Raw genomic sequence first — 121,059 nt, 5'->3', positions numbered from 1 at the left:
CAAAATTAAGTAGTTTTGGTTCAAAACAGCACTTCGGTGGCTTCCCTCAACTTTGAGTTTGACTGGGCAATAGCAAAACTAAGTTCTGATAGGCATACTCAATACTAAGTTCGGCAGCCGAACTCGAATTTATCCTTTTTTTTTCGAGGGTAGCTGATTTTCAGGGAATTAAAGGATGATTAAAATTTGTTGTACCCGGATGTTGCTGTTCCGGTACATTGCATTGCAATTACAGAGCGGTGGAAAGTTTTGACATTCCCGGTCAAAGAAAACTTCCGGATGTTACTTCCCACGGGAAGTAAACAACATCCGGAAGTTTCCGGACATTCCAAGCCGCTCACCATATGATGACAATGCCGGACAGAATTTTACGCTGACACGGTGAACATGCATTTCATTATGAAGTTCCTTCATAGTCTTCCGGTAATTGTTCCGGAACGACCAAATTTTACGACGTGCTCGTTGGTTGCTGTTCCGGTTCGAACTGAACTCGCTAAGTGTTTTCAGTCCAACAAAGAAAGTTCAATTTTCAGTTCATAAGGTCGAACTCAGCTTTGATCCCTCGCCGAAGGAAAAAAAGGGATCAATTTTGAGTTCGCAGTTCGAACTCCGTTTTGATCCATCGCAAGGAGGAAAAAAGGGTACTTAACTTTAAGTTCATAGAATCGAACTATGTTTTGAACCTCGGTCATACTTAATTTTGAGTTAAAAAAAAGAGCGTGTGGGGTGGAAGGGATTCTTGTTGTTGCTGTTTTCGCCAGCAATTGTTTGTGTTCGCGTTAAATATGTTTATATCGTGTGTGGGCGAGCATAGAATCAAACAATCGTCGTGGAATCATCGAATTTGCACAAGCCGTTTGTGTAGTCTATGACCGCTTTATAAATCCAATCGTGATGCGGTCTTCTGGTGAAATATTTGTTTTGATTTTGGCTTTAAGAAAATTATTTGTTGTTCAGTCCGACTAGTCGACTGAAGTTGGAGAGAGCGACGCTGAATACACGAGAGAGTACCGCACTGAGAGAGCCAGACGGCTGCTCTCGCTGAAAGCGCCGAGAAAGTTCTCTACGCGGTTCCATTTGGCGCAAGCACGTGCTTGTGTGCTTGCTCGTCAGCCTATTTAAGGGCGCATTCTTCAACGCGCCTGGAGTCAGTCGTAATCAAACTATCATGAAGGGCGGAAGTGTAAATAAAGTGTATATAGTAGTGAAAAGTTAAAGAAAATAAAAAGAAAGTAAGCCGAAAACTACCCAAGCAACCAGAATTCCCTTAAAAAGGTTCCATAGAAGTTTAATCAGCTCTCGTTTGTGTCTGAAGAGAATGCTAATCAGCCCAAAATTTAAGTTCTTAAAGCTACTTTCAAGTTCGTTTAGGTGGCTGTAGAGAACGCTATTCAGCTTCTAAGAGAATGTCAAGAAACTTCTAAGCGCAGAAAAAAAAATCCGATTGACAGATTGCTCTGACAACCACATGTCAGATTGCTAGGTTGCCGGTCTATCATGGTCTAACTCATTGATTTTAATTATATTGTTTTGATTACAAAAGCTGCTTACACGCCTAGAGAATTGAACCGCTGCTCTCTAGGTTGTAATGAAACTCACCAGCCTTTCGACCAATCCAGCAATAGCTAATTGCCACTGTAATTAGTATTAAAACTTAATGTCATTTGAGATGATTGAGTGGGTTGGTCAATAGGTACCTTATTTCGTTCAAAGGACTTTCAGTACACAATATGAATCATAACAAAAATTCGCATCATCAAAAATTTATTCGAATATCTTAACATTTATAAGAAAAATTCGAAAAAATCTTGAATTCCATTTGTAAATATCAGTACAGATATAAACAAAACAAATACCATGACAAGAAATGAACAGACATTTTTGACATGTCGCTTAGAATTCCCATATAGGTTCTTTAAAACACCTTCAAGTATCTTAATGGTGCGCTCTAGATTGTTACGCGATCGTTATCGACCTTCTTGAAAACCATTTTTGACATGTCGCTTAGAATTCCCTTATAAGTTCTTCAAAACACCTTCAAGTATCTTAATGGTGCGTTTTGGAATGTTAGGCGAACGTTATCGGCCTTCTTGAAAGAAGTTCCAATAAAAGCGCTTAGAAGTTCCGTTATCGATAGTTTAACCTTTCAAAGGGCGATGGAATTTCCTGAGTAACGTTTACGCGACAATAGTCACCTGAAGTTCCCGTAAAACATTTTATCAGTCTAATGTGAACTTCAGAGTTCCATCTTTAAGTAAAAACGCGACTTTTGGTTGCTTGGGTAGTGCCTTCTTTCTTCTGCTGCTTCGTTCCGACGCCTTGCTCCCGAGTCCAGCTGCCACAATCGAAGTTTCAGAGCCCCTCGAACCGAAAGAGTTTGGATCTCGGTCAACCAGGCGATCGATATCCCTCCGAGCCTTGGCCGCCAGGCAGCGTCAAGAGGACCTGCCTCCACTGATGGGACAATCGTGCGTGGTTGTCTCTTAAGGTCCAATCCCACGAGGGGTTTCCCAAGCGCTCACATCGACCCGGCCTTGGCCTCCAGGCAGACAGTCAACCACCAGGGGTTGTCAAAGCCTAATCCCTGAGGTGAAAAGGGCAAGCAGTGGTAGTTTTGCCAAGTGCCCTCCCAAGTACAGTCCAATGGCTTTTCATGGCCACAACATTTGTAAAAAGAAATTCGCAAACGCTAACCTCACTCCGCTTTCATTTCGGTTTCCTTTTTTCGAAGCTGGCAATCGTCAATTTCATTTCAAAACGAAATTAGAGCATATACCTTTCAATGAAAGTTTTATTGCTTATACTCACATACCTTCGAGGACACCAACAATTGCTTGATGACGCACAAGATGCCGGGCCGACACGGCCGGTAGACGCACCAACGATTGCACGGGGCGCACATCAAGAAATCTGCAGCGTTACACGTTTTGTCTATGTATCGTGTGACCAACATCTTTCAAATAAGAGCTGGTGAATTTCGTTTTTAGGCTTTCAGATGATTAATCTGAGGAAAAAAGCTTAAATCTGTCAAAAAAAAGCTCAAATCTGTCAAAAGAAGCTTATATCTTATACCGTATTTTTTCCACCTGGAGGCAAACTAGAGGCAACCTAGGTTCGCTCTAACTGCTGTCATCGTGCTCATTTATTGCTCGAGAGGCAACCTAGGTTCGCTCGAAAAAGGGACGGAGTCGCCCTGAGCAAAAAGTCAGTTTTGCGAGAAGTTCACCAATACTCTCAACGTTGTTGTCAAAACATTAAACAGCTGTTTTTGGCTGAAAACAAAACAGTTGAAATAATGAACGGGCAAATGATTATTGCCGCGATTTTGAACCTCTCAGCCAAGCAAAATCGTACTATCTGCAGTCCAGTGCAATCCGGACACGAAAAACGGCAATCCGGATGTGAAGAACCGAATGAAGAAATCCAGAAGGGAGAACAAAATGACAGTTGCATGTAAACATTGCGCTCGTTCTCACGCACACCTACGTATGGAATAACTCGAAACCCGAAACTTGCTTTTTTATTCTGACGGTTCCAGAGCCAAATCCGGAATCAAAAAAAAATACGCCATTAGAGATGTGCTCCACACGGTTTGTATAACGTTGCCGGGATCTGGAAATTTGTTGCCCACACGAGCGGTGTGTGTGTGTATTAGAGTGCCTCAAATGACCTAACATTTGAAAAAGTTATGCGTTGCAGGCTTAAATTGATCCTAGGCGTAGTGCAAGGTCTCATGCCGAATTTGGGCCGGACCGGATCACGGGAAGGGGTCGCTCAACAAGCCTGAAGTTTGTTTGGGATTTTGTTCGGAAGGAACATGAAAATCCAGTTTTTCATGAAAAACTTTCGTCCCCTTCGGCCGATTTCTTTCGGTTTTTCTCAAAGCTAAACTTTGACAAATATTTCATTCCAAGACTGCATTTCAATTCAACGTATGACAAAAAAAGTTATAAGACTTCAAAAATGGGATAACTTTTTTCAGGGTGATATTCATCACTGTTAAAGTTGCTTCAAAATGTTTGTAGCATTGTCTCTCATTAATAGTGATGAATATCACCCTGATAAAAGTTATCCCATTTTTGAAGTCTTATAACTTTTTTATCATAAGTCGAATTGAAATTCAGTCTTCGGATGAAATATTCGTCATAGTTTAGGCCGTTTTCAAAAGAAATCGGCTGAATAGGACCAAAGTTATTCATGAAAAACTGGATTTTCATGATCCCCCCGAAAAAAAATATCTCAAAATCCCATACAAACTCTAGGCTCGTTGAGCAACCCTTTCACGTGATCCAATCTGGCTCGAAATTGAAATTTGTTGGAGTGAGACGAATGAAGGGAAAATTCAATTTCATTCTTTCCTTCCGAGCCCTGAATCCTACTCTTTGGCCTTCATTTCGAAAGAAATTGTCATCAACATCAAAGAATTTGTTCATTTAGTGGTATGAATAAGGTTTAGCAATTGCTCCGGTAGCTTTTACTTTGCACGAAATCAAGCAAAGCAAAAGCCCAAAGCATTTGCTTAGTTTGGTATGAATAAACGTTTGCTTAGCAGATGTGTACTAAAGTCTTAGAACATAGCTTTTGCTTCGTAAAAAAAAGCTATCCAACCAGCAGAATCTGAAATTTTCTAAAGTAAAATGAAAGAAGACGATCAAAAAAATTGAAAAGTACGGCTAAAATAGCCATGAAATCGACGGTGCGGGTGGTGGGTGTAAGAACGATCGGAAAAATTTAAGTCAATACATGCTCGTATGTTGATGTTTAAAGAAAATTGAATATTGTCAAAGAAAAAATAACCTAGCTTTTTAACATTTATCATAAGCTCTCCCACACGTTTTCGGATCGGGATAATCCGATATATAAAAAAATAGGCAATAGGCGCGCATCTTAACTTAGATGTTTTTTTAAATCTTTGAATTATAAAAAAATCATATAAATTTGGGAGATCTGAATTATGTTTTAAATTATTACAACTTTCTTCCAACTTCAAGCCGATTGGGACTTCTTCCACTGTAGCCGGATTTTTTTTAATTTGAAATATTTACTAATTGATTTGTTTTGTTTCATCTTAGACGAATCATTTCATACAACGACAGGAATATGAAAAAAGTTGGGTTATCACTTCGACTGTTCTTTATCTATGTTGAAAATGCCTTTTTAAATTGTATTGAAGTGTAATATTGCTAATTTTATAAATTCATGACGTTGTTGAAGAATTTGTTTATTGGAAAAGTCTGCTACCAAGCATGCTTAGAAAATAAAGTAATTGCTAGGAGATTTCTCGAGCGATTGCTTCAGATTTGGGCTTTATTCATACCGAACTAGCTTGTTCTAAAAGTAAAAGCTCCTGACTGAGAAAACAGCTGTCAGAAAAAACTTTATTCATATCAACCGAAGCAATTGCTTTCTGTGACTGCTCGAATGCTCGATTTAGTTTAGCAAAAGCAATTGCTAGGGTTTTTTCATACCACCTATTGATTCACGGCACGAATAAAACATTACTAGGTACGAATACATTAATTCGAATTTTTTAAACATTGACTTAATTTAATAATTTGCTTTTCTTTCGATAAAAAAAGTTTTTTAGATTAGTTAAAGGTTTTGGTTTGATTTCTGAGTAAAGATTATGAACCCTTATAACCCCCTCACCCACTTTTTCTACGACCATGCCTGCCACAGAACGAGACATTTTTGTTCATTATCGTTGTTATCACATAACCGCATCTCTTATCATCACCTAACAGTTGCATTCACGTGATGCCGTCAGTTGAAAATCCGTCCTATAGTACAAACACATATTATGTATGTAATTAGCTAAATCCAGTTGACATTTCATGCATAGGTTCTTATATGTAGATTAGAAAAAATGTAAAGGCACATTTGTGTAATACCTTTAAAAGTAATTTATTTATCCACATTCTTAGCATACTGTTCATATTTACATACAAGTAAAAAGCCGTTACCGCTAAGTTCCAGTCCTATTACAACTGCCGTTTGTCATAAGAAAAACATATTTATTAGGTTAATTGTTACATACTTTATACTCTAGAGATCTTAAGAAAGTTAGTTCGCTAGAATCTGTTTGCTTCATCAGGGTCGAAGCTTATTTATTTTTTCACTCTATCCCATTTGTTTACTTCGAAACAGGAATAGAAATAGAGAAGAACAGAAAACCAATACGCTCAGCCAAAAGAATCCTCAAATACCCGAACGAAGGTACATCAAAACAAAAATAAAAGTTTTATTTTTTGTTAGCTCTGAACGCTGCTGGTAGTTGATATTTATTAACCGGAGAATAAAGCATATGCCTTCGGTCGTTTTGTCTCTCCTCAGCAGCGTCAGCAGCGAGCGGCATAGGCAATTTGTTTGGCTACAAGTTCGGTAAAAAAATGTTCTGAGCTCTGAGCGCACATTGGAACTGGACGATGAGGTCGACTGCTGCTAGCTGCCGTCTCGTTGGCTTTCGTCACGTATAAAGTCAATCCAAAAGAAGACATCAGCGCTCCTCTATATTTACAATAATTTACTGACGATGGACATTTTTTAAATGTACCTATTGTTCTATTTTTTCCTTCAATCTCAAGGTTATCCCAAAAAAAACTTTTTTTTTTCTAAAGTTTTAAAACGAGTTTATCAAAAATTTATATTCGACATCTTTTTCAAGGTCACAAGGCATTGTTAGGAACGTAGATGGATTGGAAGGAATCGTATCGGAGAAGAACCAACACTGCAGATTTCGAACTTGCCACTAGCACTATAACTATGGTCAGTGCTATAACCTTAGGTCAGGTTAGTCGATATCGGAGATACGTTTTTTCAATGTCATATCATTATAGGTATTTAAGGCTTTTCCCCTTTTTTAATTTTGATTCTTTGAATTAACAAAACAGAATCAAATAAAATCTAATAATTAAAAAAAAACAAATATGGCAATTACAAAAAAGTAAAAAATGATGAAAATAACATGAATAACAATAATGACAAAGGTGACAAAAATGACAAAAAATACGAATGACTCAAAATACAAAAACGACAAAAAAACAAAGATGACGAAAATTACAAACATGACAAAATTGACAAATCTATATTACAGAAATGACAATAATGATAAATATGACGGAACTGACAAAAATGATATGTACTTATTACAAAAATGACGAAAACGACAAAAATAACATAAATGACCTGTATGACAAAAATGAAAAATAAAAAAAATTATATAAAATACACAAATAAAAGAAATACCACAAATGGCACAAATACAACAAAAATATAACAAATGGCAGAAACTACAAAAAAAATACAAAAATAACAAAAACGAAAAAAATACTAAAATGACAAACAGGAAAAACATGTCAAAATTGATAAAAATGGCAAAAAAGGAAAAAGAGAAAAAAAAACAAAAAAAATATGACATAAATGACAGAAGTGACGGAAATAACACGAAAAACAAAAAAGGGCAAATATAGTAAAAATAAACAAAACAAAAGACAAAAATGATGAAAATGACATTAAAGACGAAAAGTACAAATGACATAAACAAAAAAATAACAAAGATGATAAAATTACAAAACTGACAAAAATAGAAAAATGAAAAACTGGAAAAAAGCAAAAAAATGAATAAAATGGCAAAAAATACAAAAATTTCAAAACTGAAGAAAATGACAGAAATGACGAAAATGATAAAAAGGAAAAAATATGACTAAAATAACAGAAATGACGGAAATATTAAAATAAGTAATGACACAAATGACTTTCTACAACATATGTAACTGTCCAAAATGAACAAATTTGTCATTGTCAATGACTAAAATAACTAAAACAACAGAAAGACAAAAATTTTAAATGATAAAAATTACATTAAAAAAATGGCCAAAATGACAGAAATAACCAAAACAACAAAAATTGCAAAAATTACAAAAATTGCAGAACTGGAAAAAATGACAAGAAATATTTAAAAAAAATTACAAAAATGACCAAAAATATTAAAAATTCAATAATAACTAAATAGACAAACCTGATCAAAATAAAATGAAAAACAAAAATAGCAAAAAAATGAGAAAGTAATAAAACAAGACGGCGCACATAGGGGTAAATGCACCTAATAAGCGATGAAAATTATTCGCGGACAAACGGTAAACGATAGACATTTGATGCCTTCGCAACATTTTTATATTTTTTGATGATCTATCAAATTCTTGAAAGAAAAAAGAGGTTTTTTGAAGGGAGATAAAAAAATTATTTCTTGAAATAATTAGTTTAGAGACTTGATGTCTTTATAAAAGTTGTAGATCTTATTATTTTAAGCAACTTTGCAATACTAGCAACTTTGCCATACAGCAATACTAGCTGACCCGGTGTGCTTTGCTACACCTTTCAAAAACGAATGATATTTTCAGAAATTACTCAAATTTTTATTGTTTTGATGACATTGTTTCAAATAAAACAATTTATAGATAACCTCCTTAAAATGAGAGCCACAGCTAGAGTTTCGAATTGCAACACAAAGATGATTAAAAGTAATTTTCTGAATCTTGATCAATAAATTTGCGTTAAAGATCTGATATTTTTAATCTGTTTCTTTAAGCTTCGCCCTGAAAAAGGAGGGTCTCAAATTAATCGTTCGCAAACTGATAAGAGAGCCCCCCCTGTCCTTCCCATCATCCCCTGCTGAATGGAGGTCGTGGTCTTTAATAATCACCTCACTCCTCCTATATACCTACTCACTGAAAGGAGGATGGTATGTCAGATAATCATAGAATCATACAACATTGATTTTCCATGTTCAGTTTTGTCCATTACTCGGATTTTGTAAAAAAAAGTTAAATATAAGCTTTCCTCTTCACTTCTCAATTCTATCCTCCTACTGCAAGAAAGGAATTGTTTCACATAGAAAAATCTCTCGTATTGAAATATCATCCCATGCCATTTTTTTTTATTCGCGTAGTAAATTCTTGGGTTATGCATAAACTTGAAAGGAAGTACCATCCCGCTTCCGTTCTCCCCACTGAATGAAGGGATGAGAACTTAATATTCAAAAAAGTATTTTTCGTACTCAAATGCTTTTTGATGCCAAATTTGGTTTCATTTGCTCTATAAATTCTCGAGTTATGCAAAAAATTTGTATGGAAGCCCCTCTTTTCCCCCTTTATATCATTCCGCTGAAAAAAAGGTGGGGCTTCAATTAAGAATAGAAACATTTCTCGTATCCAAATACCCTCACATGCCAACTATGTTTCCATTTGCTCGATCAGCTGTCCAGTTATACTGAAAATTGTAAGGGAAACCTCTCCTCCCCCTTTTCATCCACCTTTTTGAAGGAGTGAAGGATACCTAATATTCATAGAAGCATTCCTCGTACCCAAATATCCTTCCATGCCAAATTTCGTTCCATTTGCTGTTGTACTCGAGTTGTGCAGTAAAAATTGTATAAAACTCCCCTCTCTCTTTCCTTTCTCCCGCTGGAAGAAGGAAGGCGTCTCAAACAATCATTAGAACATGTCACGTTCCCAAATATCCGCCCATGCCAAATTCGGTTCCATTTGCTTGATTCGTTTTTGAGTTATGAAAAAAATTAAAAAAGGGCCCCTCCCCCTTTATATCTTCCTACTGAAAAGTGGGAGGGGTCTCAAATAATCATAGAAATATTTATCGTATCCAAATACCTTCCCATGCCAAATTTGGTTCCATTTGCTTTATTAGTTTTTGAGTTATGTAAAAAATATGAAAGAGGCCCCCTCCCCCCTTCAACTGCAAAGAGGGAGGGGTCTCAAATGATCATAGAAATATTTTTCATATCAAAATACCTTCCCATTTCAAATTTGGTTCCAATATCTTGAAAAGTTTTCGAGTTGTATGAAAAATTGTAAGGTAGCCCCCTCCCCCTTTCCTATCACTCCACTGAGAGGAGGGAGGGGTACCTAATATTCATTGAAATATTCCCCGTTTCCTAATACCACCCCATGCCAAATTTGATACCATTTGCTTGATTGATTCTCGAATTATTTATGCCAAAAATTGTCTTTTGTTTAGGAGGCCCCTCCCCCCCTTCATGAGATAGGGAGGGGTCCCAAACCACAATAGGAACCTTCCCCGGCCTCCAAAACCCCCACATGCCAAGGTTCACGTAAATCGGTTCAGTAGTTTCTGAGTCTATAGGGAACAGATAGAAAGACAGACAGACAGACAGAAATTCATTTTTATATATATAGATCTTTTTTAGTATACGATTTACAAACTTTTTATATTCGAGAAAGTTGTTCAAATTGTTAAAACACACAATTTTGAAGAACATTTCAAATACATATTTCAACTAAGAAAGGAGATATACTGCAAAATATCCAAAATAATGTATTTTTTCAGTATGTTATAACCTTAACCCTTTAATGCATAATGTTGTTTTAAAACAACAGCGAGAAAAGTCAACTTTTAAGTATACCTTCTCAAATAACTCACATATGATTGTAAAATCAGTTCCAACAACATTCTGAACTGATTTCCTGTAATCTCTAGCACAACATTAGTGAAGGAATGTTCCGTGAATATCAATGCGTTGTAGAGATAAATTTGATTTAATTATTGTTGTTTTAAAACAACACTATGCATTAAAGGGTTGAAAGTTCGGACGAGTTCGTGTAATTTTTTGAGTGGATTTTGTTGGTCAAGTTATTGGCTTTCCATTGATATATTAATTGAACATTAGTTTTGAATAGATTTTCTGCAAACTAGCAATCAATAATGCGCTTTTTCCTTTAGAAACACTTAAAATTCGAAGAAAAAAAACCCTCAATTTTTCCTGTTTTTAGAGAAAAAAGCTCATTTTTATTGCTTTTTTGTAAAAAAAACTATTCAAAACTAATGTTCAATTTATATATCAATGGAAAGCCAATAACTTGACCAACAAAATTCACTCAAAAAATTATACGAACTCGTCCGAACTTTTAAGGTTATAATTTACTGAAAAAAGGCATTATTTTGGATATTTTGCAGTATATCTCCTTTCTTAGTTGAAATATGTATTTGAAAAGTTCTACAAAATTGTGTGTTTTAACAATTTGAACAATTTTCTCAAATATACCAAGTTTGTAAATCGTATACTAAAAAAGATATTAAATAAAAACTCAAAATTACTTGTTAAAATTTTCGTTATTTTTAAAATGCTCGTAACTTTTATGATATTCATGCGATCTTTATGATGTCTTCAACAAAGTTGCTTAAAATAATAAGATCTACAACTTTTGTAAAAACATCAAGTCTCTAAACTAATTATTTCAAGAAATAATTTTTTATCTCCCTTCCAGGTGGAAAAATCACTTTTTTCTTTCAAGAATTTGATAGATCATCAAAAAATATAAAAATGTTGCGAAGGCATCAAATGACTATCGTTTACCGTTTGTCCGCAAATAATTTTGATCGCTATGAGGTGCATTTACCCCTGTGTGCGGCGGACAGTCATTGAAAAAGTTATCCGGTACAACTGTGTTCGATGTTAGGAGGTAACTGACTTGCCATCTGAGCTATATCAAAAGCTCAAAAATGACTTAAATAAAAAAAATGACAAAAATCACAATCATGGCAAAAACACAAAAATCGCAAAACTGAGGAAAATGACAAGAATGACGAAAATGGTAAAATTTAAAAAAGTATAACTGAAATAGCAGAAATGAAAAATACTTAAATGGCACAAATGACAAAGAACGAACAAAAAAAAAAAAGAGACAAAAATGACCAAAATAACAAAAATGACTAAAATAACAAAAAGACAAAATTGACACAAATGGCAAACGTTGTAAAATTTACAATAATAGCAAAAGTGACAAAAGTAACTTAATTGATAACTAAAAAGACAAAAACTTAAATATGTGAAAAATTACAAATTAACTAAATTAACAAAAATGATCAAAATATCAGGATTCACCAAAAATTTCAAATACAGACCCCTTTCGATTCTGGCAACACCCCCGAACATTTTGTATTGCCATAATCGAATTTAGCTAAAACCGAATGGTTTTTTCTCAATTTTTTTCATTTATTACTACAATAAAAGGATGATCATTATCAATAACGTATTTTTTAGTCAATTTTCGACTATTTTTGGTCATTTTTTCATCATGTTTTAGATACTTTTAGCACTTTTCTTGTTTGTTTGTAATGTTTTTTTTTCATGTTTTCCATTTTCTTTATGCTCCATAATATTTAAGTCTTTTGTATGTACATTTGTTTTTTTAGTTTTATGACATTATCATCTTTTTTGCCATTTTTGAGTGCTTTACAAATCGATGTGTGAATCTTGAAAATCCTTACCTGAGAATATCCGCAATTTCAGGCCAATGTAATCATGTAAACAACACTTTAAACCGTTTGGATACCTTAGAGCTACCGTTCCAAGCATAATTGTCCCATGTGATTTTTGAGTCGTTTTCACTTTTTTTACTGGAAACACCCCTTCTTAGTTTTAACTTTCGAATAAAAACACAAACAAGTATACTTTGTTCTGAACTTATACGAAATTTTCATCTAGGTGGTTGTCTCTATGTTGATGTTTGTACGCAAGAATGTCACACTATAGAGAAAATTCTATGAAAAAAGCCAATTTATAAAAAACAAAACCCTTTTAAAATGAATTTTAACTTTTAAATATAATGTCATCCATCTAAAATAAGGTTTCCATAATTTTATCGAGCAAATGGAACAGAATTTGGCAAGGGAGGATATTCGAGTACAAGAATTCTTTCGTTCCCTTAGTGGGGGTAAAAAATTAACTTTCGCATTTTTCTTTCGGGAATGTGTATTCTTTCTTAATTCAGAATATAGATGCAAAATTCAAATTCTAAACACTAATGCAGCCGACAATGGGGAAAAAAATTCAACCTGCCCCGTGCTTCGCGCTTGACGTTCGTTATTCGGTCTGGTTTTTGGAGATAAACCTTTTTTGGTGTGTAAATTAGATTATGGAGAATGGATTGGGATGAAATGGATTAATTTACTTGCATTTGACACTTGAATATTAAAAAAAACTATTTTGTTGTCGTTTTAAGGTCGTGTATTATGTTGAATCGGAAATGCTATGAAAAAGCGAAGTTTTAAAGCCTTATGATCATAGATAATCTCGCAACAACTACCCCTAATATTAATCTGTTCAAAATACGGTGACCACCATGGGTATAGGGTATATGATCCGACAGTTGTCATCTCTTCCAGGTGTGCGAACAAATAAAATGTACTTATTTGGTTTTTTTTTGTCCTCGGAACGCAAACCGAAACACGCTTCTAGAGAGCCAAACAAAACATTCTATTGTCGCGGTCGTCCGTGCGGTGCGGTATCTATATAGGAAACATGGGATATAACGAATTCACTAAAATGAAACAAAGCAAAACAAAAAAAAATGTGTAAAGTTTGCACTATCAAAAACCGTTCCTATACTGTAGGGTTTTAGTATGATGATGATAGGGTGTGTAGTATTTAAGCGGCAGATCATTAGACCATCTACCCTTGTTGTGTGTGCGATTCGATGGATGTTGATGATGGCATGATGGCAGCAAGCAGAGGAGGCACATCAGCACAGGGAGAACCGTGAAATGAAAAACAGACAAAAAGTGGATGTGGGGGACGTCCAATACTAGCGAAGTGTTCAAAAAATTTGATTGGAAATTTTTTACATTAATAAATTATTTTACATTGAATAATAGTAGAATTGCTGTTTGTTCATAAACCGCAATGATAAATACCTTGGAGCTTTATTACGGCTTTTAAGTTGGCTCTCATGGAAAGCCGAAGCCAAGCCGAAGCGCAACCGAACATCAACCGGTATTCACAAAGTTGCCACGAGTGCAGATTTATCTTCGAACCGAAATTTATTTACTAGTTGTTGGTACATACAAAAGATAGATTTTTGAAATATAGCAAGATTTTTGACACATTTCAGAACTTTGAGGTACATATGTAATGAAATGTAAACTTTTTTTTTTGAAAATTGTCACCACTTTGCCCTCGTATGCCCAAATTCATCACGTGCAAATGGTTATGAATTTTGCTTCATCTTCTGAGCTTCAAAATTCACCATTTTTTTCGAATTTTGACAAGATAACAAATTTTATAAAATCAAATTAATGATAAGGTTATTCACGACCATTTCGATAACTGCTGGATATAATTTTTCGGAGTTTCTTTTTTTGATTTCGTTCGGTGATGTTGAACATCACCTAAAAAAATCAACAAAAGAAACCCCAAAAAATGAATAAGGTTATGATACTGAAATACTTGATTCTGTTTTTCGTTAATGGGATTTGCAATTTTCTTCAATTTTTAGAACTTTCTACTATGTATTTTGAATCAACAGATCTTGGGCCTTCCAAAAAGTGAAAAAGTCGTTCTGGCCTTTAAGTTTTGAAGACACCATTTTTTTCATAAAACTAAAGGCATACATCTTTCAAAGTTATGATGGGTAGCATCACGCAAATGCTAAAACCACCTCAACCCAAAGAATATTGATGTTCGCCCAAATAATACAGAAGAAAATCGACTTTTAAGGTTGAACCTCATATTTTAATGTGGAAACGCTGCCCGACCGTGTGTTAGTTTTGCTGAGCGAGCCGAGCGAGCAAGCAAGACCAACGCGAGGGTTCAGCCCGATTTCGATCCCTCTGTTCGACACATTTCGTTTCGACAAACGTAAGTGACAACACACCGGACTGTTTGTGGACTATACCAAGCTAGCTAACTCTCTCGGTATGTGGCTCTGGCTTTGATCGCCAAAGGAAGAACAGTGCGAATAGAAAAAAAATATCAGCTGTGCACTTGTGGGCCGAGTACGAATCTTTGGGTGGAGTAGCGCTGAAGGCGAGGCGCCAATTCAGTGAGAGAAAGAGCGAGAATAGGCAGGAGTGAGAGTAAGTACGAACTTGAAGCGTATGGCGTATATGCAGAGGTGGAAAACGTTTGAAACCAAGTCGGCTATCATCGAGTCCAAGTGGTTAAGGAAAAAGGAACAAGAGTGCGGACTGTTGGAAGGAGCACGTAGTAGGCAACGAGTGATTTATTTCGAAACGTTTTCGTTTGCTACGTCAGGGTTGTAGTTGTGTAGATAAGGGGTAAAATTAATCAGTGAGTTTTGCGTTCACATTTATGGTAAAATTTCCCAGGTGATAGTCGACATGTGATTTTTTTTAAATCAAGATAAAAAATTATTACTCCTAGGGTACAACCCTGACTAAAGTTTTGCCGATGGTGTTAAGAAAGCGACACCACCGGCCAAGAACGATACTAGTACGTGAAAAATGGCGACAACTGAAAAATCAAGTGAATTTCGATTATCAGTACCAGGCCAACAATTGAAAAACACTCCATTTATGCTATAGACATTCAAAGTGCATTTAATTAAACATCCAAAGCTGTGCGGCTACTCTTGCTGGTGATTACTTTCGATAGCAAGTCAAGCAATGGATAACGTTGAAAAGGGGATAAAAAATGAAAATTTGCTCGATAAGCAGAATGACGTCGCGACTGGCCCGTGTGGAACCACAACGATGACTGAAGCGCCATGTGCGGATCCCGATGGAACTATAAGGTTGACTTCGGGTGGTGCAACTGCAGCGCCACTAGTTCAGAAGAGTGCCGTTCCATCGATGCAGGTTGAACAACCCGCATGGTCTTGCAACAGCAGCAACAACAGTGAGATAGACGCAGATGGCGGAAATCTTAGTGGTGGTGGACCATCCGTTTCGGGTGCTTCGATAAGTGGCGGGAGACGTCGTAGCAGTGGCGACAAAAGCAATACCAGCAGACGGAAGACTCGGCGGGGCAAAACAAAACGCGGTGGCCCCAAACGGTCTTCCAGCTCGCGGCCCTACTCGAAGTCGCAATGGAAGTATCAAGCGCGTATGGCTCTCACCAACAAGCGCCGTGCAGCCGGTGGATTCAATCTAGCTACTGCTGGGCTCGGACTGGCCGCTGTGTCTGCCAGGCTGAAACTCAAGGCTCCTCTGTTACAGTCAGACCAACCACCACTAGTGCCATACAACACCAACCGCTTCCTGATGGAGGATCACATGCCACACGTGTTGACACCTTCAGGTAAGTTAAAAAGTTTCAGATCTTCAAATATCCAATTCCTCTCCAGTCACATGTGCCAAAATCGAACGGTTTTTTGAAACGACATCATCTTACAGTTTTCGCTATAACAGGGCAAAAATCATTTAGCCAAACATGAATATGTTTTTACGTTCTTGAATGTTGATTGAATATAACTACAAAAACAAAAATTTAATAAAAAATTGTAAAGTACTTAAAAACGACAAAAAATATGAAAATTTCATAGAACAATATACAAATACAAACAAAAGATTTAAAATGACAAAAAATAACTGAAAAATGTTTTGAATGACAAAAATAGCAAATAAGGACCAGTAACTAAGGCTATATGCCCCAAATATGACATAAAAAACAAACGTTATAAACAAAACAAGAAAAGTGCTGAATGCATCATAAACATGCTAAAAAAGTAAAAAATTACTAAAAACGGTTATAAATTTGCTAAAAGTTATGTTATTGAAAATAATAGTTTTTTTTTTGTAGAAATAGGTGAAAAAAAGTTGTGAAAAAAACCGTTTGATTTTGTAATACACACATAAATTGTGTGCAATTTTGTTGCATACAAGCTTTTTTCTAATTTGTTCCCAATAATTAAAATTTTTTTTTTTTGTTATCAGTACCCCGGCGAATATGGGATGGCCGAGAAATTGGAGAACGGAAAATAAATAAATAAACAGAGACCTAATTTGTAGCGCAATAGGTGCTTGTGCATGCAAATTTGAGCCAAAAAGTAGATTTTCAAGTATCGCTAGAACAAACGGTGTCAAATTTCCGTACAAACTTGAGGGGCGTTGAGCGACCCTTTAGTTTTCGTGTAAACCAAATGAGCTTGTTTTTCGCAACACGTCTTCTGGCAGGTCAAAAACGATTTCAGCCGATAATGTTTTGATTCCGGAACATACCCCAATACACTAAGTCGATTTGGGATCATCTCAATTTCTTAAACCCTGGGGTCTTTAAAGTTTTGCTTTGGTTTGAAAACTCATCCATGATTTTTTGCAGAATTTTTAAGTAACGTTTACATGAGTGAATTTTAACTTTCAGGATTGTATGGAAGAATTGAATATTTTATTCTGCAAAATCAACATAATTTTTGTTTATTTTGTGGAACCAAGGCTGCTAATGGTTTTGTTCCATTTTAAAAATTCTTTAAATGAAATTTTCGGCTGAACAACATTGTCGAAGACCGTTTCTTCATATGTATCTTAAAGTCTGCTTCATTTAATATTGGATGGAACACAAACAATTGCGTGTAGTTCAGTCATTTATTAACGAATTCATAATTTGTTTTTCATACAAATGTAGCATTTTCTTTACTCTTTCATAAAAAAAATTAAAAAAATTATTCATTGCTGTTTCGAAGAAATTCTCGTACTTTTCCCGTAATACGGCACATTAGGCGGCGCACACCCTTTTCGTCCACCGTTTTGGCGATTTGATTCCACCAGTTCTTCATTTGAGTCATGTTCCTAACAAGTTTTCCCTTTGCCTTAAGCCTCCGCTTCGTAATTGCCCAGTATTTCTCTATCGGCCGGAACTGGGGGCAGTTTGGGGGGTTGAGGTCCTTCGGTATTACGCTGACCCCGTTCGTTGCGTACCATTCCATAACCGTTTTGCTGTAATGGCAGCTTGCGAGGTCCGGCCAAAACATTACTGGACGGTCGTGGGCACGAATAAACGGCAGAATCCGTTTCTGTAGGCACTCTTTTTTGTAGACTTCTGATGTCATTGTCTTGTCAGTGAGAAAGACTTTGGTTTTCTGTCCACAACTGCATATCCCCTGCCAAATCATGTACTTGCGGGCGAATTTATCCGCAAACACGAACTTAAATTTTGCAGGTACATCCCCCCGAGCCGTCGCCAAATAAAATTTTTGACCTGGGATTTGCCCAAAGTCCGCCTTCACGTAGGTCTCATCGTCCATCAGAATACATCCGTCGAACTTGGTCAGCACTTGGTCGTACAGCTTTCGAGCACGGATTCTGGCCACATTGTTCTGCTTCAGCGTCCGATTTGGCTGTTTGCTGGCTCGGAATGACCTTATTCCTTCCCGGAGACGAATTCGTCGCACCGTACTGTGAGCGGCCTGGAACTTATTGGCCAAATCGCGGTCTGAAAGATTGGGATTCCTCTTGACGGCCTTGATGACTTTCCCACGCAGTTTCCGGTCGACAGTTCCACTCCGACGCTTCGAATGCGGCTTCCGAGCCGTCGTCAATGTTTCCTTGTACTGCTTGATAACACGCCATACGGTATTTCTGGGCATTTTAAGCTGTTTAGCTAGCTTCGATGCCGACAACAATGGATTTTCAAGAAAACTGTGCACAATTTGATCTCTCCGTTCGGCTTCCATGGCGGTTGTTTACAAAATGCTATCTTTTGGTGTTATGACATAAATACATGGTGAAAGGTAATGAATTTCCCGACACGTGGGTGAAAAAAGTTTCCAAATCCGTCCACTAGGAGCGCCACAATGAGCAAAAGAATTTGTTCCAATATTAAATGAAGCAGACTTTATAAGAAAAAAAGTTATTAGGTGTTTGATAGGGGTGTGTCTGATGGCATTAAAAAACAATCAATTCAATTGACATCACTGCTAGTGCCAAGCGAAGTATTGCTTGAACAGTAGTCATGCAATACCTTGCTAGGCAGCAGCAGTGATGTCAATTGAATTTATTGTTTTTCAGTGTCAGAAGACACATACCCTTATTACCAGGTAATATTTTTTTTCCCTAATAAGATATAAATTTACAGTCTTCGACAATGTTGCTGACTACATTGCCTTTAAAATTTCCTTTAAATAATTTATACATTGGCACAAAAATCCATAAGCAGGCTCGGTTCCACAAAAGAAGTAAAAATGATGTTGATTTTTCAGAACTAAATATTCAATTTTCCCATACAAACCTAAAAATTAAAAAGTTCAATGTTAGGTAATAAAAAATTCTGCAAGCCGTGATAGACCTGGTCTACATGTTTGAAATTTACCTTTTCTTCACACGTTCGTCGCCCATAAACGGGTGACGGCTCTCTTACGCGAGATAGCCGCTCAGTTTTGCAACACGTTGTAAATCTGGAGCTCTCTCGCTTTTCATTCACGATCCGAGATTTTTTTTGGGGAATCGAACGTATTAAAAGCTATCGATCTCCGTATAGGATTCCTTTTATTTCCATGTTTCCCTATCTAATTTCTCTTGAGAAATTCAAAAATGACCTCAAATCGACTCAGTCTAATAACTCAACTTTTGGCCCACCCTAATACTCATGTAGGTATGTCATCGCATGTCTTATCGATATTGTATTTTATTTATTTCCGGTCACACACAGAGGACGAGGAAGAATTCCTTACGAAGGAGTTCAGCAGCGTGTACGAAGACGCCCGCTCGGAACGGCTGGAGGGCCTCAGCAAGACGCAACTGATCCAGGAGTACCTTCAGCTGGAGGCCAACTTTGAGCAAGTCACGCGACGGTATAGTGCACTGAAAGCACTTTCCACCGGTGGTGTTATTGCCGGTTTAATCAAGGAGGAAAACGAAAGTGCACCACTGTCGGCAGCAGCATCAGCCGTATCTGGGGGTGGAGAGGTGGTCCCGGTAGCGGTGGACTCACGGCGGCGCCTCGAAGATCGCATTCGTGAGCTCACGGTGGAAAATCTCGGTAAGTGGGCTTTGCGCGCCTCTGTAGGTATGAATTTTATTGAAATAAAATTTGTGGTTGACGATGTGTTGTACCCAATTGGAATACAGGAAGATTTTTTAAACTGTTGTATACCGCGTCAAAAACCGTACAAAAAACCGTGTTAACTCCTGAAAATCTAGGTTCTTTTATCCTCGTTGGTTACGGCCTTGCCGCAAAAGGACAATGTTTTCAAATGGAATGGATCATTCTTGCGAAAAAAAAAATTTGGGGAAGAAAATCTGGAAAATAGTTCTTCCTGACGATATAAATTGTGGGGATTCTTCGTTTTGGGGAATTGTTTTTGGGGAATTGAAGTACAACCCAAATCTAATATCATTAATAAAAATCCCGTCAATGGTAGTTCCGGTAAATTGTTTTCCGATATGGGTATAGTCCGGTAATCGGTTTTCCGGTAAATGGTAGTCTGGTAAATGATACTTCCAGTATATGGAATTCCGGTAAACAGTACACAACCCAAAAACAGGTTTCATTTCACTATCAATATAATAAAAAAGTAATAGTAAACCAACACCTAAATAAAGCATTGATAGCAAGACACGGTGTCTTTGGCAAGGCCTTTTGATACACTAGGTTCTCCGACTTTCATAGTAAGTAGGCGATGAGTGAGCGGGGCTCTCAATGAGTTTGTTTATTTTTTGCTCAGCTTTTCGGTAAAGCCCTAAAATAAAAGTGCGGCAGACTGAATTTCTCACCGATTTGGCAGCACCGAAAAAGCTTCTATAATCTTTCAACACTGTCAATAACGTAAACATTCGCATGACTTGTTGATGATGTGCAGCTGTGTTGCAGATTGTAAAGTTGATTTTCATTTAGTAAATACTATTTAATTTGCTCTCCGTTGTGTCAATTGTTGAAATAAAAATGAAGTGCTTCTTTCCGTTTTGCTCCAATGAACTTTCTCTGCATTCTTGATTAATTTCAATTAAAAAATTGAAAGTCACAGTAACACAGATTAAAATACCTCCCACGAATTTGAAAAGGTAAAAATGGTTATGCTCGATTGGAACGACTTTTGACAGTTCGATCGGAACTCCGCGGTGACAGTCTGCCGCACTTTTATTTTAGGGCTTTACTTTTCGGTGGTTTGTTGAGCTTCTTCATGAGTTCCGCATAGTTGCATAGCCTACATAGCCAAAATGGCTGAATCGGGAATTCGATATTCGGTAACACCTCCTGAATATATACACATCTTGGTCTCTGGGAGAGAACATTATTTTTCGAAAAGCATCGCTAATTTTTGCACCATTCGAATGCTGGGACTTTTTCCCCTTTTTCCCCAAATTTGAAATATGTAATCCATCCTTTCATTTTTTTTTAAAGATTTTTCAACCTTTTTAATGGTTTTTTTTTCAAAGACAAAATCATACTAATCACTGTGATAACGCTCGTCTTACCTTTAGCGTTAATCCAACGTCATATGTCAATAACAATATTTAATTGAAAAATTCCTTGGCTACAATTTTTCAGAAGACCTCAAAGTGATACAGATCAAGAAAAAAGAGTTGTTATGTGACAAACAGAGTGTTTTTAATTTCATTTGAAAAATCTAATAAAATTTATCATCACTGATTGTACCAAGACCTAAAATGGTATTCTACCAACTTAGTTATTGATTGTAGAGTGTTTAAATGTTCAGGATGGTTAATTTGCATTAAATAATCGATCTTTCACATAAATTTGATCAGAATAAAGAGCATTTATGGGGTTTTATTATTCCGGGAAAAAATATCTTATTTTTTGTCGATCCGATTTTCCAAAAATGGGAGGACTAAATGAGTTATATATATTTTAAGCAAAAACTAAATTGTTCGAAAATTCAGACAGCTGAAAGATCGAAAGCCTAACTGTAGTAGGTAGAAATTATATCGCCTGTTGTTTACGATTTTTTTTTTTAATTTTCGATCTAAATTATCTCAGTTTTTTCGATTTGTTTGCAATGAAGATTGTATACATGTTATTGCATGCAAGTTTTTGTCCATTTTTTCCAATTCATTCAAAGTTTTAATTATTTTTATTTTTTCCACCCCCCTTGTGATGTTTTTTATCTGATAGTATGGAACACTGCAAACATTTGTCTGTGGATTTCGGCATTTTTGGCTTTCCCCTGGAATATTATTTTCTTACTTCTATAGGTGCATTTACAGTTCTTTCGAACGTGAAAATGAAAAAACTTATATTCTTCAAAAACTCGACTATGCTGCATTTCATGGCTGCGAAACTAGGTGGAATAGATGCGGAATGGTTGAACGATTATTTTTGAACTGATTTCCTTGTTCAAAGCCCTTTAATATTAATTTTATTTCAATTCCCCCGATTTTCACTGCGGAATATTTTTTCCGCGTTCACTGACATTCCGCTCGAAGTGTAAACGCACTGAGCGAACGTGAAAACGGAAAACGAACAAGAGTGGTGAATATAAATTCCGCGTTCATTTTCACGTCCGAATGGCAATGTGCATTCTGAAAAAAAAATTTCACCGATGACGGAAAAATTTTTGCTTCATAAAAAATTAGTTTTTTAACTTGTAAGCACAATTGAAGGCAATTAAAGGCTTAAAATACTACGAGTTTGAAATGAAACGCATACGATATTTTTTTTTAACTTTAAAACCCGCTTTGGTATACCATTGATATATCATTTAATTGCACCTGTTGGAAGAGTTTCTCGACGAATAAATGTACCTGTTGGAAAAGCTTCTCAACGAATAAATGTAAATGAAGATCATCGAATGGCCAGATTCCATTGAAATAAAAAAAAAAATAGATTCCGCTTTGTTCAAATGTGTGTTTCAGAAAAGGTATGGAAATAATTATAAAAAATTATGAAATCATTCAAAAATAATGTGTTTTAAGGAGAACTGAAAAGCAGAAAAATTAACAAACAAAAGAGTACTGATGCATTTTAATTAAATAAAAACCTTTTCAATTGTTTCACTAATTAAAAGTAATTTTGAAATTTTTGTTTGTCAATTTTTAATCAAGAACAAAAAATGGCTATCTTGTAGAAGTTATATTCATAACGTCCTTTCAATAAGTTTTTCAAAAGAAACGAATCGCTAAAGCTCGTTACTCCTTGATCGATAAATACTTTTTGGGAGTACTTAAAATTCATAAAAACTAATTTAAATTCATTGTATTAAAGATAAGAACTTTGGGATTATTTGATTAAATCAATCGTTTTCAAAGCTGAATATGTTTTGAAGAAGAACAATATGTTTTTTTGAGAAATTTGAATTTAAATTTGAGCATTGGTTCGACAAGTATCGATCAAAACATTGGTTGAATGATCTGTCATTTTCCGATCGAATCCAATTTCTACCCGCAGTTGAACAAACCTCTTACTAATTTAGAAGATTTGACCGATTTGACATTTCACTGCGGAATATTTTTTCACTGTGGTGAGTTCACGTTCACGTTCGAGTTCGAGTTCACAAGAACTGTAAACCGGGCTTATGAGAACAAAATATATCATCGTGTCATGAACAGAATTTAAAGCAGTGCCTTAAAATTCTTAAAATAATTTTTACTACATTTATTTGCCCAGATTAATACACATATTCAAAATATTACATTGCTGAAAGTATGAAATGAGTAACAAGATTTTCAAGTAAAACAGGTGTCAACTTGAAATCTATCTTTTGTCATTTGGAGTTGAAACGTGGCGATGAGAGAAAGGGAGAGGGTGGGGGGGGGGGGGTCTGTGGTTATTATAAAAATTAATTCCAATTTTCTAGAAATAGAGAAAAAATTAACAAAAGCTGGCTTGCAACAAACTTGTATACAATCTACATTGCACAAAATAAAAAAAATCAAAAAAATTTAGATCAAACATTTGAAAAAAAATCTTAAACACCAGGTGATACGTAATAATCATCTTCTACAGTTTGGCTTTCGCGCTTTCAACTGTTTGAATTTTCAAAAAATATATTAAATTTTTGTTTAAAATGCCATTAACTTTATTTATTCCCCACATCGGGATTTTTGGAAAGATCGGAGTGACAATAAACAATTTGGTATTTGTTCCGGAATAATAAAACCCCATAAATGCTCATTACTTCAGATAATCCTGATCAAATTTAAGATAAAAGATTGATTTTTTAATGAAAATAAACCGTTTTGAACATTTTACACTCTACAATCAATAACTAAGCTCGAAGAATACCATTTCTAGTCTTGGTTCGATCAGTGATGATAAATTTTATTAGATTTTCCAAATGAAATTAAAAACACTCTGTTTGTGACATTCTAAATCCTTTTTCTCAATTTGTATCACTCTGATGTCTTCTACAAAATTGTTTTCTATTAAATGTTGTTATTGACATATGCAGTTGGATTAACGCTAAAAGTAAGACGAGCATTTTCACAGTGATTAGTATGATTTTGTCTTTGAAAAAAACCATTTAAAAGGTTAAAAAATCTTCAAAAAACAAATAAATTGTTCTAGACCCCCCGGTGGATTATTTCAAATTTGGGCTCAAATGAAAGGGGAAAGTCCCAGCTTTCGAATGGTGCAAAAAATAGCGATGCTAATTTTCGATAAATAAAATCGTTACATCAGAGACACCGTGAAGATGATAGCACACTCTGGTTTCGCTTCTTTTTCTATAAGATGTCGATTTCTCTATGATAAATAGTTAAACAAGGCATCATTACGGTTCATTTCTTTTCATACAGCAGAAAAGAGAGATCCTTATGATGGCATGATGTGGCATTCAATTTTCTAAGATGAAAAATCATGTTCAAATATAAATTGAGCTGAAAACAAATACGAATTCAGTCATTATCAGCAAAGTGCGTGCACTTTTTAGTGTTGATGTCATGGAGACATGGAAAAAATTAGGTATCGTTAAGATATCACTACACAGGGGACATTTAATGATGTCTGTTTGAGAAATTATTGTACCACCTTTGTTCGGGCAAAATGAAACCAAATTTTACTTTCAGAGGATGATAGCATAATAAGGTATTATTTTGCTATGAAAGTCTGCACAGGTTATGCTCAAAATCATAACAAAACGAAATCAAGGAACAAACTGAGAGCATGTTATGCGTTACACTTTTCGGTAATAGCAAAAGAATTTTTTTCGGAATTTTAGGTCCAATGATAGCAAAAGAAGGTATCAACAGCAATATTTCTGAATTTGAAAGCAAAAAAGACCAAAATTGATAATGATGGTGGTCCCACCTCATTCCCCTGTGCAGGCTTGAGCTGGCCGAGTTATCTTTAAAATAATTTAGTATTGATCATTTTTACAGAATCAGTAAACACGAAATGAGCTGATCAGAGAAAAAATGATAGAGCATCATTTGGTTTTGCATTTTCATATCATTCTAATATGTGTTGTGAGCCTACTTGGTTGAATAATTCTACTGAATGAAAGCAATTGAAAGATCCCCTTTAATTTTATTTTAACACGGTACCATGGTTGAATTGAAGGCAATCTTTGGATTGCTTTGATTCTGGTATATCTTCTCAAATTTTTTCTCAAAGCATTTATAATTTGGTTCATGTAACGAGGATAGCTTATTTCTTTTCTTATACTTAAATTTCCAGAATTACGTCGTCAACTAGAGCAGGCCACCCGTATCGGCATGGTTCTGTCGGCAAAATCTTCACCGCGTGGCGGAGCCGGTCAGCAGATGATGGAGCGCATGGTGGAGGATAGCTCCGACGCTAGTGGTTCCAGTGAGGACAGCGAATCGGACAGCTCTTCAACGACCAGTTCCAGCAGCAGCAATGACGATGATAGTTCCAGCAGCATGAGCGAAGGTGAAGGCGAGGACGGCGTTTTCGGCGAAGGTGAAGGTAAGCCAACTCTGATGGAAGATGTACCGGCACAGGAGCAAAATGGGGTTCCCGATGGGGTCGATGGGGACATTCCAGCAGAGGGTGTGATTGATTCAGACGAGGTCCATCAGGATCCAGAAGGTGAAGACTCTCGGCTAGCTGTCGATAGCATTAACTCACCTCCTCCACCACTGGTGCGTTGAAATTTCAAATTTGCATGCAATATGTCTATATATTTCACGTTTGCGTTATATTCATACAAAAATCCCCAGGTTAAACTCAAGTCATTGTTAGCTTGTTTAATTAAACATTCTTTTCTCAATATTTGAGATGATTACCTCTTTCTGTGGTTTAAGTTATTTGCTGCTTAACAAAAAAATAATAATTTTAATTGTCTGGATACATTTACAAAAAAAACCTTTAAAAAAAATTGTAAACAAAAAGATTACCCGCTTCTGTAAAACTTTCATTAATTGTAATCATAACCAACCTCTAGTTACATAAGTCTCTTTTTTCTTGTTACAACCAAATCCACATTAAAACAAACACGTACACACTCAAAGACGCAGGTCGTTGTGACAAAAATGAAATTGACATGTGATTTCCTACTAAGTAACGGTAGTATAAGTTACAAAGTAATGATGGCATAAAACTGAAAAATCATAAAAAAAAGAAAACATAATAAACGAAATAGGCAAACGAACTTACTTTGGACCAGGTCATTATTTTGGACTACTGTACTCATGTTTCTCGGGTTTCAACTATATTCAACTCTTCTCTGTTACAAAATTGAAAAACAAAATTTCTAGAAATTGTTGTTCGAACCCAAATTATCAATCTGACAGAGATAAACTTTTTTTCATTTATTACCAAAACCTCTGCACTGTTTGCTACTAATTCATGTACGTACTAGACATGAACAGTATATTCTTGTTTAGCATATTTTGGGTACAAAAAGGTCTTCTAATTTGATTTTTTTTTTGAAAGACGGAACTAATATTCCTGTGAAGGCAGATTTCTTCCTTGAAAAATTTTCATTCCTGAAAGTGGTGAAAATAATATTCACTCTTCGCAATTTATACCGTGTGGAAAGTGCAAAGGACGAAATGGGACAAGTGTAAACTTACAATGTTCTTTCACAAAAGTGACGAAAACATTTTTGGATTTTTTATTTCCAACGGAGTTTGCTCAGAACTTATTTAGTGTTGTATTGCAACGAACAATAACTGATAATTTTTGAAAATATACATATTTTTTTATGAAATGTTAACTATGGTGATATCCGTTCGCACTTGCCCCGATGTACCTCAATTAATTTTAAAGGGAGATATAAGCAAAGTGGTCCAAAATAATGACCTGGTCCAAAGTAAGTCAGTTACCCTACTATGTGGGTGATGGATGAACTGAAAATAAATCGAAAATGGAAAGAAAAACGAAACTGTAAATTGTTGTGTGATTGAAACAAAATTTCATATGCTTTAGTACAACAACAACAAAAAAAACGTAAATTTTTCGAACCCTTGATTTAGGAAAAGACAAATCAAGATGTTTATATTTTGAGAAATTTTACACATCTCAACAACGGACACACAACCAAAATACCAAAAAATGAAACAAATAAAACCAACATGAGCATCTTCTTGGACACGGAACTTAGAATACGGATCATGAATTTCAGAACTTTTCGTTTTTCAAAACAGGGATTCGGGCATTTTAATTCGTTTTGCTCCTCAAAAAATTATTAACCATTAAGGATAAATGTGAGAAATCAAAATATTTAGCAACAACGGGCAAAATCGATGCCTCATGACATTCTTTTTCTGTTGGACGTAATTGAAGCTTTTTTGTAAAGCTTATAGAAAAACCCCATTTATTAACAAAATTTATGGAACGACTCGCAAATCGTGTACAATAAGACGTGTATTTGACAATTATATAAGCATAATATCGAAATTTATACCCACAAAACTATATACCGTAAATAAGGATTCAATCGAACGCTTATTTCCGTTATTATACACATGAAACATATTACCAGGAAAAGCATTATTCATATATAATTATACTCTTAGGAGAAAATCTGTAAAATCCTCAAACATAAAACCGCGAGGTACGAAAATTTCCAGGGAAATCCAGTCACCACCAGCCATGGGAAGTTATTAACTACAAATATTAAGCACTAGGCGACCCATAATTCTAAACTCACAAACAAAAATGAACTGCAGTGGTAGAGTGATCGCTAAAAATGGCTATGTTTAATTGTTGTTTGAAAGAGTATAAAAACGATATATTATGAATAAAAACAAAAATCTAGCTTCGGTTTCACTTTGTCGTGTGATAATATCTCTGGCCCCAGAAATGACGAATACTGAATTACTTTCAATTTTCTAAATGAATGAATGAAAAAATTCCTTAGTCGAGTTAATTTTGACCATTAGCAGTACGGTAATTCCGAAGTTCGTAACTTTGTGTTTCTCCGGGGGCAAACTCAAGCGAATGATTCCCTTTCTTCTGGAGAGATTCTATTGAATACGGTTATCCGTACGGTAAATAATGTTCTCTCTAAACGATTATTAGAAGATATCACTCTTTACAAGTAGTTTCCAGCATGATTTGTCAGCACCTCTCACGTCCGACAGCAAATTCGCACTGTTCTGTTCTGTGTTTCGCGCTACACATTTTCGGAAACGCTCTAGAATCCAAATGAAATTCAAGCCAAGAGCCGAGCGAAGCCTGCGCTCGAATAGCCGCACTGGGGTGAGAGAGCATAACCCCAAAAACACATCACTGAAGTGCTAATTGTTTCCTCCATCTTTCTATTACGCTAGGCAAGGCCTGCTAAGGCAACCCTACCTAGAGAGGGAGATAAGCACCAGCAAACAAACATCACGAAACGATTGTTGGGATGGAAACAAACCGCAACCAACTGAAAGAGCTTCTCCCCTGCGCTCATCTGCTGAAATTTTACTCTTTCTCTCGCCGGTGTGGCTGGGATAGTTTTTAAGAACAAGAAGTTCAATAAGGGAAGAGAATTTTTGAAGCCGATCGCGGAGAAATTGCCAACCATGTGATTTTCACTTAATATTCTTTCCATTAAAGTTGAAGAAATGCATCGCGTTAACTTAAAGTTTAGGTTAATTAGATTCGAAATCGAATACCGCATTTGCAGGAGGAATGAGAACTGTGTTTTATTGCTCTTGAATGTCAAACAACTCTACGTTAGCATTATTTAAAGCAATAAATATAGATACCACAATCAATGCCGTTTTTATTTGTATTCCATCAACCTCAGCAGTAGGGCACGCAATTTTCTTGCCTCCAGTCCAATGGTAGGCGGTTGTTCGCCGGAATCATCCAGGGGCCCTGTCAAAACTGATGGGATCGTCAAACCGTAAGCTTCGCATGTTTGCAAAAAACTTACAGTTTCCTGCAGTGCAATCGATGGGAGTACGATCGTTTGTTTCGACATACCGGTAAGTAGACCAAGTACGCATCGTTTCACGTGGAGCCAGGTATCAGCACACAACCTGGCTCCTGATCCACCATCTAGGGCATGGGCAATTCTTGACAATCCGAATTCATAATTACCCTTAGCGCAATACAGCGTTCCGATGACCAGATTCACGATACACAGGTGTAAGCACTGGCCATTGGCGTTGCCCTTGCGTTCTTCGGCTCGTTCTACCTTTCGCATTAACTCTTCCGCTTCTTCGTTTTGTGACGTCATGATGTAGGCTACGCAAAGATTTGCCAAAACTGAAGCCGGAACAGCTAAGATATCATCATAGTTCTGTCGAACGATGGGTTCATAGAAGGCTGCTGCTTCCTTGTAGCGATCGCCTCGCATGAAAAGAACGTGGGCTGCGTGTAAACGCCATGTTGGAGTTTCCGAGCAGAACTCTGCGCTAGAGCGAAATTCTCTTTCGGCTCCTTGAAAATCATCTACGCGCCAAGGAATCCAAGCCCGGGCCATCGCAACGGGAAGGTAACTTTCCAAAGCTGATTCATATTCTCGAAGCGCCATTCGTAACGCGTTTTGATCAGGAGCCGATCGACACTCCTGAACTTTGGCGGCTAGTGAACGTAGTCTACCTCCGATACTGTTAGCCAAAACACCTAACTTCTGCTCGGCTTCTTCTGGCGTAGATTGAGCCGTTATTAACGCATCCAAGAGGTCGTACAAGTATGGCGACAAATATTTATAGGTTAGATGAGTATGTTCTGCAAGAATGTCGGCGGCCGTATCGTACATTTCGTGCTTGCAGCACTGCAGAAGTAAATTAGCAAACGTTTCTGGTGGGCAGGTTGGCGGACCCAGCTCCAGTAAAAACGCCAAACGACGAAGTCCAGATCCGCCTCCAACGGGGTCCGTAAGCGCCATATTGTGCAGCGTTACCGGGTCCAGTTCAGGTTCCGACCGTGGAGGCAGATCCGTTAGGGCCTCTCGTGCACCGTTAGCTGAACGTTAAGTAACAAGTTAGAACAGTTTTAAAATTAATGTAAGATTATTACTCACCGTTCCCTTCTTGATACTCGATGGCTGCCTTTAGATTAAATGCCTGTGCTAATCCCGATGCTGCAAGCGCCGGAGGATTCCCAACGCTTCGCGCGCCACCTTCTGTTTCTGCCTGAGCCCCCACTCCAAGCTCGGGATGGTTACGAATACCACGCTCTACTATTTCCGCTATATAGTTTAATGCTTGCGAGTTTTCCTTCTTCCGGTAGTGACACAAAGCTGCGTTGTAAGCAATATGTGGATTGAATCCCCCTGCTTGCAATGCTGCAACGTATCGTTGCAAGGCATCTTCATACATATTGGCCTGATACAGCAAACAACCTTCATCATTTTTCACCGGCGCTTCCGCACCGTTTCCCTGACGCTGCAAAAGCAGCGACTGGGCTGACGAATAATCTTCGTTGCCATATGCTATAGCCGACTGAAGTTGCAGCACCTTGTCCTTGAGATGTGGGGCATCCATAGTACTGATGACCTTCTGCGATTCCTCGAATAGTCCTGCTTGGAACAGGCACTGTGCGTAATACAGTTTGTACTCCAGAACATCGGGAACTAATTGCACAAGGTGCTCGTAACAATTTGAAGCCTCGATAAAATCCTGTGTTTGATAGTAACAATGGGCTAGCAAGGACAATCCGGCTCGAGTTGCAACTACCTCTGGTATACCATTGAGCACATTGATAGCTTCAATAAATCGTTCCTCCTTTATCTGAAGTGATATAAGGTGAGCGTAGTATACGTAGAGCCATTTAAAAAAAACTTAGCATACTCACCATTGTGTAGATAGTTTTCGTATATTCACCATCGCGGATTAACATATTTTGGGAAAACATGTTTCAAGCTGATAAGAATTTATTCAGTTCAAAGAACGAAGTTAAATTATCGATCGAACAAATCCGCTTCTGTTTTGCGCGCTTATTGCCATGGTGACTTCGTAGCCAGATGCAACAGGTTTCTCACTCTAAGCGCCTGCAGCCTGCAGCCATAACATGAGATAGCTATAAAGTTTCAAAGATATTTATTAGTAGCTGCTTTTCTTGTCCGAATTTGTTTTTGGATTCATTCATGGTTTTCTGGCCATTTTGAAAGATCTTTTGTATGCAACTAAATTTTGTAGCTGCAACGTGTCTTTTATTTGGCATTTTTTAGTTATACCGTCGCATGTTACATGAACAATCACTTTGAATTCTGTGCATGCATGGACAAAGCTTAATTATATGTGCAAAGAGCCCTGATTGCCGCAATTAAGTGACTTTTAACAAAATATCGTTTTCGAGATGAAATAATGAACCATCCTCGAAAGTAAAAACCATGCGTTTTGCGTTAATAATTTTAACGGTGCGTTCATAAATTAATTTTTTTGGATGATGCATGAGTCGATCGATTATTTTTTCGGTAGATGTAAAAATCACTTTGCAATTATTATTAATATTTATTAAAGACTATTCGGGTCAAAATCACTTTTCAATGCTTTGGCGTTTGTTTATAATTTACGAACGCCAGCATCGATAAAAAAATCAATTTACGAACGCGCCGTAAGTCACAGCACCCTAGGGTCAGAGGTAGCGTGTGAGCGTAAAATTTTGAAAACATTTTCATTTTAACTGTATTTGTTTATGCTCAGTTTTTCAGCACATTTGGCTGTCTTTTTGTTCGTTTATGTGATTATAGTTTTCCACCGGTAGGCAGATCCCGGAGACGTTACACGGTTTGTCAATGTATCGTGTGACCAATATCATAAATCTTGGTGAATCTCGTTTTTAAGCTTTTTTCCTCAGATTTTAGCTCTTTTTTGCCTTGAGAGCATACAGGAGATGAAAGCTGAAATCTGAGAAGAAAAAAAAGCCTTAATCTGACAATAAAAAGCTTAAATCTAAGAGATGTGCTCCACACGGTTTGTATAAGATTGCCGGGATATGTAAATGATACATTAACGACGATTTGTGTTCGTTTTTTCTGGTTTAGTGCAAAACTGAGCGAGTTTAGCAAACGAATACGGTACCTATTTGTTTCAATAAGGTGTCATTACTATAGAAACGTCGTTACCTAATTTATGGACTCCATTCACTCAAAAGAATCTTCCTCTCACGTTCTCTCCCATTATCGTCATCAGTTTGTTTGTGGATTTCCGATTTCCAAAGAGCAACGAAACAGAAAACCGGGCTGTAGATTAACAGTTATCAAAGGTAATTTTTCAGTAGTTTCGTGTAAAAATGTTGCGTAAAAAGTTTAAACTTAACGAGCAAACGGATCCCGAAGCACCCGAGGCCAATTACCACCCGAAAGAATTTTCACTGAGCCAGTTTGCCAATGAACCGAAAACGCAAATCTATCAAAACAACAAATCGAACGATCAGCAGCAAATCGCCACCTCTTATTCAGTTCCGTACTCGAACCTGCCAAAATCGGATCATCACCATGAACCAAGTGCAGCATCAACAATGGTACCATTTTGGTATGAAATCTACCGGCTCGAGGTGGAGCTTTGTGAATCTTTAAAACAAATTCCTCTTCCGGCGGACGTTGCTGCTGTATACAATCCGATTGAGTATGCTTGCGAATTGCATCAGGCTTACATGCAGCGCTACCTGGACGGACACAAACCTGTGCTGTTTCTCGGCATGAATCCGGGCCCATGGGGAATGTGTCAAACGGGGGTGATATTTGAAAATTTTACTGTTTAGCTAAGCATGTCTTGACTTATTTTTATATATTCGTTTCCGTTTTCCTGTAGATACCTTTTGGTTACGTTCCGGCGGTCCGAGATTGGTTGCAGTTGCAGGGGAAAGTCCTCAAACCAATAGGAGAACTTCAAGCTCGGCCTGTTGATGGACTGAACTGTACCCGTGGCGAACAGAGTGGCCAACGCTGGTGGGGATTGTATCAGGAATTGTGCGGAACCCCGGAAGTGTTTTTCCGACACTGTTTCGTGTATAATATTTGTCCGCTAGCGTTTTTTCATTCCAGTGGGAGGAATATCACGCCTGCCGATTTAAAGGTTGTAACAGGATTTCATAAAACTTCTTTTTATCAAATGTATATTTATTTTTTAGGGAGCCCCGAAGCTCCGCATGCAGGAAGTCTGCACTCAGTACCTGAAAATTGCCTTGGACCTGTTCAATCCTACCGTTGTTGTATCTGTTGGTCGTTACACCGAAGATCGAGTAAAGGCTTTGGTGCGACAGCAACTTGTGGATCCCACCCGGGTGCGTTTGCTGTGTATGCCCCATCCAAGTCCACGCAGTCTTAATAATACAAACTGGAACGAAAAAGCCAAGCTGTGGATCGAAGAAAATGGCCTGATGCCATTTCTTTGTGGCTAAATTGGGGGACTGAACAGTAATCTTTTCCTACAATCATTCCTACATTTACAATCAATCAAATTCAAAAGTGCACAGAGAGAGAACGAAACCGTTAAGAAACTAGTCAACGCAAAGCCCGCAGAAAATGGACAAATTTATGGAACAAGCTCTAGAGCAAGCTCGCAAGGCGGAACAGCTAAAAGAGGTCCCAGTGGGCTGTGTGTTTGTCTATCGAGAGAATGAAATTATTGCTCGTGGTTGCAATTTGGTTAACAAAACCAAAAATGCCACACGACATGTCGAGTTAATTTGTATTGATCAGGTGCTGGAGTGGGCTGAAGAACGGAAACTTTCTTACCAGACTGTTTTCCCGGAGGTAACAGTGGTGGTAACAGTTGAACCTTGCATCATGTGTGCAGCAGCTTTGATTCAGCTGGGGGTTAGACAAGTTATCTATGGCTGTCGGAATGATCGTTTCGGTGGTTGTACCGTTCTAGATGTCCCTGGACTGTTGGACGAGCATACAAGTATTCCGTTCCACGGAGGCGTACGAGCAGACGAAGCGATGGCACTGTTGAAAGAATTCTACAAGGGTGAAAACCCTTCCGCACCCGTCCCCAAGGGAAAGAATTTGAGATGAACTTTATTGCTCGTTATAGTATGTACTCACTTATGTTTTTTCAAAATTAAATTTAAGATATGTATGTATATGATCGATGTTTCTATATTAAAATAAAACGATGACAAAAAAGCATCGAAATGCAATAAAAACAAGTGTTTATAATTTATAAAATCTTTCTATATTCGTATTCTAAATGCATGGGGTTTTTCAATTTCGGTTATTTTTTTAATGACTAGTTGCATTTACATTATTTGTTAAGAGTTCTGTATAAGTTTTTAGAATCTCGCCACAACTTTGCTCATTTGGAAATGGAAACATTTTTTTTTAACGTAGGTATATCTTATAATAAAAATATTTCAAGAATTTAAATTTTTCCACGAAAATTTAAGCATACACATTTTAATTTTATTATTATTTTTTAATAATATTCGTTAAACATCAACAGGTACTAGTAAAGAATAATAACAAAGAACGAGACAAAGCAAATGCAATCGCAATTCGCAATCAGTTTACTGTTGTGTTGATTATTCTAAAAGTAAGTTGTAAAAGGAGTGGTGTGGATCTTTTCGAGATTTTCAGAAAATATTTAGGTATTATACAGCTTATAGTGAAGTTTAGTTCAATAAATTTTTAAACTTTTTCAAACAAACCCAATGAAGATTCCCTTCGAGAGCTCATTCAAGCATCATAAAAACGTTCAAAACATGAGTCATAATATGACTACTCACTCAGTTCTCGTTTTACAACCAAGTAGGCCCTAATATATTTAGCTAGAATAAATACTTTTATCACTAATCACCTAATGGATTTTGTTTGGGCATGGGATGCAGCGTATAATGATCTGTTTATCGAAGGCTATGTACGATCATAAAGTGAGATAAGAAAGGCATAAGAAATATTAAGCTAATCATTATTTTCTTGAGCGCATGAATAGCAAGATGCAATCCTCAGTTCATATTTAATGGACGAAATTTATCATCTTTTGTCTTTGTCTTTCAACATCAATACGGATCATTTGTTTTTTTTTTCTGAAAGGTTGAACAGTATTATTATGTTCTGAGTCACTAATAACTAGAAAAGGGACCGATCGACTAGTGTTAAAGGCATTATTTTTCCAGCCTCAAGTGTGTTAATACTTCGATCTACTGTTCAACAGGTACAACAATCAATGGCATCCCAGCAGGAACAACCGAGGACTCTGTGCGGTGGAATTCGACCAGCAGATGATCTGGACGCCCCAGAACATCACGAATATGTAAAGGCTGCTCTGGCAAAAACGGTCGGTTGCGATCCGGATCACTCGGAACGGTCCTACAAAATCGTAAGTGCCAAACGACAAACGGTTGCAGGAACTAAGTATACGCTGGTTATAACTTTCGATGACGATGTGGCACAACAACAGTTTTCTGTGGTTGCCTGGAGCCGTCCGTGGCTAACCGACCCGGAAGAAGCACTCAAGATTACTTTTGGCAAGAAGGAATAGAATAGGTAAAATCAATCAGATGTGATATTTAATGTTTGGAATTAAACTATTACCTTATTCGGATCAAGTTATTAAAGCTTTTATTTTAACCGTTTTTTATAACTCATTTTTTAAACTATTATTGTCTTGGCATTGACCAGCAAAATATGACTCGATCAAAGTTTGACACTGATCAATCGCTTTCAGTTTGGTTACTTTTGCGTTATACCGTGTACCTTTGCCGTTGCCTTTGCCTTCCAATAGCTCGCATATCTTATCACCAAGTTTTAGAATGTCCTCCGAAAGCCCTTGAAGTACCATTTGTCCTGATTTTCCGCTATCATCTCCATTCGTGAGAAAAAGAAAACAGTTAGGCGAACTAACATTGCGAGCAAAGCAATTCATGAAGTCCGAATCGGGCCCATCTTGTCGGTGAACACTGTAAAAGCGAGGTATAGGATCCATCGAATTTAGTTTATTCGCCTCTAAAAGCGCAGCTTCCGTTATCAACTTCTTGGAAGTCTTTTGAGCCAACTTAACGGTTGATTGAAGCTCCTTAACCAAATTTATGTGATCAACAGGCCCTCCTTTAAGAAGCTTATTAAACATTTTTTCGCGGTCATAACATTCCGTTAATTTTCGCAGCACCCTACCTCCTACTAGGAAATGTACTAGACATTTGTTTTTACTTTTCTCTACGTTTAAAAACTTTATAGCCTGCAGTTGAGCAAGATTTCTAACATGTGTTCCACAACACATGTTACTTTCAACACCATCGATGGAGACTACTCGAAGAGGACCGCTAACATCTTTCGGCAAACCACGAGTTGCACGAGTCACATCCGATTGGAGCATTGGATCATCCGGTGCATAAACCTTGACGGTAACCTAAAAGCAAAATAATAGTAAGTATACCTACGAATCAATGATGATCAACGCACACTTACTGCAGTGCAATCCACAATCAATTGGTTACACATCTGCTCAATTCTGTCCAGCTGTTCTCGTGTGACATCCGAAGCGTTCAAATCCACGTATGAGTCCTCGCTACCCAACCACCAAGATTTGGTGCCGAATCCATACTCTCGATCGAACAGAGCTGTTATCAGATGTTGCCCAGAGTGCTGCTGCATATGGTCGAATCTTCGATCCCAATCAACCTTTTGACTAACCAGATCACCTACCGCAAAAGGAGCGCTCTCTACCTCAATTCGGTGAATCGCATCCGGCCCTTTACGCGTGATATTACGCACCGGTATGGTGCCGTTCAACCAACCATGATCGGTGGGTTGGCCGCCTCCTTCCGGAAAAAGAATCGTGTCACGGAAGATAACGTCGTACCCGTCCTTTACTTTATCACACGCGACCACCTCACTGCTGAACTCGGTCAGGAAACTGTCCTCTTGGCACTTGAATACCATTTTACGGCGAAAATTGGAAAAATGTGCAACCTCAAATCAGCTGATTTAGGACCGGACCTTGTTTGGATCAGGACTGATTTTTCTCGCATCAAAGGTTTGTGAAATCGGTCATACACTGTGCTGGGTGGTGAACTCCGACATTCTCGTGTCTCCGACAAACCGAAATTCCGTGCATGCGATCTAAACAAGCGGTGCTTTTCGTTTGTGAAAGGGAAGTTTTTTTTGCATGATTCTGAATGTGCTTTTGTGTTAAGTTCCTAGTTTAAGTGTTAGCAAAATGTCAAAGCGTCGAAATTTGTTGGATTCAGCTGAAAAACGTAAGTTTCAACAATTAAAAAGTAAGAAAATAATTTCCATTTTTGTTTGTTTCCAACAACACGCAGCTGGCTGTTGTTAAATATTGGGTAAAAATATAAGCAAACTTTGAAATGAAAGCAGTTTCTTTTATTGTCGTTGGATGCATAATTGTCGTATGTTACATTTTGATATTTTTGTGGATGTCCATATGAAATCTTTCACAAAACCATAGAGCTCGATCTAAAAAAAAATTGGTTAAAACAAAATATTACAAAACTCTTAAAGTTATTACTTGCTCAAAAAATTAAGATAAAGTTCATTGAATAGAAAAAAATTGATCTATCCTGAATGATTCCATTTTTAAAAGTTTTTAAAGAAAACAAGAAATATAATATGTACTAAGATTATAAAAGATGCTAATATGAGCCGTTTCAAATAAAGATTTTACAAAAATACCAGATACACATGCATGTTGCTTTTATCTTCTTCAGTATTTTATATTAAAAATTATGAGAAAACTAAACCATTCACAGGTCGCTCACTGCAAAACGTAGCCATGGCTCGGGGGCGTCTGAAGGGTGCACTCCAGGACATTGTTGTTACCCAGAGCGATGATGATTCAGATTCCGACTTTCATAATGATGGCCCACAACCCAATCGTCGCACATCTAAACGTATAAGAACCAATCCTGGAGAGAGCCTAGTGGCTCATGAATCGATACCCATACCACATCAATCGTATATCATGAAATTGTTTGACCGCTCCGTCGATTTGGCTCGCTTTGATGAACGGACGCCGCTGTATCCGATCTGTCGAGCATGGATGCAAAATCAACCGCGTGCTAATCCCAATCGCGTCCCACGAACCCCCTCACCTGTTAAGAGAGAATACAATCCGGACGCAGCCGACCAGTATCGTAGTGGAGAACTGAAAGACGTTCGTTCTATGCCACGGGTTCAGAATGCTAATCTAGATCGTTGTCCATCACCCGTCCAAGTTCAGAAGACAAGTTCGAAATTAAATATCGATTTAGATGCGGAGCCGATTACCAAAAACATACTTATGCAGCAACACAAGAAGCGATGGACACAAATCCAAAACAAGTGGAAAGAGCATACCCGTATCCGGGAACAGCGGTATGTCGCTAGTTTCGAATTGCTGGATGCCATGGTAAAGACATCAAGCTAATGTATGTAACGGATGTTGCTGGAGTACATTGTATTTTAATTATTTCAATGACTTGTGTATCTGAATGTATTAAAAGAGGCAGTGCATGAACCTGCATGAATACTACTAAATGCAGTGCCCGCATAATCAAAAACCGTTCAGCTAATCGTCTGAATCATTTGGTTCTGATTACATTAATCGTCACGATTTGTCTGGCGACTTTGCTGATGGTGCCTTTGCTAGGAACGATAAAAAAAGATTTCTGTAATACAGGATGAATGATTTTAGAAAAAAATGGAAATTTCCGCGCATCTGAATGTAGGGTGTCTCGAGTGAAGCGTCAGTGTGTCTCAACTTCTCTTTTGTTATTGCATCATTTTATTGATCAGCAAAAATATTTAGAAAAGTAATGTTTGAAAATGTTAAAACCCGTGAATTATAACACAAAATGCGTGCTCAAACTACATCGGTAGGTAGAGAGTGCTATTTCTCCATAAAACATTCTTTCGCACCTGGGATCGCAGCACCGGAGAAGCAGGTGCTGCAAGCAGCGAAAAAAAACGATTCCGGAGTAAATCATGATTGTTTGTTCCGGATGTTGGTCAAATTGTTCCAGGTCAGCCGAAAGAAAAACGCGAAGAATTAAGAAAAAACGCTTTCTTCAGAACCACCACAGGTTCCAGCTCGGAAGGTGAGTACTCATACCATATTACCTGTAGGATCAAGATTGTCCATGAATGCGAACATTTAAAGCTTTTAAATCCATTTGTTTTTAGGTTAAACATTCGGATCTGGATTTCGGTTTCTCTTGAATAGACTTATTTGTACTCGTTCTGGTCTTCATCATCCATCATCTTCATCTGATAACAAACAACGTGTCATCCGATGTAAACAGCTTCAATAGAATCATAAAAAAGTGGAAGGAAAAGTTTTTATCGCGGTCTGCATGTAATATTTAATTAACAGTTTTGCTTGAAATTACAGTAAGGTTTGTACGTACACACAGTGCCGCTTTCCTATGTGGCTAGGTAGTAGTGGCGGAATGCATGACTGCGGGTTTCAATCCGTCACTTCCGAAATATCGAATCTCACAGAGCAATAGGTAAGCAATCAACCAATAGTTTACCCTTCCAAAATTAAATCAACTTTTACATTTATTAAAAGTTCTAGGATTTAGCCTGAGCTACAGTACGGTCCAGAGACGTTGCAGGCAGAGGCGGATGTGTTGGATTGAAAACAGTAGCCGGGATTGATGGCAGTGGCTGTCATAGTTCAAATAGTGCCACGGTAATTTGTGCGTGTATTCAAACAATCAATTTTGCTGCCAATCGACAAAAATATAAGTAGTGGATTGACAGCGCTGAATGCAAAAATTGATCTCAACGGTGAGGTGCTTCAGTCCTCGGAACCGAAGAACTTGTTCTGCGAGCTGCGATTATCTCCGGTGGAATCCAGACAGTGTAAGCACTGGTGTAAGTATAATGATTCGTTTTGAAATTGCTTCCGTAATTGATGAGAATATAATAAAGTTATTTATTTCAGTAATGTTTTGTGAAACCCTGCGTACCTGCGGAGTTATGGTCAAAACCACCGTCACGGCGCCACCGCCCACCGAGCTGGTTCCACAGTGCATGCCCAGCATGTCCCGATACGCTTGCCACCGATTGACTGCATCGATGAAACAACCACCCTGAACGACCAATCTAACGAAGACCTAGTCTCTAAAAACTTTTTCCTGGAGAAAAGAAAGGTCCATCAAAAATTGAGTATGGTTACACTATTTACAGAGCATAAGCGCCAGAAAAAACCGAAATTTTAAGTTCTGACAGGAGCATCTGCTTCTAAATGTTTCACATTGCTCGAAAGTTGTCAGCGTGCTAAAAGCTTGCCTTGATAAAAGACGCGAAGGAAAACCTTGCCAAAAGCTACTTAGTACGACATCTTTCCGAAGCAACTCCTTTCCCGGAAATGCCGTCTAAAAATTGAACTAGTCAGATGCAATTAAGTCACCATCTAACCTGCTATTCTGTTTCTTCAAACATCCCAAAGATGCGAGTAAAAACAACATAATATGCGACGATGGAATAGAAGGGTCACATGAAAAATTTCAATGAGGTGTTTGTAAATTTTATATTTATAAATTTTCGAATGTTTCATCAGCAATGTTGAAGATTAATTTGTTTTTATCAACGAGCAATTGCAATTTTTCATTTCATTGTTGAATGCAGGATAAATTTAAGATATCAGGATGTTTAATTTATGCTTCGAAGATAATTTAGTAATTTAGTCTGTTAATTTGTCACAGAACAAAAATCATATTTTTAATTCCTCAATCAAAATCAGTTGACGAAGTAATATCCCATAATCATTTCCACATAAATAAGTTTGAATCAGAGTTGAACAGGAAAAATAGTAGCAGAAATCAGGTTTTTCGAGAATAAAATATGATATAATTCAAAATGCCAAACCAAAATAACAAAATCTATTTTAAGAAGATTTCAGAACCAAATGTTTGTTTATTCAAAGTGAAAATTTGAATTTGATGTATCTTTTTTTTTGATTGGAATCAAAAAATGGTTTTATGGTTTAGTACTCTGTAAAATGTTTTTGGAAATTGTTAGATAAAAAAAATGTACTATAGGAAGTACAGTTTTAATTGTCAAACTTAATTAAAAGATTATGTAAAGCATTAGGGAATGTTGTTGAACGTATATATCGGCCTCGAAAGCTCGTTTGCATCTCACGAAGCCTAGAAATGTTAGTCAAATCTCAATTTATTTACTAGTGTTAAAACTACAGGAAAAATTAATGTAACAACTTATAAAACGACTTTTGCAATAAACTCTGGGAAAAACACAAATATTTTACATTTCTATTATCAACTTTATTTATATTACTATTTATTACCAATCATACCACGAATCGTCCCGCCATGATGATTTTTTGTCTTTTTATTATTGTTTGAAGATACGTTCTATCGTCAATATTCTCTTAAAAGATCATAAAGTGAAGATTACACGTATCATACAAACCGGGTCACGGAAAAGAAAAAAGCAAAAAAAATGAATGGTTACTCTACTTAACGACCCGTTCGCTGTATCGTAAAGTGCGTCCAAACGATTCCATGTCATGGAAAAAAGACTACCTTAATCGTACATTAATAATCCAAAACTATAAAGCTAATCTTTCGTGTGTCTTAGGAAGAAGATAATGGCAATCGTTATTTTATAATACTGATTCATGCGGGTGTGGTTATTGAACATTGCTCAAATCATATCCATTTGACCTGTCGACTACTTTGATTCAATACGATATTTTGGAAGCACACTTTGATAATCATATTATTCTGAAATGATGGGCTGTATTAAAATAAAATACAAAGCAGTATGATAAGTTTCTATTTAAATCGCTTTATGAAAGTGTTCGGTTCATTGCGAATATGCGAATATAAATACAGCCTATCATCATTGTCTTATATGTGTCATAGCCAAACTTGATCAAGGCTTTTTAACCTATAGTTTTGAGCAGTATAAAAACAGATTCAGAAAATAATATTTTTGTAAATTAAAAGTATCGAAGCATTTCGCTGCATGTATGCTGTAAATAATATTTTATTCAGTGTAGCAAATGGGTTTTTTTTAACTCAAATTGGTATACGAGGGTGTTTGCGTGTAGTTGAAGAAAAAGCAAGAGAGGAAATTCTAAAGAAAAAAATCCTTTCATAATCAAAATAATAAAATTTAACATCCAAGTTTTCCGATTTCGGTAAAACAATTTAGCTCACTCTAAAACACGGTTTAGAGTTTGATGGCCCTCCGATTAGGTAAGATTAAACCTTTGCAGCAGTGGTGTCTTCGCGTGTGTGCTCTCGAATATCAACTTCCGGCTGCGGCTGGTTTCCGGACCTTCAAAATGACTGCCCGGCAGCGTTCGGAAAAGGTTTTGGAACAAATGAAGGAATCTAATCCGTACTTCGAAAAGTATGCGAAAAAGATAGCTTCTGTGCAGAAAAGTTCCCCGGAAGAGTTTCTCGCTCGTTTGGATAGTGTCAAGAAGGAGAAAAGCAAATCCAAGTTTGGACCCGTCGATGAGCAAGCTCGGGATTACTCCGGTTTGTTGAATCCGAAGGCTCCATTATCTGCTGATGGAAAACCGATTGAAGAGAAAGCACAGAAAAAGTTGGAAGACATTATGAAGGTTGAACTAGTGGCGGAGAAGAGCGCTGCTGAAGTAGGTGAAATTTGGCTGAAATATCACCAGGGCAAAGAAGCACTTTCTGCTGCCATTCCGAGGGAACAATATGATTTGATGATAGAACGGGCCCGTAAATATCCCATCTTTATACTGCCGATTCCGAGAAGTCAGGGTTACGAATTTATGCTTCTGCAGTTTTTCGCCAATACGGTTCATTTTACACCACTTATCAACTATCAGGTATGGGTTTTTTTTAGAAAAAAATTAAAGCAAGAACAAAAAGAATGGAAAAAGTTTTTTTTTTCATTCTAGGTCCACAAAGAGAATGCACCCGAGTGTTTGAACCTTACGCTTTATACGGAGCTGCGTGGAAGTCATGGCCTGGTGCTGATGCGGGGTGAATACGATTCTAAGGTATTGAACGCACAGGAAGCGCAGTGTTTGGCCAACCAGCTGCAAATGTACTACAGCCAGCAGAACAAGACCAAACTGGCCCTGCTGGAAAAGTTCACCTGTAGCCCAGACCAGTTCAAGCACATGGACGTGATCGAAGAGTTGAACAACTTGAAGATCGGAGGTTAAATTTTTGGGATGCATACAGTTCTATAAGGACTGGAGTGTCATAAATGAAATTAGCAATATTAATTTTATTGCACTCCACTCCAAAGCTGATGACGGCCTTAATTCTGTCACATCATACCGTCTGATACAATCTGATACAACGTATGTACTTAAAACAATGCTAATCTGTACATGGGAAAATAATCACTATCAGATTTCAGATTCAGGCATTGTTAGGCTTGTTAGTAATTAGGTATTAAAATTCAGTTCAAACTCAGAATTAGATTGCTGTTCTTCTAGTGACAACTTTCGAATTTATTTTGCATAACTCATTATGGAGAGAGTGAACTGCAATATTATTTCGAAGCGAGTTGACCGAGTCGACCGACAATGATGCTCTTAATTGAAAGTTAACGTAACGCTTGGAAAATTCACATAAATAACTATTTATTGTGACAACAAAGCATAAAACATTGATTGTATCATCAAGAGAAATCTTAATAACTAAATTACAAATTATAGTACCTGAAGTCCATGAGATTGTATAGGCAGCGGATTTGCAGCATTGATTTAGGTAATGCGTTTATTTATCGTATTGTAAAGTGCTTCGTAGCGAGGTGGTTGATCTTCTTCATCTTCTACCTCTTCTAGTGGTGCGCTAGGCACAAATTCGTTTTCTGAAGTTCTCTGATTTGCGTTGGAAATCAGATTTGATTCCGTCGAGTTTGGAATTTGTACCGAACGGTTTTGATCAGTATTACTTGATCTCGAGCCAGAACTATATCCAGTAGTTCCTCGCCGATGTCTGACCAAACACCAAATTAAAGTTCCAAGAACTATCGTTGTCATTATTAATGAAAGAACTACCGCAAGAATTACATCTGATGGATATTCGACTTGCAATTCACTTTTTTCTCTTAGACATTTAAATTCATCCCTACAGTCAGGACAGTTTATAATGTCATCGTTTCGAAAATGTGGACTTATGCAAGATCCACTGCCATCATTATCGCACTGTATCTGCCTTTCCGTACCGCAATTACGCCTGACAGTAACCACTAGCTCAATGAACAGTACATCGTCAATATGGTCCAACGGTATGTGTTTACTTATGTTTATCGTTATGCGAACATCCTTGCCGGTTTTGAATGCTCTTAATTTGTTGAATGCCTCGTAGGAATCACAAAAGTCGTACTGATTTGAATCATATTTTACTTGTATAGTGTCAACGCATTCTCCCTTAAGCGGGCCATAGACTACACAACATTTGTACAAATGCGATGAAATTCGATGAAATTTTGTCGCTGTGAGCACGATTTGCATAGTGTATGGCACTGCTTGAATGAGCGCCCAAACGGTTGGAGTAAAATCGGTCGGGATCGAAATATTTTGTACAAAACATTCTCCCAGCCGGGGTGGAGATGGTTTTTTTTGTTGCTGTTGCTGTTTTCGCCAGCAATCATTTGTGTTCGCGTGAAATATGTTTGTATAGTGTATGGGCGAGCATAGATCAAACAATCGTCGTGGAATCATCGAATTTGTACAGGCCAATTTGTGTAGTCTATGGCCCGCTTTAGCATTTTTTCGCAACTGTGTCTCACGTGCCGTTAAGCGGGCCATAGACTACACAACATTTGTACAAATGCGATGAAATTCGATGAAATTTTGTCGCTGTGAGCACGATTTGCATAGTGTATGGCACTGCTTGAATGAGCGCCCAAACGGTTGGAGTAAAATCGGTCGGGATCGAAATATTTTGTACAAAACATTCTCCCAGCCGGGGTGGAGATGGTTTTTTTTGTTGCTGTTGCTGTTTTCGCCAGCAATCATTTGTGTTCGCGTGAAATATGTTTGTATAGTGTATGGGCGAGCATAGATCAAACAATCGTCGTGGAATCATCGAATTTGTACAGGCCAATTTGTGTAGTCTATGGCCCGCTTTATGTAGAAGCCCATACCCTCCGGAGCTTGTAACTCAATCCTGCAATAGGAAGTTCGCCCTAAGGAAGACAAATCCCAGCTTTGCTTTAATATATATCCTTGACGAGGATGGTGGAGCTTGATGGGATCGTTCTGTGATAAGATGTTATCATACAGTGAAATACGACCAGAACTGCAAAGTCCTTCTCCGTAGAGATTATCTAAAAAGGAAAATATAAATACATTGGATTTTAATCCATTTAAACTGAAATATCCACGATGACTCACGTATTTTATAATGATTATGATTATCATCAATGGAACAGGAGATTTCGAGGACCAAATGCGAAAACGCCAACACGATCAGGTAATAAATGCTGATCTTTTTGCGTTCGGAAGCCATCGTTGAAATTGGGGATTCAATTCAACGTAAGGTAAAGGTAGTGTTGAGGCCAACTGTACATCCGTCGACCCTCCGATTCGAGCAACGGCTCAGCTAAAAACGAAACTGGCAACTATGCCAAACCAAGCAGAATTGGTGAGGGTGCACAAAGAAGATCTGTCACCGAACGGAAATCAAAACAGTGAGGAAGTACCAAACGTGGTCGAAACAGCTTAGAGTAAACCGTGGAACTAAAACCCGATATCTTTTCCAATTGTAAGAATTCAGTTTAAACACTAAAATGTAAGTCCTTATTATATTGCCTTTTGTAAAATGATCATTAAAAATGAAATTTATTTGTAGCTTTTAAGCTGATCAAATCAAGCTAAAAAGGGTGTTTAATATTGCGTTCGAAACCCTGTCGCGAAGCTAATCCGCAACAAACTTAAAAGATTTTACTTACGAAAAATCGAATCTGATATCGGAAAGATGCCACCGAAAGTCGTAAGAACTTTCAGCTGTAGCCTCTGTAAGGATCCAGACAATAACCACATGGTGCAGTGCGACCGGTGCCAATCTTGGTACCATTATCAATGCGTGGGCGTTGGTGATTCTGTGGCGGACCGGAGCTGGCTCTGTCCAAGTTGTGACAAACATAGTACCACTGTGGCACCTGAAACGCTGAGGAAAAATGAATCCAAATCCCAGAGGTCTAAAGCGAGTACGTCGACATCAGTTAAGGCCGCAAAAGCGGCTCTGGACTTGCAGCAGCTCCAAGAGCAGAAACAACTCGAACTACAACGCATTCAGGAGGAAACGATTCAAGCCGAGAAGGAAGTTGCTCTGGCGAAGAGTCGCCTGGAGAGCGAGAAAAAACAACGCGAAAAAGAAGCAGCTCTCGAGAAGAAGCGCCTCGAGGATGAACGAAAACGCCAAGAAGCTGAAGAGGAATTTGAGCGGTTGCAGCTCAAAAAGGAGACAATCCGTCAGGAAGCCTTGAGGAAGCTAGAGGAAAAATTCCTAGCAGAGAAATATCGTATCCTCAATGCTCAGCTTGACGAGGACGGTAGCAGTAAAAGCGGGTGCAGCGAGTTCAGCGGAAGGAGAACAAAGCAATGGGTAGAGGACCTGTTGAAAAACCATGAAGTTATTTGTCATGATGAGAGACCGAATGAAGCTGGCCCAAATCGAATCAGAGATCCACTGGAAGAACCGAAACAACCACTCAACTCGACTGAAATAGTGAATCCTAATGGAAATGCACGAAACCTAGAAATTCGTGAGCACGCTGACAGAATTCGTGAATTTCCCATTGAATCCCCAATTCGAAGTGATCATAATCAGCCCCCGGTTCCCAAAGTAGACGGTAGATTGGGAACCCAAGATCACGTTCAGAGAGAATGCGAATTTCCGAATCAACAAAACATCTCATCAGGTTGCAACACCCTAACCAGTGGTCAGCTCGCGGCGCGTTCAGTGTTTTCCAAAGAACTGCCAACGTTTACTGGAAACCCCGAAGAGTGGCCGTTATTTTACAGTAGCTACCTGACTGGAACGAAAGAGTGTGGGCTTACTAACGCGGAAAATCTTATTCGTCTTCAGCGTTGCCTCAAAGGCGAAGCTTTAGAAGCCGTACGAAGTTGTTTACTGATTCCCGAAACGGTTCCTTGTGCTATGGAAACACTGGAAATGTGCTACGGAAGACCAGACGTACTGGTAAACACACTTCTAGTCAAGATCCGAAACACTCCCGCTCCCAAGGAAGGTCGGTTAGAGACCTTGATTGCTTATGGGTTGGCTATCAAAAACTTTTGCAATCACATTCTCGCAGCAAAACTAGAAGACCACTTCAATAACCCCACGTTGCTTCAGGAGTTGGTAGAAAAGCTTCCGATGGAAACAAAAATGAAATGGGCGGACTATATGGAACTCACAGGTGAAAGAAGCTTGGGTTGTTTTGGTAGATTTATGCACGAGGTTTTACGAAAGGCTATCACGGTAACCCCCTACAATCCTCATACAGTGAACAAGCCAGTGAGAGGGGAGGAGCCAAGACCTAAAGGTGGTGTGAAGTATAAAGGGTACCTCAATCATCACAGCGAAGCTCAAGCACCTGGAGAAGGCAAAGATGATCAGCCCCATATCAAGAAGGCTTGCATAGCATGCGAAAAACCAGGTCACAGATTGGAGAATTGCGGTAAGTTCGAAAACTATTCTATTGATGAACGCCGAAAGATCGTCCGATTACATAACCTTTGTTGGAGTTGCCTTAAAAGTCATGTCCCTTGGCCGTGTCGCCGTCCTAAGGATTGTTCGTATGAAGGTTGTCGCTACCGTCACCACCCTTTACTCCACTCACCTCCTTCAGAAGGACGACCGAATCCCAGCCCCAATAATTTCCATCGAACTGATAGTACTGCTATCTATCGAATCGTTCCCGTCACTATACACAACGGATCACAATCCATCCCTACTTTTGCCCTCCTTGACGAAGCCTCCGAAGTCACGATGATCGAGCAAGATCTTGCCGATAACCTTAATCTCAAAGGTACCCTAGAACCATTACACTTGCAATGGACCGCTAACGTTACTCGCTTCGAAGAAAACTCTCGTTCAATTGACCTACAGATTTCCGGGAAGGACAAGAGAAAACGATACTGTTTGAAAAACGCCAGAACAGTCGAGGTCTTAGAGCTTCCGATTCAGTCCATTTGCCATCAAGAACTTATTGAAGAGTATCCGCACCTACGAGGCCTCCCTCTAACCGACTATGAATTCGCCCGACCACAACTGCTAATAGGTCTCGAAAATATTCACCTTGCCACGCCTTTGAAAATCTGTGAAGGAGCACATGGGCAACCGATAGCCACAAAGACACGCCTAGGGTGGTGTATCTACGGAGCAATTCCATGTCTAAAAACACGTAAATCCTATCAGCAGCTGTTTCATGGAAACGAACAGACCGAAGATGAGAAATTAAATGAAATTATCAAGCAACATATTGTTATAGACAACTTAGGTGTTCGTAGCACAGGAATAGCACTCGAGTCCAATGAAGATAAGCGTGCTCGAGAAATATTAGAATCCACCACACGCCGAATTCCTGGAGGGTTTGAAACCGGAATTTTGTGGAAAAGCGACAATGTTGTCTTTCCGGATGGGTTTTCTATGGCTCTTAGTCGGTTAAACAGTTTAGAAAAGAAAATTTATAAAAATCCCGAATTGGCCAATCGCGTAAAGCAACACATTAACGAATACCTTGAAAAGGGATACGCTCATAAAGCCACTTACGAGGAACTGAATTCTGCGGATCCGAAACGAGTCTGGTATTTACCATTAGGCGTCGTTATTAGCCCCAAAAAACCAGAAAAACTGCGACTTATTTGGGATGCCTCGTCGAAAGTTCGGAACACCTCATTCAACTCATTGGTACTAAAAGGGCCGGATCTACTCACGTCACTTCCTGCAATTCTCTTCCGATTTCGGTCTAGAAGGGTGGCAATATGTGGCGACTTGAAAGAAATGTTCCACCAGATAAAAATTCGAAGTGAAGATCTGTCTGCTCAGAGGTTCTTGTGGAGAGATGATCCATCCGCCAAACCGGAAGTCTACACCATGGACGTTGCAACTTTCGGTTCTGCCTGTTCACCTTGTTCAGCACACTACATTAAAAACCTCAACGCCAGGGACTATGAGGATAAATACCCTGAAGCAGCAGAGGCCATAATCAATGGTCACTATGTCGACGACTATTTAGACAGCAAAGATACAGAAGAGCAAATAATCAGTCTGACCAACGATATTCGATTCGTACATCGCCAAGGTGGGTTTGAAATCCGAAATTTCAGGTCTAATTCTTCATACGTTCTTAAAGCCATCGGCGAGATCCCCCTTCCGCCTAAAGAGTTGGGCATATTTCCGAAAGAAATAGAATCTGTACTGGGCATTCAATGGTTGCCAGTAAACGATGTCTTTACCTTTTCCCTGAATCTTCCGAACTTTGACCGCAAGCTAATTGATGGTTCAATTCGCCCTACAAAACGCCAAATACTAAGAATAATAATGACCATCTATGACCCACTCGGATTGCTGGCCGCATTCATAATTCAAGGGAAAATAATCATACAAAAACTGTGGAAAACTGGATGTAACTGGGACGACGAAGTAAACGATGAAATATTCTCGAACTGGAAACGATGGACGAATTTGTTCTCTGGATTGGGTAACATTCATATTCCAAGATCCTACTTCGGGGCGGCTGTCCCCGAGCTTTGCAAACCAATCCAACTCCATGTACTTGTCGACGCCAGCGAAGAGGCATATGCTTGTGTCGCTTATTTTCGCTACACCGACGGAGGCGTAATTCGATGTTCCCTAGTGGGTGGGAAATCTAAGGTCGCTCCTGTTAAAACGCTGTCCATCCCAAGGCTCGAACTACAGTCAGCAGTGTTGGGAACACGCCTAGCAGATTTCATACAAAAAAACCATCAAATACCAATAACTGAACGATTTTTCTGGACCGACTCAGCGACAGTGCTCCACTGGATTCATTCTGATACACGCAAGTATCATTCATACGTGGCCTGTAGGATTGGAGAGATTTTAACATCAACAAACATCATGGAATGGAAATGGGTACCTTCTCGCAGCAACGTAGCCGACGAAGCCACCAAATGGGGTCGGGGACCATGCTTTGAAGCCGAGAGCAGATGGTTGCGTGGACCAGATTTCCTCTGGGGCAGCGAAGATTCGTGGCCTGAACAAAAATGGAATCCAGCAAATGGGAATGAAGAATTGCGCTCAAGTTACTTCCATGCAAAGAAAGCCGACGAAAAACTAATTGACGTTCACCGATTCCACAAGTGGGAGAGAATGCACCGAACAATCGCGTATGCATTTCGATTTGGCACTCCGCGAAGTCGCAGCGAAACATCAAACGAACCGAAGTCTCTAGAACTTCTCGACCAAAAGTATCTACGCCAAGCTGAAATGGTATTACTGCAGATTATCCAACAAGAATCGTTTCCAGAGGAAATGGTCGCATTACGGAGAGTCCAAAATGGAAAGCCTGCGGGGGTGGTGCCGATCACCAGTCCGCTATACAAATTATCAGCTTACATCGATGAAGAGGGATTGGTCAGAATGGACGGTCGTATCGGCGCCGCCCCCAACTTGCCGATCGAAGCTAAGTGTCCTATAATCCTAGCCAAAAACCATCCTATAACGTTCCTTCTTGTAGATTACTATCACCGCCGCTACTTGCATCGAAATGCCGAGACTGTTTTCAACGAGATCCGCCAGCTTTTCTACATAACGGGACTTCGGAAGCTGATACGCACTGTAGGTTCCCGTTGTCAATGGTGCAAGGTCTACGGCAGTTCCCCGATGCAACCGATGATGGCTCCTTTACCGAAAGCTCGGCTCGTAGCGTTCCAGCGACCTTTCACCTACGTTGGTCTGGATTACTTTGGCCCAATCCTGGTTAGGGTTGGACGATCGCATGTGAAACGCTGGGTAGCCCTCTTCACATGTTTTACAACCAGAGCTATCCACCTTGAAGTCGCCCACAGCCTTTCCGCTGTCTCCTGTAAATTCTGCATACGCCGCTTTATAGCTCGACGTGGGGCTCCAGCCGAAATATACACCGATAATGGCACAAACTTTAGAGGAGCCGCTAATGAGCTGCAACGTCAACTTAACAACATCAACCAAAGATGCGCGGAGACATTCACTAACACCAACACCAAATGGTACTTCAACCCCCCAGCAGCACCTCATACAGGCGGAGTCTGGGAGCGCCTAGTGCGATCCGTAAAAACTGCACTAGAAGCCTTTCATGACATCCCTAGGGTTCCTGATGACGAGACTTTTGAAACAATCATCTTGGAAGCCGAGAGCATGATAAATAGCCGGCCGTTGACTTACATACCACTGAACGATGCGACCGATGAGGCCTTAACACCAAACCATTTCCTTCTTGGTAGCTCAACCGGAGTCAAACAACCACCGAAGGATTCCACCAGTGCCCTTGAGTGTCTACGGAGCAGCTGGAATCTAGCACAACATATCTTAGACGGGTTCTGGAGAAGATGGTTGAGGGAATACCTTCCAACCATCGCCAGGCGCACCAAGTGGTTTAACAATACGAAACCCATCGAGGTAGGGGATCTAGTCTTCGTTGCTGACGGAAAACAACGCAACAGCTGGGTCCGAGGAAAAATTATCGAGGTCACTCTTGGTAGAGACAAGGTTGCCAGACAAGCGGTGGTTCAAACCAATGCTGGAAAAATGCGTCGAGCTGTGGGGAATCTGGCCGTGATCGACGTCGTGGACGAGTGTAAGGACGAGATTGCTGAAGGGACAACATCGTCTTACGGGGGGGAGATTGTTGAGGCCAACTGTACATCCGTCGACCCTCCGATTCGAGCAACGGCTCAGCTAAAAACGAAACTGGCAACTATGCCAAACCAAGCAGAATTGGTGAGGGTGCACAAAGAAGATCTGTCACCGAACGGAAATCAAAACAGTGAGGAAGTACCAAACGTGGTCGAAACAGCTTAGAGTAAACCGTGGAACTAAAACCCGATATCTTTTCCAATTGTAAGAATTCAGTTTAAACACTAAAATGTAAGTCCTTATTATATTGCCTTTTGTAAAATGATCATTAAAAATGAAATTTATTTGTAGCTTTTAAGCTGATCAAATCAAGCTAAAAAGGGTGTTTAATATTGCGTTCGAAACCCTGTCGCGAAGCTAATCCGCAACAGGTAGGAATTGATTTATGCTGATGCATATTTAACAAAATTTCTCTGCTTGACTTGAGTGATGCCGTATTTATGATATTAAATTATACTTTTTTCCACTCACCCACAGTTTTGCCCTCCCACATCAGTGATAGGGGTGATGGGCGCGGTATATATCATGCATGGTCCAATTTTCTATGTGTGAAAGTGAGAAACCAATAGCTTTACTCCTGAAAAAAAGGGGAAAACTCCGACAGTGGGTGGCGTCATGTTTTATACACGATTGTGAATTAATACTCGAAAAAAGGTCCGATTCGACTTTCCATCTGCAGATGGCGAAAAGAAGAATCCAAAAGAATTATGAGAATTATGTCATCGTGCAGCTCTCCATCTGTCAAGAACGAAACAAAAGAAAATCTCATTATTTGATTCATTTTCATTACTTTCGGTACGTATCGCAGTAAGCTGTATGGATAGTGCTTTTTACTTGTGCCTAGCTTGGACAGTAGGTATTTCTGCAGTGGAATAATCGAAGGAAATCTTGATGATTCAGGTGTTATCCGCCTCCAAAAGTGATTAGCAAAACGGTACCACAGTATTTGCGTTTCGATCGAATGGTGTTTGATTGTTAGGCGGGTCCCCAAGGATTCGTTCAATGGCCTCTAACAATAGCAGCGGCAGCAGCCCCGGCTTGTCCACCAAATCGAACAAAGTCCTACTGAAAAGTTCATCCCGTAGTTCGCAGTTGCAACAACAACAGCAACAAGACGATCCTAGTCCAGAAAATCAATACTTCTACGAGGACGAAATTTTTTGTATCGACGGCAAGGGTCATGTCAAGTTTGGGCTCGTCCTGGAAAATTTCGAGGTTAGCGAAGAGGAAGGATTCGATGAGGATGCTCTCAAGAAGGGTGAGATCCGAGCCTGTTGGCATCCAGAGGGCCTCGAAGAAATTGTTCGTCAAAACAGGGTACGTATGAAAATTTCGGTTGTTTTTCTATCGGAGTAGAACTATTGCTTAACAAATTCTGTCATAGAACGAAATTTGGAGGCTTTATAAATCAATGTAGTTATATAAGAGAAACAGGTCGAAATATTTGAAAAGTATTGATTCTTTTGAATTTGTCATGTCAGCATTAGTCAGTGTATCACACTTCACTTATTTTCACCTTTTAGGAATATTGGGGTTTGAATATTTAATGCTTTCATGTATGTTTATTTTTCTGATTCGCATCCTTTCTCTCTGTAGGTTGGCCTTGCCGATCGAACATTGATGCCGGGTGATGTCGTACGAAGAATGATCCCGGGCAAGGATACACAACGAGGATACTGTCACGAGATCTTCGTCAAAGCCGATGTGAAGGTATGTTAGGCTTAAGAAATAGTTTCGTCCAACAGAAACCATCATTCAAAATTTAATTTTAATTTATTAATTGGAATTACAGTAGTTTTTAAAATACATGTGAATATTTTAGTTTTTGAAATCTAGGTTTTTAATGCAAATTTATCGTAAGTGGTCCAAACTTCGCACTTTGTCATAATATTTCTTAATACGATGAGATAAAAAGTACATATTACAATCAGTTGTGTTCAAAGAGCACACCAAGGTTTTTACGCTGGTTTTTGTACCGCGTAAAAACCGTATTCAAACACCGCGCTGATTGCGGAAAACCGTGTAAAAAAATCGTGCTAGTTCCAAAATTCTGAGTCTTCAAACATTCTGACATATAACTTGGAACCTAAGACTTATAACATAAAACCTGCAGCCTGAGACATAAGACCTTACACCTTAGACCTGAAATCTAAGAGCTTAGATCTGAAACCTGTCATGAAAGATAGTGGATATAAACCATTTTTGTCTCACTTATTACTTCTCACGTCTCAGGTTTAAGGTCTAAAGTGCCATTTCTTATTTCTTAGTGCTGCATATAGATTTGCATACGTTCACCCCTAAAAAAGAAATCTAAAATATGAAACCATCATTCATTCATCTATTCACAATTATAATATGCTTTTATCCTTTGAAAATCAACATCCACAGATTGTCGGATCTAAATACGTCGTTAAGAATGTCCCTTCAGAGCGGTTGCGGCCCCTTATGTCGATGCCGAAGGACAACGCCGTGTGCTACGATTCCTGGGTGGGTAGCACCAAGAACGTGAATGAAAAGTTGATTCTCAAGTGAGTATGTTTCAACACTCAAAGACTTGATCCCTGTTTAAGTAACATTTAGGCAAGCGCTTAGGAAAAGTATGAACGCTTTCACGCAAACCTAGGAGGCCCCAGTAGACCTAGACAAATGTAATAAGGCCGTCGCTTCCGACGGCGGATCAGCGGCCACCTTTAGATGATCATCGATGTTTGCAGCAACGCCGCAAAATTAGAAAAATAAATTTCAGACAGACAAACCAGTTTATCTAGAAAATCTAGTCACCAACGATAAGTTGAAATTACGCAAAATGCGTTTTTATTACCAAATGCGCTATACCAACATGAATTCATAAGTGTTATGCCAAATGACCTTTATAACTGTTATAATTAGAAGTGGAGAAATACTAAAGTAACGGTGTTAAATGGGATGAATAAGCCATAGATGCTTAAAATCTCGGAAAAAAAAGAAAAAAAAAACTAAAGTAACGGTGGACGGATAAAACATAATTTATTAAACGTTCTTCTTTACGGTTCAAATACTAATGAACCAGCCTTTTTTTTTGGTCAATCATTCGTTTAGGGCTTAAAGTTTCCTTTTTAGATTAGGCATATCTCTTTTCTCTTTGTCTATTACAAGTTTAGGTAACAATTCTTGATTTTGGGTAAAATACAACAATGCCCATGATTCCACTATGTCAAACGGCCTTTTGCCAAACGTCTTACTCCCCATTCAAACACAGTTAAATCAATGTTGAATATCGGTTGAATATTGATACAAAGATATTATTGTTTGTTTTTCGCCTTCGTTAGATCCCAATGCGGTTCGCTGGTAGAGCTTCGACCAGACATCGACTACTGCTCACTTAAAGATAGCGATACACGATCCCGATGTGGTTTCTTCGCAGGAACCCTCTTCTATCCTGGCCAAACCTTGATCGGTCCCATCAGCGAGCTCGAAAATGCCAAATGGCTTAGCACATCGCCGGAAATGAAAATAAACCGCAAGCACAAGCTGCTGGAGCGCAAATTCACCGTCCAATCGGTTGAAATCGAGGGCGTGTGGGTACAGTGGCAATGTAAGGCAAGCTCGTGCGACGATATCGAAGCAGAAATGAAAAATGGCGCCATTCAGCAACCACCGGATTATATAACCGGGGACGATTTGAAACGGTTGCGCAAGTTGAACCTTTTTGAGTCTTGCATGTTGCAAATCAACGATAAAAACTATCTTAAATTGGAAGACGGGGATGCAGTTTGTCGTAAGAGCTTATGGAGAAAAGAACTGAGCTCTAGATATAGGCGCATGTTGAGTACCGTGAGCTCGGGAGAAATGGAAGAAGAAGTCATCTGTGATACTGATAACCACAAGATAACGGTAACAGGTAGTGTTGGAGAAAGTGAATCGCGAGAGAAGGTAGATCCGGATAAGGGTAAATTATGCCCAACGGGTGGAAAGGAAGGTTTAAAATTGGGTAAGATGCGAAGAAATTCTCCACGACGCCTTGGTGCGAATGCCGTTACTTGTAAGTTGGCAGAAAGCGACGAATGGCAAACGGACCCTGAGGATGATGAAGAAGAAGAAACTTGCGAAGGTTGTGAGTCAGCTATGTCTGACGGTGGAGGTAGCACGATTTCATCTTGCTCAAGTACGGCCACTCCGAGGGGTAGTCCCAAAAAATCGCCTCTGTTGGCAAAAAAACTGCGCAAAGGAAAGTTTAAACGATCAGCATCAGCGAATAGCAGCAATGAACGTATTCCGGCTGCTGGTGATGAGGTAATCACAGAAACGCTGGTAGTTTACAGTACAGCGACTGTTGTTTGGCAAGATGGCACAATAGAAACAAATATTCCGTCCACAGATCTGTGCCCAATTCATCATTTAGATGATCATGAATTTTTCCCAGGTGATTTCGTTCTAGCTGGTAACACAGATCCGATGCAAAACCCTTCTTTCAGAGATTACGGAGTAATCCAAAACGTTGATCATCATGGTCGCACTGCAAAAGTTAAGTGGTTTAGTACTTATACATGTGCTGAAGAACCACAGCCCACGTTCAACGGTGAATCTGAGGTCAGTGTGTATGATTTGAAAGATCATCCCGATTTCCAGTATCGTCCGGGTACAATTGTCATACGGGTTGCCAATTTTCAAGGGGATGATTCCAATTGCACTGCCGGACAGGTAATTGATAACTATCCCAATGGTATGGTCAAGGTTTGGTGGGTGGATGATCATATTAGTATGTGCTGGCCTCAGGATATTTTCGAAGTCGGTCAGTACGATTCAGAAAATAATTTCTGGGGAAATAATGATTCGGATAATAATTCCTGGGAAACAGAAGATGAAACTTCAGAACTTGGCGGGACATCTCCGGAAAGGGTTTCCAAACCAAAGTTGGCCGCAAACCTCGAAAGGGCGCGTGTGGCGATGGCTAGATTGGAAGAGCTGTTTATTATTAATCCCCATTTGCAGAACCATGAGGTTATGAAGAAATTATTGTTGGTGTACAAGAAGTGTCGTTATCTTGATCGACTTATGGACACTACGTTTTTCCACGAGGAGCACTTCATGGGACTGGTGGAAAGAGTTCGTAAATCAAACAATCAAACGACGGCTGAACGTGTGTTAGAACAGAAAAATCGACTTTTTAACCAAAGCGGCTCAAAAACGACCACGCCTACCACTGAAACTCCAAGTACAGCTGAACTCAAGCTACCGTCGATGAGCAACAATAGTCTTTCAACTAGTACGGGGGCCTGTGCAGTGCAGCTGGCGAAAACATCAACCACGCCTAATAAGCAGACGAATTCGTCTTCATCTTTCCACATTCCAACCAATGGTAATAATCAATCGACATCTTCGGAAATCTCCAGTATAGATGAGTACCAGTTAATGGCTACCAGCACCAGCACCAGCTGTTCTACGCGTTCTACAGGTGAGAATGGAACAGGCGGAGAAGATTCAGGAAACTTCTCGGCACGAAGTGACCCGGGTGCCAACGCAAGTGACGCTAAACTTTCTGCATCGATTGGTAACGATTCAGCACTGAACACTGAGTTAGATAACGTGAATAATTTATACATGAACATGAGCGATGAAATGAATAACACCAGTTCAGTGTTCAGTTTTTCACCACTTGCGGAGAATGTATCGGCAAAGCTGTGCTCCCTTATTAAAATACAGCTTGTGAAAGCATTGCAGGAAGTAAGTTAACGTTTATAAATACTTAGAGTGTTTTAACTTGCAAAATCTTTCACTTTTGTCTTTATTTTTAGATAAATTCAAGATTCAGTCAATCGGATTCATTCAAGGAGATAATAGTGGAAGAAATACAATTAACTCCTCCACCCATCAATTCCAGTCGGCCTCTTTCTTCTACTCCTTCTTTGTTGCTACAATCTAATCTCAACTCTCCAACTACCGTCGAGTCGGTGGAATCTAACGATGATCTTCCGCTGAGCATCCCTGCAGCTCCAGGGGAATTAAATTTTGTCGAGTGTTTCCAAATAATGGACTCGGCTCCCAGCACCCATAAGTTTCATCTTACCGTATTTCAAACAAGTAATGCTCAAAGTTTTTATCGTGCGGTTCAACGTGAGCACAAACTGCTGCGGACAGGTTTGCCTCCAGGAGTTTGGGTGCGAACGTTCGAAGATCGTCTTGATTTGTTGAGTGTTATGATTGAAGGTCCAAAGAAGACACCTTACGAAGATGGTTTGTTTCTGTTCGACATACAACTTGGGCAAGATTATCCAGCTTCGCCGCCCTTGTGCCATTATATCAGCTATTGCTCAGATCGTTTGAACCCAAATCTTTATGAAGATGGTAAAGTTTGTGTGTCGCTTTTGGGTACCTGGTCCGGAAGGGGTACTGAAGTGTGGGGCTCCAACAGCACGTTGCTTCAGGTTATAGTTTCAATCCAAGGTCTCATTCTGGTTGATGAACCATATTTCAACGAGGCCGGCTACGAGAAGCAGAGAGGTAAGACTAATGGTAATTTAGTTTTAAAATTTAACATTGCAAAGCTGATGGTTGGTTCTCAATTCAATCCAGGCTCTCAGCAAGGAAAAGAAAATTCGAGAATGTATAACGAAATGGTGCTGCTCAAGTTGGTACAGTCTATGACCAAACTAGTGGCAAATCCGCCGGAAATATTCAGTGATCAAATCTTACAACATTTTCGCCAACGGGGCCTAGATATGTATCAACGGATCAAGCGTTGGATGGATGTTTCAGTGGAGGCAAATCGGCTAGCTGTATCGAGAGAGTTGGGTAAGTTGCAACTAATACCGTTGATTGAAATAGTAGGTACATTCTCTACTGCGCAGAATTTACTGGTACATTAAACAATAAACGATAACATTATAATGTACACATTTGGGAACGTACTAATTTTAAAATTATTTAACAGAATCTTTACCTCGAGAAAATGAATCTGAAATCGTTACATCAGCAGCGAAGAACGTCGATGCACTGCTCGCATCATCTGGTGCTACCGATAGCTGCCTTCCGGACTTTCCGTTGATCCCAGCCAGTCGGGGCTTTTGTCTTACACTTGCAGGACTTTTGGAAATCTTTCAAAAGATTCTGCATGCGAACGGTAAAGTCGGTGAATAACGGTCGCCAGAAAGTGTCGGATACCCCAAAAGCTCAGTTCCCACCGCTACCCAAACTCAGTGCCGCCCTGAATTTATCGCCTCGCGTTTTTATGCCCTGGCCCCTACGAAACAAAACGTTTGAAATCACCAGGAACATTGTTGCTGTAGCTGTTGTTGTTTCAGGGTAGAAGTATATGATCAGTAGTAATAATTTTTTGTTTTTTGGTCTTTAAGCAAGTTAATATTCCAAATTTCTGGGTATCAATCTCGTTAGGTTTTTCAGCTTTTTATTTTACATTCCTGCTGTTTTCTATTGAATAAATTTTTGGTTTTTTCCCAGTATGTAGGTATGAAATATTTTTTTGGTTCGCCAGTTGCAAATAGAACATACTAAAACCACGTAAAAAGCTGTGCCTATATTTAAATCAATTAATGAAAACAAGGTATGTCGAAAATAAACCACAAATGTACACGCGAAACTAGGAACGCTAACAAATCGAGAAATGATTTCGAAGAAAGCTGTCTTATATTTAAGATTTATTTTCTAAAATTTGAATGCCTATAAATAATCTAGTCACAATGCAAACATGACAAAAACGAAAAATGGTAAAAAACTACACACGCACATCAAACCAATCTGAACATTTTTTGAGGTCTCCGGAAAAAATGGGTTTTAATACTCCATCACATCGGACTCTTGTGTAGGAAATTCAGAGTTCCTTTAAACCAAATTTGAATAATTAAACTTTTAATAGACAGCTCTTAAAGGCATGAATTGAGAACTCGAGAGAAGTTTGCTAGAATGTATTCTTAGTTCGATTTCTGGTCACTATTGCAACCCAAAACTCAACTACGTTATCCGATGACTTCTGGCAGAGACACAGCTTGATTAGAAGAAAGGCAGCTACAAGACAAGAACGTTTGAATTCTAGTTACTTCTCTCTGCTACGAATAAGGAAAATAATCAAAACAAATTACAAGCTAAATCTCCGCTAGAGTTAAAATTAAATCCCACAAATAGAACAATTACTTCGCTAGGTTTATTAGGTCATTGTTAAAATCCAAAAAGAAACAGAAAATGCTAAAAAGCTATCTAAAATAAATAGTGTTTATATTCATCTCGAAAATTGAGAGATGCTATCGAAAAAGAGATGCTATCGAGCCACAGAAAGCACAAATATTTCGAGAGTTACCAAAAGCTACCTATCATCTATCTATTGTATCGAGAAGTTCAATTAATTTGTTTCGAATGCGAATCTCGCTGCGGTAAACATAACCGTCTATCGTTCTATATTCGTTTGTTTCCTTAACTGCTATGGACAACAAAAACCAACTAACCTTAAAAAACATGTGAAAATTTCATGCTTAGAATGACTGCAAATAAATTATGATGGTTGAAGAGACAAAACTGTTCTGTTGTATGTTCTATTGATCCTTAGAAATCTTCTATTTTTCTGGCAGTTGTATTAACCCTCATCCGCCCCAGAAATTAAAACCTGTTACAAGTTCCCCGAGCGTCGAATTTACACTCCTGACTAAATAATTCGCTTCTATCGGCAATGGACCCTTAGGTTATTATTTATTTATTATTTACATAGTATTCCGTCTTACGACATAACTTGACGAACATAATTCCTAAAATTCACTCGGTCCATGGCAACCGTTCTCCTATTTCTCGGGCATCCCACGTTCGCCAGATCACGCTCCACTTGGTCTAACCACCTCGCTCGTTGCGCCCCCGCTCGTCTTGTTCCTACCGGATTCGTAGCGAACACCTGTTTTGCAGGACAGTCGTCCGGCATTCTCGCAACATGTCCCGCCCATCGTATCCGGCCAGCTTTCATCACCTTCTGGATACTGGGTTCGGCGTAGAGTCGCGCGAGCTCGTGGTTCATCCTTCGCCTCCACATTCCGTTCTCCTGTACGCCGCCAAAGATGGTTCTTAACACTCGTCGCTCGAATACTCCGAGTGTACGCAGGTCCTCCTCGAGCAATATCCATGTCTCGTGTCCGTAGAGAACAACCGGTCTAATGAACGTCATATATAGGTTACACTTCGTGCGAGGGCTAAGACCCAAAACAGCAACATCACGACGGTCCTCCTGTGAAATAGTGGGGTTGGCTGCGGGCCTTGCGAGCCCGTGACTACAAAAAACATAAGCAACGAACAACAAATTTCGGATGGAAATCGGCAAAGACCCACGCGACGAAAAGGGACCCTTAGGTAGTGTGTGAATTAAACAGCATGAGAGGCACGCTTTTAACATTGATTGAATCCTGATTGCATCCTGATTTTTATTTCTCATGTCTCTGATTCTGAAAAAAAAATTGCAACCCTGGTCCTCTTTTCGATCGAAATTTCCGTTGAACCATATATCCTGATTTTTATTTCTCATATTGTCCCTGGATTTTGGGAAACAAAAATTGGCAACCCTGATCATCACCCATCAACTCGTAATTTTAGCCAAGCGCGTCGATGCATCGGATTTGCCGATTGGTCGATTGCTTCGGGTTTGCCCAAAGATCTCCAAGTATCAAGATAGTCGGGCTGTTGTTTTGTCGAACAAATCGTTGGCGTCACTTACACTACACAACGTTTATGGTGCTGCCGCCCTGCGAGATGGGATCCAAGCTTTGCAGCTTTCTTTTTTTTGTTCGTTTGCGCATATATTACACGACTTATGCCTAAGACCACTATGGTCCAACTTGACTCTTTATGTGTTCTATATTACAATGGTATTGTATTTAGATATTGTTTGTTGATCAATCTATTTTTAGAATTCGAGTCTACTTTATCGGTAGCTATTATTTGTAGTTCATTGGCTATGTGCCCTATCTTTTTCTGATTACTCCGTGAAGTATACACTCAGAAAAATACTATTATGTATGCCATAAGATTCTCTTATGAAGTGGCGCCATAAGAAAAATTAATGAAATTCATAAGATTGTCTTATGACGCGAATGAATTCTGAAGATGAACGCCTACTTCAATGAGAGGTTGTTGCTTTTCATAAGAGATTCTTATGGAAACAGTAAATCACTTTCTAATAAGAAAAATTCTCGATATTTTGTGCTGAAAACATTCACTTTATTGTTTGCAAAATTCGTTTAAAATTAAATCCTGCATTGTCTCCATTAGCAGCGCATCAACAGACGGCTCCATCAAAGTTTTTTTTGCCGCATCTAAATCTTCGACCTTTCGTTTTTGCCGATCAGCTTGCTGAAAAGTAAACAAATAATGTATTTTAGTTTACTAATATATTCAACGTTCACGCTAAAAACATCAAATCGAACTTACCATTCCGGAGATAACAATAACATTTAACATTAAAGGAAAACTATAATAACTATGAACTGGCTATTGCTTCGTACTGTTAGATGATGAAAAAAAGCTGATGCTATGAATGAATGTGTTCATCATTTTTTCACAATGCCGTTTCTTCTATTTTTCATAAGAACATCGTATGAAAATTGAAAGAATTTCATAAGACTCTTATGAAAAATAAGTTTGGACGCAAAAAAGTGGTTCATAAGATGTATCTATGAAATTTACAATAAGATTTCCTCTGAGTGTACAATTTTTTGTCATTCGATTCATCTTATCGGAGTATGATTTTTTCTTCGCGGTTATTATGGGCGAGGCCCGATTGGATTGTGTTCTTGTGTTTATACTCCGAGAGAGTTTACAATTGTCTGTTTTCTTGGCCGAAGCCTTCATCTCATTCTGTTTTTTACTCATAAGAGTTTACAATTTCTTGTTTTTGTCCGGAGGCATTCATATTCTTGTAGTTTTGTCCGAAGACCTTTATTCTGTTAAGCCTTAAGTTAACTCAACTTGCAATTTGCACTGGTCATGTGTGTGCGTGAAAAAATCCAAATCGAGCTTGGATCCCAACCCTTCAACCCTCATTTGGCGCTAGTGTTTTGTCGCCAGAATTCCGTGGAAGCCGATAGCGCCTGGTTTGCCGTAATATGACAGTAAGTATCGGCAAACCCGACGGATTGCTAGACCATGTGCGCGCTCGGCTAAAATCTCGAGTCGATGAGGTGGTGATCAGTGATGCCACACATACTAATTTTCTGGTATTTATACCGATTTTTGAAGAAATTTTCGATCAAAAATCGGTATATAGCGGTAATCACCTTTGAAAATTTTCAGTTACGAAAATGTTCTAAGAAGAACTTATAAAAATAAGTTTGATAAATTCACGCCCTTTTGTGCAGTTTAATGATAATGATAATGATATTAATGATAATGACAGTCAATCGGGCTAAAATAAAAGAAGTCCAATCTTACGAACTGTTACTCAAAAGATTCGTTAAAATATGAAGGTAGTTTTACGCTCGCTCAGATAACATTCACACTGTTAATGTTTCCAACAACAACAGATAAAAAAAAACTCTTGCACCAACCCAAAAAGGTTAGGTCGGCTCTGAATCAGGCTTTCTTTCAAACTCTTTGCAACAGAACAACATTCAAGAGTTTTGAAACAAAATCAGTTCATTTTCATCCATTCTTTGCGTTTATTTTCGTTTTGTAACTGAATTTTGTTTTTTTCTTGATAGAAATTTAATCCATTAGTGTCATTCCCCCTCGGTGTAACTTAGAAATACTATTTTACTTATCACATTTGGAACATAGGTATCAATGATAAATTCCTTGAAATTCATATTGCGCACAATACACTTCAACTTCGACAGCGCACTGCACTGCAACGTTCATGCGATCTGTCAAATCAGTGAAAAATGTGTCATTTTACTACACGCTAACCGCGTTTTGCTATACTTGGTATGCATAACTGCACGAATCTTTTGATGGAACCAGCTATAGCTTTCTGCTCATTTAAATGCATTCATTAAACTTTATCGCTCGAAAGTTTAACCATTTTTAGAAATTAGAACCACTCTTAATGTGGAGTTTAAAAAAATAGAAACTAACATGCTTATATTGTGCCGGATTGGAATTGTTCCATTTAATTTGAAAGCGATAAGTACTACGTGCTCGTCTTTTTTCCAGTTTGTTTTACTCTAGTGGTAAACTATTAGCGTTTTCGTTTTTTCCACTGCCTGCCACATTGGCAAGCCTTTACTTCAAACAAAATCGTCACCCGGGACGATGCATATAATTTATATGCATCGTCTCGGGTGACAATTTTGTTTGTTTATGAAGTTTGCCACTGCTAGTGTGCCAGTGAAAAAAAGGAAAATGCTATATGTTGAATTGAGATGAAGGTGAGGATCTTGATATGTGTCCTAGAGACTTTCGTTTGTTTTAAATATATTTATCATTGGTATTTACATCTACATTGGGTAGTAAAATTTGTTTTTAGTATATCAATGTTTAAAAATAAACGCCGCGCTATTTTTGTGCCAAAGAATACTGATTAGCGGTCTTTTTGATCATACTGAATGCTTCATGCCCGAAGATGTCGCGCAGTGCCCGTAATGCGAAAGCGCATATTCATAAAAATTGTTACTTGTATTTTTACCTTGAATTCTTCCCCATTGTGAATGTTTTTGACTTTATTAAGGTTGTTGCTGAGCTAATTATGTTGGTTTTCGAGTGCCACACCAGATGTGTCTCCTCCGATGATGTCAGTTGCGATGCCTTACGGCTCAGATCTTTGTCGGTGCTGACGTTGACAAGAAGTACTCCTACGAACCTATCCGAGACCGTGATCCTCGAAGAAGCCCTGCGGTGTTTCGTCCTAGAAATGTTGCAAATGACAGGAGAGAAAAAAAACGAAATGGAACCACCAACAATGGCAGCGTGTCCGGAAATTGGAGCTTTGAGTTACACTGTTTTACCAAAAAATTTGTCGCATGGTGTAATGTGTTTGTAAAGGAGCAAAATTATCAAAATCGTTTAGGAAATGTTAGGACAATTTAAATAAAATGGCTTCAAGATTGTCGATTAATAATAGTCTAGAGGCGATCTCGCAGCAGGCGTTAGGGCAGCAGGCTGTTTTTAATGTTTGTATCAAGGTGAACCATGTAAGGTGGCCCAAAATTGTCAAAAAGGCGGAGCGTAGTTGTGGTATAATCTGTGACGTCAATCCCAAAAGTTCCCAATGATTTCTTTGCATCAGTTGAACGATGCCTATCGCTTTGTTTGGAAAATAAATTGAACGGTTCCTATTCAGTTTTCGATTATGACTGAGCGTGTGATTTGACAGTTTGGACCACCTTGCTTAATTCGCCTTGGTTTGTATCAGTTTTGTAGAACCATTGCATAAACTCATTATTAGTGCAAACATTTCACAATTCAATTCACATGGACAGTTTTCAACTATGTAGTAAATTTTCAATCAAAAACAAGGACTGTTAAAAAAACACTTTGAGGTTATTTCATCATAAGATGGTTCATGAAAAAAAAAACGACGACAAGAAACACACATTTACATACCTTGTTTTTGAGGTTGTGAGGTAAGAATTGAGCTAAGGATTGAAATTGTCTTCACTGGAATATCACTAGAAAAGTGTAAATTGAGGAGATTTTGACGACTAAGGAAATTAAATCGGGTCAATCATGCGGGAAAGGTCGAGTATCCCACCAATAATGCTATCAGGGACAGGTGAGTTCGGATTTTTATTGATTCAGAGAATGTGTATGCAGAACAAATTGGCACCTTCACAAACACAGACAGGGTAGTCTCAGTTGAAGAAAATCACAAGCTAATCAATTTAATGTTAATGTCAATCATTTCGAGGTTAGTATCACTACATGGAACTAAATACATACTCAAAACTAAATATTCTAAATAATGTCTAACACATGAGCTGAACAAGAGACAATCCTTCGGATGTTATGCTAAATTGGATTACAATTAACCTTAATCTGATATCCTAATTTTTCTTCTAAGCGATTTAGCTATAATTATCTATTTCGCGTTTCACAAGAATAAAAAAACTGGATGTATTTTTAGAGATATTAAAATTTAGCCTATAGCATTGTGTATAAATTTTCAAACAATCTGTGCAAATCGATCGTCAATGGAACTGTTTCGGATAAATTGGTCAGAACTCAGAATCGAAACAGGTTGTGCATTAGACTGAGATGATTTGGGATGTTTTAAGAATTCAGCAACCCTGAGGTTTAAAAAATCACGTTCTGATTCAAAACTCATCCATGATTTTTTGCAAAATTTTAAAGTTACGTTTACAAGAGTAAATTTTAACCTTAAGGTTCGTATGAGAAAGTGTTGAGTTTATGATAAATTATAGTAACCTATGAATCCGTTGTCTAATAAATTCTACTCTAAAGGCAGAAACACAATATAGCGTCGAACGTCGCGTCGCGTCAGCTGTCAACGCCGTCGTCGAGTACTAAAACGCTGACGCGACGCAACCGAAGATTTTTGCATCACAATGCAGCGTCGAAAGACATAGCAACCGAAAGTTTGTTTTGGTTTGCTGCTTTCGCCCCACTTTCTGATTTGTTGTCGCGAAACAATCCCAATTCAATTTCAACAAAGTTTTCGCTGGTTGAAGGACGGCTGCTGCCCCACGGAAGGGAGGCCTTGTGAAATTTATTCAAAATAAGAGATACAGCAGGTAAGGTATTTCAAATAGTGCTGAAATACAGATTTGTTTTTTAAATTACAAATATATGGTTTCTTCTAGGTTACCATAAAATCGTCCGTCGAATTCAAGCATCTTATGTAGCCGATCAGTTGCGGGAAGGATCTGAATCGATCAAAAGATAGAGCTGTTGCACGAACCGAATAATTTAAGCCAGCCTTGTGTTTAGGTGAGTTAGTGAGGATCAAAACCAACCAACCTCAACGGAAGAGTATGTTTATGAGGCTCCCCAACTCCTCAATTGCACGGTGTTAATTTTACACGAAAAAAGTGGAAGATTGAGAAAAAATGTATAAAAATATGTTGATTAGATTAGTAATAAATGTAACTATTTCATTGAGTGTTTTTAGAAAAACTATCAATCCGAAAATCCATTTGTATACATTTACAACTCCACAACATTATGATTTTTCATCGATGGAAATCTCCGAAAAAAAAAAATTGATTTTCTCAACGTGTCAAAGCACAATGAAATGTTCATTCTTAATGATAAAATTCGAAAATTTGTTAAATCGATTAGAAAATATGTGTGATTATAAGAGATTCGAGTTTATTAGTTTCAAACTTTGTATAAAACACAAAGTCGGAATATTTATAACGCTGCTGATTTTAAATTTTTTCAAAAACAGAGCGTCGACGTTGTAGAACGCTGCTGTTTAGAACAAGTTTTGCATTTTAGTACAATGCCTTCATTGACGCGACGCACCATTGTGGTGGCTCAAACGGAAAATGGTATCCCCAAAATGAAATGTCAACGCGACGCGACGTCCGACGCTGTATTGTGTTTCTGCCTTAAGTTTTTACTTCAACCAAACTAGACGTGTTTCTTTTCCACGCCACTTTACAAGTGGTTATGAGCCCAGAATAGTTTGGTCAAAGAAGTTCAAGAAAAGTGAAGTTTTCCCAAGATGGTTCTTCCCAGAGGTGATGGTCCCCGAAACGAAGGAAGCGGCAGTGGCTCAAGCAGCAGCAGAAGCGCTACTGGCGGTGTCCAATCCGGTCAAAGTGACGGCGGAGGGCAACCAGCGGCTGGTGCGCGTTCTCATGGAAGCTCAGTGAGCCTGCCGGCTATCGAGAAGCTGAAGGGACAGATCGACTACTCTTCTTGGTTTTTTTTTCGATGAAGATGATTCTTATCCGAGATGGATCGTGGCGTGCCGTCAAATCGAGAGATGGCAATGATGTGGATCAGGATATGGACGAGCGAGCGTTAGCTGACATTTGCCTGAGCATCGAGAAGAGCAACTTTAGTCTGGTGAGGAACGCGGAAACAACACAAGCGGCCTGGCACAAGCTGGATAAGGCATTCCAGGACGATGGGTTGAACCGACGGTGCGGTTTGCTGGACAAACTGACGTCGGTCAAACTGGAAGATTTTGAGAACGTGAAGGATTACATCGACGAGTTGGTTACGACAACCGACATGCCTGCGTGAAACAGGTTTCGAGGTTAACAATCAGTGGCTGGCAATCTTTGCTGCTGAAAAGGTCTTCCGGCTTTCTATGCCCCGATGATAATGGGCATTCAAGCGTCGGGAATGGAGCTGACGTCCGATGGCCATCAAAACGAAGATCTTCAAGGACGATGGGAGTAGCGAGATCCTCGACGGCCACGAGGGAAACCAAGACAGGGCAAACGACCCAGGAGGGAATCTGGTGGCAGATTTTAAGAAGGAATCATATGTTAAGGAGGAGTGTTGAGATTATGATAAATTATAGTAACCTATGAATCCGTTGTCAAGATAAACAAACCCGTATCCATGTAATATGTTTTTCTGTCGGGTATAAAAACCTGCTCGGCAGCTAATAAATTTTACTCTAAGTTTTTACTTCAACCAAACTACACGTGTTTCTTTTCCACGCCACTTTACAGGTGAAAGTTTAAAATTTTGTTTGCAAAACGAACATGATATTTGTTTTAATTCTGTAACCGAGTCATCGTGCCAATTTATTAAATTCTTCAAAGAAAATTTTTTTGCTGAACAACTTTGTCGAAGACCGTAACTAAGAATGACGGGCAACAAACACAAGCTTGGAACAGCTTTTATAGTGATGGGGAAGATGAAGAAGTGCGTGATCAGGTGGTGGCCGATCGACCCACGACTGTGCCGATTGAGGATCATGGGCCGGTTCTTCAACATCAGCATCATCAACGTGCACAGCCCTCACACCTACCGGTGACGATAAAAACTAATTCTACGCGTAGCTGGAGCGTGAATACGACCGCTGTCCAAAACATGATATCAAGATCGTCATCGGGGGTTTTAACGTTCAGCTCGGCAGGAGGAGGGAATTCAAACGCGCACCAGCTGACCAACGAAAACAGCCTATGACTTATAGATTTCGCTGCCTCCAAACGAATGCTGTACGTTGTACCTTTTTTCCTACGCACCATCTATTAATCGACATCAAAGCCGCAAACGACACAGTCTACCGTGACGAGCTATGGAAACTCATGGACAAGAACGGCTTTTCCGGAAGCTGACCAGACTGATCAAGACGATTTCGGGTGAATTGTCGAGTTCATTAGAATCACGAAGGGGGCTTCGACAAGGCGATGATTCTATCCTGCATGATATTCAACATGGCGCGAGGAGGTGTTATTCTACAGGCGGTGGGCAAAATGCGAATCACAATTCTCAACAGATCCAGTCAACTTATCGGTTTTGCCGATGACACTGATATAGTCGGCAGATCATTGCAGGCGGTGGAGGAGATCTACCGCAAACTGAAACGCGAAGCAGGAAGGATTGGGTTAATGATTAATACGTCTGAGACGATTATTATCCTGGCCTGCGGATCCGAAACAATGACACCAGCCGTGAGATCCGGCGGCGAATGATCAGCGGAAGTCGTGCCTACTACGGACTCCACAAGCAACTGCGGTCGAGAAGGCTTAGCCGTCGCACGAAGAATAACCTGCACATGACGCTCATTAGGCCGGTTGTTCTCTACGGGCACGAGACATGGATATTGCTCGAGGATGACCTGCGTGAGGTGTATTCGAGCGACGAGTGTTGAGAACTATCTTAACGTGCTGGAGAACGGAGTGTGGAGACGAGGGGTGATTCACAAACTCGCGCGTCTCTACGGCGAGCCCTGTATCCAGAATTTTGGTGAAGGCAGGGTACGCTTGACCGGACGACTGTCCTTGTAACGGGCCGTAGTAGGTAATGTGGTAATATCCGCAGTATTTCCAAATCATAATAAGAACATGTATCATGTCAGCCTTACTGAGAATGGATCACTGTGTACTGAAGTGAAAATTTTCGGTAAAATGGAAATTCCACCCATAAGGACTACAGAATAACTTATAGTACTTACTTATATACATCATGAGTTACCAATGGAGACTTTTCTTTGGGAAGTTGTAAAAATGGAGTTTTCTTGGGACCAAAAACAAGAAAACTGGTTCTCTTAGCCATCTGGTATCTGAGTTTGGAAGACGTCGTTTTGAGTAAGCTGCGAATTTAATTATTTTGTAAGGCGGTTTTTATACTGTCTTCAGAAGCTTTCATCCGTTTAATCTACGACGATCTCGTTCCGGCAGCCAACCCCAGTCCGGGAAGTTCTCTGGCGGTAGCTTGTGTGCAGGTGTAAGGACGATTTTACCGGTAAGTTGCATTTCAGTTACCTTTGTGAAGTTCTTTTAAGGCATTGTGTCTGGTCTTTTTATGATACGGAAAACTACGGCTATTACCACGGCGACTAAGTTCGTGTACCTACACAAACTTCCCTCATTTCGCCACCCAATTTTGTTAAGTCTTCTTTGGAAGACCACCACTAGGAAAAAAGTCCGGGTTTAAGCGACTTCAGCACATCAACTTTTTTTTAGTTGTTGGCGCTTGAGTGCTGTTAAGTTGAACTACGCAATTTTGCTAAGAAATATTTACTTTCCTTTAGCACAAAGTGAGATTCGGTCCAGATTCAAATCAGTGGCTGTTGGTTTCTTAGAGTTACAAGCAGGGGCGCCCGGTGGTTAGACCAAACGGAGCGTGATCTGGCGAATGTGAGATGTCCGAGATATTAAAGAACGGTTGCCATAGACCGAGTGAATTTTAGGAATTTTTTTTTTGGCTTAATTATAGGCACTTTAACACTTTCATGTCATTCGTGTCTTTATTTAGGAATTATGTTCATCAAGTTATGTTGTGAGACGGAATACTATGAAAATAAAAATAAATAAAATAACGTACACGTCGCATGCCGTAGTTGCGTAGGTTTTTTTTTGTATTTATTCAATGCTTGAGACAAGTCATGCAGCCTTGCCCTGAAGTGCTCTGAGGACAATTTCAAGTGCCGGTCAATATTTATATTTCGGCGGCATGCTTTTAATCACGCAACCTTCAATTTTCGACTGAGCAGAAACCAGTAAATTTTAAGCTTTATAAAGCGAAGCTTATTGCCTTCATAATTTGAACATCGATTAACTGCACACTTCACCTTTTTAATTTTCACAATAAACGGTACTCACCGTGCCACAACACAACTTCCGTTACCGTTACTGTGGTGCACGCTGTTCAAAGATATAAATGTCGTCGTTTGTTTACATTCAAACGAGTTGTTTACTTGTGGGGGTAGCCTACCTTGTTTTTTTACCGAGGATTCCCTATAAAGGGAATCTTTCGAATGAGTTTTGTAGAATTAATCAACATACAGAAGAACAACCCATCGAAAAGTCACCATTCGAAAAGTGTTTTTAGAACTGCGCTTAAGAATCAAAATCAGGGACCAACCACCACTTTTTACGACTAACGAGCGGCCACTCTAGCAGTGAAGTCAAACTATTCATAATAACTAGGTATAAATAGTCTACACCAACACCACCAAAATATTTACCTAGCATCCCTTTCAGGTTAACTTATCCTAAAATTTGCAATACACATGCTACAATATTTTACGGTAACAAAAAAGTTTATTTATATTTATAAGCACGAAAATAAAACTTTAAATGTTAACAATTCATAAGTGATTCTTAAATCTATTCCTAAAAACCTAATTATATTTGTTCCCTGATTTTCGATGGCTTTCGTTTTCTTCTAGCTCCTGGACTGAAGTTTGATGTTGTAATACAGCTGCCAGCTTTTGTTAGCGATAGCGATCTAGTACTAAATATGTGTTTTAGGTAACAACTTTTTTTTTATCTAGCAGCTGGTAATGTGTAACAGATTTTAGGATTTTTAACCTTCTTTTTTATCCTTATATTCAATCATACTAAACAGATATGCAAGATGATAGTCGTATTCCTGAAATGGTATGAAATGATTCCAATTTGCGAACGAAGGTGCCGGTCATTCTCAAGCCTCAAAAATCATGTTACCATTTAAGAGAGGCAGACTTCAAACATCTTCCTGGATAAGAATATGAGGCAGCAACCGGAAGAAGAAAGGTGGCAGACATTTTAGAGCATTTAGAACTATCAAAGTTGCCAAAAAAAATGTAGTTTGTCAAGCTATCTGTACCTTCAAAAAGAAAGAAACTTAGATTTTTTTAATAACCAAATAATCGTTTTGCACGCAACTTAGTTTGACCACTTTTCGATCCGAACGTCCTTTAAAGGTACACCCACCACTGATCACACTGACATGACACCTAGAACAAAAATTCGATCATTTTTTGGCTATTTTTTTGTCAAATTTTGCAGGTTCGCAATGCCGACGGCAGGTGGCGAACCTGGAAAATTTGACGAAATATTTCCTGTAGGAAAAATGTACCTATTCATCCCGAATTTATCGTAGAAATTGCCTGTTTCTTTTTAAAGTTGGGTGGCACTTTCTAACTGGGATAGCATTTCTTCACATCGATCGATATCGACTCTGGAACCGATATTGCGTACTGTTGGAAAAATTATCCAAAAACGAAATCGAGTGTCTAGTCAGTATGGTCAGTGGGTACACCATCAAATGTGTTCGAATACCGTTTGGCGCAAAGAACGCTCCGGTCTTTTTTTAAAGACTAATAACATCACTAAACGTAGATATTAAGTCATCTAAACATACAGCGTGGTTCATGGAAATCGTAACTTAATAATATTGCCTAGAATTAATTTAATAAATGGTTGAATTTTTATGATCGAGTTTCATCTGAAATGCATACCAGCAGCACTTATTGCACTGTTACTAATCTGGAAGAATCATTACATATCATTTTTTGTTTGTTTAAAATACGATGCTAAACTTAAACGTAAGATTTAAAACAAATCCCATAACTGGTTATTTATATCTGTCAAAATAAATTTAAAAAGAATTAAAATTATAAATCCGCGAGCGTCCTTTTCCGCAAATTTAGCCGAAGTTGGAGAGGCGTTCTCCGTAAAATGCTCACACACAGATATCATCAAATCAGTCCAATTTCTCGCAGTGCGCCATCTACCGTCTCATCCTGTGTGGTGGGAACAACATACAATAACAACGGGTGCAGTGTAACCAAACTGTCAACTCGCTTAAACAATAAAGGTGTGAATATTGTACATTCGTTGTCTGCTTTGCTTTGCTAGTGTGAGTGTATTTGTGCTCAAAAGTAAACCAACCACAATAGAAAAAAGATACCTAAAGTCACAAATCAGACTACAACACCGAATATGATATATTTACATAGGTGAAAAATGCGTTTGCTTTGCCTTCAATATGAACTATTTACAAATAAAAAACAATAAACGTATTCATGTTTACAACTAATAATAAGTGTGTTTAATTGAACCATAAAGCTATTCAAGTGTCGATAAAATGACATGCTGTATGTGTTTGTGTCAGCGCCGGATGGTTATTTATTTCTTAAACTCGATCGAGGAAGAAAGAGTGAACCGGTTTTGTTTTCGTTGATCCACAATGGCCTGATGATGATTGTGAACGGGAGAAAACAGAACGAAAATCAATAGAAATGATCAAAGAGAAGGTTGGTTCTGCCGAGCAATTTCAAAACTTTATTAAACAAACAAGCTATAATTTGGTGTGAAGTTCTTTTTTTTGTATCTCTCTAGATGAAGTATAATATTTTAAACTATTTCAAATGCCTTTGCATGCATTTGGATTCTTAACATTATTACAATAGAAACTAAGTACGGACTCCGAACTTTAGAACTAGTTTACGTACTATTTATGACTTCGAATGATTCAATAGGCACAAAACATTATATATTCATACTCGATCAGACAATTCCTAAGTCCCTCTCGATAAATACTCTGCCGCTTTGTAATAACTTGATTGTATAATCCATCGATAAAATGAGTTTTTGTTTTGTTGGATCGGGATTTACGTTATCAATCTATCTAGTTGTTACCTTCCACGTTATTCACCGGGCTTTACTTACATCACTCTAAACTGCCTCTCGTTGTGTTAGTTGTAATGATTATTCGGTCACAGAGAGTTTCTCACATCTTTCCCCTTCTCGCTCATTTCCACAACCACATTTCTCACCGTCATTCACTCTCTATCTGACTCTACCAATGCTTCTGCCGAACAACGAGAGCAAATCCGTACTCGCGATAGTAGTAGCTAGTGCATGTGAGTGTGTTAGTAAATCCAAAAATAATCTTCCTCATCTAGGACCTGAAATTTACACAAGAGTGCGTCGCGTCGGTGCGGATCGGTCGATTAAAAAGGTTATTTTTTTTTAAGTTTTTAATGTTTTACTTCCCCCTAGAGGTAAGGTCATGTGCTAAGGTACTTGCGTTGGATTGCACCGCATCGCCAAGCAGAGATTGCACCCGGATGGATGGATTTGCACTTTATCTTACAAAATGTTTCAATGTTGAAACGAACGCGCCATGCTTTTTTTGCGGAAAAAAAATGTTTTGTTCATCCTTTCATCAAATATAGTTAGACCAAGATTGCTCACTCTTACAATTTGCATACACGAGGTATGCTCCAGTTCAGATCCGTCTGGCGGGGACAGACAGTTCTACAGTTATCCGAGTTTTATAAACATGACACGCGAGGGCGCTTGAGTTGTCCAGATAATGAAAATGGAAAGTGAGCAATATTGGTCTGACTTTATTTGTGTATCCACAGATGGCTCAGTTTTTACAAAAGCGTTATTTTGTTATGAATCTATTTAAAAAGTGACCTTTTTATATTTTCATTCACAGGCTAAATTTAAAAAGGTTCAATTTATTCTGATCGCTATCAGTTCAAATTTTGATCAATTTTTCCATCTACTAGAAAAAATTGGAGTCCAATCTTTCAAGCTTTTAAACATATGGGAATTATGTTATCATGATTATTTTGGTGATAATTCTTGAAAAAAATATTGGGAATCGTCGTTATTAGTAGGTAAACGTAATCTTGGTATCCGAAAAGTGTCCAGAAACTAGAAACCGGAAGGTCGTCGAAGTTGAATTTCCACAGATAGAGTAGGAAAGTGGACCATTTCTATATTTTTTAAACTTAATTTTTTTTTCCACGTGGTATCTAAACGGCCCTGAATGTGTTCCGTAATATGTGCACGGCCCCAAAGAAAGTATAAAAAAAGATGAAAATTGCGGTGTACAATAGCACAAGGTGATATATTCCTGATAATGGCATTTGTCTGATGACGTCATTGCTATCCATCTAGTGAGCCTCGGTGTATACAGCATTATTTTACGCGCTCAACAGGTGGGTGGTGTACACGTTGCATGCCGTAGTTATGGAGCGGTACGGAGCGGCAGCCTTGAGCAGGCAGTGTAACCTACAAAAGCTCTGCAGTGTGCAGCGGCTGATGAACCTGCGAGTAATCAGCGCATACCGAACAGTGTCCTCGGTAGCTGCTGATGTTATGGCGGGGGTCATGCCCATCTCGGTCTTGCTAGAGGAAGATATCTTCTGCTACGAGCACAGGCACATGTCCGACGTGCGGAAACATGCCAGGGAGGCCTCGTTGTCCAACTGGCAGCACCAGTGGGACAGCCCGGAACGTGGCCGGTGGACCCATCGCTTGATCCCTAACATCGGATCCTGGATGGACCGGAGACATGGAGAGTTGGATTCCTGCATGACACAGTTCTTGACTGGTCACGGATGTTTCATGCAGTACCACCATCGGTTTGGACACGTGGCCTCGCCATCCTGTCCAACCTGCGGTGACACCAGAGCACGTAGTGTTCAACTGTCCGAGATTCGAAGGGGTAGGGGCTAACATGCTTGCCGCCTGCGGACCAGACACGACAGTCGACAACATCGTGCGGAGGATGTGTGAGGATGCCAATACTTGGCGCGTGGTCAGCGATGGGTTCACCCGGATCATGACTGCCCTGCAGAGGAGTTGGAAACAGCACCAGTCCGCGACCGGACTCCTTCGACTCCTTCGTCGGGGAGCATCTGAGTAGTGTGCGTCCGACCCTGGCACTAAAGCATACAAAGATAAGACTTCACCTTCTGCGTATGCCGAGCTGTTAGGTACGTCGCGAACGTGTGAAGGATACCTCCACCGCCGCGGAGTATCTGAGTAAATCGCGCTCCCTACGAGGGAAGCTGCGGGGATAAGACTTTACCTTCTTCGCAGTCGAACTCGTAGGGGGGAAGAGTATTTACGCCGCGAAATACTCTGGGGTAGGGTGACTTCACGTCGTCGGCGGGTGAGTCACCTGAGTCGGTGGTGTAGGATGAATTCTTCGCCGGGAATCATCCGAGTAGTTTTTCGTAAAAGCCCCGAACGTGTGCTGTGACAGGCTCGTGTCCAGGATAAGCTGCTCTCGATTCGGCACACTGACGGGCAAAGAGGAGAGGGCCTCGAGCCAAACCAAGCGGAGCCAAGATCTCGAGTCGTCAGAGGAGAGGTCCTTAGTCTTGAACCGTAGCAAGAGGCAGGGTATATATGCTGGAGTTTTGACTCGAACTGGAGTTAGCCGATGAGCGCTTAAGCGCGGACTTGGTCTCGCATCTCGGGTATAGCCTTCGATGCAGGTCCGGATGGGAATTATGGCCAGAGGCCTCAGGTGGACTTTATGGCTTAGGGGTACATAGTATCATGAGTCGTCCAATTGCACCCATGGACCCAGAGTTGCATACTGGGGGGACTCGGTCGCTCGCCGTGCCTTGGAATGCAATCCGTAGAAAGGATTTACCACCTGAGAGATCAACTGATAAAAAAAAGTTACGTACACACACATATAGAATCTCAGTGGAACTTCATGTGTCTTTGAAGAGATTGTTTTAGCATACATCTTTTGAAGTTATGATGGCTAGTATCTTACAAATGCTGAAACCACCAGATCACAGAAAGTTTACTATGGATGCCTTGACCGGGATTCGATCTCATGAACCTTGGTGTATAGATGACTTTACCTTTAAGCACTACGCCAAAGACGCTGGGTTGCGTAGTAAATGTTATTTGTATTCAATGCTTGAGACAATTTACTTCAGGAAAATGTAGTTCAATTATTCAACCATTTTCGGGAATAATGTATAAATCGCACACGGAATTTTCTGAAGTTTCGAACTCATCCGGAGCCGGTAAGTCAAGGCTGGGAACAGTTTCTGGTATCAGCCTTCGCTTTATAAACTCCGCAATAAAAAGAATGGCCGGCATGCAGTCTATATAATTTTGTGCACTGAAATGCTCTGAGCATGTGCTGGTCAGTATTTATATTTCGGCCGTACACTGTTAACCACGCAACCGTCAATTTTTGGTCACGCGGAAATCAGAGAAATTTAATCGTTTTTTATCAAAGCCTCCAGAATTTGAACATCGATTAACTGCACACCGTGCCACAGCACAACGTCCGTTATTATCGCACCAGCACTGAATTTTATTTTATTGTCGGAAGTCTGTGTCCACCATCGACGTTTCTTAAATGTTTATTTAAATTCTGAATATCGATACTGCGGTACATACTGTTCTTTATAGCAATGATATCACTTGTTTACATTCAAACGAGTTGTTTACTCGTAGGAGTAGCCTACCTTGTTTTGTTTATCGGGATGAAAATGAACTTGAAAGATTTTTTAAATAGAAAATTTTAAACAATTTTAAACAATTTTTAAATTAATTTTAAACCTACAACAACAGTGTTTTATATTAAACGATTTTCTCGAAATGAGATGATTTTCGAACATATCAAAAACAGGCATTCTCGCTTTTTTCCAAACTACTTTTGAATGGTCAATTGATTCGGACGTAGCTTCTTGACAGAAGCATGGACCAGAATGGCCACCTGGAGACTCTGCGTAAGTTCCGGAACAACCGTAGCAGAAAACAATATCCACAACAAATCTTTGAGCTTCCCGATTTCACTCAAATTATTTCAGAAAGGTCCACTTCTACCAGGTTGGATATTATCGACTTACAGTCTAAGTTGGTCAATTAATTCGATGTGAGCGATAAGTTTTGCCCGGTGGTTTTGAACTTTTTAACGTACACAACAAAAGTTTTAAAAAAAGAATCCAGTGTAGGTACAGCACCATTCATAATTGTATAGAAATTGGAAGCACGCGCACTGTCACTTCGACTTTGAGCTTCCATAACTTTTTACTCTGATGATATTTTTTGATCAAATTTTCTGCGTTAGATAGATCAACTATGACACTATTATATCACAAAATTTGAGCTTTCTGGAGTTTGTGTGGCCTGAGATACAGTTATTCTACAAAAATCGGACTTTTTGGACTTTTCTCATTCGAGCTGCAATACCTCAGAAACTAAGCTACATTTTTTGTTGAAATTTTGCAGAGTGATTGTTGAAATGTAAAGCAATTTTTTTTTGTTTCGATTATAGTCGTTTTACCATCTTAATGGCATTCGCGACCTTATCAACGTTACAGTTGGCGGATCGTTATTGAAAAACTTATCCGGTACAACTGTTTTCGATGTTTACTCTTGGGCTCGAACTCGCGGACATCGGCTCAGGAGACAACAGACTTGCCAACTGAGCTATATCACAAGCCCAAATGTAAAGCTATCATGTCTGAAGGTTTTTGAAAAGTTTTATCGATGGGATCAAAAGTTACGTGAGGTACAATATTTCAGGCATGAACCTAGAAATGCGATTTCTATAGAACTATGGACGATTGTTTCCATAGGAAAGTCCTATTTTATGTTTACAGGGCTAGAAGCGACCATGAGGCAAAAAAGTGTGGTAGGCCACGACCACACGACCAATCAGAAGCTACTAGAAGGTCGCAGCATGCTATCATCACGCTAGGAGTACTTGCTGGTATAAAGCATGGATCACTACAAATCTGGACGCATTAAAACGGGTCTATCTCGGAGCTATATAAACGAAATAAAAATGTTTTGTACTTGAAATGTAGGGTTTTTATTGCACTTTAAAGGAAAAATAATAAAAAAAATTATTCCGATGTTGTTTTGATGCATTTTCGAACTTTTGGTTGAGTATCACTCACTATAGTTTGAACACCCTATTCGCTGACCTCAGCGGCCATTTTGTTCCACAATCTCTTCATCTCTGTTGCTTCCCGAGTCGTCCTACCATTCTTCTTCATCTTCTGCTTGACAATTGCCCAAAATTTTTCGATAGAGCGGAATTGAGGGCAGTTGGGTGGGTTGATGTCCTTTTCGACAAAATACACCCGTTGGCCCAATACCACAGAAGAACCTCCTAGCTGTAGTGGCAGCTTGCCAAATCTGGCGAAAACTTAACTAGTCCTTTGTGAGATCTAATGTACGAAAAAGTTTTTCAGGCATTCCTCCTTGTAAATTTCGGAGTCCATGGTCTTGTTTTTCACAAAAACCGGAATTTTTCGTCCGCAGCTGCAAATACCTTGCCAGATCAAACACTTTCTTGCAAACTTATCAGCAAAAACGAATTTGAAGTTGCCGGGGACATCACCATGACCAGTGCAGTGCACCACTGCAGTGGCTTTACATAATTTTTGGCCAGAAAGCTGCCCAAAATCCATCTTCACGTACGTTTCGTCATCCATGAGGATGCATCCGTCGAACTTCGTTGGAATCTTCTTGTATAACTTGCGGGCACGTCCTTTGGCTACTAAATTCTGCTTCAATGTCCGGTTTGGTTGCTTACTGGTCCGATAGGATCGTATTCCTTCGCGTAGACGAATTCTGCTGACGGTGCACCGGTCGGCGTTGAATTTCTTGGCAATGTCATAGTCCGACTACCCTGTGTTTTCCTTGATCGTTCTCAACACCTTCAAATGCAGTTTCTGATTCTTAGGTCCACTATAACGCTTGGTATGTGTAATGTACTATATGGTAACTCTAGCATCTATGCTACTGTGCTCTCAAACCTGATGAGCTTTCGAGTAGTTAAATAAACGAAGGCTCTGTCGCTGATCGTGAGATCAGTTTGATCTGAGGTCTAGAGTAAACTAGATGTGTTGTTTTATTGCTTTGAAAGGACTCTACAGTGGCGACGAGAAAAAGTTAAATCAATTTTTAACTATTGGAAGTGCAACTAAGGTTGTTGAGTCGAATTCGGTTGTTGAGTGAAATCACTAAATGTGGATGTGCTCATGTGCGGTTTAAGAAACTATACAACAGGCTGAAGCAATTATACCTACCTAAAGCGCGCCAAAGGGCAGTTGTATGCTGAACCAAAATCGTGGGAAGCTGTATGCAAAGGCATGATTTTAAGTGGATTATTTTAGAAAAGATACAAAAAGAAAAAAAAACGTATCGTTTTATATCTTATCTAACAATTTTTTTTCTATTCTTATTGTAGGAAACATTGTTCGGTAAGGAATTAAGAACAAAGCTTATCAAGTCTTTTGTGTTAACCCATCCACGTTTTTTTTGATACATCAGTCGGCACACTGATTGCTGGCTACTATCAGCACACGGGTACTATCAGCACGCGGCTACTGTCAGCACACGACAACTATCAGCACGCTTATCACTGGCTACTAGCGCTGGTAGTTTGATCTATTGCGACATTGCATGCTAGTGCGACACATTTGTGGACTCTGTTGCGCCTAATTTTTTCATGCGTTAAGTATCTACGCACAGGTGATAAAATCAAGTGTTCCGCGGCATACTATTTCGAAGGTTGTTTTAAATTATGGCAAGTAACATAGTGGGTTCAATTGAACCATACGTACCCGGAACATCATTCAGCAATTATGTTGAAAGATTGGGTTTCATATTTCAATATAATCAGATTCCAACTGATTCAAAAAAAGCGTTATTCATCACTTTATCGGGGCCGGCAGTTTTTGAGGAGCTAAAGCTTCTATACCCGGCTAGTGATCTCTCTGGAATACCTTTTGATGACATCATAAAAAAATTAAAGAGTCGTTTTGATAAAAGCGATTCTGATTTAATTCAGAGGTACAAGTTTTATAACAGAATACAACAGCAAGATGAGTCTGCGGAAAACTTTGTGCTAGCTGTGAAGCTTCAGGCAGAGTATTGTGCTTTTGGCGAGTTCAAAGACACGGCCATAAGGGACAAACTGTTAATGGGTGTTTTTGACAAAAGTTTACAGCAAAAAATGTTAGCAGAGGAAAATTTGACTTTAGCTAGTGCTGAACGCATGATTATCAATTGGGAATTGGCAGGAACTAGGGCACAAATGATCTCAGGTAGTGGGGTACAAGGAGTTGGCTCAGTGAAGACGCGGTTAGGTCGCAAGGATCAATCTAGCAATTTTGACTACGGTAATAACGTTACTAGAAATAGAAGCAGGAGCCGATCGAATAATCGGTTTTCAAGGGCTGATTTTTTCCGCAATGCTAACAGAGATTTCGATATGAGAAGACCTAGAGAATCAAGAAACAACAGTGCTTCACGAAACGCCAACCAATTTTACAATTCGCGTAATTTCAACGGAAATCAACCAGTAGTTTGTTACTATTGTAACAAGGTTGGGCATATTGTAAAAAAATGTTTTAAATGGATAAATGATAATCGCAAACCAACGGTGAAGTTTGCTGATATTGAGCAGCCTAAGGATCAAATTAGCACAAGCCAGAACTTACGTTTAGAGGAATTATTCCAACGGTTCAATACCCAGACTGACGAATCATCGGATGACGACTCAGGTGATTTTTTTTGTATGATGGTTTTTAATAATTCTTCTTCCAGTGCACCATGTGTCACAGGAGTTTTTGTAGAGGGAGTGTATCTTAAAATGGAAATTGACTGTGGGGCCTCTGTTTCAATTATTGGAAAACGTTTATTTTTTGAATATTTTAAATTACCGGTGAAATATTGTGAAAAGAAATTGGTAGTGGTTAATGGATCGAACTTAAATATTTACGGGAAAACGATGGTTAATGTTTGCTGGAATGGAATGAAAAAAACATTGGAGTTAATTATTCTAGATAGTGATAACGAATTTCTGCCATTACTTGGACGTAATTGGCTCGACCAATTTAAACCTACTTGGAGAGATGTGTTCACTGGGTTTTCAAGGGTTAACAATGTTTCACATATTGATGGGAAAAATGTTGTAGAACAACTTAAACTTAAATATTCAAAGGTATTTGAAAGAAATTTTTCAAAACCTATTTTTGGCTATGAAGCAGACTTAAAATTGAAAGAAGATGTTCCTATTTTCAAACGAGCCTATGACGTACCGTACAGATTACGGGAAAAAGTGGAACAACATTTGAATATGTTGGAAAAGGAAAATGTTATTACCCCAGTTGAGACCAGTGAATGGGCTTCGCCAGTAGTTGTGGTCATGAAAAAAAAATAACGAAATACGACTAGTAATAGACTGTAAGGTTTCAATAAATAAGTTGATAGTTCCTCATACCTACCCTCTTCCAATTGCACAGGATTTGTTTGCGAAGTTGTCAGGCTGTAAAATTTTTTGTGCACTTGATTTGGAAGGAGCTTATACACAGCTTTCTCTGTCTGAACGATCCAGGAAATTCATGGTCATAAATACAATTCGTGGACTTTTTCAGTATAACAGACTTCCACAAGGAACTTCTTCTAGTGCGGGCATATTTCAGTCTGTTATGGAGAAGGTTCTTACAGGACTAAATTTTGTTTTTGTTTATTTAGATGATGTTTTGATTGCTGGTAAGGATTTAGGAGATTGCAAGGAAAGACTATGTGAAGTATTGAAACGATTACAAGAGGCAAACATAAGAGTTAATATAAATAAATGCAAATTCTTCGTTAAACAATTACAGTATTTAGGACATATTATATCTGAGGAAGGGTTGCGACCTTGTCCTGACAAGATAGCCACCATAAACGAAGCAAAAACACCAACAAATATCAGTGAATTAAAAGCTTATTTAGGATTACTGAATTTTTATGGAAAATTTTTACCCAATTTATCATCGAAACTTTTTTGTTTGTATCAACTTTTAAAAAAAGATACTAAATTTCAATGGGACACTAAATGTGAGGAAGTTTTTCAAGCCAGTAAATCAGCTTTATTATCAGCAAACATTTTAGAGTTTTACGATCCTAGCAAACCTATAGTTGTATCAACTGATGCTTCTAGTTATGGTCTAGGAGGAGTTATTTCTCATCAAATCAACGGTACAGAGAAACCCATAAGTTTTACTTCTTTTTCACTAAATTCAGCACAACGAAATTACCCAATTTTGCATTTGGAAGCTTTGGCAGTTGTATGTACGGTGAAGAAGTTTCACAAATATCTTTTTGGGCAAAAATTCATTTTATATACCGATCATAAACCGCTAGTGGGAATTTTTGGCAAGAATGGGAAACATTCTATTTATGTTACAAGGTTACAAAGGTACATTCTGGAATTATCAATTTATGATTTTGATATTGTTTACAGACCGTCAACAAATATGGGAAACGCTGATTTTTGTTCAAGATTCCCTTTAACACAAAAAGTGCCTGTAAAGTACGATGAAGAATTTGTAAAAAATGTAAATTTAAGTCAGCACCTCCCAATAGATCATTCTCTAGTTGCTAAAGAAACGTCTAAAGATAGTTTTCTACTGAAAATTATTTCCTATCACCAAAATGGTTGGCCTGAAAGAGTGGACAAGGACTTTAGAAATGTATTTGCAAACCGTCAAGATCTTGAATTTTTCGACGGGTGTTTAATTTTTAGAGATCGAGTAATTATACCCAGTTCTATGAAAAAAGACGTTTTAAAACTGTTGCATGGCAGTCATTTTGGTGTGGTCAAAATGAAACAATTAGCAAGAAGATCTGTTTACTGGTATGGCATAAATGATGATATTGAATCTTTTGTCAAAAGGTGTGAACCTTGTATACGCATGTCAGTGATTCCCAAATCTAAAATCCAAACTGAATGGATACCTTCTGACAAACCTTTTGAGAGGATACATGCAGATTTTTTCCATTTTGGACAAAAAACATTTTTGTTGATTGTGGATAGTTTTTCTAAATGGATCGAGGTTGATTGGATGAGAAACGGAACTGAGGCAGATAAGGTTATTGAAAAGTTTGTAAACCTGTTTACACGTTTTGGTTTACCACAAGTGGTAGTTACTGACGGAGGGCCTCCTTTTAATTCATCTAAATTCAAATTCTTCTTAGAAAGAAATGGCATAAGATTTATGAAAAGTCCACCTTATAATCCATCAAGCAATGGACAAGCGGAGAGGTTAGTTAGAGTAGTAAAGGAGGTTTTCAAGAAATTTTTGTTCGATGTTGACGTAAGAAATTTAAAAACTGAGGATCAATTGAATTTGTTTTTATCATACTACAGAAACAGCTGCTTAACAAAAGATGGAAAGTTTCCATCAGAAAAACTATTTATGTTTACACCTAGAACCCTTTTAGACTTAGTAAATCCAAAGAAGTTAAAAAAACCAAAGATTGAGGACTCTACTAGTAAAGATAATATTTTTCGTGAAGTTTTGATAAGTAATAAACCCTCTAGTGACCCTATATTGAAACTTAAAACAGGAGATTTAATATGGTACAAAAACCATAACCCACAAGATTGCTCACGTTGGATAAAGGCAACCTTCATCAAGCAATGTTCTCCTACTGTTTTCCAGGTGGCAATTGGAAACGTCGTTGCGAGGGCCCATCGAGGGCAATTGAAGGTCCAGGGTCGTACTGAGAGAGGGATAAACATGGCAGTATCGTGCAGAAAGGATGTTAAAAGGAAAAGGACAGAATCTACAAGTGATGAGGAGTTTTTGGGATTCGACGATGGAGGAATTCAAGAAACTCAAAGGAGTTCAAGTCAGCCTGCGTTTGCAAATTGTCCTAGGCGATCTGAAAGATTAAAGTTAAAAAAAAGATGTGTTTGAAAATGAAAAAGTTTTTAATTATAAGAAAAACGCGAAGCATGATAAATTGAATTGAGTTTAGTTGATTTCGAATACAACAAAAGAAATAATTTGAATTATTATGGCATCGGATTTTAGATTAAAATAAGTGTTTCAATGGAAACAGTTCGAAAATATTTAAAAGAAATGGTAGATATATTTAAAACATATGTTGATCAAACTATAAGATAAATTCGAAATATTGTATACTGAAACTAAAGGGGAAAGAACTTGTAATGTACTATATGGTAACTCTAGCATCTATGCTACTGTGCTCTCAAACCTGATGAGCTTTCGAGTAGTTAAATAAACGAAGGCTCTGTCGCTGATCGTGAGATCAGTTTGATCTGAGGTCTAGAGTAAACTAGATGTGTTGTTTTATTGCTTTGAAAGGACTCTACAGTATGAACCTGCCGATCTATTGTACGCATCCCACGGAAACGTTTGAGAACGCTACACACGGTTGATTTGATAATTTTTAACGATTTCGCGATTTTTGAACCCGACCACGTCGGGTTTTTGACGTGGGTGTTCAAAATTTTTTTTCATCTCGCGGCTTCCATCACGTGAAACTTTTTTGAAACAAAACGAATCGTAATGAAATTTTCAGCACTGGTAGAAGAAACATTCCTCTACAAAGTGCTGCCAAAACATTCCAGATCCGACAACTAGGAGCACTATGGTAAAATAAATAGTGCGTCCAGATTTGTAGTGATCCATGCTTTAGTTTGAACATCGATTAACTGCACACTTCACCATTTTATTTTTCTCAATAAACGGTTTCCACCGTGCCACTACACAACTTTCGTGAAATATCAATACTGCGGTGCACGCTGTTCGAAGATAGCAATGACGTCACTTGTTTACATTCAAACGAGTTGTTTATTCGTCGTGGGAGTAAGTAGCCTACCTTGTTGTACGATTTTCGAACATGTCAAAAACAGGTCCTAGACATCCATTCCCGCTTTTTTCCAAACCACCTTTGGGTAGTCAATTGATTCGAACGTAGCTTCTCGGAAGAAGCATGGACCGGAATGGCCACTCTGCGTAAATTCCGGAAAACCCGTAGCAGATAAAAACATCCGAAACAAATCTTGAAGTTTCCCAATTTCACTCAAATCACCTCAGATCGGTCTACCTTTACCAGGTTGGATATTATCGATTTACAGTCTAAGTTGGCCATTTGATTCGACATGAGCGATAATTTTTTTTCCCAGTGGTTTTGAACACAACAATCGTTTAAAAAATAAATACAGTTTGTTTCCATTCGCACTTCTAATTTTCATTTCAATTTTGGTTCTCTTCCTATTCCGGCCAAAAATTTCTGTTTAAAAGTTCCCATTCCAGTGGAAGCGCTTTTTCTAGATTGAGAGTAGTGATGTTAAATTTTTTTCCTGATTTTGAAAAGATCAATTCTAAATCCATCTGTGTCCTAAATGCCTTAATTTCATTTTTTTCGGTATCAGTTGTTGTTGAAGCAATGGGAACAATATTTACAATAAATCATTTTAAGAACGATATTGGACCAATCGAACCCGAAAAGCTTTCATATTTTACAGCTTGTGGAATCGGTATCCTAACATATCGGTATCGATTTTTCAAAAGAGCATATGTGCCAAATGTGAACAAATCGAGTTAACTGCTCGGTGAAAAAGCAGGCGTTAGCCTTATGAAAAGTGCGTTGAATTAAAGATTGGTTCGTCGAGCTAATGGGAAACTATTTTTTTAATTGGTTTTTTTTATCTGACTGAACCATTAATAATGAGCATCAAAAATAAATTTTCATCGTCGTCCCTCTTTGTCGAAAGCAAGCAATGTAGTATTTCCTTTACTTATGTTTAAAATTTGATAAATGATATTAGACTTTATATTTTTTATGACAAGTCAATTTGTATGAATTATATTCAAATCACACAAGAAAAAGGCCACACAAGACAAAAAAATTATTGAATTTTAAATCGCCAGAAATCCCGTTTCCTATTACTTTTACCTATGTCGAAAAGCGTCACTTTAATATACATCTGTTCATATTTTTCTAATAATTTTGTTGACGATAATTTTTTAGAAATATGTGATTATCTGAAAAATTACACATATTTGTCTGTCAGTAATATTCATAACTATTTTTTGAGTTCTCATTTAAAGAGGCGCGTTCGCCCTTTAGTAAAATCGATACCGATATTATCTAAAATGGAATTTTATATCAATCAAAAAAGCTCAACAAAATGCGATAGATTTTTGTTATCAAAGTGTCATAAGCTTCGAACTTTTCAACTAACTCTAGGAGTCCACTTCTCGCTGTGTTATGGGAAAGCACAATTTTTACATTTACAATTCCGATTGATAAGAAATAACTCAACCCAAAGAGGTGTGAACGTGGTAATTTGGTTGCAGGATGAGGTTTAGCCCCCGGATCATTTGATGACAAGTTGGGAGCAAACGTGAAACGTGGCGTAGTGGCGGGAAAAAAAAGAAAACAAACGAAATTGGTTGATTTTTTTTATCATTAAGAATTGCAAATATAAATATAAGTTAAAAATCGAGCATTCACTTCATGTAGCAACTAAGAAAGGTGTTATCAACCAAAGCAACTAAAAAAAAAATAATCCAACTAAAACCCAGCAGTTATTATCAGTTGAGATTTTCATTCAAATCCTTAGCAAATTTGTTCAGTAAATCAAGCAAAATTAAAAAAAAGGTTGCATAAACAATCACGTTAAGTTCCGCATTTTGAGTGTGTATTCGTGTCATTAGGAAGTGTTGCCAGCATTGTTTGTTGTTGTATATCACATGTGCGGGGAAATGTGGTGGTTGGTTTATGTTTAAGTTTTTTTTAAGGAACAACAACGAGAACACGAGGTGAGCCGTTCGATTGTTTGTTGAATTTATCATCATGTTGGAAGTGAAAGAGAGAGAGAGAGGGAGAAAAAGAGTTTGTTGGTTGTGAATGTAAAAACATCACACGACATGTAAATAAGAGAAAAAAAGATAGCGGTCATTTCAAACTACTGGTAACAATTCTTTACTTTAGATAATGTGTAATTAAATGGTAAAAGTTGATGAAACGTTTAAAGTTTAAACAAGCTGCATGGAAACTTAAACGAAAGCCAAGCGTACGTTGTTTTGGGCAGTTCTGTGGAACCTATTTGTCAAATAGAGAAATAGTGCAAAGTGACAAATCACTTTGCACAACTCTAATTATCTAACTTCAACCCTATCAAACTCCACTTGTGGAAAATTCTGTTAAAAACTACCGGTTACTGCCATCGAATTTATCATTCCGTAGCGAAAATATCATACCATAGAATTTCTGTGAACAAAAATACCTAGCAAAGACCTAATTATACCTTGGGGAAATTTAATTTTTTTTTGTAAAAATCACAACAATATTTTACTTTAGAATGTATCTGAAAAGGACTTGCGTTTTATTGTTCCACATCTTTCAGTTTTCAAAGTTCCAAAATAAAAATTAAAATTACAGCGAAGAGTGACTCTACTAGCGGGTGAAAAGCGTGAATCCTTTATGAGTTTGAACTAATCAAATTCGAATGTAAATTCTGAGAAGCAAAATATATGAATAATATTATCGTTTTTGCATGAAACTTCGAATTGCTGATGATCCCAACCCAGATGAACCGATACCACTTTTTGGTTACACGAAACAGTTCGGATGTTTCTTATAATCTAGTTTCTCCTACTGCTATATTTTCTTACGTTTTTCCCTCAACCATCCCAAAAAAATAGCACCAAAACAAGTTTTCTACTTAAGAAACGAAACTAAACAACAGAGAGAACTCCCCCAAACTACATTCCCAATGAACACAAGTAACATCCTGACAAATTTTTTAAACAGTTCTACCACATCCGTGAGCCGTTTGTTTTTTTTTCAAGTATACCATGTTGATTTTGGCACAGTCGTAAACACACAATTCATGCGAATCGAACATATTCCGAAAGGTTTTGTTCTTTCCTCTAATCATTCATTTGAAGATGCAAAAACTTGTACGTTCACTTCAGTGAGAAAGAGTGACTGGGGATGCAACTTTTTAAGGGATGCTTTAATTAGGATAGTCTACAGAAAAGTTAGTTGTTACATTTTTCTAGAGTTAACGAAGTCGTAAGTACTACAAATTAAATTAATCTACCTAGTATGATAAATTGTGCCTCCTTTAGTACGATTTGTATAAATCAAAATAAAATGTTTTGCTCACTTTTTTTTTATAAATTAATTTAAAAGAAATAAATATAATTTGGTTTCGGGCAAGACTGAACGGACAAAAGCTTTAGCGCCTGGGACTGATTCAAAACGAATACAAACAGAAAATAACACAAACTTTAACAGAAACGAGTTTAGCCATAAATAAAAATAAGTAAGTTATTGAGCTCTGGAAGGAGCGGACGGACAAAACAGGGTAAAATTCGAACATTCACAAGTAGTTGAAACACATTCAAGAAATCCGACTTAAAATAGTGATGCTACGGTCTGTGTAAGTGTGATCGTATGTATATAGCTATTTTTTTGCTTTCAATCATATCCAAAGCTGAGCTGCAATTGTTTCAGCAGAATTAAGGCAAGGCATTATAATGTTCGTGTTTATGCTAGTTTGTGTGAATCCTAATATGTGTTTTTGTTGTTCATGTTTCGTCGGGACTATTATTAGGATAGCATTAACAGCAGATAGAGGTTTGTTTTTCGTTTTAGTTTGAATAATAAAAATAGAGTCGTGTAGCAGAGCAGGTGGAGGGAAGTCAAATATCGTAAGAATCATCTGGACTACTGACCTCTTGGAGCACGTCCTGCGCAGCGATCGCCTTGAGGACGTTCTTTTTGGACGTTTCTTGAATCTCACCGCCGACCAGCAGCTCGTCCAGGATGAAGTAGGCCTTCTCGAAGTTGAAAATGATATCCAGTTCACAGACCTGATGGAAGAATATTTTTGATAAAAAATCTGTAAAACAGTACTGGGAACTTCGTTCATTTTTAAGATATTGGTACAAATATATGCAATTTTAATGCTGTGAGGTTTTTTTTTTGCAGAATTATTGAAAATGATCAGGTTCTTTAAAAAACTAAAAGTGATAAATTTACAATTGCAATAAATTTGACAAATCTGACGCTTGAATAAAACTCGAAATACTTACACTTCCGAAGTATTTATCAAGCAGCTCTACATATCGGTGGATGATCTCCAACGTGAGCAATTCGTTATCATTCTGCTCGATTGCACAGCAAAAGTATAAACTGGCATATCTGAAAGATAAAAACAGCAAACAATGAAAAACCTCTGCTTGCTCCGGGGATTAATCGGGGACCTCACCTTTTGTAAACGATCTTGCAATCTTTCCACTCAAGGAAGGAGCACATCTTTGGCTTCCGGGAAAGAATCGTTGTGATCAGCTCCCGAGTGATCTTTTTCTTTACCTTATCCGGGTGGGCCACGTACCACTTCTGGAGCCGTAGCTTGCCCTGGCGACTGAACAGGAGCATGAACTGCATCTGGACGAGAAGACAAGAAAAGTTATTTTTCAAAACATTTTCTTTGGTCACGTTCAAAATGGCCTTTGAAAAAGACTATGAAGACACAAGTTTTTCTCAAATTTCGAATATCAGCACCTTTCGGTGACGTCATCGATTTCCATGTTCAATTGCCAGTTTGCACTTTATTGGACCTATCACCAATTATGAATCACTGAAATACTTACCATTATCTACTGAATTCACAGCTTAAAAGTCACTATTACCTACAATTTCAGCAATAAATTTAACTTTAAAGTAATGAAAAACTCTGAAACTCCGAGCGATTGTCTTTTTCGCTTACTTTTTCTGTTCTTGTTTCGTCGTGTCAGAAGTCAGAAGCGCCAGCAAAACGAACAAAAATAAATGGGTGGGCGTAACACAGTGTTTCAAAATGAAACGTAATTGGCAAAAAATATTAACTTATTTTTTAACGTGAAATTGTGCAAAATAAATGTAAAATCTTGAAGAAAATATTCTTTTTATCAGTTGAATGTGAATATTAGGGTGACAAATTTCAGAACATTAAACTTGACTTAGGAGTGCCTCAGAGATCTCCTAGTTACGATTTTTTACCTTACAAAAACAGGAAGAGGAAAAAAAATTGCGGAAACTGATATTTTAAAATTTAAAATAAGTAATTCTAATGGCAATTATAATTTATTAATTGTACGTACCAAAAATTATACAAATGTACAAAAATGGCAAAAATGACGAAAATGACAAAAATTACAGTTACAACAAAAATGAATAAAAAAAAAATGACAGAAGTGACAAAAATGTTCGTTGCTTTTGAAAGTTGAATTCTACTCAATGTTTTGCAGTCGTTGCTGTAAAACGTTTAGTGTATGGCAAAATTTAAAAAAAGTACAGTGATTGGACAGGGACAGGACGAACAAATATCAAATCAGTATTAATCGCAGCGCACTTAGATTGGACTGCGCACTCATGCATGAGTCAGTCATGACTGCGATATTTGTCAATTTGTGGGAACTCCTAAACAAAGTGTGTGTCAGTGCTCCGAATATCAATCAAAACAAACACTCAGGATGCGTTTCCTGTTGGAAACATTCTGATTGTATAATGGGATACCCGCATACTAAAAAACCGTATTTCAAACAGTCGCTACGATACATCTACGGTTTCAGAAATAGTGATTGTATCTGTAAACGTAGCTGTTCTTCTAAACTTTACTTCGCCAACGATAACAAACGAAATATGAACGTTCATGTGAAAACGTGTTATGGTATCTGGAAAGGTGATAGAATGATATGAACGATTTCCTAGAATTTTTCATTAATCTTAAAACTGAACTCGGACCGTTGAATAAACCGTTCATCCTTCTGTCATACTCGCACGTCAAAATCAACGAAACGCCCGGTCAGAGATGCCAGTTGGTTTTGTACAAAATAAGTACACATTTATAAAAATAATTTAATACTTTTACTATTAGAAGTTCAGCTCATGATTTAGGCCGATGACATGCACGCGATGCGATGCGAATTAATGCGGCGAACCACATTTGATGGAAATGTATGTGAATCGCTTAAACCTGACATTCAATGCGACAAAGGAGATGCCAATTTGTTCCACCGCTTGAGTTCGCATTGATCACGTTCGCCAATTCGCTCTCACTATGTCATCGGCTTTACAAGATGATTTCAAGAACGCTCATTATGTAAGAATATTATAAAAGTTTTTTTTTACTAATTCATTGACTTAAGCGGGCCATAGACTACACAAATGGCGTAGGCAAATTCGATGATTCCACGACGATTGTTTGATCTATGTTCGCCCACACACGATACAAACAAATTTCACGCGAACACAAAACGATGGCTGGCGAAAACAACAAAAACAACAACAAAAAAACACCTCCACCCGGCTGGGGCTGAGTAAATGGCTTGGATTTTGTACAAGCAGCATCAAACACTATGCCACAGAGGGGAGTATGTACAAAATATTTAGACTCCGACCGATTTTATTCAAACCATTTGCGCGGTCACTCAAGCAGTGTGTGTAGCATGAATGCAAAAAGCCGACTTTAAAACATAAGAGTTAGATTTTTTTTTAAATTTCACATTTTAGTTTCATATCGGTACAATTTTTAAAAATCGGTCAAGTCGGCACCACTGTCGACAACTGGAAAATAAACACAAAAAAACAACAACAATTTTCGCTCCTCCAAAATCGCGGGATTCTAAACTGGCTGGCTCGTTCTGCCGAAGCTACCGGAAATAATTACAGTAAGTATATAGTAACGTAATAAATTATTTATATGTCAAAAAGAGTAATGATTATACATTAATTTCAGCTTCCTCGTCCATTCATCACCCGGGTGACGATGGCTTCCCAGCATTCCGTAGCGCTGGAGCTACGAGAATCCATATGCTATGTCCATAGCCGGGTAGGATCTTTCTGCAAGAATCATCAAACTATGCGGTATCAACAGGTTTTGAATTTTCACCATTTGTAAGTAAACCAAGTGTAATAAAGATAAAGATTATGTGAAAAAAGTTGAATTGATATCAAACATCCGAAAATTTCCAAAACATTCCCTTATATGTGTGTGTGAGACCGCCATTGACGTACGGTTCTGGATAACGTTGGAAAAAACCTTATTTTGAATCGTTTGATGATTATTACTGTTACTGTTTTGATAAAAGATTACTCTTCAAAAAACTGTAATATTAACAGTTTGGTTGTCTGATTACGTTTTCCAATAGCGGTTTCTGGACGTTATTTAAACTGTTTGTAGTACAGTTCCTCCATATAAAGGTTTTAACAGTTTTAAACAGTAACATAACCCGAATAGCCAAGACCATGGTAATAATATAACCGAACAATGATTTTCAACTTAACGACTAACATCATCTTTATTTCTAAATCCAAGTCGAGCATTTAATACTTTAAAATCACCATAGTCTTTAAGGTAACCGTGAAATATAAAGTACGTTCATGATATTTGATCGTTTCCAAATAAAGGGAAATCACCGTATTACTGTATTGTTCTTGTGAGTGTTAATGTTACAGTGTTTTTCATGGTAAAATGAAAATCCGAATGATGGTAAACTTTAGCTCTTTTCACACTTTCATAATTTTTCGTGTAGAGAAAAATTTTCATAACCGGCGCGCCATTTTGTCGGATGATTTCTTGCAGCTGATTTATGGAATTAAGGTGGCGGAAATTCCGGTGAGTATATTTATTGTGCGTATACGACTTTAATAATAAGAAATTTATTTGTTTTTTTCCAGAGGCAGATGGACCAGATGGAAAAAGGAAAGACCCGGTCCAAACTGAAAAATGAAAATCCAGCTTGACGGAGAACAACAACAGCACAGATTACCTACCGGTGGATGGAAATTTTCGATGGGGATCTAGTTTTGGGCAAGGTCTGCAACTAGATGATCAACGAGTTTCTGGACGCAACCATCCCGGGGCTGGCTGGAGAAGATGGACCAGATGGAGATGTGCCGGAGACGTGGTTGCGCAGAAGGAGCCCCGCCAGTACGCCGTACAAAATTTAAAAAAAATAAAGTGTTTAAGTGAGTGTATTATCATAGTGAATTAGGAAACAATTTAAAAATAATAAAAAAATTGTAAGCAAGTCCAAAAGTTCTTTTTCAACAATTTTAGGGATAGAAATCTAAAAAAACTTACTCTAACCATGAAATTTCACGGTCACGGGAGCTTTTAACATATTATGGATAAACATTGAAGTTCGTCGTTCTTCATCATCGTTAAAACCATGAAAATTCTATGAAAAACGATGAATGTTACAGTTTCCTCGAATAGAACTGGAAGATGTAATAACCATAAACTTCATTTTTTTGTGTTTTCAAATGTATGGAAAAAAATTAATTTTTTCATTGTTAAGTTGCTTAACAACCCCCTTTTTTCATGGTAAATTTGGTTGAAACCATTAACTCCACTGTCGAAAACTATGAATTTAACAGTGTTTTCAAGGTTCCATATACCACGATTCGTATAGTTTTAACCATAAATTTCATGGTGGCGTGATGTTGCATTTGATTTTTTACGTAACAACAAATCTGTTAATTTGATACGATTCTAGCGATCTGGCAACATTTTTTCATTAAGAACCCATCCTTCCTCAACATTATATTAGCGTGCATCAGACAAGCAAGAAAAATCCCTGACTGGAAAAACAATCATCGAAAGTATCGGCTCGACGAGTCGAAATCTCACGAAATCGGACCATATTCGGACGGAATTTCCGACTGGGCATTGTTTTGCTATTTTGATCCGGAAAAGTTGGCGGCAGCGTGAAGGAGGAAAAAATGACAGAACGTCATTACTAGTTCCGGTGGAATAAGCGGTGGACGTGCCGTTCGTAATCGAGTGCGTGGAAGTAAAAATTAAAGTGGCCACAGAGGCCGTGTGCCGATTTGTCGTCCCAAGAGGGAAACGCGTGTGCTCCGCTAGGGGTAAATAGAGAAGGTAGGTGGAAAATCAACCGAAGCCGCAAGACGATTTTTCTAATGAATTTGCTACCTCGTAGACGATTCGGCTTCTACACCTGGCCTCGTAACAACTTCACGGCCAGCAACTCAGGGACGACGAACGGAGAATCGCCTAACCAACATCAATAACAAAAGGGCCAAGTAAGTCAGCTGAAAGCGAATTAGAAGAAGGAAAGTAATTCCTCTTTTCTCCCCCCAATCAGAAAAGCCACGTGCTCATCCGGGCCGAAGCCAAACTTCACGAGAAGATCATCGGAAAAGGGGTCGAATTTCGTGAGTACCCTTCGAATTGTAAAGCAGAAACAAAAGAGAATATTAATTACACGCTTTCATCGCTAGGACCCCTTTCTTTTTTACCACCACAATCCTGGGAAAAACTTCCTTTTCTCGAGCAAAACCTATTTGGCAATAATATTGCAAGACTGGTTTGGCAAAATCTTCGGCACTCATCACGTTACCACCAATCCTTCCATCCACCAATCACCATCCATCTGGCGAGCCCAGCTGCAAAACATCCTCACCGGAACAAGCTGCACAGCTACGAGGGCCGCATCCTACGTTTGAGGTTAACCTTGCCAGGTGGTCGTTCATCAGAGGTGTCAAGTCTTGCTGGATCAGATTGCAATTCCGGTCGCTTCCATTTCGCTATTTCAGTGGCGCGATTCCAGTGGAGCAATCACCTGCTTCGGTCGTGCTACTCTAGTGGCAACAAAAATCCCGGAAAACAGCAACCGAGTCAGGTTTCCAAGGGGGTGTGCATCTTCTGGCAGCACATCTGTGCTCAAGGGTCCCAGGCAACATCCGGTAGGATCGGGCGCCGTGATCAGAGGCAGCCGCCGCTCACGGGACGCAGGGAAGCAGCCACCGCAGGAGGCGAAAGCCGCGTGTACTGCGTGTCGGGTTCGGATTCAGCAATTACCACCGCAGGAGGCGAAAGCCGCGTGTACTGCGTGTCGGTTTCGGTTCAGCAATCACCGCAGGAGGAGAGAACCGCGGGAACTGCGAGCAAGTGTCACGGAAGCAACCACCGCAGGAGGCGAAAGCCGCGTGCACTGCGTGTTGGCTTTGAGCTCGGCAATTATCACCGCAGGAGGCGAAAGCCGCGTGTACTGCGTGTCGGGTTCGGATTCAGCAATTACCACCGCAGGAGGCGAAAGCCGCGTGTACTGCGTGTCGGTTTCGGTTCAGCGATCACCGCAGAAGGGGAGAACTGCATGTACTGCGTACTAGTGTCGGTGGCAGCAACCATTGCAGCAGGAGAAAGCCGCGTGTTCGGCGCGCTAGTGTCAGTGTCAGCAACCACCGCAGGAGGCGAGAGCCGCGTGTACTGCGTGCTGGTTTCAGTGTCGGCGACAACCGCAGGAGGCGAAAGCCGCGTGGACTGCGTCCAGAAACAGGTGGCCAGGACGACTGCAGGAAGCGTAAGGCGCATGTGCTGCGATTGGCGACAATCGTTTCAATCAGGAAAAACGTCGGTCGGCGTGACAGAGTCGTGCCATCGGTTCAGCAGCCTGAGCTGCAACATTACAGCTGCAACAGCACCAAAGGTAGCAATTGCATCGGCGGGAAGAATCAACTGCCATATGCTTCCGGTGGTTCCAGTGGCGGGATGCTCAGGTGTCTGGATGCGCTGGTCAGCGCGTCAAATGCATTCAAATGCAAGCCGTAAGTGAGCAAACATGTACACGCAAAATTAATATTATATTGTTGGGACTGGGAAAATGGGAGATAAATGTTGCCTAACAAGAAAATTTAACTGCCATTCTCGACTTTATTTTTTGTGGCCTCGTCCACGGTAATGCGACCTCCTTAACAGTGAAAATGAAATTCATGGTCTTTTCACAATGTTTTTCTATTCGGGAACTTAACGCCATATTCAACAGACCGTCGTTTTGGAATTCAAGATAAGTGCAATGTTTTTTATGGTTTCAGGTATCATTTTCTAAAAGTTTTTTTACGCTGTTTCTTATCGTTTTATAACTACTACAGGAACTGTTGTGTTACAATATTTTCGTATTCGGGTAGCGCCTCTCGCAACTGCTTCGCCTGGCTGGTATGCAATCTCGATCAGCGCTCCTATCAGCTATGCAAACCGAGTCGCATCATTCAGAATTATCGGTTTAGCAAACATCGCATATCGGAGATGATTGAGATACAAACTGATCCATTCTGAATGTAGCTCACTCAGTATCTGCCTGAATTATATGAAATTCAAAATTATTTTTTGCAGGACGAGAAAAATCAAACAGTTGTGCGGGGCACCATAAATTCTCAGTAGTTTTATTTAACGTGACGGACGCCAGTTTAATAAAAGTACTTGTAAAAATTTAAAAACACGGCGAAAGTGAACATCTTTCTTTCACAAACACAACTACAATTTGATTTTAATCCTACTGATGTTAAAAAACGTTATGACAACAAATAAATTTATTAATTTGCTGTATATCAAATCAAACAAAATACGCTAATGATCGGCTTCATGTATCACTCACTCACTGCCTGATCCATTCACTCCTGATCGAAGACCAACAAGATTCGCCATATGCATTGCGCGTTGGTGAGATTCCAATTTGATGATGGTGCTGCACTGTTTTGACAGTAAGCATCGTGCGAGGTGATCTGTATTTTAGCGATGAATTGAACGATCGATGATCGGGTAGGTCCAGTAGCAATCAATAACGAAACCCGACCGCTGTACGTTCAGGTGCGACGGGCAATCAGAAACCTTCATTGAAAATGAGTGATATTCGGAACACTGGTGTGTGTATTTAAAGGAGGTGTAACGATATGAGAAACTCCCGATTCAGCCATTTTGATTTGGCTACTATGGAATTCGTGGAGTTTTTTTACCAACAAAGCCCTCAGCTCGAACAAATTTTTCGATGTTTACAAACAAACTCACTGAACCTCACCGCGCTCTCCTCGCCTACTTACTGACAAAGTCAGAGAACCTTGTGATCTAATAACCTTGCTCGTAAATTTGTGCATGCGACCTGTCAAATCATTATAAAATCTGTCGGAGTTCACGAGCTCAGCCTTTGTACGGATAACAGCTACTGCAAAACATTGCACGTAATCAATTTTCATTGAATAAGAGATAATACGCAGTTGTAGAGTGCACTGCGCATGCATGATAAATGAAAAATAATATTTATTTTTACGTGCGTCCTGTCCTGTGTAAATTTTGCCATTTTGCTACGCTAACCGATTTTTTTTTCTTTGCTTGTCCGCAATGGGACGGCTAAGACCAATATGGTCCAACTCGCCCTAACCGATCTATAGGTTTATCCTTTGTATACGGCAGCGAATGCAAAACATTGAATATATATATGAGGAATAATTCTGACATTTGGTGCAAAAAAGAAATTCCGGAAAGCCCCTCGCTCAATTTATGCCTACCCTAAAAAGTGTCAACTCAACGCAGGAAGCCCCCATTTCATTGAAAGTCAAGTGCGCGCCTCTGCCTCTAGTCATCGCCAAAAGGAAGAAAAAGAAAAACGTTCCCTCATCATCGCATTCGTTTTCCATCGCTCGTCGCTGCCCGTCGTCTGGTGTTCGCGTTGCTACGTTTTAAGGGTTTTTTTTCTTTGGCGACTGTCCATTGTACATTCCGTTCACATCTTTCTAGTGGCTTAAGTGTTACGATATAAGAAATTCGACATCATCGAAGTGATATCATCTTTCGGAGTGTTGAGGCAAGTTATAAATTTGAAACAAAAAATAGGGGTGAGGCTGACATCGCGGATTTGCTTAGGTATACGTGTGTGTGTTACGCATTTGGTGAAAGATTCCTGGCTTTACGATCCATTTCCGGTCCAAATGACCGGTTTCCTAATACCGTGAAGGGAAAGCCCTTTGTTCGGGGAGTGAGGACTTTCTCCCGTATGAGTGTTATAAAATTATTTAGAAAAATCCGTGCTGCCTGTCGATTCGTCTGATTTGTGAGTGTGTATCCCGATCCATCCATGGATATGAAAGACGGAAAACCCGTACGGGAATGGCGTAGATAGCAAAAAAAAATAAGCCTTTTCTGCCTTGGCGTAGTCGGCGTTGGAAACCGAGTAAATACGGGAGATGAATCGGTGTTTAGGTTCCAGAAATCGACGCGCAAATGAAATGGGAAGATGACTTAAAAAATCTCCACAACAGCTAAATCCAGTATGGAGCAAAGTGAATTAATCTTGGAATTGCTTTGGGGATGATTCCGTTTGGCATAGACACGATCTTCGCGGTATATGCTAGACTAGACTGCTGCTGGCTAATGTAGCCATTGCCATCGTCTCCATTTTACGGCAAGCGGTTCAGTTGGCTCTATCGGAGGTCAACCAAAAAGAAAGAACGAGAAAAGCACTGCACGTCGCTCGAAATGAACAAAATGTAGATAATAGCACAGAACATTTCTCGATGAATCTCGTAGAAATGGTACTGATCCACCATTAGGAAAAACTTCAGCGATTAGAATGACATTATTTTGTTATGATTTTGGCTTTTTTTTAAATTTAGTTTAAATGCAAGGAATGTTTTTTCTTGTACCGTGCGAGACCCAATGGCCGCGCGTTTTCATCTTTCATCATTATTGTCTATGGAAATAAATTACTTAATATTCTGATATTTCACATTTCCGACACCATTTATTTAGCGATTGCCACTTGTAATTTTGTGATTTGGGAATTTCTTTTCTGAACACTTGACACTGAAATTTGAAATTCAAATTCAGTTCTATATCCCCAGATTATATTTTCAAATGCTGGTACAACTCGAATTCGATTTCTTCATGAGGTTTATAATTTTAATTTTCTTTTGATTATCTCTCATCCGTTTCAGGTTTTTTTTTCTACCCATTAGAGTTCCTCTAAGAGTTTTAATTTGACACTCCTAACAAAAAAACGCTTTATCTCTTGTTTCCCAATTGATGTGTACCTACATGTTTTATGAATTTGAAACCTCGAAACTTAACTCAAAAAATAAACAATTGAAATAAGGTATTCATTTTACCGTTATTCAAAGTAGAAAAACATGCTCTAGACAAAATGCCTGAAGATATTTACAAAAATTAAAAAAGTCGTGTAAAACTATCAATCAATGGTGCTTGAGTCAGAGGAGAAATTTTTGAAAAAATTGATGGAAAGTTGACGTTATATGACACTTTAGATTCCTGAAACACGAAACGCAATAAATTTTCAATTATATTTACAAGAAAGGCAATTTAATATATACGATGTCAATTAACGATACGTAACAATTTTCAGCGAAGACTGCGAGAAGTGTCAATTCCAATTCCTAATTTTCATCTTTCAGTTATTGATCTTTGTACTGGCATTGAAAATTTAAGTAAATTAAAAAAAAACCTATCCTGTAGAATCGTAAAACTACAGGATTGAATTTTTTACTATCTTATTAAAGGAATCTAAATAAATAAGTAATGAAGATTTTAGCGACACATTTTTACTACCGGGTCCTGTCATACGCAGATTTGTTTTTTTTAGACCAGTAGGCGATTTTCGTTTCTGCAACGTATGTACACTAGACTGCCCCAAATTTGTATGAAAAATTTCAAGCTTGTGTAATGTTATGCGCTGCAGGCTTGAATTGATTCTAGGCCTAGTACAAGGTTTCATGCCAAATTTGGGCCAGATCGGATCACGGGAAGGGGTCGCTCAACGAGTCTAAAGTTTGTATTGGATTTTGGGACATTTTGTTCTGGAGGAACACGAAAATCCAGTTTTTCATGAATAACTTTTGTTTCCTTCGGCCTATTTCTTTTGAAAACGGTTTTTCTTAAAACCTTAACCAAGGTGTGTATATATAGAAGATGTAACGATATGAGAAACTCCCGATTCAGCCATTTTGATTTGGCTACTATGGAGTTCGTGGAGTTTGTTTACTAATACCGTATTTGTTTATGCCGAGTGTTGCACTAGTGTTGCACTGGTGCACCACTAGGTGCTGTCAAACTGTTTGTTTATTCGGACGGTGTTGCACTGGTTTTGACCTGTCGGAGTTCTGCTTACGGACGGTGGCCCACCGATAATTTTGCCAGTGTTGCGAGAGAGCGTGTGAGTGAGTGAGATAGCAATACACTGGCGGCGATTTGTGTTTGTTTTTATCGGGTACGGTGGAACACTCCACGAGTGGAGAAAACAAATACAGTATAACAAAGCCCTCAGCTCGAACAAACTTTCCGATGTTTACAAACAAACTCACTGAACCTCACCGCGCTCTCCTCGCCTACTTCCTGACAAAGTCAGAGAACCTTGTGATCTAATAACCTTGGCCTAAACTATGACAAATAGTTCATCCGAAGATTGCATTTCGATTCGACTTATGAAAAACTGGATTTTTGTGTTCCTCCCGAACAAAATGTCCCAAAATCCAATACGAACTTTAGGCTCGTTGAGCGACTCCTTCCCGTGATCCGATCTGGCCCAAATCTGGCATGAGACCTTATTCTCGGCTTAGGATCAATTCAAGCTTGCAGCGCATAACTTTTTAAAATGTCGGGTCATTTGGAGCACTCTAATGTACACGAATATTGTTTACGTTTCTTTCTCCAGACCAAGGTCATTAAATTACTATGTACCCCCATCGCATGTCTCCTAGGAAACTCAAGATGCGTCGTTATAATTTTCAACGTCGCGACGTACCGTTTGTAGGCTTGTAACTCCTGTCCTGTATATATATTATAATCTTTAAGAAGCTTTCACATATTAGAATCATTAGAAAGTTTCCCGAAAACAGTTTTATTGAGAAAATTTTTGCTCAAATTCATTCTCATGAAGTGATTTTTTTTTATGGCTATAGGGCAAAAACCATTCTGATGTCTCCGTTCAAATCTTACAGCAGATTCGAACTCCTGAGAAAATTTTACATGATTACCATCAAGACGCCATTCACCGCCCAGACACCATTTACCGCCCAAAATCACCCTTTTGTATGTATTTTGAAAAAACTGGGATGTTTTCTCCAAATATAAGACCTGTGTTCTGTGTCGGCATCATTGTTCGACCATTTCACTGAAAAAACATCACTTAATTATGCTAACTATAGCCAGAAATAAAATATTTGGTTTTTCGTTTCCGGTCAAATTATTGAATTCGACGCCTGTTAGCGAACTAGGCATTACTGTACTCCTAGGGCAAAAAGGGTTTTTGTTTACTAGATAGTACCTATTGGACCTAAAATCGACTTGAAACGATAGTTTTATTTTCGTAGAATAGATTTGCATCAAAAAATTTTTGGATTTTTTCAATAGTTGTTGTTTTTTGAAGCGTTTAGTGATGGGCGGTAATTGGTGTATAAAAAAAAGTGTAGGTTCCTAATGACCGGTCACGCACAATTTTTTTGTTTTTAACGCATGTATTGTGTTAAATGTGTAAATTGTAAGAAGCATTTAGTTTGATTATGTTAGAAAATGATGTTTTATCGCTGAAAGTAACCGATTACTTGAGGTTGTTTGCCGGGAATCATCATTTTGTCAGTCAACGCACTTTGTTAAAATTTGTACTAAATTTGCGGAAAAAAATCACAAAATGTATTCTCTAAAGAGCCAAAATATGGTCTTGACAGCTCATTGTATGGAAAATACTAAAAAGAACAGTTTCCGTGTTGTTATGATAGTTTTTCCTTGAGAAAACATTATCGATACCCGGAAAAGTCGAGTGGGCGGTAATAGGGCCAGTTGAACACCCCAAAGTTTAGTTCATTATTTTGAAAAGCGTACATTTTTCGCATTCCATAATTTTTTTATTTAAAGAAGAGCAGTTTTGGGATGTATTGGAAAAGAAAGCGAATAAAAATCTGCCATCGTTTTTTTATTACACATGTTTGAAGTTGAAAAACCGCTTAACTGGGCGGTGAATGGCGTCTTGATGGTATATTTTAGACTATTGAAAACGCGGGTTCTATTTTTTTTGGGGAATTTAGGTCCAAATTTTCCCACTGTGAAATACAGTTAAAATTAAAATTTAAATCTATATCAACCAAAAAAGCTGTCTCAGTCAACAGCCTTCAACAGGTACTCTTACCGAAATAAATATGTAGATTAAAAGATTCTATTACTTCTAAAAAAAAACCAAACCGTTTGTTTCGAGAAAGCGAACATCCTATTTGAAAAGTTTCTTACTTGGCGTAAATTTATTTTCCTATGACGCTATATCAACTAGTGGAAAAAAAATTGCACCAATGCACCGGACACCCGAAACTTCGAAAAAGCGGACTGGCGGAAAAATATCTCGTTATCATTAATCGAAAACGGCACGATCTCGTTTTATCAGTGACCATAAAAAAGCAACCGAAGATCCAACCGGAGCGATAAGCCATCCGCGTGATGATTCATCCTTCGCTCTGTACCATACGATAAATCGGCACTGTGCTTTTCGGTTTTCCTTCACCCTGGCTTTTCTTCCTGAATTGGGGAAACTAAACCAAATCCAAACGGGGCGGGTGGCCGAAATTTGGAACCTTCACTAACCATGGTTCTGCGGTTTGCTTTCGTTGAATTTAGCTATCTCCTAAACAATCATTTACTATAAGAGAAGATCAGCCGCGTCGCGCCGATAATAATAATGTTGTGGTCGGTTTGGTAGAAATTTTTAACGGCAGAAAAGTGTAAACCGTCAACACCAAAGCAAAGCCCTCAATAGGAAGGTTCCCTGTAAATGAAAAAAAAAACCTGGGAGATTTATTTAGAGTCGAAACATTTTACGATCGCTCATCATAGGTGAAAAGCTCTGAAATCTTTTTCAGGAAAAAATGTTCCAACAGCCTCTCGAACAGCGTTGCCACATTTAAATCTGTATTTTCGAGGCAAAAAATCTTTTTAATCTGTAAAAAATCTCAAAAATCTGTATTAAAATCTGTATTTAAAATTTTGATTCCGGATACTAACATTGCACTACGGTGACCTTTTTTATAATGCGTGGCGCACTAATCTAGTTGCCCTCTTCATTATTGCGAACTGCGACATTTGTGCGATCTTTCAAATCAGTGTTAATTCTGTGATTTTGCTACATGCAATCCGCTTTTTGGTTTGTTTGTACAAATAAATGCGACTTCGAAACATTGCATGAAATTCAATTTCCTGTACAACGAACAAAATACATATCCGCTACCGCTACATGTAAAAAATAAGGTCACGCCAACTTTAAAGTGGATATGTTTCGTAAAAAGCAACGATCTTTGTCCATCCGGGGTTTAACAATCAGATGGGAGTTTTAAATTGTGTCAATTGTCTCTGATCAGTTTCTGTATTTAGTTGTAATCGCTGTATACTGCAAGAAAAATATTCACAGCAGCTGAAGTAACTCAATGATATTTAACTAGGTACCATTAAAAGTTACATTTCGTGTAATGCAATGTCTGATCTTGGTATATGATTTTCGGACACAGGTTTGAAAACTGTTTTCTTACCGTTGCATTGATGCAGTTGCGAACTATAATCTGGAAGATTTTTCTCATTTGTGAGCATGGCAAATGATGGATTGAACTTGAACTCAAAGTATAATCAAAATAACATAGAATATTTTTCATTTGCTGAAAATCTGTATAAAATCTGTATAAATTTCCAATTATCTGTAATCTGTATGTACAGATTATTGGTTTGAAAATTTCAAAAAATCTGTATGTTCACTGAAAAATCTGTATATGTGGTAACGCTGCTCTCGAATACAAAACCTGACGGAGTTTATGTGTGTGGTTGCCTTTAGTGTTAATAAAAAAACGTAAATATGGATGAATATACCTTTTTTGTCTCTTCTCTCCTTTTGAAGAGTAACGACACAGGTATTCACTTTTTCCTGCCACGGTTGGCTCGACGTGCGCTGCTGCTGCTGATGACACATTCGCGTCCATAAATGTGCCGCTACTGGCTGGACTTGGATACGGTCCTATGACGATGGCCGGGGGAGAAATTTGAATGAATTTCCATTTCTCTTGAGCTGCTGCCGGCCGTTACTGGTCACCGGCTCATGTGGCTGCTTGCTGCATATGATTAACATATTTCTGACATTCGGTGTGTAGTTACTCGGGACGTGCAACATGAGCGACTCCCTAGTTGGATTCAAAAAATTTGTTACTCAAAAGTTTTATTCTTCTTTGATTTGCATGTTTTTCCCTTGTTTGGGTTTCTATTTTTCAATAATGAAAAGAAAAACATAGTAATTTTGGACCTTTCATGTGAGTTGGTCTTCTTGTTTGCCACTAAACTAAGTTTAAAAAAAAAACAAAACTATTGTTATTCATTCAAAAATTTATAATCATGAAAATGTCGTTTCAGATTACCAAAACATGAACAAAATTGTAAGTGGATGGAATTTTTTTTCAAATATTTCTAATTCACGGAAAATATAGCCAATCTATTATACTTTGATAGATGTCGTTCAATGAATTAATCCAAATCGCAAGTTAGCCAAACCGATGGAAACATACCGACCTGTAGAGGCAGCATTACACTAATATAGAATTAGCATATAATGTGCTGCTGTTGGTTGGTCCAAATCTATAATTCTTCGTTTTTTTACAATGAATTCTTTATTTAAAAAAACACATCAATCGAATGGGATATTTGAGTTTCATCGTACAAACTTTTCTGGAAAATTTAAGTTGAATCAGCACTTTGGGCAGTGGAAAGGAGAGACTTGTTCTGTTCTTGGTGGTACTTTATTACAGAATTTTACTATCTTATATACTGAACCATTTCCATGCTTACATATCAAAATTAGTTTATTCCTGATAAACGGTTATTCATCTCATCGATTGCTTCGAATGAATCTCAACACTCCTCCACAACACACGCATTCCTGCAGTTTCCTTACTGCCTCCGGCAGCTCCTTCTGACTGCTCCTCTTCAACGCATACATCGGACCTCAATCGTCGCCTCCATTTGCACGACTATCTCGCTCCTTTGCAAGTCGACGACCTCCACCGAGATCTCGCTCGACTATCTACCAAGGCACCGGGTCCGACGACCTTCCAGTACCTCCCGATCCGACGGCTTCCCAATGGCTCTAGCCCGATGACCTTTCATGTTCTCGACTCGACTCCCTTCCTACGGCTATATGCTTTCCCTATGCCTCGATGCCTTTCATGAGGCCTGACCCCTCCTAGTGGTTTCAGCCCGACGACATCCACTTGGCTTTTCGTTCCGACGACCTTCCTTGGCACCGGCTTGACGATCTTCCGTGGAATTCGCTCACAAGTCCTCCAGTGGTTCTTGGTCCGACGACCACCACCTGGTTCCTGACTTAACGACCTTCCATCATACCGGCCCGCCAACCTTCCATGGCTTCCGGTTCGACGACCTACCAGTGACTCTGGCCCGAAGACCGCATTCGTGATTTGGCCCGACGTCTCATCAATGACACGACAACCTTCCGCTGGCTCCCGACCTTCCAAGATACTTGTCCGGCAAACTTCCGTATTTCCTGGCTTATCGACCTCAGGCTGATGTCATGCTGAAACAACTAGCAACGCAACGTTCCAATAAGATTGCGTTGCAACGCATTGGTATGTCATGCTGGCGCGACCTGTCACTTTGAAATTCTCTACAAATCATCACTTCTCTACATCTGATAATGCTTTGAATCGTCTCCTTTCTTTCGGGAGCCATCAAAAACTCATCAAATCACGACCTGGATTGCAAGAATGCCAAAATTTGAACAGACAAAATTACTTGTTTTTTTTGCCGGAACTAAGAATTCATGAAAATTTTCTCGCCGATTAAGATATTTTTTAGTTTATTATCACAAGTTCGGACAGATCTTCGTACTATTGTGCTTAAAACCCGGAATCTCTGCTTCAAATCGAGAAAAAAAACAATATTCCTATTGGATTTCCTACTAGTCGCGCTACAAAACACATTGGCATCAGATTGGTCGCGCTATACAAAGCGACCAGTATGACAGGTCTGCGCGATTTCCATGGAGATCAAATGAGAGCTGGTTAGTCGTGTGAACGTTGCGTTGTAGGTCGCGTTGCTAGTTGCTTCAGCATGACATCAGACTCAACCTGGCTTCCCGGCCCCAAGACCTTCCAGTTGGCTCCTAGTCCTACAATCTTCCACGGTTCCCTGGCTGGATAAATGTCCGTCCACTCTTGATTCCGCTTCTCCTCCTTACCACTAGTGCTGAGCCCATTACCTGTGGAAGCAGTTGCCAAAGATGCCAACTCTTTTTCGAAATGTCTGGAAGATTTTGAAAAAAATGTCGGCAAAAGTGAAAAAAATGTGTTGAAAGGAATACTCATTACTCGAAAATAACCATACATTCTTTTCAATATCAATGCTTCATATCATTGTGGTGGTGTCAGCAGTCTACGTTCTATGGCTTAACATTCAGTTTTACAACCACACAGATAAAAAAATGTAACCTTACAATACAAGTGATTTTACATTTTTACATCATCGCTTGAAATTTTTTGAAAAAGAGTATAGCAGCTCAACCATTTCTTTGAAAATTACATGTCAATGCATGCTTATTCCAGCGCCAGCGGCATTTTGTCAGTTTTGTTTTGTTTTCATTCCTGTTCGTTTCCCGTCCCGTGCTGCGTCGGCATAAGTTGTTAGTCATTTTTTTTCAATCAAATATTCGATCCTGATTAAAGGTAAATCAATATTGAAAATAGTTGTGATTGACTTAATAATTTCACACTAATTGCTGTTATTTACAGGAAATTAATGCTGCATCCCCAAATCATCATAGCTGTCTTACCGCACCAGCCGTAGAGCCGCCGTCGTCGGGGGAATCGGCGACGAAGATCAGTGCAAGTGTTGATCAATTAGCAAGTGTGATAAATGTGAAATAAAAGTTTTTTTACTGCATCAAACCGGTGACTTTTTTCTATTTTGCGAAACCACATCCTGTCCAATAAGATTCGTGAGATGTGCTAAATAATGTAAATGTACAGTAAACAACAGCATTTAATGCTGCCGGGAATTTACATGAGATGTGCAGTATTATCACTTGTAAATAGCCGATTCCTTTCTACCCATGTAGTTGCATGTAAATCTACGTGAATTTTTCTAAGTGTGCATCTTTGTGTCATTCCGCACTTTGGGGCCGTTCACATACCACGTGGACAACTTAGGTGGGAGAGGGGGGTATGGAAATGTCCACGCTTGTCCACGGAGAGGGGGGTAGGGGTTTGGGTCATGTCCACGTGGACATACTTAATCTCAAAATATTTTCTAAAGGTGAATAAATATTAAGAAGTTTAAATCAAAATCTTAAAATGGCATACCTTTCCAGTATAAGTTTAAACAATAATTAGCTACTTGAAAGCAAGTGATAAATATGATAAGTGAGATATTTAAAATTTCTAATTTTTTTATATCAGGAAATTTTTATTCGGTTCTACAAAATCAGCCATTTTTATAACAAAAAGGTAAAAAGTGGTGTTTTCTAACTGACAAATTAAGGGAATTTAAAATAAAAACTTTTTCAAATGTGTCCACGTGGGGGAGGGGGAGGAGGGGGTCAAAAATCTCATTTTTCTGTCCACGTGGTATCTGAACCGCCCCTTTTCAGTTACTAATTTGAGTCATTCCCTACCATTTTGCAACGAAAATTTTGAATTTTGACTATTTTGTCAAAAAATTCATGTTGAAACTCAAAAGTCTGGCAATGTCTAGAAGAAATGACAGAAATCTGGAAGTCTGGAAACCCAAAAAAAAATGTCTGTCAAAAGTCCAAAAAGTCTGGAAGATCCAGAAAAAATCTGGAAGGTTGACATCACTGGCAGTGGGGCATTGAAAAGGAGAGACTGGTTCTGTACTTGGAGGTGGTGATTCTCCAAATTTTCAAAATTCAGTCGATACATTGAACGTAAATATCTGGTGAAAAAACGTTAATTATGAGAAAGTGTATGGAAGGGAGGTGGGGTGCTTGAGCAAATGAGTCTACAATATTTGTTGTACCCTGATCCGCCTCATCCACTTGAATCCCATGCATTCCAAAATCAGAGTTATTATTTCTGAAATATATGAAATTAGAGAAGAAAAGTCGAAATTTTTAACAATTTTTTTTCAATATACTTATTTCGATATCCTTCAATACAACTAATACATCCTTTTATAAAACGTATCTATAATATTCACAGCGAAAATTTTTTGATAAAACGATATTTTTTATAATTCGTATATGTGGTGATTTAAAAATTTTCACTTTATGAACTCTTTAATAAATTTCTCGCTATAAATGTCATTTTACAAATAAAAATAATACACACATTTCTGGAAAAGAAAAAGTGGAATTTTTTTTAAGTTATCCACAATATTTTTTCTATACCAGCTCAAGGCTTACAAAAAATGTTAATGCTCCTTGTTATGCAACTACACATTTGAAAAACCAAACATTTGAGAAAAGTGTTTGGTAAAAATTGCTATGAATTAAAACTGATTGTAAAATTCTGATATTTGATTATTATCGGAATTTTTTAGCTGAATTATGATATTCGAAAATATATTATTATCAATTCTGGTTTCGATTCTTCAATTTCTAATTATAAATTTAATTATAAAATAAGATTTTAAAATCTGTTTCTGAGAGACGAAGCTTTTAGATCTTTATTTTCTTTAATTTTCTCTAGAATTTTAAACTCTTGTTCTAGATTTTTAATTATATTTGAAATGAAACGAATAATAGAAAGAAATTTGTAACAAGTGATTTATTTAAAAATTGAAAGGCGTATTTTTTCTTTTATGAACACAATATTTGATTTTTTTTTATAATTTTAAATAAAATATAAAAATGAAATTAAGAGTTGGTTTCTAATAATTAATACTATTCTTTAATGAAAAGTCTTGATAAATTGCGATTTGAATAACCAAAGTTTCATTTTCAGAACGGACTTTCTACTTGAAATTTATAGCTTGAACTTTGCTGGAAACTTCTGGGAAAAACTAAAACATAGGCAAATTTTTGGTGCCTATGTTTTAAAAACTGATTTTGGAAGATTATGCGTCCTGAACTTGATTTTTTGTCAGACTTTATCTACCACCTTTAGTTTTAGGAATATGGCGCTTAGAAGTTTTAAAATTAATCAATTTAGAGTAAAATCAATCATTGATAACGGATTAAGTGACTAACCTACATGAAAAACAAATAAAAAATTAGTTTGAAACTATTTATTATCCTCCATCGTGGCGAGTTTCTGGAAAAAAAACTATACAGATTTTCCCTAGATAATCTTGTTTCACAGATACACCGCTTTGGAAAAATCTATTTAACAACTTTTTGCTTAGTTAACACTAAACGTACCGGAGGCGGTCAAATGACGGTTTTTGAACTTTAAACGATGATTACGCCTTATATAATTGTTTTTTCGCAAATTTAACGATAGAACTATTTTTGTTTTTGAAATGCAAGTATTTTTGCGTTTTTAAATTTTTTTAAGTGTTACGGTTTTCGAATAACGCATGTGGTATACCTATTCATACCGCGAGCGGTCAAATGACGGCAAACACCGTTTTCGCTAAAACTCCCTTGTTTCTCAACCGATTTTTACCAAATTTATAGTTTTGAAAAGCTTATAATTCGACTCAAATATGTTTCTCAGACAATGTTCAGCTACAATCAATAACTTTAAAGTTATTTACAGTACAAGAACATTTTTATGAAAAAACATGCTTCAGGAAAAAGGTTGTAAATCAGTTATTAAGTCCTCGAAAAAAATTTCACTTAGTGTCTGAGAAAGCTGAAGTTAGAAGCTATATGTTGCACATACGGAATTTTTTTTAAAAAATTTTCTGAGATCATGGCCACAAAAAATGTAAAAAAGTTGGGTAAAACCCGTACTTTTCAATCAATCAACCGCCAAAGCTGTTCCTGTTACAGTAGAAAATTTTGGAAAAGTGAATTGAAAAGTAGACGTGATTTGTCACATTTTGGCATCTTTAGATTTTTTAAAGACGAAATACATAATTTATGACGACTTTTCAAAGGTAGCTGTTTTTCGAACTTTTTATCAATTTGGATTTTCTTTGACAATTCCTACACCTAAGCTCAGCTTTGCACTGGATTTTGAGTACGTTAACGTATAGTTTAGGCAATAAAACTATATGCAAAAGAAAGCTTATTTCATACCGGTTCTAGTGGTGTAACTGCATTGGCGGTGCAATGCTTGGCAAAAATATGATAAATAAAACAGTGAACTAGTTTCTGAATTTTGAGAAGTCAGCACAAATTCTTGCTTGGCAGACGGGCGCAGTGGGTGGTAATATCTCAAAGCTATTTTGCACACGAAGACGGATGAAAAGAAACGAAAAAACAAACAAGCATTAGCTCAAATTTTCTAGTTTTACTTTCAGAAATATATTTATTATATTTTTGTAAAGCATTGCACCGCCAATGCAGTTACACCACTAGAACCGGTATGAAATAAGCTTTCTTTTGCATATAGTTTTATAGTCTAAACTATACGTTAACGTACTCAAAATCCAGTGCAAAGCTGAATTTGGGTGTAGGGATTGTCTCAGAAAATCCAGATTCATAAAAAGTTCGCAAAACAACTACCTTTGAAAAGCCGTCATAAATTATGTATTTAGTATTTTAAAAATCTTAAGATGCCAAAACGTGACAAATCACGTCTACTTTTCAATTCACTTTTTCAAAATTTTCTACTGTAACAGGAACAGCTTTGGCGGTTGATTGATTGAAAAGTACGGGTTTTACACAACTTTTTTACATTTTTTGTGGCCATGATCTTAGAAAATTTTTAAAAAAAATTTCCATATGTGCAACATATATCTTCTAACTTCAGCTTTCTTAGGCACCAAGTGAAATTTTTTTCGAGGACTTAATAACTGATTTACAACCTTTTCCCTGAAGCATGTTTTTTCATAAAATTTTTCTTGTACTGTAAATAACTTTAAAGTTATTGATTGTAGCTGAAAATTGTCTGAGAAACATATTTGAGTCGCTTTAATTATAAGCTTTTCAAAACTATAAATTTGGTAGAAATCGGTTGAGAAACAATGGAGTTTTAGCGAAAACGGTGTTTGCCGTCATTTGACCGCTCGCGGTACGAATAGGTATATACAAAGTGTCGGTATGTTTAGTGTTAAATAGATATTATTAAAGTTTCTGATATCAAAAAAATAAATTTAGTTCTGTTAATTTTAATCTATTTAACAACTTTATTGAAGACTGCAAGCGTTTTGACTTTAACTCAAAAGATATACAAGATTAATTTTGGTTCGAAATTATTTCACAATTTCTGTAACGGGGAAAAAATAAGAAAATTCAATATAATTTTTACCCAGAAGTCGAATTTACTCAAGGTCACGGGAGAATTTATCATTAAGTTAAAGCTTTTATTCCTAAATCTTTTTAATATTTTTTTAACCAAAAAAAGTGCACAGTTTGTTGACATAAATTTTACCTATTTTTAAAATGTATACAGGGGCCATTCAAATATTACGTTATGAAATGTTCGAGCATTTTCAACCCCTCTGCCCCCCTACGTAACACATTTGCCTCAGAATTTCTATGCAAAATCCACAAAAGCGTAACAAGCTGCTATACCCCCTCCTCCCCCGTAAATGCGTGACGTAATATTTGAATGGCCCCTACAGAAAACAAAAGACGATAGAAAAATATATTTACAATTTTGGATTCTGCGAATAAATAAAGAAGAAAATAAGCAAAAGTCAGCTCTCAAATTCCTTGCATCTCGGAAAATGTGAATTAATTTCCTTGTTTTATCCGTGATTATGAATTTTGAGTTCTGGAGATGAATTTAAATGTATATCGCCAAAGCACAAATTCCTTCATGTTAAAACAGCATCATTAAATTAAATACTTATTATCCCGTCTTGGCTCTGAAAATTCTAAATAAACGCAATAGTTAAAACACACACAATCCCCTTTGGTACTGAAATTTTTACACAGCAAATTTTTTTTTTGCTGGAAACCAGCAAAATTTTGCTGGTTTTTGTCCCGCTGACTTTCCAGCAAAATTTCCAGCAATTTCAATTGCTGGAAAAAACAGCAAACGTTAATGCTGGTTTCCAGCAATTCAAATTGCTGGAAAATCAGCAATCCAGATTGCTGGAAACCAGCTATTTCTTTCAACACAACCGGCAGTATTTAGTATGAAATTTATATTCCAATATAAAATTAAAGTTTAATATTGGCTGTGCATATAATAAGCAATAAAAACAATTATTTTCTCCCATTTTCAATTAGGGATTAATTTATTTTCCAAAAAAAACTTTTTTTTTTCACAACTTTCTCACACCGGCTCTGGGGTGGCCGCTTTGTGCCAAAATGTTGATCATCCGCCACCTGTAAAAATAGTTTTGATTAGTATCTTCAATGGAATATCTACCTGTACAATAAAAACTTACCCTTGACTTGATGCCTGATTGCTAGAATATAGAGGAAAATAAAATAATTATATTAATTTAACCTAAATTCGTAAAATAGAATCTCACCTTACTTCAGCGTACGAAACCAAAACAAACTCCAAATTGACAACTCGATTGCTGATTTTCCAGCAAACTAGATCAATTGCTGGAAAGTCCAGCAATTTGAAAACCGATTGCTGATTTTTCAGCAAAAATGACAAGCACATAACCGAATGCTGAAAAATCCAGCAATTCGAAAACCGATTACTGGTTTCCAGCAAAAATTTGGATTGCTGAACGTTTCCAGCAATTTTTTTTGCTGGAAATCGAGGCAAAAATTTACAGTGTACGTTTTAACGCTCTAACTTGAACTAAGAAATTTAGAGAAGAATTACTTACCTGATACTATTTGCAAAGAAGTTAGATTAATCCATCAGTTCAAAATACCTTCTCCGCTGTGCATCATAGACACAATCGTTGTAAGTTGTAACAAATCACTAAAGATAGAAGGAAACTAAATTTCTAAATTTAAACTAGGTTGGTTATAAGTGATCTTAGTCTTAACAAATCCTTAAAGCATTCTAAAAGATTTAAAATATTTTCAGTTGAGGTGCTACAAAATTAAGTAATCCGTCTTAAATAGATCCAAAATTACCGGAACATACTGTGACTGAAACAACTTTGACGGTAGAATGATTGAAAAGTACAGTTTTACACCGATGTGGTACAAAGAAGGTGATGAGCAAATACACACACTATAACAGAACTCGTTATTCAAAAAGTAAAAAGACTAACAAAGCCTACGTCACTTGCCAGGATGTTTATGTATCCTAAGCGAGAATCGTAGACAGCTGTTGGCAATGATTGTTGTTTGTTTGAAAATGCAACTGACGTCACGAATACTCAAGGTTACAATGTTTACAGTGTTTTGCTAACACTTAGCACGGGATTTCCATCGCCACCTGAGATATGTATACAGGTTGGTTTTACACTTCTTTTTTTAAAAAATTGTTGTAATCATCAGCAAAAAAAAAATAAAAAAAACGTATTCCTATGTACTACACAACTCCTAACTTCAGCTTACTTAACTTTTCTACAGCCAACTTGTGTAACATGTTTTTCGTTTTTTTTTTCGACTTAGAATATCTTAAAAATGAATGATTGTAGTGATTATTGTTAAATATGATAAAGTAGAACCTCCTGAATAACAAGCAATATTGTATGGAACCTTGGCAACAATTTCAAACATTAAGAAATTCAAGATTGGCGCAAAACTCTCGCCCACGACCTCGATTTTGGCCAAAAATCGACTTTCTGACCGTTTTTTTTTATTTCGAGATTACACCAGAACTCGATGTTTTGTGCATTTTTAAGTTTTTTGATATCAGAATAAAAAAGAATAAAAAAAATTAGATTTTACTGATTTTATTTGGTCCCCCCTTTGGCGATTTGGTGAAACTTCACAGGTTAGTTTTCTGGACCAATTTACAAAATGTATATGCTTCGGTTATCGAAATTCGACATGATCCATTTGACTGCCACCTTTATGTTCGTTCATATGTAGGTACATGATTCAATTTTGTTTATTAGAAACAGAAATAATTCATTTGATATTTAAAATTCTAATGAGCCTCCTCCCCCATCGACTATGTTGACCCAATTTCGAGTTCAGCGTTAATTTTCTTCCCTATCTTCGTTCGTCCAGAGAAGAAAAACTAATTGATACCCTATCACTAGAGTCCGGTTTGTTCAGCGAGACATTCGTTGCAATTTTGTATCGACTAAAGGAAACCTGCCAATGAAAAATACGAAAATGTGAACAAAAAATTTACTAAATGTGATATCAATCGGAAGACCCCAAAATAGGATACCTCAGCTAGTGCAGAGACGTGGATAAGTAGAAACAAACAGCGTACCGTACTGCTGCCACCAAGTGGAACAAATAGCTAGTACTAGCTACCTGAAGTTAAAAAGTGCGGGGACCAGCCCAAAATTGATCCGGGTGTGTGTGTGCGTGGTTTCTACACGCGGCCGCAATTGTCCGAACCCGTAAATTCCGCTGTACGTGAAGAGTGCTCCCTGATGGGAGCCTGCTTGCTTGGGGAGGGCTAGAATCATGTGAAAAGTGTTGCCCTTATTGGAAGCTTTTTGTTAGTCAGAGCCAGGCAGGGCTAGTGTTGTGGTGGGCTACCCCAACAAAGAAGTAAATAATAAAACCCATGAGTTCCTGAACGCCCAAAAACCGATCTCGGGAGCTGTGGCAAACCATCGTCATCGTCAACTTTGCGGTGTTCAAGTGTGGCTGTGTTTTTTTTTTTTTTTTAATTTTTCTTTGTGGTCAAACGCACGCCAACCGCGGTCACATTGACACACAAAGAAATTAACCGAAGAATTCCATCATCACCGCAGGGTCTGGCCGTGGCGACTGGCAGCAGAAGAAGTCAGTCGGTGAAATAGTGAAGCAAAACGATCGTCAGAGTGGGTACCCGACGAAGATAGCAGCGCTTCAAGAAAGCCGATCCGATCGCGTAGTGGTGGATCCCCGAACGAGGCGGGGGGCGGACGGTGGGCGCGGGACAGCAACCAGGCAGCGGCAGGTTACGACGAGTGCTTTTGTTTGAAACGGAACACACCGCCGCGCGAGGAAATGGAGAAAGCTGGAGGTGAGATATTGCAATTTCCGTTTATGGTTTTAACGCTTTACTGTACGCAATAACATACGAGCGCATCTACGATTATGAACACAACGAGCCTAGGTCAGTTCATCCAGGCCGCTCTGATGTTTGAGTGTAACGAAGAAATATCTTAATTCGAAAGATACACAGTACCATTCATAATTGTATAGAAATGGGAAGCACACGCACTGATTCTTCGACTTTGAACTTCCGTTACGTCTTACCCTGATGATATTCTTTGATCAAATGTTCTACGAAATATAGAATAACTATCACACTATTATTTCACAAAATTTAAGCTTTCAAAGTTTGTGTATTCTGAGATTAAGTAAATCTACGAAAATCAGACATTTTGGACTCTTACCATTCAAACAATATCTCAGAAACTACACAAAGCCTATTACTGAAATTTTGCTGAGTGATTGTTGAAATAAAAAATTAGTATGTCTGAAGTTTTTTTTAAAGTTCTATCGATAGGATCAAAAGTTGCGCGATGTACATTTTTTCAGACATATAGCTATTTCCGTCCAACCCTAAAATATTGTACCTCGCGTAGCCTGTCCTCCCATCAATGGAAATTTACAAAAACTTGAGATATACTAGACTAATTTTATATTCCAACAATTACTCTGGGAAATTTCAATGATAGGCGATGCGTAGCAGGCCCGTGCGAAGGAATCGGCCATGGGGGGGTTTGGAAATTGAAATTTAGCTAGAAATCCCAACAATACCAAAAAAAGGCACGATGTGTTTGGTAGAAACTTTAAGAAAATAAAAATACAGTAACGCAAACATTTTCATGGGCTGAAAGTATAGCTTTTTCCAGTTCATTTCCACCAAATGTTAATATATTTGGTCGGTGATACCCCATACAAAATATTTTTAATATTTGGAAAAAATATATTTTAAGCGGTTTACAATTTCAGTGGTGCTAATTCTTTAATTTTAATTTTCAATAATATTGTTTGAAGTTATTAACATTCTCAGCAAAATCCAAAAAAAAAAATCAAAATTATTTTAAACAAAATAGTTACAGAAAATACGCAAAAAAACAAAGAATATTACTTCTAAAAATATCTCCTTATCTTAAAATTTTCTGTAATTTTATGAATCTTTATATGATTCCATTTGAATCCAGTCTCTTTTGATTTGGTGATTGTGAAAACATCGGTGAAATTTTTAATAAACAAGATTAAAGATTAAAAAAAGCACTTAATACTTGAAACCACTTTAACTTTCTTGTGATAACACTTATGCGATCTGGAGTCGCAGCGTTTGTCATAATTTAAGCTTAAGGAAAACTAAGTATCAAATATAATCAAATAGTAATTGAGTCAACATTGCGCATTTAAAGCTTTGAAGTTGCTACTTTGAACCATTTTCAGAGCTTTTCATGAATAAAAGCTAGAAACAAAGTTATTCTTATTGAAAATTTAGATTTTTGGGCTTCCAAGAAGATTATGTTTTCAAAACACAACTATTAAGATGTGAAAAACAAAGACAAACTTATTAAAAATTGTTCAAATTTTCTTAAAAGTTTGATTATAGAATTCGGTAAATTTATTTTGAAAAAATACTGTATAACTTGGTTAATTTTTTTTGGAAATTATAATAAAATGTTAGCTAAATTTATCGCCCTTTCCGGTAAAAGCTATGTTATTTTAGTTAGAAAATTCCATGATTATGAATGTGAAAATTTGTTCCAAGAGGAACAAATTGATGATATGTGATGAAAATGATTCTTATCAAATTCTACTCGCCAATTTTTAATATTAATCATTGCATTTCTTTCAATCTGCCAAAATTTTTATAGAATTCAATTGATAATTCAAATGAACGAACTTCTGGAAATTGATTTTTGCTTTAAAAATACCTCAAATGCAATTTAGTTGATATGTACATCTTTAAAAGATCGATTAAAATCTATTATTTTACAAAATTGGGAAAAGCGAACAATTGGAAAACTTTTAAAAAAATTTTCGCGGAAGTCAAAATGACTTACGGTCAAGGAGGAAAAAACCTTTGTTTTAAATTTGTTTAAAATGTTTCAAAGTTTTATCAGAAAAGTGCATAATATCATATTTAACTACTACATATTTTCAAAAGTTGCAAGATACCAACTGAATGAACTTGTTTGGATACATTTCTTAGTAAAAATCAATTTCTAAGACAAGGTAGGAATTTTTTATTAAGTTGTAAATCAAAAGTGGAAGTTTAAAACTACACTGGATTCTTTTTTTAAACAATTGTTGTGTTCGTGCAAAAAAAGAAATCGTGTAAAAAAAGTTCGAAACAACCGGGCAAAATTCATCGCTCATTTTGAGTAAAGTGGCCAACTTGAACTGTAAATCGATCATTTCTAACCAGGTAGACCATTCTGAAGTGATATGAGTAAAACCGGGAAGCTCAAAGATTTGTTTTGAATTTCTTTGTTTTGGGTTTTAAGCCACGGTTGTTTCGGAACTTCCGCAGAGTCTCTAAGTGGCCATTCCGGCAAATGTTTCCGTCGGGAAGCAACGTCCGAATCCATTTACCACCCAAGAGTGGTTCGGACAAAAAGCGGGAATGTGTAGAACCTGTTTTTAAAATGTTCAAAAGTCGTCTTATTTAGAGAAAATCGTTTAAAAAAAGTCGTTTAAAATAAAACCGTGTAAAATAAGATCGTTTAAAAAAAGAATTCAGTGTAGTTTCAATTCGTAAATGTTATGTACTGTCGCAGAATTTGATGACTTAGCCCTACAGTGGTACAGCATTAAAAACCGCCGGAGGCGAGAAAATTTTACGACATGTTTGTTAACACTTATTTATAAACACCTTTTGGGATGAAGGAATTTCCCGTTAGTATGGTAAATTCATTTCTTGAACTAAAAAAATTTACTTTGAAAAAACCCCCCCCGTTCGCACGGCCTTGATGCGTAGTTTCTAAGATATTGCAGTTTGAATGGTAGGAGTCTGAAAAGTTCCTATTTTAGTACAATTGCTATATCCCAGCACACACTAACTTCAGAAAGCTCAAATTTCGTGTGTGATAATTGATTTATCCTACGCAGAAAATGTGTACAAAAATTCTAGCGTAACATTTCAAAAGGGCGAAACTACCAAATGTAAACCAATCAACTTAGCGATCATTCCTGATGGCCGGCCTAATTAGTTTTTTCGTGTAGGACCAAAGGGCAAAATTTCAAAACCAAAACAAAATCGGCCGATCAATTGGACAAAACTTGCAGGTCTAACTGGAATCGAAAACATTAAAGGGCGAAACCCGAAAATATCTGATAATTAGTGAAAAATGTAAAAGTTCTTGATAGCCAACGAACAATAAGTGATTATAATGCAAATTTCTTGAACAAAAAGTGATCGATTTTTAAAATACGATTTTATTAGATGTTTCGAAATTTCAAACGCGTTTTTCTCGTTTCGAGCTAACTGCTTGTTTCGCCTTATGAAATGTTACGCTAGAATTATCATCAGTTATGAAAGTTCAAAGTCGACATGACAGTGCGCGTGCTTCCCATTTCTATACAATTATGAACGGTACTGTACATTGGTAGCCTCGGATCGGTTACGTGAGTTTTTGTTTTCTCTTCTAACCAATGCTAGGAGCTAGCTCTCCCCTGACGATAGCGTGAAATATGACTTTGTTGGAAGGACAACAAACATAATATCGTATAATTCTACAACAAATACAATGCTATAGTAAACTGAGTCGATTTGGGGTCATTTTTGAATTTCTCCAACCCTGAGGTCTAAAAAGCCTCGTTATAGTTCAAAACTCATCCATGATTTTTCGCAGAATTTTTAAGTAACGTTTACATGAGTAAATTTGAACTTTTAGGTTTGCATGGGAAAATTGAATATTTTGTACTGACAAATCAACATCATTTTTGTTTCTTCTGTGGAGCCTGCTTGTGGTTTTTGTGCCAATTGATAAATTCTCTTAAGGAAATTTTCCGCTGAACAACTTTGTCCTAGACCGTAGCTTCGTATCTTATCAGGCAAAAAATTTATTAGCTGTTCTACAGGGGCATGTCTTTTGGCATTGATAAATCAATAAATTCAATTGACATCACTGCTGAGTGCCTAGCGAGGACTTGCAAGTCTACTTTTCACGCAAGGCTTTGCGTCAGCTGTGATGTCAATTGAATTTATTGTTTATCAATGCCAAAAGACATACCCCTGTTGAACAGCTAATAACTGGTTTGCCTTATAGATACAAAGTTAAAATCTTTGACAAAGTTGTTCAACGGAAAATTTCCTTTAGAGAATTCATAAAACCCGTAAGCAGGCTAGCTTCCACAAAAAAACAAAAATGATGTTGATTCTTCAGTACAAAATATTCAATTTTCCCATACAAACCTAAAAATTCTGCATAAAATCATGGATAAGTTTTAAACCGAAACGAAGCTTTTTAGACCCCAGGGTTTGAGAAATTCATAAATTATCCCAAATCGACTCAGTCTAATGCTACAGTTGCTTCTTTCACGGGACGGAACTTGGGTTGATTAAATGTTTGTTATGACTTCAATTTTTTATACTACTATACTACTATCTTGCCGTTCTAAGCAAGATTGTCCCATGTGAAAAAACGTGCAAAAGAGAAAAACGCGATTGAAACATCATCTATATTTCCAATTTTTCTCTCAAACTAAAAATTCACCGACATTTTTTTCGTAGTGAACAGTTCAAGTTAATCATTTTACAATGTTTTCTGCCAAAAAAATTACATATCCTACAAAAAAACAGCAAATTAGAGCCAAAAATGTTCCGTGTGACACTTTTGCGTAGAATCAGAACGCATGTCGATGCTAGTTCTACGAAAAACTGTCACACGGCTACAATTTTTCTATCATTTTAAAAGCTTGCGTAGTTTTTTTTCCCAAAAACTCATTCTAAACCGTAATTTGAGAAATAAGTTCCTCTTTGTTTATAAAAATGTATAGTTGAGTATGGATCTTGTAAGTAGTGCCTACCGAAAAAGATTTAGTGAAAATTTCTCTGAACAAAACACTCAAGGCTTCTTGCTTCTTCTCTACCCTCTTTTTTAGTGTTCTTTTCAGTGAATAACATAAAATTCAACAGTTTGAACTCTTCTTAAGACAATTTTTTGATATAATTTGCATTATTCATAGAATTTTCTCTAGTGTGACATTCTTGCGTTGAACTATCAACATAGAAACAACTACCTTGATGAAAATTTCGTATATGTTCAGAACAAAGTATACTTGTTTGTGTTTTTATTCGAAAGTTAACACTAAAAGAGACCGTTTCCAGCAAAAAAGTGAAAATGACCCAAAAGTCACACGGGACATTCTTGCTTAGAACGGCAGTATAATAGTTACATATTTAGTAACTCCGTACTAAAATGTTTGTTTTCCAATATGAATTTTGAATTTGAAAAGGCCTGCAGTG

The 121,059-nt window shown here is 38.1% G+C and overlaps 11 protein-coding genes and 1 long non-coding RNA gene across 23 annotated transcripts; 9 read left to right on the top strand and 3 right to left on the bottom strand.

The window, feature by feature from the left end:
• Positions 1 to 14,627: 14,627 nt before the first annotated feature.
• Positions 14,628 to 27,878, top strand: LOC129742622 (uncharacterized). Its single transcript, XM_055734552.1, has 4 exons — positions 14,628 to 14,889; positions 15,197 to 16,072; positions 19,418 to 19,747; positions 25,343 to 27,878. The coding sequence occupies exons 2-4, from the start codon at positions 15,439 to 15,441 to the stop codon at positions 25,777 to 25,779; spliced, it is 1,401 nt and encodes a 466-aa protein (XP_055590527.1). The 5' UTR covers positions 14,628 to 14,889; positions 15,197 to 15,438; the 3' UTR covers positions 25,780 to 27,878.
• Positions 27,879 to 28,778: 900 nt separating this feature from the next.
• Positions 28,779 to 30,972, bottom strand: LOC129739567 (tetratricopeptide repeat protein 30 homolog). The gene is made up of 3 exons (XM_055731046.1): positions 30,866 to 30,972; positions 30,093 to 30,801; positions 28,779 to 30,034 (listed from the first exon to the last, which is right to left on the bottom strand). The coding sequence occupies exons 1-3, from the start codon at positions 30,923 to 30,925 to the stop codon at positions 28,845 to 28,847; spliced, it is 1,959 nt and encodes a 652-aa protein (XP_055587021.1). The 5' UTR covers positions 30,926 to 30,972; the 3' UTR covers positions 28,779 to 28,844.
• A 1,230-nt stretch (positions 30,973 to 32,202) lies between these two features.
• LOC129739565 (single-strand selective monofunctional uracil DNA glycosylase) lies at positions 32,203 to 33,415 on the top strand. The gene is made up of 3 exons (XM_055731043.1): positions 32,203 to 32,749; positions 32,827 to 33,090; positions 33,146 to 33,415. The coding sequence occupies exons 1-3, from the start codon at positions 32,306 to 32,308 to the stop codon at positions 33,413 to 33,415; spliced, it is 978 nt and encodes a 325-aa protein (XP_055587018.1). The 5' UTR covers positions 32,203 to 32,305.
• A 124-nt stretch (positions 33,416 to 33,539) lies between these two features.
• Positions 33,540 to 34,139, top strand: LOC129739566 (tRNA-specific adenosine deaminase 2). Its single transcript, XM_055731045.1, has one exon. The coding sequence runs from the start codon at positions 33,540 to 33,542 to the stop codon at positions 34,032 to 34,034; it is 495 nt and encodes a 164-aa protein (XP_055587020.1). The 3' UTR covers positions 34,035 to 34,139.
• Positions 34,140 to 34,478: 339 nt separating this feature from the next.
• On the top strand, positions 34,479 to 35,562 carry LOC129742587 (uncharacterized). 2 transcript variants are annotated; one of them, XM_055734510.1, is made up of 2 exons: positions 34,479 to 34,551; positions 35,173 to 35,562. In XM_055734510.1, the coding sequence occupies exon 2, from the start codon at positions 35,185 to 35,187 to the stop codon at positions 35,497 to 35,499; it is 315 nt and encodes a 104-aa protein (XP_055590485.1). In that variant the 5' UTR covers positions 34,479 to 34,551; positions 35,173 to 35,184; the 3' UTR covers positions 35,500 to 35,562. The 2 variants fall into 2 exon arrangements, with proteins under 2 accessions (XP_055590485.1, XP_055590483.1); XM_055734508.1 differs by lacking the exon at positions 34,479 to 34,551 and adding an exon at positions 34,804 to 34,875.
• LOC129742545 (alanyl-tRNA editing protein Aarsd1-A) lies at positions 35,563 to 46,399 on the bottom strand. 3 transcript variants are annotated; one of them, XM_055734457.1, is made up of 4 exons: positions 45,328 to 46,399; positions 45,063 to 45,260; positions 43,645 to 44,729; positions 36,902 to 37,207 (listed from the first exon to the last, which is right to left on the bottom strand). In XM_055734457.1, exons 1-3 carry the CDS (start codon positions 45,440 to 45,442, stop codon positions 43,690 to 43,692), a joined length of 1,353 nt encoding a protein of 450 aa, XP_055590432.1. In that variant the 5' UTR covers positions 45,443 to 46,399; the 3' UTR covers positions 36,902 to 37,207; positions 43,645 to 43,689. The 3 variants fall into 3 exon arrangements, with proteins under 3 accessions (XP_055590442.1, XP_055590432.1, XP_055590436.1); XM_055734461.1 differs by lacking the exon at positions 36,902 to 37,207 and adding an exon at positions 37,421 to 37,436; XM_055734467.1 differs by lacking the exons at positions 45,063 to 45,260; positions 45,328 to 46,399 and adding an exon at positions 35,563 to 36,366 and having other exon boundaries at positions 36,426 to 37,207; positions 43,645 to 44,677.
• LOC129742570 (protein lin-37 homolog) lies at positions 36,644 to 41,262 on the top strand. 3 transcript variants are annotated; one of them, XM_055734493.1, is made up of 6 exons: positions 36,644 to 37,216; positions 37,730 to 39,055; positions 39,141 to 39,280; positions 39,349 to 39,466; positions 39,529 to 39,836; positions 39,907 to 41,261. In XM_055734493.1, exons 1-2 carry the CDS (start codon positions 37,177 to 37,179, stop codon positions 38,383 to 38,385), a joined length of 696 nt encoding a protein of 231 aa, XP_055590468.1. In that variant the 5' UTR covers positions 36,644 to 37,176; the 3' UTR covers positions 38,386 to 39,055; positions 39,141 to 39,280; positions 39,349 to 39,466; positions 39,529 to 39,836; positions 39,907 to 41,261. The 3 variants fall into 3 exon arrangements, with proteins under 3 accessions (XP_055590468.1, XP_055590473.1, XP_055590460.1); XM_055734498.1 differs by having other exon boundaries at positions 39,141 to 39,466; positions 39,535 to 39,836; positions 39,907 to 41,262; XM_055734485.1 differs by having other exon boundaries at positions 39,141 to 39,466; positions 39,907 to 41,259.
• LOC129742562 (ATP synthase mitochondrial F1 complex assembly factor 1) lies at positions 42,028 to 43,203 on the top strand. Its single transcript, XM_055734477.1, has 2 exons — positions 42,028 to 42,798; positions 42,871 to 43,203. Exons 1-2 carry the CDS (start codon positions 42,172 to 42,174, stop codon positions 43,138 to 43,140), a joined length of 897 nt encoding a protein of 298 aa, XP_055590452.1. The 5' UTR covers positions 42,028 to 42,171; the 3' UTR covers positions 43,141 to 43,203.
• LOC129742523 (uncharacterized) lies at positions 44,731 to 52,247 on the top strand. 2 transcript variants are annotated; one of them, XR_008736543.1, is made up of 3 exons: positions 44,731 to 45,724; positions 45,785 to 52,048; positions 52,109 to 52,247. XR_008736543.1 is itself a non-coding variant. In XM_055734436.1 (2 exons), the coding sequence occupies exon 2, from the start codon at positions 45,911 to 45,913 to the stop codon at positions 51,980 to 51,982; it is 6,072 nt and encodes a 2,023-aa protein (XP_055590411.1). In that variant the 5' UTR covers positions 44,731 to 45,724; positions 45,785 to 45,910; the 3' UTR covers positions 51,983 to 52,082. The 2 variants fall into 2 exon arrangements, 1 of the variants encoding a protein (XP_055590411.1); XM_055734436.1 differs by lacking the exon at positions 52,109 to 52,247 and having other exon boundaries at positions 45,785 to 52,082.
• Positions 52,113 to 60,322, top strand: LOC129742535 ((E3-independent) E2 ubiquitin-conjugating enzyme). Of its 2 annotated transcripts, XM_055734449.1 has the most exons (9): positions 52,113 to 52,188; positions 52,295 to 52,612; positions 52,718 to 53,134; positions 53,414 to 53,527; positions 54,206 to 54,345; positions 55,126 to 57,520; positions 57,592 to 58,297; positions 58,370 to 58,588; positions 58,728 to 60,322. In XM_055734449.1, the coding sequence occupies exons 3-9, from the start codon at positions 52,820 to 52,822 to the stop codon at positions 58,931 to 58,933; spliced, it is 4,095 nt and encodes a 1,364-aa protein (XP_055590424.1). In that variant the 5' UTR covers positions 52,113 to 52,188; positions 52,295 to 52,612; positions 52,718 to 52,819; the 3' UTR covers positions 58,934 to 60,322. The 2 variants fall into 2 exon arrangements, with proteins under 2 accessions (XP_055590424.1, XP_055590421.1); XM_055734446.1 differs by having other exon boundaries at positions 52,295 to 53,134.
• Positions 60,323 to 63,397: 3,075 nt separating this feature from the next.
• LOC129742502 (AP-1 complex subunit sigma-2) lies at positions 63,398 to 90,474 on the bottom strand. Of its 5 annotated transcripts, none has more exons than XM_055734405.1 (5): positions 90,339 to 90,474; positions 89,954 to 90,132; positions 89,778 to 89,886; positions 89,418 to 89,555; positions 63,398 to 64,622 (listed from the first exon to the last, which is right to left on the bottom strand). In XM_055734405.1, the coding sequence occupies exons 1-5, from the start codon at positions 90,339 to 90,341 to the stop codon at positions 64,578 to 64,580; spliced, it is 474 nt and encodes a 157-aa protein (XP_055590380.1). In that variant the 5' UTR covers positions 90,342 to 90,474; the 3' UTR covers positions 63,398 to 64,577. The 5 variants fall into 5 exon arrangements, with proteins under 5 accessions (XP_055590380.1, XP_055590385.1, XP_055590402.1 ...); XM_055734410.1 differs by lacking the exon at positions 63,398 to 64,622 and adding an exon at positions 68,132 to 72,875; XM_055734427.1 differs by lacking the exon at positions 63,398 to 64,622 and adding an exon at positions 72,889 to 84,582.
• A 1,805-nt stretch (positions 90,475 to 92,279) lies between these two features.
• LOC129748885 (uncharacterized) lies at positions 92,280 to 92,666 on the top strand. The gene is made up of 2 exons (XR_008737857.1): positions 92,280 to 92,396; positions 92,465 to 92,666. It is a non-coding gene; the product is annotated as an uncharacterized LOC129748885 (long non-coding RNA).
• The last annotated feature ends 28,393 nt before the right edge of the window (positions 92,667 to 121,059 follow it).

This window comes from Uranotaenia lowii, chromosome 1, assembly GCF_029784155.1.
Source record: "Uranotaenia lowii strain MFRU-FL chromosome 1, ASM2978415v1, whole genome shotgun sequence".
In the NCBI taxonomy this organism is placed as follows: domain Eukaryota; kingdom Metazoa; phylum Arthropoda; class Insecta; order Diptera; family Culicidae; genus Uranotaenia; species Uranotaenia lowii.
This window is presented reverse-complemented; position numbering and strand designations above follow the sequence as displayed.

Bases quoted from the DNA above. Each gene is read 5' to 3' on its own strand.
- LOC129742523 (XM_055734436.1), top strand. From the start codon at position 45,911: ATGCCACCGAAAGTCGTAAGAACTTTCAGCTGTAGCCTCTGTAAGGAT.
- LOC129742622 (XM_055734552.1), top strand. From the start codon at position 15,439: ATGGATAACGTTGAAAAGGGGATAAAAAATGAAAATTTGCTCGATAAG. The intron at 16,073-19,417 runs GTAAGTTAAAAA...GGTCACACACAG, and splicing joins ACACGTGTTGACACCTTCAG to AGGACGAGGAAGAATTCCTT. The intron at 19,748-25,342 runs GTAAGTGGGCTT...TTAAATTTCCAG, and splicing joins GCTCACGGTGGAAAATCTCG to AATTACGTCGTCAACTAGAG.
- LOC129739565 (XM_055731043.1), top strand. From the start codon at position 32,306: ATGTTGCGTAAAAAGTTTAAACTTAACGAGCAAACGGATCCCGAAGCA. The intron at 32,750-32,826 runs GTGATATTTGAA...GTTTTCCTGTAG, and splicing joins GGGGAATGTGTCAAACGGGG to ATACCTTTTGGTTACGTTCC. The intron at 33,091-33,145 runs GTTGTAACAGGA...TTTATTTTTTAG, and splicing joins TCACGCCTGCCGATTTAAAG to GGAGCCCCGAAGCTCCGCAT.
- LOC129739567 (XM_055731046.1), bottom strand. From the start codon at position 30,925: ATGTTTTCCCAAAATATGTTAATCCGCGATGGTGAATATACGAAAACT. The intron at 30,802-30,865 runs GTGAGTATGCTA...ATATCACTTCAG, and splicing joins CGAAAACTATCTACACAATG to ATAAAGGAGGAACGATTTAT. The intron at 30,035-30,092 runs GTGAGTAATAAT...CTTAACGTTCAG, and splicing joins CGAGTATCAAGAAGGGAACG to CTAACGGTGCACGAGAGGCC.
- LOC129742587 (XM_055734508.1), top strand. From the start codon at position 34,819: ATGGATTTTGTTTGGGCATGGGATGCAGCGTATAATGATCTGTTTATC. The intron at 34,876-35,172 runs GTACGATCATAA...ACTGTTCAACAG, and splicing joins ATCTGTTTATCGAAGGCTAT to GTACAACAATCAATGGCATC.
- LOC129742502 (XM_055734405.1), bottom strand. The intron at 89,556-89,777 runs GTAAGTATTTCG...TTCTTCCATCAG, and splicing joins TTGATAAATACTTCGGAAGT to GTCTGTGAACTGGATATCAT. The intron at 64,623-89,417 runs GTCAGTAGTCCA...CAACATTTCTAG, and splicing joins CGCAGGACGTGCTCCAAGAG to GACGAAACACCGCAGGGCTT.
- LOC129742570 (XM_055734498.1), top strand. From the start codon at position 37,177: ATGTCAAAGCGTCGAAATTTGTTGGATTCAGCTGAAAAAC. The intron at 37,217-37,729 runs GTAAGTTTCAAC...AACCATTCACAG, and splicing joins GTTGGATTCAGCTGAAAAAC to GTCGCTCACTGCAAAACGTA.
- LOC129742562 (XM_055734477.1), top strand. From the start codon at position 42,172: ATGGCCCTCCGATTAGGTAAGATTAAACCTTTGCAGCAGTGGTGTCTT. The intron at 42,799-42,870 runs GTATGGGTTTTT...TTTTCATTCTAG, and splicing joins CACCACTTATCAACTATCAG to GTCCACAAAGAGAATGCACC.
- LOC129742545 (XM_055734457.1), bottom strand. From the start codon at position 45,442: ATGGCTTCCGAACGCAAAAAGATCAGCATTTATTACCTGATCGTGTTG. The intron at 45,261-45,327 runs GTGAGTCATCGT...TTTCCTTTTTAG, and splicing joins TCATAATCATTATAAAATAC to ATAATCTCTACGGAGAAGGA. The intron at 44,730-45,062 runs TAAAGCGGGCCA...CTATGGCCCGCT, and splicing joins GGAGGGTATGGGCTTCTACA to TAACGGCACGTGAGACACAG.
- LOC129739566 (XM_055731045.1), top strand. From the start codon at position 33,540: ATGGACAAATTTATGGAACAAGCTCTAGAGCAAGCTCGCAAGGCGGAA.
- LOC129742535 (XM_055734449.1), top strand. From the start codon at position 52,820: ATGGCCTCTAACAATAGCAGCGGCAGCAGCCCCGGCTTGTCCACCAAA. The intron at 53,135-53,413 runs GTACGTATGAAA...TTCTCTCTGTAG, and splicing joins AAATTGTTCGTCAAAACAGG to GTTGGCCTTGCCGATCGAAC. The intron at 58,589-58,727 runs GTAAGTTGCAAC...ATTATTTAACAG, and splicing joins AGCTGTATCGAGAGAGTTGG to AATCTTTACCTCGAGAAAAT.